Source organism: Zootoca vivipara, chromosome 4 (assembly GCF_965207765.1).
Source record: "Zootoca vivipara chromosome 4, rZooViv2.hap1.1, whole genome shotgun sequence".
Classification (NCBI taxonomy): Eukaryota; Metazoa; Chordata; class Lepidosauria; order Squamata; family Lacertidae; genus Zootoca; species Zootoca vivipara.
In genome coordinates this window covers 23,589,808-23,733,986 of record NC_142587.1, presented here as the reverse complement: position 1 = coordinate 23,733,986, position 144,179 = coordinate 23,589,808, and the positions used below count along the sequence as shown (strand labels likewise).

Below are 144,179 nucleotides of genomic sequence, written 5' to 3'. Positions count from 1 at the left end.
AGGGGTGTCGTCACGTCATGCGGCTGGGGTAGGGGACAGGGGTGCTGAGTGGAGGAGGGGCATGGCTTTGGGGAGGATGAATGGGGCAGGGCGGGGTTTGCCCACACTTTATTTTGGGGGGTGGGTGGGGTGGGGTGGTTTCCCAGAACACGCGTGGGTGGGGGAGTCTGTAAAATTAAGGGGGACTCTGAAGGTGAGGGGAAGGGGGGCACTTTCTGCTTTCAATGGAAGCCTGGTGTGTGTGTCTTACCTATCAACAAAGCTCAGGGCCAATCTTTGGAATTGTACGGTTTACATCTAGACACGGATTATTTCTCACATGGACAATTCTATGTTGCGTGTTCTAGAGTCGGCAAACCAGACAATCTCTATATCTACACAGAGAATGGAACAAAAAAAAATATTGTATACCCACAACCATTGTGAAATGAAACATATTAGAAACGTACACTTTCTCTTTTCTTTCTTTTCCATTTTACAGACTGAGCCACAGCAATGCGTGGCCGGGTACAGCTAGTTCTATGATAAAAGGCTACTGGGGTTTTTTGCAACAGAAAAAAAATGTGGCTTTTGGATATGCTGCAAGGGAGCTTCCACATAGCATTTTATTGTGGATGTCAGCGCTGCTTACGCCTGCCAAGTCTTTTGCAGTGTTTCCTCAAAACACCACCCCAACCCCAGTTTTATCTAATTTCCACAAGGGTGTTTGTTTTTGCTTACTGGATTTCCCACAGAAATGGTAAATCTGGCTTTGATTGGAGAACAGTATAGGATGGTGTTTTGATGAGGATGACATCATACAGCTGGCTGTGCAAAACTTGCATGTTAGAGCAGCACCGAGTCCTAGTAAGCTGCCCTTTGGAAGTGTCTCGGTGTCATGTATTTGCACGGACAAGAAAGAAAGAAAAGGGAACTGCAGTGTTGTCTAAAATGCAGTCTAAGTTCCAGGACTTGCACACCTTAGGGGTTACTTGAAAGAGTCCTTAATGTTTCTGTGCCCTTTAGGAAGCATTACCTTGAGAGTGATATTTCTGTTGTAACAGCTGATCTTTCGTATTTAGCAGTGTCAGCCAAGCTAGAGCCAGGTATTTAAGACTGACCAAAGGTGGCTTGGAATGGTTTGCATTCCTCTTTTCCTTTTAATGCTTCCTGTGAAAGGTGGGTTCACCTGTACATCACTGCACGATATGAACTTTAAAATAAGAATGAGGAAACTGTTGGACTTGGGGGTCCCCTCAGCCTCAGTCAAGCACAGCTAATTATTGGAGATGATGAGAGTTGGAGTCAACATCATTTGAAGGGCAGAGGTTCCCCATCCGTGGCTTTTTGCTTTTTAAAAGACTGCTTGTCGAAAAAACTACTGGCAAGGCAGCTAGTATGTTGCTTTTCAACTTAACCTATCGTCAGCCTAAGCAAGTATCATGAGCTATTCTGTTTACGCTGCTCCAATCCAGATTATAAAATATTGGAAGAAATAAAAGTTTGCTTACAATAGATGCATGGATTAGCAGACATAAATAATAATAAAGGCAACCAACCAAGATAGTATGTACATTTGTTTAAAAAGCTGTAGATCTAGATTGTGGTCATTTTATTATCTTTACTACTTTCAAATCCTGTTTTTTGATCACTATCTTTAAAATGAATATTTTATGTAAACCACAGGGTTGTTTTTTTAAATTAAATGTTCTATAAATTTTGTTGAATTAAAAGACTTTGGGGCAATAGATGATCTGTACTTATGGACAACTGAAGGCCTTTGTAATCTATTTGGATCAAATTAATTCATATAGAACTGTGTGCCAGGAAATACTAGATATTGTATAATCCCTTGAATTATATTTCTTCTTTTCTGGTGAAAGTAACTGAACAATTTTTGTTCTGATATAAATAGAAAAAAGAACAATTAAATATAAGGAGACACAAAAGCACGGTGCTCTACTAGAAAGTCTTAATTTTCTTCCTTTTCAACCTAGACATACATTCTTTTAAATAGAGAAACACAAAACTAGCATAGGCAAATTTCTTGTAGGACTCCCAAGGTTACAATATTAAATACCAAAGTTTACCTTAAGGAACTCATTCCCTTCCCTTCCCTGGGCTGAGTCCTCGATTCCCCTCCTCACTTACCCACTGGACTTTAATATTCCACATAGCAAGTAGGTGGCAAGGCAGTGAGTGGAGGGAAGCAACAGCCAGGAAGCATGATGGCTGCAACATTTCCTGCCATGTTCTCAATATTAACAATGCAAAATGTTGCTCTCCAGCTTCCAACCTGGCTCGGCCTAGCTATGTCTGATTAGCTCAGGCACCCCCAAACTTCGGCCCTCCATATGTTTTGGACTACAATTCCCATCATCCCTCACCACTGGTCCTGTTAACTAGGGATCATAGGAGTTGTAGGCCAAAACATCTAGAGGGCCACAGTTTGGGGATGCCTGGACTAGCTCTTCCTCAAAGGATGAGCAATTTTTGCATTGCAGCAGATTAAACCTTGGGTTGCCTTCATCTTCAGCCCTGGAGTCTGAAATTGGGAAGCTCTAGTGGCTTAGGCAGGCTTAGGCAGTATGTGGACCGAGAACTCCCAGAAGTGCAAGCTGGATTTCGAAAGGGCAGAGGAACCAGAGACCAAATAGCAAACATGCGCTGGATTATGGAGAAAGCTAGAGAGTTCCAGAAAAACGTCTACTTCTGCTTCATTGACTATGCAAAAGCCTTTGACTGTGTCGACCACAGCAAACTATGGCAAGTTCTTAAAGAAATGGGAGTGCCTGATCACCTCATCTGTCTCCTGAGAAATCTCTATGTGGGACAAGAAGCTACAGTTAGAGCTGGATATGGAACAACTGAGTGGTTCAAAATTGGGAAAGGAGTACGACAAGGTTGTATATTGTCTCCCTGCTTATTTAACTTATATGCAGAATTCATCATGCGAAAGGCTGGACTAGATGAATCCCAAGCCGGAATTAAGATTGCCGGAAGAAATATCAACAACCTCAGATATGCAGATGACACAACCTTGATGGCAGAAAGCGAGGAGGAATTAAAGAACCTTTTAATGAGGGTGAAAGAGGAGAGCGCAAAATATGGTCTGAAGCTCAACATCAAAAAAACCAAGATCATGGCCACTGGTCCCATCACCTCCTGGCAAATAGAAGGGGAAGAAATGGAGGCAGTGAGAGATTTTACCTTCTTGGGCTCCTTGATCACTGCAGATGGTGACAGCAGTCACGAAATTAAAAGACGCCTGCTTCTTGGGAGAAAAGCAATGACAAACCTAGACAGCATCTTAAAAAGCAGAGACATCACCTTGCCGACAAAGGTCTGTATAGTTAAAGCTATGGTTTTCCCAGTAGTGATGTATGGAAGTGAGAGCTGGACCATAAAGAAGGCTGATCGCCGAAGAATTGATGCTTTTGAGTTGTGGTGCTGGAGGAGACTCTTGAGAGTCCCATGGACTGCAAGAAGATCAAACCTATCCATTCTTAAGGAAATCAGCCCTGAGTGCTCCCTGGAAGGACAGATCGTGAAGCTGAGGCTCCAATACTTTGGCCACCTCATGAGAAGAGAAGAATCCTTGGAAAAGACCCTGATGTTGGGAAAGATTGAGGGCACTAGGAGAAGGGGACGTCAGAGGACAAGATGGTTGGACAGTGTTCTCGAAGCTACGAACATGAGTTTGACCAAACTGCGGGAGGCAGTGCAGGACAGGAGTGCCTGGCGTGCTGTGGTCCATGGGGTCACGAAGAGTCGGACACGACTAAACGACTAAACAACAACAGTGGTTTTTCACTCTTTTATTAATGCCACATGGTCTCCAGCTTACATTGCTTCCCACCAGGTGTGGGTGATTCTCTGAGCAGAGATTACTCGGATCGTAATGTTGAGCATCAATGGGGGATTTCGCCCTGGCTGAGCATATCTGCGTTGGTTATGTGAGTGGTATTGCATTATGGAAGTGCCAAACCTTCTATCTGGCATGTTACAGCCACCCCATGTTATTTGATTAACTCTACAAATCACTTAAAGGCGGCTCTCCTTATTTTGGCCCTTCTAAGTGATTGGAATCTTTCCAGGAGCAGCTAACTGTTGTCAGATAACTCTCCGGCTGTTTTCCACTTGGTCATGGGTGTAGGGGAAGGATAAGCATACACACAGAGGAGCCAACGAAACACTCAAGGCTTAGTTGAGGGCATTAGTATGTCCAAACCTGGGTTTAAGTACTGAAGGCAGAAAAGCCTGCATTGTTTTCTAACAGCATTTAAGTAGGAAACTATCAAGCTCTCTTAATGTCATAGGCTGGTTTCTAAGTCCATTTAATACCATCTGGGAAACTTCTGCTTATGAGGTCAATGAATGCTTTATTGGTTTTAAAACTGTATAGCAGAAATAATCAATAGATTCATTCCTTAATTGATACTTGTTTTGTACATCTTTTTGTAATTAAATTTAACGTGACCTCCTATCTTCCCATTATGTCCCCAAATTGGATTCCTTGAATATGGACTTAACTTTATTTTCTCCATGTTATTTAACTTATTTTAAACTTCATAAAGTTGTACTATTTACACACAGAAACTCAATCAGAACCTGCCAACGGATTGATATTTTGTTCTGTTACATAGACTCTCTGTATGTCCCACTCTCTGGTAATTTTTTTACCATCTGTAACATCTCGTAACCTTGCTGATAGCCTTGATAGTTCAACATAGTCTCTTAATTTATTTTGCCAGTCTGAGTTGAATGGGATAACCTCTCCCTTGCAACCTTTTGCAATTAAAATTCTGGCAGCCACTGTAACATACATAAAGACTCTCCTGAACATTTTTGGAATTTCCTTGCCCATAATTCCTAGTCAGGAAGGCTTCAGGCTTTTTAAGGAAAGAGCATTTAAACATTTTCTTAAGTTTGTTGTAAATCATTTCCCAAAACTGTCTGATATTTTTACAGTTTCACCACATGTGGATCCATGTGTTTGCTTATGAGGTCAAAGGGAAACATAATTCAGGTTTAACAAAAATTCTTCTTGTGAGATGGAGGAATTCATTCTATTGTGACAGCAAGCCTGTAGAAGGAGAAGGTGGTCATGTGTCCTACTATACAGAGGAAAGCCCTGTATTTTAAGGGCAAATGCTGGGTCCCCTTCTCTGGCTTTCCCTTTTGTTTGTCGCCCTGTTTGTTTGATTGATTGATTTATTACGGTTCTTGACCAGCACACATAAATATGCAATACATAAAACAATAAAAGAAAAACAGTAATAATCTGTTTATTCCGTTCACAGCTTAGGGCCCTCTTGAGGCACAAGGAGGTGGTAGAGTTGACTCCTTGAAAAGGGGAAGGTTGTGCCCTCACATTTTGCATTGCCAGCAGGAGAGATGGTCTTATTTTTAATGATGTATATTGCAGCTGCACTGCTCTGTGGACTCTGTGGGCTTCTCAGTTGGATCAAATCCCTCTTCCCTTCCCCGCCTCTCTGTGTACAGCTCTCATTGTAAAATAGGTTCTTTTGAACATAATCTATGCAAAGGTTATTTTGTATAGGGGAGCACAACGTTCCCTCCCTTCCCCCACCGCAGTGGGATTGAGGGGTGGCAGTAGTTCTCTTGTTTGGGGGAAGGGGGTTCAGTTGGGGTGGAGGGGGAGGTGTTTCCATGGAGCTGTCTTTCCTACTGAACAGGGGCGTACCCAGGATTAAAACTAGGGGGGGGGGCAATCAGGAGCGGGAGGGTGGCGAGCACGCTGGGGCTGCTGCTGGCGTCTGAGCAAGAGCCGAGCCCTTTCCCTTCTAGGCTGTGTCGCCAGCGGATGCCTGCCTTCCTCGTTTGGCTGCTGCCTGTTTCATCACTTTATAACCATTTAATTTTTTGCTTCTAGAGGGGCAGCTGTCCCCCGCTGCCCCATGCTGGGTACGCCCATGCTACTGAAGCATGTTCAGAACTTGTAAAGAAGACCGATGTATTTTAAGGGCTGTCCAATCAAAGGCCAGTTTGAAAATAATGGACAGCAGGGGGCCTTATAGTGGCACACTAGCACTTGGTACCTGGTCAACAGGCTGAGCAGGTACATATGGTAGCATGTGCTGTACTTCTGTTTAAATTATAGTAATAGGTTCTAGTGAAAATAACATGCAGAAACAGATTATATTGGGGAAGATTTGCATAGAAAAAATGTGTGTGTTGGGAAAACGTCACACTAAAATGCTGATGAATTTTCATGAGTTCTTTTGTTAGAAATCACAAGCTGATGTGGAGAACTGCATTGAAGATTGGGAAATTGAGAAACTTGACAAATTTGCCCATCACTCACTCCCAAGTCTGGATTCAGAAATGGTGGCCACAAAGCTCCAGCTTGGTCATGGTGGACATTAAGCATTTTGGCTTTCTAGACGGTGTCAGGCCTACCTGCCTTATTCCTGCCACATCCTTCCTTGTTTTTTCATAGAAGATCAGCAGTGCTCTGGAGCTCGGCCAACTCTTGGAGGAGTGAGAGAAGTAGTACTTGGAAATCTGCCTAGCGCTAATAGACATACTCTCTACTCAAGAAATACACTGTCATTTTACAACTGCCAATTGCTTCTTCCACCCCTATGCTCTTGGAGGAAAAAAAGAGAGAGAGAGAAAATGAGAGAGAGAGAGAGAGCCTTTTTTTCTGGGGCAGAGGAGCCAAGAATTCAGTCTGTCTCTCTGTATTCACAGCAAGTACAGAATAGATATTTTTATGTTTTATATTTATTCAAGATGGGTTTTTTAAAAAGAGCATTTGTTGCAATTGCTTTATGTTTGATTGCTCGCTTGTGTAGCAATATTACCAAGCTGTTTTCCCCTTCCTTAAACCCACCCCCCAGCAAAGTGATTTTGGCATTGGCATGTGTATGCCTACTACATAACACTACTTCACCTGGTCAGAGAGAAGGAGAGGAAAGTGCTAAATAATAGTAGTTTGCAGCAGCTTTGTGCAGTACTGAGGGAAAGGTCCTCCCTGAGTAAAAGCATGATGTCAATAAGCATCCCGGGTCAGATCAGGCCCTTACAGAGCCTCATGTTGCTGTTGTGTTCCTATCCTTTTCTGTCCCTTTTAGTTCAGTGTTTTGCTACACAGGTATCTCCGTTTCTTTAGATTCAGAGGCTTTGCAAGACGTGAGGCTGTTCAAAACGATGTCCAAAGAGCACTGGATGTTTGCTGTTAAAGCACAGAAGCAGAGGGTTCTTTTTAAACTGAAAGCTTAATTAGCCCCCCTCCCCATTTTAAAGAACCCTATGTTGCTCTTCTTTTACCAGAAACACTCCAAAGCTTTTTCAGAACTCCACAGGCAACATTCTAGAGGCCTGAAGAGGACACAAACAAGCACCAGAGAGGCTGGTATGAAACTGCAATGCCTTTTAAAAAGAACAAGCAAGAATACCCACTGCTCAGCCACCTCTTCACTTATTTATGGTGATGAAAAGCAAGAGAAAAATCCTCACACTACCCTCAAAATAGGAAACTAATATGGCTAGGTTGATTTTTCTTTTTAAACCAAGTACACACTATAAAACACATTCTCCCCTTGAAAATAATTCTGGATGCTGTACTTTGTTAATGGTTGCCTAGAAGTGCAACTAAGTGAGGGGAAACTCTGTGATTAGAATTGCTTTAAATGTATAGTCTGTATGCATATGCTTTAAAGATATCATGTGTGTGGACTCGTCGTCTTAATAAACGTATTGCCCTAATATGGATTTAAAAGAAAGTTTTGGATTTTTTTGTTACATTAGCCAAACCCCCTGGACCTATTTGTTTGTAATTTGGAAGATTCCCCCCCCCCTTTATTTGATTGCCCACAAAACACTAGCGTAAGGTTAAGCGATTCCTAGCATTTTAACTGCCACACGTTGTAGAGGGAAACATCACTGAAGATGCCTTTCTAAATTTAGTAGACTTTATACCTCCAGAAGGGAGATTGTATGCAGTTTATAGATAACTGCAAATTTAATCCATGCTGGAAGGTTCTCCTGCGCTTGCAAATTTCATACACTTTGGCAAAAGGGGAAAAATATATAGCTGTTTTTAGGTTTCCTATTGCAGTTGAATAGAGAACACTGCCTTTTATAGATACCTTATGGCTCCGAGTTACAGAACGAAGTTACAGAACTGAGTTACAGAACGAAGTGGAAATATGCAAGGTGAATCTTGGGGCCAGTGCATGCCCCCGGTAAATACATGTGATCTCAAACATTGACCAGAGGTAAATATTGTCTCCCCACTCTTCCAGAGAACTCCCCTCCTGGTCTTGGGCCACTTATGAACATGAGGAGATGCTACCAATGCAATACTGATAAAGGAAAAAGTCCTCCAGCTGTTGATTGCGTGGTTCCCATAGATTTCTTAATCCACCTCTCATCTGTTTAAGTAGATGCTTTATTGCAAGATTAGTTAGATTGATTTAAATAACTTTGGTTAACTGAAAAGGCATTCATTCACAGCAGATTATGATTATGTCCACCCTCTTAGAGGTTTCCCCCTTCTCTCATGCACGTAACAGAATGCAACACAACTCACACAACACACACACACACACAAAGGAAATGTGCCGTTTGCTTCAGAGTTGTTGTTTTTACTTATTTGAAGATTTAACTGATTTTCTTTGTTTGAATGTCAGCCCTAGCCCAAGGTGAATGCTGTCTCTAAACTTTGTATAACCAACAGTTAGTTTTCCTGTCCGTGATATGCAGTCTTTCCACTTGCCCAGAGTGCTAGTGCTTTTGCCAACAGATATAAGAGTTGAGTGATCAAGAGCTACATATTTTAGAGCAAGTGGGTGGGTTTTGAATAGTAGTTTTATGGTAATCTCTGCATCACCCAACAGCTAGGTCTTAATGTATGTTTTATCTCCAAGTATGGTCCACTGGATTTATTTGAGTTCGACTGCAAATCTAAATGCACTTGCTGGAAACAGATTCCACAAAAATAAAAATAAAATCTTGAGTACACATGTTTAAGATGTTCATGCCGGGTTTGTGCTCAGCCTGCACGTTTATAACCCCCTTTCAAATTATTTCTTTGCAGTAGAGCTGTATTTGGAATTCCCACAAGCATGGCAAAGCATTTCCCCCCCTAGGCCAATAAACTAAATTGTATTTTGCACTCTTGGCTCCTGGCTCATTAGCTGTAATTGTGCCATGCTATCTGTTCTTCTACGATATGGATAGCGCTTGCCCTCAGGTTGGGATCACTATTGATAAGGAGCTTCATCACTGCCTACTACGTACCTTGCAAGCCACATTCAGTGCTAGCCTCCTTGACCTACACACCCTTGTCTCTGGAGAAGGGAAACTTTTACATTTGGAAAACTTAAAGACGAAAGACCTTCCTTCCCTGTCAAATGCGAAAAAGGACCTAAGTGGTACTCTTAAAAAGAGAGCTGTGTATTACAGCACCTAAATGCAGCTTCTAGTCCCAGGGCTGCTTTAGTATGCAAGTGGAATACGTGAACCATTTGCTCTTGACTTGTACCTTGTCTGTAATGATGTTATACATAATGCAGCAAAAGGAGTTCTTGGTTTCTTAAGCAGGGAACAGAAGCGCTCCTTACAACTCGGCTCTTTATAGATCAAAGCAAACCTGAAGCTTGCCTTATCATGTAAGTGGGGTTTGTGTCCTTGAAAGCTTGGTTACAATAGCACAGATTACCCCGCATTCTTTCTTCCGTTTTTGGGATAACGTAAATCGCAGGATTGTGTTGTGTAGGAGAGGGAGGAGGAGCACAATTCCAGACCCTCCAAGTGTCCCTATTTCCCAGGGACAGCCCTGTTGGGCAATACGCACCAACCGAGTGGCAACAGCGGCAGGGTTGACGAAATAACAAAGTCGTCTTCAGTATCTTTGCTTGCTTTTATTGACAATTATATACAACACGCTCCTCTACTCCATTCATTTCATTTCACAATCCATCACCACCACCCACATGAACCATTTGGATAGCTTAAATACAGAATTCAAAATAGTCCATTACCCAATCACATTACAGTAAGCAAACTCTACCTTCAATTATTCAAATTAGCAAAAGCTCACAGGTGTGTTAATATTCAGATCAAGGTTACAAACACACATCTCTGTTGTAGCAACATTGACCACATCAGTCTTAAAGGAAAAACCTAACAAGCCCTGGGTTTACAGAAGCCATCCTGGTTTCTGATTTGATCCTGGAATGTCCTGCTTTTCCTTAGGATGTCTCTGTTTTCATTGGAGAAATGTTGGAGGTGATGCAATTTACCAGGCATCACCATGGTCCATATTTAGTCCATTTCTAGCCCTCCTGCTATCCACATATATAATCCACATATACAGTAATCAGAATGTCAAACACGTAGAGTAGGATCAGGGCTAGCCCAAGACATTTTGACACCTGAGGCAAACTGCAAAATTGAGTCTCCCTCCCTGACAGGGAAGAACGGATGAGTAAAGATCTAGGGGACGAGGTAGCAGGGATAAATACCTGCATTGGGATCTGCTGCCCCTGTGGATCCTGCTGTCTCAGTCACTTGCCTCACAACCAGGCAGAGGGCCTTCTCGGTAGTGGCACCCACCCTGTGGAATGCCCTCCCACCAGAGGTCAAAGAGAACAACAATTACCAGACCTTTAGAAGGCATCTCAAGGCAGCCCTGTTTAGGGAAGCTTTTAATGTTTGATGGATTTCTGTATTTTAATATTTTGTTGGAAGCCGCCCAGAGTGGCTGGGGGAACCCGGCCAGATGGGCAGGTAATTATTATTATAATATTATTATTATGACTGGGCTGGCCGTGGGAGGAAGTCACTTAAGTAGCTGCATCATCAAAAGCTCTGTGCAAGGACTTCTGTTTGTTTCTCAACAAAAGGCTTTATCCCTTTAATCTTGCTTCCCTTGAACCTATTATCAGACTAGAAGCACCTTTGGCTAGGGACCTGTCAACCATGTTCTTTGTAAGGAACTGTATAATAATATAACAATATAACATCAATGTTTCCATAAGGCCCTATTGGATTCCTCTTGGTGGAGAGTGAACCACTTTGGATTCGTGGGGCACTCTCTGCAAAGAGCTCCTGCCTCCAAGTTCTGTACATTACTGTGTTTTCTAAGAATAAATGATGACCGTCAACTGATATGGAAAAAAGTAAAAGCTGCACATTCAGGATCAGAAGAAGAAGAGTTTGGATTTGATATCCCGCTTTATCACTACCCTAAGGAGTCTCAAAGCGGCTAACAATCTCCTTTCCCTTCCTCCCCCCACAACAAACACTCTGTGAGGTGAGTGAGGCTGAGAGACTTCAAAGAAGTGTGACTGGCCCAAGGTCACCCAGCAGCTGCATGTGGAGGAGAGGGGACGCGAACCCGGTTCCCCAGATTATGAGTCTATCACTCTTAACCATTACAACACACTGGCTCTCACAACATCATTGCAGTAGCAATGCTAGCTCTGTCCCTATTGGGAGCAGCAACTGTCTCATTAATCACTCAGTTAACTTGGTCTATAGGACTGAATGGGAGCCCTTGCAGCCTGGGCTAGCTCACATTTTGATAGAAGCCATGCTTGCAGTTGCTAACTGATGCCCATCTTCTAGTTACAGGTAGGTAGCCGTGTTGGTCTGAGTCGAAGCAAAATAAAAAAAAATTCCTTCAGTAGCACCTTAAAGACCAACTAAGTTTTTATTTTGGTATGAGCTTTCGTGTGCATGCACACTTCTTCAGATACACTTGAAACAGAAGTGTCAGATGCTTATATATATATATATATATATATATATATATATATATATATATATATATATATACACAGAGGGTGGTGGGGGTGGGTGGGAATGGGTGATGGGCTGATGGGAGTGGTAAACCTGTAGATGGCTGTTAACGACTGCTGATGGCTGCAATTTGTCCTGGGGGGGGGGAAAGCAAGGGCTGAGGCACTAAAGAAAGCTTGATCATGCATAATGAGATAAGAATCCAATGTCTTTATTCATCCCAGGTGGCTCCATGGTTTTAAGCTTGGTAATGAGTTCCAATTCAGAAACTTTTCTTTCTAGTCTGTATATATATAAGGGTCTGACACTTCTGTTTCAAGTGTATCTGAAGAAGTGTGCATGCACATGAAAGCTCATACCAAAATAAAAACTTAGTTGGTCTTTAAGGTGCTACTGAAGGAATTTTTTTATTTTGATGCCCATCTGCCCCACTTGGGTCCATGCAGCATACTTTTTGAAGTGTATGCATAGGATCGAAGCCTTAGGCTCAGAGAGAGATATAATCACCCTGCCCTAAAGCTGAATATTCTCAACCCTGCCCCCCAAAGGATGGCGAACTGACATTAGTCATAGTTTGCTTAAGAGGCCATCTCCCATGCAGACCTTGCTAAAATAAATAACAGACAGTTACAAGAGTGCACGGCTTGATGTATCCAAAGTAGATGCCTCTTTGTTCTGCCAAATCTTTGTTTTGTTTTGGAAGATGCCTTATTTATTGCATTCGCACAGTATAAAAGAAAAATTCAAACGCAGCGAAATAGCTTTGAGGTAAATACTGCAGTTTGGCAAAAGATGAATCCATAACATGGCCCATGTCATTAAAATGCATGAGGCATTATTGTTTATTAGAAGCACATTTTTTATTGGGTTGGGGTAAGATGCTTTAAAAGTGAGCAAAGGGCAAGACTATAAGCACAATAGGATTGCTGCCAGATTAAAACTTCCAAAGGATATGGGATTTGTCATGCTTCTTCTTCTGAGTCGTGGCGTTCTGGACTAAGGATAACTCTCCCGGAAAGAAGGAACATCTGGCGATAACCCTCCTTGCCACCCATGACCATTAATCAAGAGAAATGGGAATGAAGGCATTTGAAGTGAGTTGTCTTAAGACTTGATCGTTACTTGCTAGCTATCTGGTATGTTTGCCGACAATCTAGGCAAAGAATAAAATCATATATGGAAGTTATTGATATGAAGGGTGGTATTTGGCCACAATTATATCAATATTTTCAAAGAAGAGAGGCAGTATTACATTTGTAAATGAAATAGTTCTGTAAGAGAGGGCACTGAATTCAAAACTTTGCAAACCTTTAATTATAATAAAGGTATATGCTAAAATTTTGATATTCACAAGAACATGAGCGAGAGAGCAATAAGAGTTAACTTTGGAAGAATGGAGATGATTTGGGCATTATAGCTGGATACTTAAAGCAATATCCTTGATAATAAGATCTAATACAAATGGCGATTAACCCCATACAGATTTGCAAAAATATATAGAACTGCACAGGATAAATGTTGGAGATATAGCAACTGTTTGACATAGAGTTTACATATATTTTGGACTTGCTCGGTAATTCAAAATTACTCAACCACTATCCAGAAATGCATTGCTATGATGACTGGATGACCCCAAAGTGTTGTTACTGAATTATTTAAAATATATAGTATTGGACAGACTTGGAGACCATAATAGCAAGTTTAGTAGCTATTAACAAGTTTATTACTAAAACTTCAAAGAAGAAAACAGCACCACCGATTCTGGATGGGTCTGGAAAAATCTGGAACATTGTTATATCACTGAAACTCACATATGATAACAGATAAGAAAATGGACAAATAAATAGACTTATAGAATGATGGCCAATTTTTATTTGTGTTTTTTTTCTTTGAATGACAAATATTAAGATAATATTTATCCTTAAAATTCATGTGCATTGTTGTATATATTTTTGCTTCCTTTCTTTTTATATTCACCACTAAGTGGTAATTGTTTTGTTACATGTTATATTTTCAGCTCTAATTATCAGTTGTTCTATGTCCTTTCAAATGTGGTCATGAAGAAGCCAACAGCCAGTGGGTGAGTATTTGCTGGGATCTCTTCCAGCAAAATTAACGAGGATTAACAGGGTATTCCAATGAAGGTTTAAGCAGAAATAACTCCCATTGAGTGGCGCTTACTCCCGAAGGAGGCAAAATGGAGGCACCAGAAACAAATGGCGGTGGGGCGGGGCGGGCATGACGACACAGAAGTGGCAAAGTATATATCTAGATGGGCAAGTTGCGTCCCAGGTGTTATGATAATATGCATAGGAATGAATTGTAGATGTCTATAAGTTTGACTGAGTTGTGTCTGAAAATGAGGTTCAGAGGTTGGGAAGAGATTGGTGACAAAACAGGACCTGAGAGGCTAAAACAGGCACCCCCAAAATGTGGCCCTCCAGATGTTTTGGCCTACAACTCCCATGATCCCTAGCTAACAGGACCGGTGGTCGGGGAAGATGGGAATTGTAGTCCAAAACATCTGGAGGGCCGGAGTTTGGGGGTGCCTGGGCTAAAACATGTTTGGAAACAGTGAAATCCCTGGAATAGGGCTGCTATGTCTTAGATGCATGCTGCTCGAGATCTATCTGGTGTTCGGGGTATAGGATCCAGGAAAATACAAACAGAAAATAAGTCCAGGTAAAAATGAAGGGAAGAAAAAATGTTTAAAAATAAAATAGGGAAGTTTGAATCTCATCTGGGAACGAAGCAATCAGAGCTGTACAAAAATAGAAATGGAAAACTCAGCACAGAAAAAACGCAACCCAGTGTAAAATTATTTCAAGAAGTAAGAATGTAAAAGCAAAGTTTTCTTCTCTCTTCATGTGTGTGTCAAAGAAAGGAGAAGTTGTAGCACAAAAATACATTAGAACAGGCATCCCCAACCTGTGGCCCTCCAGATATTTGGGCCTGCAACTCCCATGATCCCTAGCTAACAGGACCAGTGGTCAGGGATGATGGGAATTGTAGTCCAAAAAATCTGGAGGGCCGAAGGTTGGGGATGCCTGCATTAGAAAAAGCTGCTTGTGTGACATAGAGATAAATATATAAGAAGAAACTGCCTTTCTCTCTGTTCCTCAACGTCCCAGAAACATTTTTCCTGCTCACTGATTCGTTCCTTTAATTCCTCCTACAGTCACAACTATTTTCTGTATTGGTAAATAACAGGTCACGGGCTAAACACCCTAGAAACAGTTTTCTATTGTTAGAGGGCTGACGTGATCTCAAGCTTTATTGGAGTATACAAGGTCTTATGAGGGTCATTCAGAGCTGCTAATGAGCCTTGTATCTTTGTCACTCTGGTACATGATCTCAGCTTGACTAAAGCATTGCCAAGTCTTCTGTTTCTCACTATTCCAGCAGGGCCCATGCTGACAGAGACAATTCTGCCCTTAAGACAAATATTCAGACGTGCTTCAGCCATTAGCTAGAGACTCCTTGACCAAAGTTTGCTTCCATTTCAGTCCACAGCTTCTGGGACAATCACCTTGACCACGTGCACAGATTCTCCTCCAAAACCTAACCGAACAACAATATCTTAACATATTATTTGTCTTAAACTGTGAAGTTGGCAGTAACCCAAGGCGTTGGCGTATGGTATGTTGAGCCCTAGAGTCCAAGTGGATGTTTCTTCACTGACATGTACACCTGAGGCAGGAGGGAACAATTATATAAATTGCTTCCCTCCTCCCTTTGTGTCCACAGCAACCCAGATGATTCCCTCTTGTTCCTCAACGGCGGTATTTACGACAATGGATGTTTTTACAGTTGTCTTCATGGGGCTAGGACTGAACTTTGCATCACTGTTGGTTTCCCAGGGCTGCAACTGCAAGGCAGTGTAATGTGTCTCGAACTCATCAAGTGCACATGTGCTGAAGGACCGCAAATACCAGAGCCTTGAAGCATCTTAGGATATGAGTTTCCAGAGAGTTGCTGAACTTAATTTATCACACAGTCTTGCAGGGCAGGCCTTGCGTATGAAATGTGCCGTGCTAATTTTCCTGGCAGGACTGCCGTCTTTAAGCATTCACGAGCAACCGAGTCTATTTTTGTACTTGGAAATGTGGGGAGGGAGGAGGAAGGGCTTGCATTTGTTCCCTCCACAAAACAAAATCTGGGCTAAAGTCTTCTGCAACTTTTCTATAGGTGTTGCAGTTGCACAGAGCAAATATTGGATGTATATTTGAAGAGGGCTTCAAACCTCCAAGACAGGCTTCCTCAACCTCGGCCCGCCAGATGTTTTGCGACTACAGTTCCCATCATCCCTGACCACTGGTCCTGCTTGCTAGGGATCATGGGAGTTGTAGGCAAAAAAACATCTGGAGGGCCGAGGTTGAGGAAGCCTGCTCCAAGACAACTGAGTCAATTAGACTTCCTTAATCTGATTGTCCTCTGAATTCTTTCGGCTTCAGCCCCCACCAGGGTAATGGGAGTTGCAGTGCAAACCATCTGGGGGCACCAGGTTGGGAAACATTGTGCTAAGGCATAAAACTGAATTTCATGCATGTGTGGTCTGTTCTAAAACAGGAATGAACCTGTTTCAGTCTTGGATAGCATGATGACTGTACTTCTTTTTTTAAAACTATAATCTGTGGGGTTCACCGTGTTTTAAATATGCAAAGCAAGGGTTGTATTTCACATAGTGCTAACTAAGTAGTCCTACCAGTGCAAGGATTTATTCAGGACCATCTTCAGCTGGAATTTGCCAGATCTCAGTTCTGGCACTTTTCCGATAGATTTATTATTGTGCAATGGAACTCCCACCACTTCACCTTACGCCATACTAAATTTGTTCTAGGTGTTCCCCCAATCCTCTGAAAAAGATTGCAGATGAATGAGGACTGTGCAGGGGAAGGAAGGAAGTCCCATTGTTCTAGCAGTAATCCTTGCACTGATGGGATGAGAATATCAACCCTATACATGTAAAAGCCTACCGGTAGCAGCTAAAGTTTATCCTCATCTGGGCTGAATGATCCTGAGTGTGCATTTCCTGGCAATTTAACAACCATCACCACCACCTGCAGCCCATCTGACTGGGTTGCCCCAGCCACTCTGGGCAGCTCCCAGCAAAATATGGAAAACACGATAAAACATGGAAAACTCCCCTATACAGGGCTGCATTCAGATGTCTTCTAAAAGTCAGAGAGATGTTTATTTCCTTGATATCTGATGGAAGGACATTCCACAGGGTGGGGACAACTGTCGCCAAGGGCCTCTGTCCCGTTCCCTATAACTTCACTTCTTGTAGTGAGGGAACTGCCAGATGGCCTTTGGAGATGGATCTCAGGGTCTGGGCTGAACACTGGGAGTGGAAATGCTCCTTACTATAAATACCTTGATTGCAGACCGTGGTCCACCTTGTCTGGTGTTCTTTATAAGAATGGCAGCAAGTGGAAGGCGCTAGTTCCCAGAGGTGGGGAATCTTTGGCCCTCTAGATAGTGCTGTATTACAATTCCCCATCTTTCCTATGGATCGGCCATACTGGCTAGAACTGATGGGAAGTGGAGTCCAACAACCTCTGTATGCTTTCTTACTGCTGCACTAGATTCGCCAGAAAATTCTCTGTGTTACGGGTCAGTCTTCTGCTTTCCCCAGTCCTAAAAAGTTGGCAATATTTCACAGAGGGTTGCATTTTTCCCTTTTCTTGCTGAGAATCAATTATAACGGGAATCAGATGTGCCATTTGCATGGCAGCTGTTCATCCCATTATGTCGTCTTTCCCCACTTTTTCAAATTGCATTTCCCCAACTGGCTGCATGCGCTTCTGTTGTTGATTAAGCTGTTTCTGAAAGTTGCAGAGATCCCAAGAAGCTCGATCCCATGGCAGTCAATGGGGATGTGCAGACAGTCTACAAAAGCAGGCGCAACCTCCTAATCTCATTTGATGAGCTGATTGCAGAGTTTCACTGGATGAGCGGAGAGCATTAGGTGTCGGTTCATCCAAACTAATGAACAGATGGACGAAGATTTGTTTCCTTTTTAAAGGAAGAAAAGGCTGCAAAGTGCAGTCATCTTCTACGTTGCTTTAGTAACATTTTAAAGCATTTTACAGCTGCACTGATTGCCCCCCTCCCTTTCAGTTAAATCTCTCCATGTGCTTAAAGATAATTATTTAAATGTTGGACCCCCTTAAGAATATTGGGAGGCATGCAAACTCCTCACTCCCCTGTTTTTGGCCTGTGTGTATGTGCGTCTCCCAGCAATGCCGTCTTCCCCTACAATCCTCTCTTCTGTCCCAATTGTAGCCTCATTATGTTTTATTTGGATCCATCTGCACTGTGCATTTAAAGCAGCACTATACTGTTTTAAACAATCATGGCTTCCCCCAAAGAATATTAGGAACCATAGTTTGCTAAGGGTGCTGACAAGAGAGCATTCTTCCCACTCCCCAGACGTACAATTATATAATAATAGTAACAATTTATTATTTATACCCCAGCCACTCTGGGCGGCTTCCAGCAGAAATATTAAAATACAATAATTTATTAAACATTAAAAGCTTCCCTAAACAGGGCTGCCTTCAGATGTCCTCTAAAAGTATGGTAGTTGTTTTTCTCTTTGGCATCTGGTGGGAGGGCGTTCCACAGGGCGGGTGCCACTATCGAGAAGGCCCTCTGCCTGGTTCCCTGTAACTTGGCTTCTCACAGCGAGGGAACCGCCAGAAGGCCCTCGGCACTGGACCTCAGTGTCTGGGCAGAACGGTGGAGGTGGAGATGCTCCTTCAGGTATACTGGCTTCACAATTAATCCCTCTTCCAAGGGAACAAGCTTCTGAATCCTACTATCTGTTGAAGGATGAGCTGCCTTCTGCAGCAAACATCTCTATCAGAAGACGAAGGGCAGGTACACAGACCAGGTGTGGGGAACTTTGGGCTCTCCAGATGCCATTGTAATTCAACTCCCATCAAACCCAGCTAGCGTGGCCAGCGGCCAGGGATGTTGGGAGTTGTTGGTCAGCAACATCTGGAGGGCCAAAGATTCCCCACACCTGACAGAGACCATACGTTGACAAAGCAACGTTGGATTTACTTTCAAGAGTGTGTATTGTTCCTTGAAGAGCTGGGCTGCATGCAGATGATCATGTATGAAGGACCTTCTCTCTGAGAGGGAACTTCTTTTTCACACACAATGATTTGAGATATTATCTGATAAGCATTTTTGTTCTGCTTAGTGGATGAACCGACACACTCTGTATAGTTTCTGCCTTTTATCATGGCACTGTGCAGGAATTCTGGTTATTTGATCTTTGTCTCTCTTCACACTCCACCTTGCCGTTCTTCTTTGTATTACTGTATTCTTTAACCCCTTTCCTCTCCTCTTTTACCCAGCTAGCACAAAGTTTTCCCCTTTCCTTCCAATTATCTTCTCCTGGCCCCGTGTCTCTCTTAGTTTGTGAGCCTGGAGGCACAGCTTTGGGTTCTTCTCTTTTTTGTACAGCACCTCTTGTATGCTAGGTGATTTTATAAATAATGAAGAATGCAGTTTATATATGGTAGCAATACCAATGTCCATGGTGCTGTACACAGCAACATAAGAAAAATATATACAAAAGATAGGTGCTTGCCTTGAGGATGCCTGAGTTGTTCCTACAGAAGTGTTTTGTGTTACTTTTGTGTTACATAACCAGAATGTGGAATGCGATTGGCTTCAAGATCATCTGTGGATATTCAGGTTATTTCCTTACTCTGGCTAACTTACTCTGGTCTATGTAGAAATATTGATATTTCATCCCATTAAGTCCTACCATTAGGCAAAGTGAGGTGACCACCTTAGGCAGAAGATGCTGGGAGACAGTAGCCCCTTGCTGTTCCTTCTGAGCCTCCCAGCCGTTCCCTTCTGTTGCTTGTCCTAAGCCCCCTAATCTTCCCTATTGCCTCAGATGTGGCACTATTCCCCCACTAGTCAGTGTTAAAGATTCAGCGATCTGCCCCGTTGACTTCTGCATGTGGAACAGGGTAGTGGTGGTCTGTGTCACCGTGCTTTTCAACCTCAAGCTGCAGAATGTTTTGTGTCACATCCACATCACACATTTAAAGCACATGGCTTCCCTCAAAGGATCCTGGGAGCTGTAGTTTAACTCTCACAGAGCTACAAATTACAATTTTCAGGATTCTTTGAGGGAGGCCAAGAGCTTTAAATGCAGTGCTGTTTTTCTAGAAAAAGAGGTGCCAGAACTCATCATGAACACCTCCCTTGTTCTCTTAGAATAATAAAAAAAGAGAGACATGGGTGGCGCTGTGGTCTAAACCACTGAGCCTCTTGGGTTTGCTGATCAGAAGGTCAGCGGTTCGAATCCCTGTGACTGGGTGAGCTCCCGTTGCTCTGTCCCAGCTGCTGCCAACCTGGCACTTCGAAAGCACGCCAGTGCAAGTAGATAAATAGGTACCGTTGCAGTGGGAAGGTAAATAGCACTTCCATGCGCTCTGGTTTCCATCACAGTGTTTAGTCATGAGCTGGCTACATCATCTGGAAAGCTTTGTGTGGACAAATGCCGGCTCCCTTAGCCTGAAAGCAAGATGAGTGCCACAACCCCATAGTCGCCTTTGACTGGACTTAACTGTCCAGGGATCCTTTATCTTTTTACCTTCACCTCTCTTAGAATGGCAATGATGCCCACCTGAGAGGTGCCAGAACTGAGTTCCAGCAAGTTCTGGCTGAAAAAAACCCCTGTTTAAATGTGTGGCGTGAACCTGGCCTTGGTCTGCCCCTGATCAGGATGGTAGTTTTCTGAAACATAGGGATCCTTTTTTGATTCTACTCCATAGCTGCCAAGTTATCCCTTTTTTAAAGGGATTTTCCCTTATGCTGAATAGGCTTCCTCGCGAGAAAAGGGAAAACTTGGCAGCTATGTTCTACTCTCATGCCTAGGCTCTGAACACTCTCACAGCCAAACGATGATGCTTTTCCTTCTGTAAGGAAAAAAAAAATCTGATGCTCCCATTTCCAGCGACACATATTTTTGTGATAAACTAAATCACTTGTGGGACCATGTACCAAGCCTGCTTTAGAATCCCAGCTTCAGTCTCTATTCTGACTCTCTCAAATTCTAACATTGCCATTACTTCCGTTGATGTGCTTGTGAAAAGTAATCTGTTTCTTTCCCTGAGGAAAGAAACTTATTCACAAGCTCTCGGATGTCAGAAATAACACTGACAGTAAATTAGACCTCCACTTGGCGAGAATCTGCATTCAGCTGCCCTGTGGCATAGGTAATAATTCCCAAAATGTTTATACTTGGTATTAACATGGCAGTTCCCCCTTACCTTAAAGTGCTCTCTTGGGACTGGTAATATAAAATAGATAATTTTTTAAAAAGCTTCTTGGAACAGCTTATTATGGTTTTTAAACTCTGACTTAACACAAATCATTAACAGCTCAACTTCTGCACTATTCGAAATGGTTTTTCTGCTTCTGAATGGGTTGGAATGGGCAATTAACATAAGAATACTCGCTCTTTGGCAATCTTGCATAATGTTAAAATCACAGCATTTTCTTAGAGGGGGGAAGGCCGGCACTTGTATAGTTTGTTTTTTAAAAAGGAAAAAGCCCAAACCACCCCCCCATTTGTACAGCCACTGCAGTCTGAATTCATCCATCCATCAAAACATGTTTCAGCAGAAGAAGAAAAGGATATGGGGGAGTTCTTTGTTCTTTTAAAGACAGAAGTGAAGCCAATGCTGTACATGGAAATATTGTAATGGGATGGGATGAATTCTAGAGGTCCAGGTCCAGAAATTTAATTCACTAGCATGGTAAACTCGTGGGGTGGGGAAAACAAATCAAAGTCTAATGTGCAACAAACCAGTTATGTGCATGTTTCATGTGCATGTGTTTCTTGCTGTGTGGGGATGTGCACCAGCTTGGAAGATGACAAAAATTGGATTCATCCAATGATGACTTCCAATGTCTGGGAGTTTCTAAATTTGAGTACAGTGGAACCTCGGTTTATGAACACCTCGGTTTACGAATTTTCAGTTTACGAATGCCGCGGGCCCATCTGGAATGGATTAATTCACTTTCCATTACTTTCAATGTGAAAGTTCGCTTCAGTTTATGAATGCTTCAGTTTATGAACAGACTTCCGGAACCAATTACACTCATACTTCGGGTTAAGTACGCTTCAGGTTGAGTACTCCACGGACCCACCTGGAACGGATTAATCCACTTTCCATTACTTTCAATGGGAAATTTCACTTCAGTTTATGAACGCTTCAGTTTAAGTACTCCGCAGACCGTCTGGAACAGATTAATCCACTTTCCATTACAGTGGTACCTCTACTTACGAATTTAATGCGTTCCGAACGCACATTTGTAAGTAAAAAAAAATTGTAGGTCGAATCCCATAGGAATGCATTGGGATAAAAAATTCGTAAGTTGAAGCAACCCTATCTAAAAATTCGTAAGTAGAAAAAATCCTATCTAAACCGCATCCAAGATGGCGGACGGAGCTCCATTTGTAAGTAGAGGTACCACTGTACTTTCAATGGGAAAGTTTGCTTCAGTTTATGAATGCTTCAGTTTATTAACAGACTTCCGGAACCAATTGTGTTCACAAACCGAGGTACCACTGTAGAAATTGGATGTATACGTATCTTTTAACACACACACACACACACACACACACACACGTTTATTGCCCTTCATCAGGGCATTTTATAAAAGTGTGAACAAAAACTTAATCACAGCAAAATATATAAATACATTTATTTGCTGGTTTTAAATGGCAGCAAAATATGGGAGAAAAGTAATTAAAACCCAGGCAGCTGAAGAGCAAAGTCGAGCTCATAAAAATGTTTTGCGAATTCTAGAATGTTCAGAATGCTAAAGAATGCACAGGTATGTTGAGGCACTTTGAGGTGCAGGGCCTTCCACTGCCATGCCCTGCAGGTGCTGAGAGACATTTCTCAATGATTGATGGTAGAAACAAGGTAATTGTCAGAAAGCGGGATCCTTGTTATGAAAATAGGGGTATTGCATTTCACAAGCCTCTCTTTTCAACTGTGAAATGTTGGAGGGTATGCCGAAGCCCGGAGCAATGCAGTCTAGGAAATTGTGTTACTGTTTGATGATTATGATGCAAGTATAAATGAGCTAAATGGGCCCCCGTTTGCTGACTGTCTCAGACATGTACTCAAAAAGTCTGGTTGATCTTGGCGAAGAATCTTTATTGGGTAACATAGCCTTCTCTAACCGGATGCCCTCCAGATGTGGTTCCCATCAACTCGGGGCCACTGGCCATGCTAGATGGGGGGGTAGTGGGAGCTGGAGTTGAACATATGCAGGTTGGGAAAGGCTGGTGCAACACAAGCTTTCAAATGCTGCTCTTTAAGCTAAGGGCTGTAGGCATTCTCTTGTCTTGTATTCTCTGTCCCTATAAAAATCCATGCAGTTAAAAGATCATCTTTTACCTTGGCTCCCAAGCTGTTCTCGGTGTGTGTGTTTATTCTAACCGTCGTCTCTTTCTCCTTTTAAGTTTCTGTATAAAATTTACTCCCTGAATCAGAGGGGACCTAGGAAGGGCAGTTCCATGCTGAAGGCAATGCTTTTAATAAACATGATAAATGCACCCAGGGACTCCAACGGGGAGGGACTGCGGGTGAAGGAAGCAAGGAACAGGCTATATCTGGAAGAGTAGAGGAGAAATTTTCTTCCGTCCTCTAACGCAAACAGTGACATTGTGGAGCTGCTATGTTTCCAATGCCCTTTCTTTTGGGAGCAGCGAAATCAAGGATGCGACCTTACAGATTCAGAGTGTGGAGCAACCTAAATCCCAGGTGGTTTTTTAAAATATATATAAAAAATAAACGAGGTTGCAATCTGCATATAATAGCATGAATCATATTGCCCTGGGTACCTTTTATTGTCATCAAGAAATAGAGAGGAGATGTAAAACAGACACACACACACACACACACACACACACACAACCAGGCCTGTGTCCTAAAAGCAACAAGGAAAATGATCCCCATTATCTAGGCTTACTTATATCATTTTGCATGTGTTCCGAACATTGTGTAACATATCTCCTTCAGTCACGGTGTGTTCCGATGAACGGTTTCACTTATTGCAGGCCCCGTGTTTGGTGCTTACCAAGAAATCTGCTTTATAGGAGAGAATTTGATAGGACTTCTCTCCTGCTCTGTGCTCTTGGTAACAAGCATATGGAACGAGTTATTAGATGAAAAACTGAATGAGGCAAAGGAGAAATGATCTCAAGCAGCCTCGGCACGTTGAGGAATAACGATGGAAACAGCTGGGAGATGGAGGTCTTGCTGGCTTTCCATTAATCCAAAGTGTCCAAACTCTTTTGTGTGCATTTCACATTAGGGACCAACTTCATGATCATAATAATGACTTAACTCTTGTCATTTTTATTGCCATGGCTTTGTTCAAACTCCACGAGCATTTCAGAAAGAACCGCGGTGACGTGACTGAACTGCCTGACAAATGGCCTCCGGTCTTAGTGCTAGTTATGATGGAGCAGGAGCAAACTTGTTTCACAGTAGTCATATTTCCTAGTCCTGTCCCCATTTCACAATGGCATCTTGTTGCTGCTGCTGCTGCAGCAGACTGGACTTGCTTTGCTACAGTCATGGGCAAACTCTGGTTAGCTGAAAAACATTTCTCGGTAGCTTTCTGGAATTAGGAAGCACCGGAAACTTCAAATCCCATGCTTCCCATACAGAAATAGCAAACCAACACCAAACCTTGGTTACGTGAAATACATCCACAAACACACACAACTTAACTGGCTGCACATAAATAATTCTCTTCAATGTATATTTCACACTATCAAAGGTTTTCTCATACAAAATCAGCATGTAAAGATTGCCAAAGTGAATGAAAGTCCCAATAAACCAGTTCATTCATAAAGTCCCAAATTGCTGCAAGCTCCCATTTGGATTCTTTGGGCCTTTTGAATAGACAGAGGTATATGTGGATTAGAAACAGCTCTAATTTGGGACTTTATGAATGAACTGGTTTATTGGGACTTTCATTAACTTTGTTGATTTTTTACATGCTGATTTTGTATGAGGAAACCTTTGATAGTGTGAAATATACATTGAAGAGTATTATTTATTCCCATACAGAAATGACACACCTGAGCAGGGCTTTTGATGTGCAGTTGGAACTCACCAGAACTCAGTTCCGGCACCTCTCAGGTGGGCGCCATTGCCATCATAAGAGTACAAGGGAGGTGTTCATGGTGAGTTCTGGCACCTCTTTTTCTAGAAAAATAGCAATGCTTCTGAGCATGTTTGGTTAACTTTCTTTTCTTCTAACTAAGGGGAAGCCAGAAAGGACTCTTCTATGCTCAGCCCATCATCCCACCCCTTTTCCTCTTCTCAGAGGCAATGGATGGCAGGTGGAGCTCAGGAAGGGTTAAAGAAAATGGTCAGATAGGATCGTTTTGCACAGAAGTAGGTCACAACTTGTGCTCGTTCAGAGATAGTGGAGGAAGATGTTATTGTTAAAAAAAAGAAAGAATGACAACTACAGGTAGCTTGAGCCTTATAAAGGAAGCACACTCTTAATTCCTGCATTGCAGGAGGCTTGGAATAGATGACCAGTTGGGTCCCTTCCAAATCTACAAGTCTATGATTTTAGTGGTAAGAACCTAGGGAGGTTGGTTGAATGACGTGACTGGTTTATGGTACAGAAGCCAGTCTTTGAAATGTAATTTTGCAGCTGTGATTTCTAAAGTTCTAACTGCTATGTTGTCGTCTAACTTTAAACATTGCTGGGCTGTTTAAGTGCAACGTTGCTTCTGCAAAACAGCAAAGTATAATATGTTCTCCTCCCCACACTGAAGTACTTCCACATGGACAAATGAGTGTGCCTGGTCCTGAATTGGCTAGTCTCGGGACAGTAAATCACAGCATGGTAAGACTTGAACTGTGGTGATTTCCTATCTCAAACTTTCCCTAGGTGTTAATTCATCCTTTCACCATCTAATGAATGTATTGAAGACTTCAGGGCAGGAGGCTAGGGTTAAATTGCACATGTTGATTGCACATGTTTGTATTTTCACAATTTGTTTTTTTTGCAGGGACACCCATTCAGAAACCCCATTCAAAATGCTTCACTAAACAATCCATTGAAAGGGGTTTTGGAAGACCCTTGGGGACAGAAATGCTCACCTGATGTCAACAAGCTCATCTGCCAAACCTTACCTACAATGGCATAATGATCTGGCCCACCCAGTGGCCCACTCTCTCCCCAGAGAGGCTTTTATTTCCAGCTCTTAATCAATCTGAATCTTATCATCACTTAACTAAATTTATTAATGAGCTGCATAACTAAATTGACAATGCAACCGACTAATTTCTTCACTTTCAGCTCATTCCTGAAACTTGAAGCAAAAGACAAAAGGGGGGGAGGGGAGAGTTAATTTGGTTGGATTAGCATTCAGTCTGAATGTATGTCTCCCCACAGATCTGTGCTCTCTGCCATCTGAGTCAGGACATGAGAAAATGGACCTTTAGCTACAAGGTTTTCCAAAATTAGCTGTGCTTAAATCCAGACCACTGGCCTAATTTTCCAGATTGCCATTGACCTAGCTGGCCAGCATCAATTTCATCCTGTTCATAGTAGGAATGGTGCTCTAAACTTGCTTTGCACTTTAAACTTGCAAAAGAGGTCTCTTCTGGCCTTAATTAGAAGATGTTTCTTCAAAGGTTTCAAATGTTCGACTCCCCCCCCCCTCTTTAATTAAACATGAAGACTGTTGATATTTTGTACAAGAGCTTCACAAAAGAATGCATTATGTTTTTGATTAAATGGCTGGTGGTGGCAATTAGCATATTATAACTTGTAATCTAATTTAATATGGATTGTTTTAATAGTTTGAGAATTAAAGGAAGACAACAGTGTGCTGCAATCCAAATAAGGGCTATTAGCATCTCACTTAATGGTTACTGCCATTCTGTGGTTTTATTCAAGAGTTGCAAGTGTACTGTGCCTGGCAGAAATGACATTTTAAAATACTGTTGGTGTCATTTGATTTGGAAGCAAAACAATGCACTGCCCTTAACTTTGCCTGAAATCCTTCAGTGGACCTAATTCCTCTTGTTTTAGTGAAAAGGTGAGACTGGGGCAATTTCATTACTTTTTCACTGTCTATTGAAACCGTGCACAAACCCACATAGGTCCAGTGGGGCATAGAAAAACCTGAGCATAACACACACCAAAGCTCTGGCCAGGAATATATTTTTCCAGTTTGAACTGGTTTGCCAGCCACATTTGTCCTTGGAGAAGAATGGACCTAGCCATAGCAATTCATATACTGTACTGTACTGTACCCTAGTAGCAACTCAACTGGATTTGATACTGTGACATTGTTGCAGTATGTGTCTGCCACTATGTTGTAGGCTGTCAGGAACACATAGTGTCAATTCTGCAGCAATTGCCCTAGTTTGAAATCTGTGTCTGGATCCAGATTCTGTAAATAAAAATGTCGTACAAGAGAAGATCGACTGCTCAAACCTCTGTATGCAGAAAGTGTGTCCTGTTTAGATATGACATCAGTAATGTATAAATGTTGGATGCTGTAGAGCAGGGATGTCCAGCAGGTCGTCTAGTTGATCCACAGAAGGTTTTGGTAGATTACGGTAGATCGCTGCCCCCTCCCCCCATCCTCTAGATCGCTAGTACAGAAGACAGAGTTTTTGCTGCGAGGCTGATCTATCACTGAGCGACTTTTTCAGACCTGAACCCCACCCCCCCAAAAAGGTGGACACTCCTTCCTAAAAAAAGCTCAACAACTTTGACCGGAAACCCCCCCCCCAAGGGGGTAGATCACTGCCAGATTTTAATCGTGCGAGTATATCACAGTCTCTTGGAAATTGGACATCCCTGTTGTAGATGTAGAGGATTCCCCCAGGCCTTAGGTGAAGAACAGTCAGGCAGGAGACATGGCTGAATATCTGTGCATCAGATTTGTATATCTGACTTAACACACACTTTAATACACTCAGTGCCAAACGCCCACTTGAATTTTGTGACTTCAGACCTTGGCAACAAATGACATGGGTATAGGAATTTCCCACTCATCCCCTTGGGAGAGTGAAAGTGGGCTGCTTCATTTCAGAACAGGGAAGGGCTATGATGGGTGTGGTTCAAATTGGGGTGGAGATTTATGTACCTTGCCAGAGGTTTTCTACATACAGTACACCACACAACTCCCCATTCCCCACCCAGGCAGGAAAGAGGAATTATTGTAGTTCTGTAACAATGAACAGCTATCCAAACTCAGGAGTATCTCCTATGGTTTCTGCTGTTCCCACAGCTTGCTCATTTGATTAAAACACTGAGAGAGGTTTTTAATGCAAATAAGGTGCTGAATAGTGAAACAAGAAATTCCGCAACTGTAGGACACAAAAATCTATTCTTTGATTTTGATAAGGAATAAGGGGAGCTTTTTCTTCCGTGCAAATTTCGAAACCTTTCCTCACCATCCCTACACCCCTGCTTGGTAAGGATGCATTTATTTCAGCATGTGAAATGAAAATCACCAATGCTTTCTATATATCATAAGGACGGACAATTCCTATACATTGTCTAGAATTCCAAATAACTATTTTATAACATTGAGTCTCAAAATGTCAGCAACCAAAGCCATCTAGATTCGATCAAACATGTTTCATGTTGGCTGGCCCAGTGACTGAAATGACTCCCCTGAGACCTTAACATTCAAGCTACATCTATAGAACAGGTGCGATGTTTGATTTACCACCATATTGTGGCCCACAAAGAAAAAAGAACAAAACTGCAATAAGGCTGCTACATATCAGATATGAAAAAAGAAGGAGTATATGATCCCTGGTCATTGGGCCCTGTGAGAGGACACGGTGAAATCGGAATATGACAAAGTAGAAAGGTATTTCTGAAGACAGTACTGAATAAAAAGGGCACATAGGACATGGTGGAGCATTCATTTAAGTACCACAGCTACAATATTCATTTATTTAAAGCAGAGTTGGTGAAGTTGGCCCGCAAGGCCATTTCCCCCAAACCATGCCCCCAGCCTCTCAGCTGATGTCACCTGAGGGAGGAGGGCTAAACCCTGCTTTGGCTGCGCATGCCTGTTCCCTGCAGAGAACAGGGTCATGTAGACAAAGCAACAGGATTTAACCCCCTGCTTATTTTAAATCTTGTTCACTTGGACTGGGCACACCTCTCCCCAGCCGTGAAACTGATTGGATTTAACCACTCAAAGTGGGGGGGAGGGGTCAAATCCTGCTCAGTATGCCAGGATTTCATGCAAACTCCTTTGTAAATCATTTTGTATGGAAGCCTCCATTTTAGCAGTGCGTTGCAAAGTGCTCTGAAGTCCCAACCAACAGTATTGTCAGATGACAGTAATCTGGCCTGTGCCAAATCTGCCAAAAAGGCACTCCCACCACTGCACTACATTTATATCACACTCTAATAGAAAAAGCTGCTGGAACAGTCTGGTACCTCTGAGGGCCCTGAGATAGCAGTAGCTCCTGTATCCCTTCTTGGTAGACCTGATTCTCAACACTTCTACCACACAAATGTTAAGTTTCTATCATCTCTCTCTCTCTCTCTCTCTCTCTCTCTCTCTCTCTCTCTCTCTCTCTCTCTCTCTCTCTCTCTTCTCTCTCTCTCTCTCTCTCTCTCTCTCTCTCTCTCTCTCTCTCTCTCTCTCTCTCTCTCTCATCTATCCACCCACTCCCAAGGTGGCTCACAAAAGTTAAAATCCAATACACAGCAACATTTTGATCAAAACTCAACAGTGACAACAGCCAGGGAGTTGTCACAACAGCCAGAGAAAGCTTGCCAACTTTCCTTTCCCCAAATCCTCACAATTAAAAGCTCTTCTGATTGAAATGAAATGAGCTGACCAAAGAGGACTATTGCTTAAAAAGGAAGTTGTTCAACGAAGGGATTACTGTGGGGAAGGCCTCAGGTGTGGTCTTGCCCACTGAGGACCAGCAAGAGGCCTCAAGATGCTGACAGGTAAAGGAGAAAGGCTTCTATGAAGTATCCAGGGAAGGGCTATGGCATCACACCAAATTAAGAATGTGATGCTGACCAATTCTTACAGATTTCATTCTGCTTGGTTGGATATTATGTTGGACAATCAAGCGTCTTATCTCAATTGTATATACCTCTAGGACAGGACACAGTAAGGATCCTGCCTCTTATAGTAATGTGTTTTATTGGTTTTTGTTGTGATAGTTAGATGTGTCAGGGGGACGCGGGTGGCGCTGTGGTCTAAACCAGTGGTCTTCAACCCCCGGGCCATGGACCGGTCCCGGTCCGTGGATCAATTGGTACTGGGCCGCCCAAGGAACATTTAAATACAATTAAATTAAAATTATTAAATCAAAACAATCTAAATAAAATATAAACAATCAACGTCCCCCCCCCTCAGCGGGCCGCGGTAAAATTATCAAACGTCGACTGGTCCGCGGCGATAAAAAGGTTGGGGAGCACTGGTCTAAACCACAGAACATAGGGCTTGCCAATCGGAAGGTTGGCGGTTTGAAACCCTGTGACGGGGTGAGCTCTCGTTGTTTGGTCCCAGCTCCTGCCCACCTAGAAGTTTGAAAGCACGTCAAAATGCAAGTAGATAAATAGGTACTGCTCCAGAGGGAAGGTAAATGGTGTTTCCGTGCGCTGCTCTGGTTCGCCAGAAGTGGTTTAGTCATGCTGGCCACATGACCCGGAAGCTGTCTGTGGACAAACGCCAGCTCCCTCAGCCTATAGAGCGAGATGAGCGCGCAACCACAGAGTCGTTTGCAACTGGACCTAATGGTCAGGGGTACCTTTACCTAGTTAGGTGTGTCAAATAGCAATCATTCCTAAGGCCTTCTTGCTGTTCTTTCTGCAGCAGGAATTTGAAGATACAGGTAATGCTCTCTTTTTTTTGCATTTTCTTCTTCTGTCTTCTGACTTGGTGTGTTTTGTATGCAATTTAGTACATGATGATATCATAGTTTGTCTTTTATTTAAGCCAAATTACTTTATGGTCATAAAGAATGATCCACATGAAATATGACCTTTTAAAGATTTTTTTCCTTTTTCTTTAGTGAACCACAAGTCCAACTTCTTGCCAAACAGTCACTTTTGCCAAGATTCTATGCCAAAATACGCATTGATTATGATAATAAATATGGGTAGTTTATTGCAGATGTTAAAAAAGAATTGGAAAGAGCACAAAAATACATATCACTTTAAGGAAAGTGGGGTCTTTCATGGAAGAAAAAAACCCTATGTTTTGTTCCCTTCCAAGACCACCTCAATTTATATTTCATTGCCAAATATCTTGACCTGGATCAAGTATATATCTTGTCTTCTCGTTGCTTTTCATTTAATGTACAAAATGATGGAATAAGGAAGTGTCTTGACTTATTCAAATACAATAACTGATGAAATGTCTAAATCCTCCAGGATCCATTTGCGATATTTCAAATCTTCACTTGAGTAAGCATTAAACGTCAATGATTACTGTACGCTGGGAACCATTTGTTCTGTACAGTCTTGTAATGTAATGGTCCTCTGCACAGGGCTCCATCCTCCTGTTTCTCCACAAAGCAGAGGTAGGAGATCATGTGGCCTGCCAGATGTTGCTGGATTACAATACCCATCATGACTGATCAGAGGCCATGCTAGTTGTGCCTAGTGGGAGTCTGGATGTAATGACAAACCACAGCTGTGAAAATGCAAAGGGTTCTCATTGTGATGACACCATAGGAGAAAGGGGAGTGGGTGTGTGCATGGAACTCAGGCTTGTTAAAGTAGAATTCAGCCAGGGATGGTGAACCTGTTCAGGTGTTGTCCAACATCAACTCCCATCATCATTGTTCAACAATCATGCTGGCTGGGGCTGATGGGAGCTGGAGTCCCAGGAACACCTAGAGGGCCACAGGTCCCCTTTCCCTACACCAGGCATCCCCAAACTGCGCCCCTCCAGATGTTTTCGCCTACAACTCCCATGATCCCTAGCTAACAGGACCAGTGGTCAGGGATGATGGGAATTGTAGTCCAAAACATCTGGAGGGCCGAAGTTTGGGGATGCCTGCCCTACACTATACAATAGTTTAGAGTTACAACTGAACACAACCTCTCTCTCGTTCGTAGACTGCTTGACACTGGCTCCACCTTCCAAGATAAGATGCTTACTGTTAATGATGATGTTTCATAGCCAGAAACACAATACAGTGGAACCTCAGTTTACGAACACCTCGGTTTACGAATTTTCGGTTTACGAACACCACGGACCCATCTGGAACGGATTAATCCAATTTCCATTACTTTCAATGGGAAAGTTCGTTTCAGTTTATGAACGCTTCAGTTTATGAACAGAATTCCGGAACCAATTACACCTATGCTTCGGGTTAAGTACGCTTCAGGTTGAGTACTCCGCGAACCGTCTGGAACAGATTAATCCACTTTCCATTACTTTCAATGGGAAAGTTCACTTCAGTTTATGAACGCTTCAGTTTATGAACAGACTTCCGGAACCAATTGTGTTCATAAACCGAGGTACCACTGTATAGTCAACATTCTGCTGAATGTACTGTATACAAGATACATAACTTCTAGGTCGAGGATGGGGAATCTGTAGTCCTTCAAGTGTTTACAGACTCCAGCTCCCATCAGCCCCAGCCAATATGGTCAATGTTTGGTGATCATGGGAGCTGTAGTCCAGCAACATCTAGCGGGCCACATGTTCTCCACCCCTCTTCCACTAGGTATTACTAGGTAATAATTATAATTTTATTTTCAGTAACAAATGTCCTTTTGAATTTCTCAGAGCATATTTCTACCTAGGAAATCAATTGCCCAGCTGGAAAATGGAAGAAGTCTTATGGGTGAATTGGGTGTGTTGGTTATGCAGGAAAGTATGTAAATAAAGGGCACATCACTTTTTAAAAATCCATTAGCTACGTTCATGTGTAACCAGTGAACCATGGCTTGGTCATTGCAACTGTGCTGCAGGCTCCCAAGGCTTCTCTTCATAGCCTACAAATTGTTCCATCATTTACTGCTTGGGGCAAGCTTGGGGCAAGTTGGAGCACACAAATGGGAGGAGGAGAAGGGAACATAGGAGCCTGAAGCAGTGTCATACTGGTTACTGCATACTGTGAGTCTTCACATCCCATATAACAGGGTGATCCTGTTAACTCCAAAGGTAGCCATCATGATTCCCTCCAGATGTTATTGGACTACAGCTTCCATCAGCCTAGCCAGCATGCCCAATAGGTCAGGGATGATGGGAGTTGTAGTCCAACAATAGCTGGAGGGCACACTCTGTAATCCTGTTGAATTGTCTACACCGTGGAATTTTTTACAACATATTATATGCTGATATTTTGTTTGTATTACTTCATTGTATTTTCTGTATTTTGATGTTATAATTTCCGTAAACCACTTAGGGATTTTGCCAAAAAAGATAAGCGGTGTGTAAATTGTCAAAATTAACACATTGCTCTTCAGAGTCGGATTTTGGCATTCTCAACGAGAATTCTACTTTCCCCTATTTATACATGGTGCTTTCCTTTACTTGTCGTTGCTTTTAATATTTATTCCGGAAGATATCACTATAACACACATTTTTAGTTACGAAAGCTGTACCGATGAGAAACTTCTTTGTGTGCAATGTTTCGGTCCCAGAGAGTAAGAGTGGGTGTGTAATTTAGGCTTTCAAATTTCTACTTGCCTCGTTGCCTGCTGTGACTAAGATTTCTATCCTGGCAACCAGAGGCAGAATATTTGCAAGAACTTGCTGGAAGGCGCTTGGGCCTTTTCTTCTTTCAGGTTAGCCACAAGTGGCTAACATAGGTATGCAGACAGGAAGGCTTGTCGCAATTTGTGTGGGCTGGTGATTCATGAAATTAATTGCAAAGTTGATCTTTATCCCCAAATCTTTATCCCCTTTATGTTGAGTTTTAATACTTCCATCTTGGTCTAGTTCAGGAGTGGCTAACGCGTGGTCCTCCAGACAACTCCTCTCAGCACCAGCTGTCATGGTAATGATGGAACATTAATTATGAAATGCAGCAACATCTGGGTGTAGCCATGGTCCTTGATCTAGTTCAGGGTTTGCCAAACTTGGGTCTCCAGCTGTTTTTGGACTACTGTTCCCATCATCCCTGACCACTGGTCCTGCTAGCTAGGGATGATGGGAGTTGTAGTCCCAAACCAGTTGGAAACCCAAGTTTGGCAAACCCTGATCTAGCTGGTCCCTTACTTGTGAGCTTAGAGCCAAAAAGGTTCACACCTTGCCCTAGATCAGGCTTCCTCAACCTCAGCCCTCCAGATGTTTTGAGACTACAATTCCCATCATCCCTGACCACTGGTCCTGCTAGCTAGGGATCATAGGAGTTGTAGGCCAAAAACATCTGGAGGCCCGAGGTTGAGGAAGCCTGCCCTAGATGTTCGCAACTCTCTTTCAAATACAGTGGTACCTCTACTTACGAATAACTCTACTTATGAATGTTTCTACTTACGAATGGAGCTCCGTCCGCCATCTTGGATGCATTTTAGATAGGATTTTTTCTACTTACGAATTTTTAGATAGGGTTGCTTCAACTTACGAATTTTTTTCTCCCAATGCATTCCTATGGGATTCGACTTACAATTTTTTTCGACTTACAAATGTGAGTTCGGAACGCATTAAATTCGTAAGTAGAGGTACCACTGTACAACACTTTGCTTGTGGGGACGAAAGCTGTTGGCATCAAACTGCCGCAAGGGAGGGACTGAATTGTGCACCTTTAAATCTCCAAATACTTAACTTGTGACAGAACTAATTTATTACCTGCATATAGCACATACCTAACTAGGGCCTTCCCTATGCTTGGCAAGGACCTAAAAGAATTCTTTTGATATTTGCTTGATGAAGAACAATGCTTGAGGGACACCATGCCCCATGTGTTCTGGCAAAAGTTAATTTTTCTTTATGTTGCTGCACTGACGAAACAGCTAAATGAGGCGTTGTGCCGATGTGCTCTGAACTAAGTCGGGCAACTGCACCATGTGTTCAGATTCTGTGGTGTTTTTCTATTTTTTAAAAATCTACATAGCGAGATGTGTGACTTCATAGAGCCCTGTGTTTGTTTACTAAATGCATAAATAGCTTCATTGTTAACCTTGCATGCTTTGTGGTTGGAATAGTGAAAGGAACTTTGCAAGCAGGCATAAGTTCTTCGAGACATGATGACACAGTGCTAGACTTTCTGTGGCATTCCTCAGCTGTTGCCAACCTTGAAAAGAAGACAGGCTGACATAGAAAAATAGTAGGTATAGAATAAATGTCAACACCTGTTCTGTTCTTTGCTTTGGAATCCAAAGTTTCATCAAAACTCTGAATAGATGAATCATTTTTTTAAATGCCTGATTTACAAAACTAACAATGTGTAATGCAATCATTAGTAATTCCCTCCCGCACCAAGAGGAGTTCTAGGTGTCTTACATATGGTTTTTTGGGTGTGTGTGTGTGTGTGTGTGTTACAGTACCAGTGTCGGGCTGTTTTTTGCCCCATGCAATGCATTTTTGCACCATGGGCAACTATTTTGCACCAACTACTTGCACCCCGCTCCCCCCAAAATGCTAAATTATTAAAAAAGAAACAGATGTTTTGTAGAAATGATAAAAATCTTCAAAATATAAAATTAAAATATAATCAGAAATTTGCAAGCTATTACAAAAAACTGATTTGTATAAAACTGTCCTTCTCAAAGGTCAGTACTGTGCCCCTCTGAGGTTTGTGCCCCCCTGTGGAACCAGGCAGAGGGCCTTCTCAGTAGTGGCGCCCTCCCTGTGGAACGCCCTCCCATCAGATGTCAAGGAAATAAACAACTATCTGACTTTTAGAAGACATCTGAAAGCAGCCCTGTTTAGGGAAGTTTTAAATGTTTGAAGTTTTATCGTGTTTTTAATATTCTGTTGTGAGCTGCCCAGAGTAGCTGGGGAAACCCAGCCAGTGGGCAGGGTATAAGTAATAATTATTTCTTCTTCTTCTTCTTCTTCTTCTTCTTCTTCTTCTTCTTCTTCTTCTTCTTCTTCTTCTTCTTCTTCCCTGAGTGGCTGCCTCTTCGGCCAAATGACAGCATTGGCCATTGGCCCTGGGGGCCTGTCACTGGTTCAAGCTTTTACGAATAGTCTTCTCTTACGTGGGATTACATCTAGGTGAGAGTTGAGGCTCATATAACTATAGTGTTGCATTTCAGACTACAGGTGAGGAATCACATGATTCAGATAAGCCTCCATGTTGTTGTTGTTTGTTAAAAAAAACAAAAAACCCTGCACACACAGAAAGCTAGATTTCAGAGTGAGAAGCTGTAGTGTAACCCTCTCTGTCGTGCTAGTTATCCATTGAGTTTTATGTAGTTATATAGAGACATGATAGAGGCAAGTTCCAAATCACAGTCTGGGAAACTCAACTGGCCCAAGGAGGAGGTGCTGCTGCCGCTACCCCTTATAGGTGGAGCATATAATATTTGTTTCTGAAGACTAATGAAAAGGTTCTTGATGCTGTAGAAATCAGTGTGGGTCAGGCCTCTCTTTTGCTGCTGGATGATGATAGCGTGTATTTTCATTTGGATCTAACTAACTAGATTTCCCACATATATCTCTGCAATGTGGGGCTTTGCAGGCATTTCTCTCTCTCTAAGTGAATCATGCCAATGATGGCACATTCCTTGTACACCCAAAGGCATTAGAAAACCTTCTGAATGTTCAGACTCATTCTCTTGCGGCAAGAGGGATTTCCTATGAAGCAAAACCAGTTGGTTACTTCAAGGGGCTTTTTTAAACCACCTTATTATAATGCTGCACTTGATTGAGCATATTTCAGTTAGCTGTGGTGTTGATATGCCCAAATCCTTCCTTCCTTTAGCCTGTAACTTGAATTTTATTTGAATAGAATTGAATTTGGACATCATGAAACAGGGAGAAGTTTCAAGTGGCAGCTTGGGGACATCATTAATGAATGGCAAGTTGTCGAGTCTGTTGCTCTATTTCCTTACTATAATGAGTATGGGTGGGTGTGATGCCAATGGAATGGTCTGCCTCAAACATCGAAATCTCCTGAGTCATTTCTCTAGTCATCCGTAGGCCTGTGTTTCTCCCAAGTCCCTTTCTTCTTGTCCTCCTTTAGCATCACTCTTGGTTTCATAGACCATAAACCTTTACCAGTCACCTCTCACATTAATCTTGAAAAATGCCACGTGTCAGAAGTGCAGGTTTAATATGGCTGCTGCGACATAGCACTGTTTCAGCAAGCAAGATATTCTGTTTATTTCCTAAAATACATTTCTTGCTTTGTGGGAAGAAATTAAAGCTCACTTTCACCTTCCTATGAGCCATTTTAACAAAATAAACTCAAGTGAAACAGTAAAAGCTATGTAAACACAGACTATCTAGACTGCAGTTGGCATCATTAATGATTAATGCTAGTAATAATTTTACTGTCTTTTTCATGAGCTTCTAATTAAATGTGCTGTTTCTCCCAACTCTCCCTTTCTTAAATGGCTGCTACTAATTTTCAATTTTCTCTTGAAATGCCACTTTATACTTTAGTCTTAAATATTGTTAGGGTTGTCAGCCAACTAAAGAAATATATTCTGATTACTCCCGTGAGTGTTAATAGATTGCTGGAATCTGCACTATTGTCACCTGTATAAAATAATACTGTTGAAGGTACCCCTTCCCCTTTTTTGCTTTTAGATTATAGATAACACTTCAGCCACTCAAAGACCATGCTCGTAAAGGAAAATAGTCCCCCCCCATGCACTTTCCTGAGTTCCTGCCTAGGAAACCTGGGGCAGGGCATTTTGCCCATGGTATTTTGCTGCCTGAGGCGAAGGACAAAACAGAGGTCCTTGAAGAACCACTGCCAGACACTGTAGACAGCACTTAGCTATGTAGACGGACCAATGATCTGACTTGGTGTAAGGCAGCCTCCTATATCCCTAGAAGCTGACTAGACTTGCAGTTGAATCTTATTTCCGCACTTGCATTTGGCAAGCTCCCCTCCATCACAACTGTGAGCAGCAGGATAACCTCTGAGCTGCAGGGCTGGGAGAGTGGCACATAGCTCTGCCCACCAACATCTCATCAACCAACTCCCTGCCCATCAACATCTGCTGCCTGAGTTCGGCATGACAATATGCCCGACAGTAGGACTGACTCTCAACATGAGTATACTAGGGGAGAATACCAGACTTTTCCTTCATCCTCCATAATGCATAAAGTTAAAGGGACCCCTGACCATTAGGTCCAGTCGTGACTGACTCTGGGGTTGCGGTGCTCATCTCGCTTTATTGGCCGAGGGAGCCCGCATACAGCTTCCAGGTCATGTGGCCAACATAACAAAGCCGCTTTTGACGAACCAGAGCAGCACACGGAAATGCCGTTTACTTTCCCGCTGTAGCGGTACCTATTTATCTACTTGCACTTTGACGTGCGTCTGAACTGCTAGGTTGGCAGGAGCAGGGACCGAGCAACGGGAGCTCACCCCGTTGCGGGGATTCGAACTGCCGACCTTCTGATCGGCAAGCCCTAGGCTCTGTGGTTTAACCCACAGCGCCACCCGAGTCCCCCATAATGCATAGGGGTCCCATAACTATATTGCAAGAGTCCACCAAGGAAAAGACTTCCTGAGATTAGGAAACTAGATATTGAGAAATCAACCTCATTGATGGGAAGCCAGTACTAATCCTCAAAAGCTTGTGCCATAATAAATATTTTAGTCTTTAGGGTTCTGGATGACACTTTTTGTTGTTGTGACAGACTAACATGGCTACCCATTTGGAAGACAGTACATTGAAGAACTCAAGTATATGCACACATTTTTGAAAAACTGGCATGCACAGTTTCAAGAATACCTTTAACCACAGTTTAACATGCCAACTATATGTTCCATTTTTGAAGGAGAAAGGTTCAGTTTACATGTTACCTGAATGGTGTGTGACCCATTGAGACATGGCTGCTTCCCACACTGGTCCTGTAGTTCTGCTGGGAATACAGGAAGGAATTGTCCCAATTGGGATGTTATTGGTACAACAAAAGATTTTTGAGGATTTATTTGGAAATTCTTTTAAGAAAACACTAGAGCTGCACATCTTGGACTAATGTGCCAATTGGAACTTTGCTATTTTCCAGATTTTGCACCTTTCTGAATGTTGCAATGCAGCTCTTGGCAGTTTAAACGTATCAAATATTGCATTTAAATATGTCTTTCGAGATAGAGCATACTGTAAAGCATGCATTGAAATACCTACTTGCCGTAAATGTGCATTTTTGTGAGGACTTTTAAAAACCATTGTGAGAATTACGGGTTAAAAGGTGCAAAAATGACCTGACCCTGAAACAGACTGATTTGCCCATCCCTAGGCACAAATGTCATGAAACCAGAAATATTGAGCTTTCGTGTGCATGCACACTTCTTCAGATACAGTGAAATGGAACTTCCATTTCACTGTATCTGAAGAAGTGTGCATGCACACGAAAGCTCATACCAAAATAAAAACTTAGTTGGTCTTTAAGGTGCTACTGAAGGAATTTTTTTTATTTTACTTCGATCCAGACCAACACGGCTACCTACCTGTAACCAGAAATATTGAAACAGATGCCTAGCAGGAAAACAGATGGGATTGTGCAGGCTCATGCAAAAGGGCATTAAGGCTGGCTTGGGACAAAATCATGGTGATTATCAGTACCATTGACTCTCACCACCAGGGCAGAATTGAGTTTGGGGGAATGCTCTCGCATTTCTGCTTCATCTTCTCTTATTGGAAATGATTTAGATCGGGAGAGATTTAGGCCACCTCCTAGAGTTTGACGTCATGTCAGGGCACCAGAATAACACTGGATCCTTCCCTTTTTTGTCCCTTTCAGCGTGAGAGCTCTGATGTCTGTTTGGCCAGAGCATCAGAGGCTTATGCAGAAGCAGGGGACAAGGTGGGTAGGGCTATGGCATTAGGTATCAGAGTGGGAGATCTGCTACATCCTATGTCCTCTGTGAAGCCCATTCAAGGAACATAGGATTGCACCCTAAATGTTTTTAATATTATATTTTTTTTCGTATTTGGATGTAAAGAATAGGTGACCTACACATAGAGATCAAAAGTCTGCTTCGGTCTATGAAGTGTATCATTTAGAACTCAGGTGGTCATCATTCTAAGACTTCCACAGAAATAATACACTTATTTGACATAATTGCTGAGACCCAAAGAAAATTAAGAAGCGCACAAACCTGGGGCTAATATATTATTTTCCAACGAAAGCTGTCAATTCATGTTTCAACACGACATACACTACATTGTCTTTTTTTGATTAATTAGAAACAATTTTCGGTCACCTTTTCCTCCCCCCCTCCCTCCTGCAGAGCAAATTCATTTTTAAGTTTTATGAGATGTCAGATTCCCCCAGGCAGTACGAAAAACACCTCTAAGTAAAAGGTTTTGGGCTATGATTGACAAAACGTGGCTCAGCCTGCACCTCCCTGACAAGCAGTAAATTCCGGCTGCATTAAAATATACAGGTGTTTTTGAAGAGAGATTCTGCGAGATAATTTGTGAACAGCAGCCCATATATCAACTGTGTCTGAACATAAATGCCTTTGGCAGTAGATGCCGGGTCATCCTTCCTTGGCGAAAAGTGCTATTTCTTGTCAGAGCTGGGGAAAGAAGGCCAAGCGTTTGCGATGAGGAACTCTATCCAGTGAAAATGGGGATTATGGGTTATGCTTCCGAAAAGTACAGCCGTCACTCAGATTTTTGACAGGCGCTTCCAATCAAAGCTCCACTTCCCGGCTCGGGCAGATAGGCTTACTGCAGTAAAGATGGATCTGATTTTGGATTAACTGCATCCCAACCCCAAACAAAGTTTTGGTATGTCTATGTTGGATCATGTTCATGTCCTGTCTAGTCCCTGAGCAAGAGTCGTAAAATCTTGCTCCTTGGGGACAAGTTTGAAATATAATAGCAAATTGTGTCCTCCCTCAAAGAGGGCAACCAAACCCTGTGTTGTGGGTGGGTACGATTGGATAGCCACAACACCCTATTGGTAGGTCCCTTGATGCTGGGTTTAATCAGGCCAATGGGGCGCCAGACAAACTGATCAAGGGACCTATATATGCCCATGCATGTGACCCAGAGCTTCCTCTTTTGGTCAGTACATCAGAACACCCGCCCACCTCTCCCTCATTTTAGGGCTTATGCGCTTGACCTTGCTATGCTGTCGTGTGTCGTTGGGACAGGGGCACAGCAGGAATTTCCCCCAATTGGCTGATTGGCTGCTGCCATTTGGGTTTCGCCTGCCGTGTAGCAAATCGTCACAATCTGTAAGGTTGTGGATAGGCTCTGATTCAGGTGATAGGGATGGGGGAATGCTCTCGCCTTCCCTATGTGAAGGGTATTCTGTTAAAGGAATCCAGGAACTCAATGGTTTGGTCAACCCTGTGAAGGGGTTTTGCCCGTACTTGAGTGCAGGAGGACATCTGGGTGGTGGACATAGCATCTCCCCGGCTTTCTGCCATTCCAGGTGTTCACCCTAGGCTGACCTATGATGGAGCTCTGGGTCAGCGCTACCTGCAATGGTGCAGGGAGCTAGTCGAACCAGAGCCTATGCAACCACTCACCTGATGTAATCAATAAAGTTGTGACCAAAATTATGCCAAAAACCAAACCAAAATTTGAGTCTTGTCTGAATTTATTTAAGGGGGGAGGTTTAAAGGTCTAAACACGCAAGTTTTTTTTCCTTCAGAAAAAGGTCTATAGAATTTGAATGTGTATGGTGCCTTCTCTACCAACCCTGTTTCCAGATCCAGATGACCTGATTAGTAGACATTATGATTCGGGTGGGGGAGAAATCCAGTTCAGTTTTCTTTTGAAGTTGAACATTTCTAATATGCAGTTCCCAAAGCAACATGAGAACTAAAGCCCAGCCATTCTCCAGCTGGGAAATGCATGCAAAGGATGCATATACCATGGTAGAAAATCTGCATAATTTGTGGACAATATTGTGCAAAAATACGTTGCATTAAGAGAAATTGCTTGCAAAAAGTACAAAATTGCAAATTTCGGCAAAGTTGCATACAAAACTGTGTGTATCAGCAGAAAAATGCATTTAAATGCTGACGATTTTTCATTAGGGTTTTAAAATAATAAAAATCTGTAGAGACATGAACTTAAGATTGAAAAAAAACGAGAAAGAGATTTCTCCCACCCCTTTACAGTGGTGCCTCGCTTAACGAATGCCCTGCTTAACGAAATTTCCGCTTAATAAAAGGATTTTTCGAGCGGAGCTTGCCTCGCTAGACGAATGCGTTTTACGAAAAATTCGTCTAGCGAATCGCGGTTTCACATAGGAATGCATTGAAATTCAATTAATGCGTTCCTATGGGCAAAAAAAAATAATTAAAAAAAATTCAATGCATTCCTATGGGATTCACTAGACAAATTTTTCGCTATAAGAAAAGACCCGTGGAACGAATTAATTTCGTCTAGCGAGGCACCACTGTATCCCTGTGATATAAGAGCATCAGTCAACAGCTCTGCTTTTCTACCATTCTCTCTCCTGTCTCCCATTTCCCTGCAGTGCTGAAGTTGTATGCTTGCTGGAGCAGGAGGTTGTTCTTCTTGTCAACCCAGCTCAATGCAAGCACCTTATACACTGGCGGCACTGTGTAAACAAATGCAAAGTATTGTTCTTATTGCTATTAATCCATGAACGATCCTTATGACAAAGCATTTTTGAGGATGGTTGCTCTCAGATTTAATGAAGTCCCCGAGGAAAGTTCTTCGTGCCCGTATTGCTTTCCTCCACCACTAACAAGCAACTGTAGATTCCCCCTCAGTTTTTAACCTGCTTTTGCCATCCTGTTTTATACTAAAAGAGTTAAAGCTGAATAAAAAGAATTAAGAGAGAAACCCCCTCGCCCTTGCACGATGAATAAATCATTGCACGGAGAACATTGTTTTTAAACATAATGCTTTTCAGTTCTACGGTTCTTGCTTTCTCTCCCCCCCCATTTTATCTTCCTCCTTTTGTATAATGAGGAATATTTGCATGAAAATAGTCCCTTTTGAAATACATGTGATCCTGCTGTTTGCCCCTCCCATAAAATCATAATACCCCTGGTGACGATATAAGATTGCTGCTGCAGCGGCAGCTAATTACAGTCTCTAATGGGGAGGGGAAGAGAAGGAGCCATTGTGCTTTAAATTGCCTGCACCTGAAGGATGCTGAGCCCCCTTCGCCTTTGTCAGGACTCAAGCCAGTTCTCAGCACCAGGAGGACCTGCGCTACCTTCCTTTTGAATCTGGCAACAAAACCCTCATTCACGTCAACAGGAGCAGGATGGTGCTATGAGCGAAGGAGGAGACAAATACTTGAGAAACAAAGGTTCTGTTCTCATGCAAATTCCCCCCATTAATAAGTGCATTAAAGTGAGGAATTGAAACCAGGAGATAGCAGCTGGATAGACAAAACCAATTGCTTGCTTAAGTAGAAGCTTCCAGATCATCGAGTGGAACGTGAGCCGATCCGTTGATAATCATATAGCAACTTTGTGTGAGTTTGTGAAGCACACTTCTATATTATAGAGAGGACTGTTTTAAAATGAGCGTTTGAATGACCTGAGTGTCTCCTGGTTAACAGCCCGAAATACTGAAATAAATAAGTATTCATTTGCATGTAAGGATGGGGGCGGGAGACATTCAGTTCGGTTGACATTTCCATGAGGAAATTTGCACTTCCCAAAGTAATACGCAAAGCAATGTACAGCCACCTAGAATTCTATGATTCTACAATCTTTCGATATCAGCACTCCTCTGAATTTTGTGATGCGGTTATTCAATCAAAACTTGCGCAGGTTTGGAGCAAGTGTGTGGAAGAAATGTATATAGCTGTGAAAGTAACGCACAAAAATCCATTATGTCGACGGAAATGGCTTTGCAAAGAGAAATGTGCATTGTGCACCAAAGATGATGACAAATTTTGAGAGATTGGAAAATAAACCCGCAAGCTGATGTGGAAATGTGGCAAACTGAACTTAAGACTCGGGGGGGGGAGAGAAACCGAGTGACCCCAGCCCTACTTACACACTTTTGTGTGTTTAGATACATGTCTGCCTTTCAAATGTACTGTATTGTTCCGTGTATGTATACACCCCTATGTATAAGTGTGTTACTATGTGTTAGGGGACTCCAAATTGAGAAAATAGGGGGAGATGGTATCCATGTATAAGATGACCCACAATTTTGAACATAATTTTTAAATAAAAAACCCTAGTCTTATACATGCAAAAGTACGGCATTAGGAAGTTGCAGACACAAATATGTTGCTAGTAAGGTATGGATCGGTCCGAATAGTGAACTTCGTTGTGAACTGTTTATGGAACTATAACTCTGAATACGGTAGTAAGTGCTGGAGACAAAGGAAGGGAAAACTACTATTTCCACGCCCGTCTTGTGAGTTCCTATAGGCAACTGGCAGGATGCTCTTAGAAACTGTGAAGTCTGGATGAGAAGGATCTTTGGTGTGATCCAACATTACTATGTATTATCAGCTTGTAGCTAAGAGGTAGAGGACATGTCTGGCATGTAAACAGACCCAGGTTGAAGACTTGGCATCTCCAGGTAGGGGCTGGGAAGGATGCCTGCCAGAAATCCTACACAGGGGTCGTCAGTCTGTTTGGAGACAATACCAAACTACATTGACCAGTTGGTTCAAAGCAGTTTCCTATGTTCCCAAGCCAAAGCTAGGTGTGAAGCAAAGCAACCCTTTGCAAATTAAGGGTTCATTTCCTACTCTAAGCACATCCCTGCCGTCCTGCTTTGGAGATGTCAAAAAATAGGTTGCCTACTATTCATTCAAGCTGCCTGTCTGTATAAAAAACCACTTCAGACAGAACTGGCCATCATCTTTTCCCCCACCTATTCATTTTGCTAAACCATAAATATGCAAAGAAATATATTATTCTGATGAGTGTTTTCTTTCTGCCATTAATTTGTTCAGAGCATCTATTAGAGTGTACCTCTTTTTGTTTCCACTTGACCCAGTCAAAGCAGTTTGGAGACATTTACAATGATGAAGAGAGAGCTTCAATTAACCTCCTTGGCTGAGATATTTGATATGCATGAGTTACTATATAACAGCCTAATTATCTATACTTTTTCTGAAGGATTTCTAATAAAGAGTGGAATTGATTTATAAATTATGAGATCATAATCACTCTTTTAATTCCTCATCATAATTTTCTGTTAGTGCAATGCATGCTAGCTAAATTTCAAAATCTAAGGGACGAGAACTGACACCATGGAAAGTCCATCAGTTCTTATCTTATCTTCCCCTGTTCTGATATCTTCTACTACAGTTCCAGCTGTCTGAAGCTAATGGTTTGGATGAGACTTCCATGCATATGCGTCTCAAAGGTGTTTAGGAGTTTGTGATATTTTCAATGCAAAAACCTGGGCTCTCCCTTTAACTGCTTCACATTTTTAAAATGTCCATTCCCACTCAGAGCTTCTTTGGAGATCCCTTACAGAGCTACGGGCTCCCAGGACCTTCGCAGGTGGTTCCCAGGATTCTATGGGAGAAGCCATGACTGCTAGAATGGCATAAGAACACTTTAAATAGACAAACTAGAGTAGGAAGACTTGGAACCTAGAATCTTTGTGGGAATAGGTACATGATAAATAGAGTGGGGAGTCTGAGATATTTCACTTTTGAAAAAGAGATAGAAGTGGAAGAATGTTGTTTTCTAACTTTTGGGAAGAAAATCCTCGTTCTGAAGCACTGAATGTTCTCAGTGCTCACACAATACCTGTTTAAAATGAAGGGGCCTTTCAGAGAACGAAATGCATTTCTTTTGCAGTTTCTGTTCCCTTTTTTAGTCAAACCCATGCCGATTGTAGCCTCCCGAGACTCACACAATGGCAACACAGTTCCTCTTCTAGCGTAGTTAGACACGCAAAGATGACTTGGCAAATGGCTTACAAGGATATCAAAAGGTCTTTGTTCTGCGATGGAGTTAACTTTTCCTTCAGACAATGTGTTAGCAACAGGAATGCAGTTGTGGAAGGAGAAAAGAGCAGTTGAGACATGAAAGTGAAGTCACGACACTCACAGGTATGTGTCTGAGGTGCTACCTGAGGGTCTTCGTGGCTCCAAAAGCTTTTCTTTTGGTCTGGTGCACCTTTTGCATTTTTGGCATCTGTTTTAAATCATCCGAGAATCAGTTAGATTACTGCTGGTGGGCTAACAGTGTTAACAATTTGCGTTGAATTCCAGGTTGGGCCTGCGAGATGTGTCATTTCCTGTCGCTCCAGAATAGTTACTGTCCATGGAAGCAGAAAATAACAATTGTCGGTTGGGTCTGTTAAATAATATACATGGAGCAGGCCTTTTTTTTGTGACTGTGTGCGGTGGGTTTTTATTTTTATTTTTTTTAAAGGGATATTTAGGGAAAGCTTCAGTGCGATTTTTCTTAACTGTATAATACCTGAGTTTCCTGACTACTGCCAAGCCATTTGAAGAATTTTGGCACATGCCTGTTCTCATTCCCTGCTCCGTTTGTTGTTGTTGCACCAAATTATTTTAATAAGATAATCGGTATGAGAAACAAGCCATGTTGTACAAGGACCAAGTTTGTTCCCCAAAGAAATGTCTTTGGCTGACTCGCTTATTGAAAAATCTATAGCACGCGTTAAAAGCAGGGCAAGTATAATCACTGAAAGGTTGAGTGTGTCTTATAAGACTAACGTGAGTACAAGCCCACCATCCAAAGTAGGAACAAAAGAAGCTGCCTCTTCAGACCTTTGGTTTATCTAGCTCAGTTACTGTTTATACTGACTAGCAGTGACTCTCCGTGACATTGCATGTCGAGGTACCAAGACTTCCCACCAATAACGCACACTTCACACAGAATTTAAGTTTAAGGTTTTTGGCATTAATTTTGGCCACAACTTTATTTAAATACAACTGATGTGAGTGGTTGCTTAGGCATTGGTTCCCATGCCATCTGTCCCCCGCCTGGGACAGATCTGACTCCCCTAGCATACTGGGGAAGTCAGGATAGGTAAGCACCCTCTGAGAGAGGCCAGGGCAGGGCCACCAAGCACTTGATCTCTCCCCCAGATGCTCCCCGAGGCTCATGCGCGGTCCTAGCCCCTACTGGGGGTACGGACAAACATGTGGAGCCCCAGGATTCCTTTAACGGAATACCCCTAAAGGCAGCAGCAATTTTGAGGGGCAGGCCCAGCCAAATCAGTACCCCTCCGCCATCCAATTTGAACCAATGCCTAACCGCCAACCTTACAAGTTGTGACATTTTGCTATGTAGTAGGCAAAAACCACAAGGCACCAGCCAATCAGCCAAGTGGCAAAATTCCTACTAGGCCCCCACATCCATACGGACAACCCCATGGCAGGCACAGCAACGTCATGCACAAACAAAAACCCGTAAATATAGGGAGGGTGGGAGGGAGGGAGATCTGTTGCAAGCACCAAAAGCGAAAGTGAAAGCTGCTTGCCCCAGTATATAAAGGCTGTGGCTGTCAATCAAATAATTGCAAGATAACATTCTGCCCAGCAACAATACCCTCAGTGGCCACCCAAACTGACCCGCCCAACAAACCAGGGAATGTCTTGTTAACCCTTCCACAACCCATGCTCTCCTTAAGGGGAGAACCTGCTTCCCCAGACCTACTTGGTGTGGGATGGGTTTTAATAGGTAGGAGGGGATATAATAATTGCAGGTCCCCACATTTGTGGGTTGAACAGAGTTTTAAAAGCCCACCCTTGGCAGCAAAAACAAAAAGCATAGGGATTAGGTTGTAAAACCTTGTTTTGAGCAAATCCATCTATGAAGCAAGCTGGCTTCCCCTTTCTTACCCTGCTTAATAAAGAATCAGGCAACAACCTGGGAAGTAAGTCTTAAAATAAGATTTACTTACTTCATAACCATGCATTGGATCACAGCAACAGTAGCAGCAAAACAATGCAGGCAAAACACTTACGTACATTTACTGTATAACCGGCTTCAGGCAAGTGGCTATAGGTTGAGCAAGCAGAGGCATGTCTGCATCCAGCTGGTCAAAGGAAGAGACAGGAACAGGAAGTGCCAATAGAGTCCTTCCTCTCCAGGAGAGGAAGATAAATGACATCACACGGAGCCCACTCTACCAATTGTATTTCTATGGTCTGAGTTTCTGCCTATCAGCAATACAGCCCTGTGGTATTAGACCTTCCTCATGCTAACTAGCAAGAATATGAATTTATTAGGTTTGGCTGCTAATCTCCCACACTTGGAGATGTCTGGGATTGAACCTGGGGCTTTCTACACACAAAACAGATGCTGTACCACTGAGCTCTGCTCTGTTAAGTAGACTAAGGCTGTATACACAGTATATCTTTTAAACACATTCCAAGCACATTCTCCAGCCACCTAAAAATTAAATTCTGGGCTCAGTAGTTCACCCCTTACAGACCTACAATTCCCAGCAACTCTTAACTACAGAATTATTTGAAGGTGGACATGTGCTTCCAGGGTGCATTAAATGCATAATGTACCACATCCTTTCGCGGGGGGTGGGGAAGAACAATTTTTTAAAAACCATTAACACACTGGAATATCTATATTGCAATACAATATAGATGAGGATCAATTGATGGGCAATGCTTAAGCACCCCCTTCCTGCAAACATTTCTGCAAATGTAAGGATTGCAAGGCATGGATTTGGGGAGTTTCATATTTGCTTGTAGTATGTAGGTCCCACATAAAGAGGGGAAAGAAAAGCTGTGGGAGAGACTGGGCCCAAAGGAAGGAAAGGATGTGTGTGGCCTGAATTTCACGTATTAATCCAAAGTTGTTGTTGTTTAGTCGTTTAGTCGTGTCCGACTCTTCGTGACCCCATGGACCATAGCACGCCAGGCACTCCTGTCTTGCACTGCCTCCCGCAGTTTGGTCAAACTCATGTTCGTAGCTTCGAGAACACTGTCCAACCATCTTGTCCTCTGTCGTCCCCTTCTCCTAGTGCCCTCAATCTTTCCCAACATCAGGGTCTTTTCCAAGGATTCTTCTCTTCTCATGAGGTGGCCAAAGTATTGGAGCCTCAGCTTCACGATCTGTCCTTCCAGGGAGCACTCAGGGCTGATTTCCTTAAGAATGGATAGGTTTGATCTTCTAGCAGTCCATGGGACTCTCAAGAGTCTCCTCCAGCACCATAATTCAAAAGCATCAATTCTTCGACGATCAGCCTTCTTTATGGTCCAGCTCTCACTTCCATACATCACTACTGGGAAAACCATAGCTTTAACTATACGGACCTTTGTCGGCAAAGTGATGTCTCTGCTTTTTAAGATGCTGTCTAGGTTTGTCATTGCTTTTCTCCCAAGAAGCAGGCGTCTTTTAATTTCGTGACTGCTGTCACCATCTGCAGTGATCAAGGAGCCCAAGAAAGTAAAATCTCTCACTGCCTCCATTTCTTCCCCTTCTATTTGCCAGGAGGTGATGGGACCAGTGGCCATGATCTTGGTTTTTTTGATGTTGAGCTTCAGACCATATTTTGCGCTCTCCTCTTTCACCCTCATTAAAAGGTTCTTTAATTCCTCCTCGCTTTCTGCCATCAAGGTTGTGTCATCTGCATATCTGAGGTTGTTGATATTTCTTCCGGCAATCTTAATTCCGGCTTGGGATTCATCTAGTCCAGCCTTTCGCATGATGAATTCTGCATATAAGTTAAATAAGCAGGGAGACAATATACAACCTTGTCGTACTCCTTTCCCAATTTTGAACCAATCAGTTGTTCCATATCCAGTTCTAACTGTAGCTTCTTGTCCCACATAGAGATTTCTCAGGAGACAGATGAGGTGATCAGGCACTCCCATTTCTTTAAGAACTTGCCATAGTTTGCTGTGGTCGACACAGTCAAAGGCTTTTGCATAGTCAATGAAGCAGAAGTAGACGTTTTTCTGGAACTCTCTAGCTTTCTCCATAATCCAGCGCATGTTTGCTATTTGGTCTCTGGTTCCTCTGCCCTTTCGAAATCCAGCTTGCACTTCTGGGAGTTCTCGGTCCACATACTGCCTAAGCCTGCCTTGTAGAATTTTAAGCATAACCTTGCTAGCGTGTGAAATGAGCGCAATTGTGCGGTAGTTAGAGCATTCTTTGGCACTGCCCTTCTTTGGAATTGGGATGTAGACTGATCTTTTCCAATCCTCTGGCCATTGCTGAGTTTTCCAAACTTGCTGGCATATTGGGTGTAGCACCTTAACAGCATCATCTTTTAAAATTTTAAATAGTTCAGCTGGAATATCATCACTTCCACTGGCCTTGTTATTAGCAATGCTTTCTAAGGCCCATTTGACTTCACTCTCCAAGATGTCTGGCTCAAGGTCAGCAACCACACTACCTGGGGTGTATGAGACCTCCATATCTTTCTGGTATAATTCCTCTGTGTATTCTTGCCACCTCTTCTTGATGTCTTCTGCTTCTGTTAGGTCCTTACCACTTTTGTCCTTGATTATGGTAATCTTTGTACGAAATGTTCCTTTCATATCACCAATTTTCTTGAACAGATCTCTGGTTTTCCCCATTCTATTGTTTTCCTCTATTTCTTTGCATTGCTCATTTAAGAAGACCCTCTTGTCTCTCCTTGCTGTTTTTTGGAAATCTGCATTCAGTTTCCTGTATCTTTCCCTATCTCCCTTGCATTTTGCTTGCCTCCTCTCCTCCGCTATTTGTAAGGCCTCGTTGGACAGCCATTTTGCTTTCTTGCATTTCCTTTTCCTTGGGATGGTTTTCATTGCTGCCTCCTGTATAATGTTACGAGCCTCCATCCATAGTTCTTCAGGCACTCTGTCCACCAAATCTAAATCCTTAAACCTGTTCCTCACTTCCACTGTGTATTCATAAGGGATTTGATTCAGATTGTATCTTACTGGCCCAGTGGTTTTTCCTACTTTCTTCAGTTTAAGCTGGAATTTTGCTATAAGAAGCTGATGATCTGAGTTACAATCAGCTCCAGGTCTTGTTTTTGCTGACTGTATAGAGCTTCTCCATCTTTGGCTGCAGAGAATATAATCAATCTGATTTCGATGCTGCCCATTTGGTGATATCCATGTGTAGAGTCGTCTCTTGTGTTGTTGGAAGAGAGTGTTTGTGATGACCAGCTTGTTCTCTTGACAGAACTCTATTAGCCTTTGCCCTGCTTCATTTTGAACTCCAAGGCCAAACTTGCCAGTTGTTCCTTTTATCTCTTGATTCCCTACTTTAGCATTCCAATCCCCTGTAATGAGAAGAACATCCTTCTTTGGTGTCATTTCTAGAAGTTGTTGTAGGTCTTCATAGAATTGGTCAATTTCACTTTCTTCAGCACCAGTAGTTAATCCAAAGTAACCAGCCAAAAAAAGGCTTCAGACTTGTAGTGCAGATGTCTGGCTACATGTCCTCCGGGGAACGACTGTGCTATATTAATGTTCATATGGGCCTTGTAATCCTGCAGCACACGAGAGCCAACTTCTGTGCTGCAGACAAGGGGATTTGGTGACAAATTAGTTTAGAGCTCTGTCCCCGCAGAATCTGCTGCTCTTTGCAGATTCGCAGGAGCTGTGACATTTTGTAGTTTGTTTTGCAGGCAATTTGGTTAACCCTTGGCAACAGATGTTGATGCGGAGAGCAGCAGATTCTCCCGGAAAGAGACTGTGCAGGGCAAGGGAGCGCTGTTTTAGAGCAGTGCAAAAGTTCAAAATTGCAACTGGCATTGAAACCGACACACATTTCCTTCTCAATGTGACGCGTTTATTCTTGGCACCGAAGGGTGCAGCAAATGGCTGGAGCTTTCGGCTAACTGCAAATGCGTTAGATGCCTGCACCTAGTGAGACATTAGCCCCTTTCTTTCATTCAGAATGTGTGTTGGGCAGGGAGGAGCACAATAGGCTGCTCCACCTTCAACCTACATGCATAAATCTTCACTTTAGGGCCAGAATACTGACCCCACCATGTGCCTACAGCTATCTCTGTAACAGGGGTGGCAAATCCGTTTTAGCCAGAGGGGCACAGTCTCTCCTGGCTGTTCTCCAAGGGCTACATGGCAGTGGTGGGCAGGGCCAGAGGTAAAAGTAAGCAGGGCAATGTCATCGAATCATATAATTCTAGAGCTGGAAGGGACCCTGAGGATCACCCCATGCAATGCAGGAATAGGTGGCCTTGGTGTTGTCAGCACCGTACTCTAACCAGCTGAGATATCCTGTCAAATTTTGTCTCTGTGCAATAGGCTAGTTTCTACATGTGCTCAAACATGCCTCTCTTTCATCCATGCAGGCAAGCAAGAGCCATAATTGGAGCCTGAGCAAACCAAGCAAAAATACTTGAGGGTGCAAAGCAGGGACATTGAGGGATGTGTGGCTTAGGGAAAGTCCCGAGGGCCAGATAAAGAGCCTTGGAGGGCCACATTTGGTTCCCAAACCTGATCTCCCCACCCCTCCTGTATTTCCTCCTCAGTTATATTTCATTAAGTTTAAAACATTTTTTACATATACAGTCACAACGCAATTTTGTCTTTTTTCTTTTCTTCACCCCCCCCCAACTTCCCACCCTGTTTTCCATGGAGTTGTTGCTTCTCCCCTTTTGCTGCCCCCAGTCCTAAGCTCAGTTCATCACATTTCTGCATCGGTTTGCAATTTAAAAAAAAAAACCCCACACACATTCTCATGTAAATTTGTCAGCATTTTACTGCAAATCTAAACCTATCCAAATATACAAACATGTAACTGCCTAACATGCACATTTTTGCAAAGCAGCTTCCCCTCGTATGGCACATTTTTGTATGTTCCTTTCACTAATATGTGCATTTCTAGGACACTTCAGCCTGTGATATGCACTTTTGCACACATTTCTTGCCTGGAGAACTTGCCTGAAGTAAAAATTCTGCACTGTGAAATTTCTGTTAAAATTCAGAGGGCGGCTGAGTTTTGGCTTGCATATTGTTTTGGAAAGTTTTAATTAGGTAGATTTGCCTTTAAATGCAAACTGAGTAGAATTTCTTCCCATCTCTACTTGTGGCTACGAATTGTAGGCAGTGCTCCCCGCTCTAACAAAATGTATAGGAGTACTCTCATTTTGACTCAAGAAAACCACCATTTTATAGTTCAAATCATGAAAAATAAATACAGTAAATGGACAAAAGTACTAAGTTTCACAAAATGTTTAGGGGTATGCGTATCCCTGCACACACACCCTCGAAAAAAGCACAGATTGTAGGATAACTATGGTGAACATTCTGAATTTCATGGAAAAGCTTGTCCACAGCAGATGCTCTAAACCAGTTTTTTTCCATATTTAAGTCTCCAGCTGTTTTTGGACTACAGTTCCCATCATCCCTGTAGTCCTGCTAGCTTGTATTTCAAAACATCTGGAGGCCCAAGCTTAGGAAACCCTACTCTAAACCAGCCATCCCAAAACTTTGGCCCTACAAATGTTTTGGACTACAATTCCCATCTTCCCCAACCACTGGTCCTGTTAGCTAGGGGTCATGGGAGTTGTAGACCAAAACATCTGGAGGGCCGCAGTTTGGGAATGCCTGCTCTAAACCTTTCCTAAACCATCTCTTTGATGAAATACTGACAGAGAACCATAGTTGGAGAACCATTGCTCAATATAGTAAGTTTCACTTAATTATTAATCTAACCTTGCAAATTCCAACAAGCCTTCTAGCCTTGTGTTACTACCACATGATGTAAGTCGAGAGTAGTGTGCCACTGCTTGAACATGAGGCAAGTTTATCAAAATTACGGCACGTTCTTCTTCTTCTTTTAAAAAAGCATTCTTGTTAAGGTACCTTCAAGCACTGTTGAAATAGTTGTTTCTGCTCAGCACATCCAAATCTGTAATCTGGCCTTTGTCCTGTCCTTGTCTGCCAGCCCTAAATGGGAACTATCTTGGCAAATGTCTAATACTGGCAATACTTTGAATGGTTTTGTAAGATGCCAGTTTAAACAGCTGTTGCGCAGAAAAAAAGCCAGAATAGTGGGTTGAAACTGCCAGCAGCTCAAGATTTGCCACCAAAACCGGAGGATAATTCAGTGGTGGAATTTTCCTTCCCGTCGTTCCCACGGGACTCTTTAGGTACACTGCTGCTCCCAAATTCTGGCATTTTTGAATGGTGACGGGCAAAAATAAAACAACTGAAAATGGCAATAGTGAAACACATTGCACTCTGGTGGTGGAAGTACCAGTAGCAGTGCAACCCTAATTTAATCAAGAGAAACAGCAGTGTTAAATATAATGGCTTCCTACTCTACCAACGTGCAGTTCTATTAACTCACAAATAGGAATTTATTGAAACCCAAAAGCACATTTTTGGCTACTCACCAGTAAATAACTTAAGCTGCAATTCCCCTGAAATCAATGGAGCTCCCATGCTTAGGCCAGTGTTGCAAATTTGCATTGGTTTAGTTAGCTATTAACTCTGCAAACTCTCCCTGCAAATGCATATATGGAAATTTTAACTTGATGGAACATTCATTCAGCCCTCATTAAATTATAGCCACCTGCTTTCATTCCTTAAGTTTTTCTTCTCACACCAGGCTTGTAATAAAGATGAAGCAGGTGGTCAGAAGTGTTGACTAGTTTTAACTTTTACAAGTTCTGCAGAACTCGCCCTCCTCAAAGTCTCTCACATGTGGATCCTACTCAGTTAGGTTAGAGTGATCTGTAAGAGGGAAAGAACTGATGAGGCCGGGGAGTAGGGGAAAGAGGATTCTTCCAATTTCAGATTACAGGGTAATTTTTCTACTCATATCAACCTCACACTATCACAGATTCAACAGCAGGTCCTTGCGGGAGGAGAGAGAGAGAGAGAGAGAGAGAGGCTGATTTTGGAGAGTTAGAACCAGCTGAAGATACTGACCTAGGTTGCATGTCATGCTAAAGCACCGTGTAAATCAAACTATGGTTTAATGTGAATGAGCAGCTTGCTTCCGCTTTAGGGATGGGTTGTGGCCCAGTGGTACATTTGCTCTGCATGCCAAAAGCCCTATACTCAACCCTCAACATCTGCAGAGCTGGGAGCGTACTCTTATGGAAGTGTTAGAGCAGGGGTCAGCAGACTTTTTTTAGCCGTGAGCTGGTCCACTGTCCCTCAGGCCATGTGGTGGGCCGGACTATATTTTGAAAAAATAATAATGAATGAATTCCTATGTCCCACAAATAACCCAGGACACATTCTACTCATGTAAAAACATGCTGATTCCCAGACCGTCCGTGGGCTGGATTGAGAAGGCGATTGGGCCGCATCTGGCCCACGGGCCTTAGGTTGCCAACCCCTGTGTTAGAGAGCCACGGCAAATCTGTGTAGATAATACTGAGATGGATGGACCAATGGTCTGGCTTAGTATAAGGTGCTTCATATGTCTCCCCATTCCTTCCTCCAGCGAATTGTGGTACAAACAAACCAGAGCTTGGCTTGCTGCGTTGTGCGAACCAGCACTCACGGTTTGTCTTCTAACAAGCTACAATGGAAACTCAAGGCTTGTTTCTCTATGCATTCTGAAGGACAATCGGCGTAGCTGCTGCGGGTTAGCTGAATGTGGAACACCAAACTGGGGGCGGGGGACAAGGGACAGGATTTGGTGTGCTAGAATTAAAGAGAGCTCTCTAACGCGAGTCAAATCGGCCTATAATAAGAGGACATCTCAGAAGTGGTTGCCCATGTAGACCTTTCCTGTACCCAACTCTTGGGATGGGACTCTTCATTTTAGACACACGGATTTCTTTAATAGAGTCCCAAGAGTCACTTTGCAGGCTTCAAAAGGCTATGTTAAAGGAAGTGCCGGCATCAGTCTGAGAACTTTCCTCAGATGGTTATTTTTAGAACGGTCTATAATGGATCCTGAGTGCTGCTGGCAAATGTCAATTTTTCCCTCCTCTTGTGTTTGCATTGCCAATCTTTTGGTGGCAGTGAGGAAAGAAAGCAGCAAATATGAAATGAATATATGCACTTGGATAAGCTAGGAGCCTTTTCTTCTAACCACAATGTGCGCTTTTGGATGGAAATTCTGGGTAAGAGGGTGGGGTGACTATAGTCCCTCTCTGCTGTTCACTCCTGCTTTATACTCAGTGAGACATTGCAAAGTGGTCTGATTTTTGAACAGTAATATTATGTTTAACATTTGGACATAGCAGGCATGGTTTGGAACTTTTCTCTCTCACTCTTATTTTATTTTGATGCAGCAAATTTCACTTGAGGGGAATTGCCCTTGCCCTTTCGCTTCTGGAAACAAAATATATATCCCACGCCCCACTTGAACAGTAGGACTTCCTGCTGAAAAAATGTCATTAATTTTTATTATTGTGCATTTAAAGGGATGGGAGATCCAGATACAAGTGTGTGTGTGTGTGTGTGTGTGTGTGTGTGTGTGTGTGTGTGTTACATTCACAGAGCTTTCATTAACAAGATCATACAAGTTTAAAACCAATAGCAAAAAGTGGTCTTGACAACTCCATAGCCAGTATACTGAATCCCCTATTTCATATTATGTTTGTTTTTATATGTTTGTATACTGTTGTTTTATGGGATTTAGGTTGTATCTTTGTTTTAATGATATTGTTTGTTTTTCATATTGTACAGTTTAGAGATTATAAAAATATTAAGCTGTTTATAAATGTTTTAAAATAAAGTCTACAGGCAGACTGGGTGTGTATAATCTTTGGTTGTATCCGACTAAGTTATACTCAAAGTAGAACCATTGAAATAAATGGGATTATTAAATTTAAATCCACTGATTCTCAATGGATCTAATCTGAATGTCACTTGGCAATATCAATTACGGTAATAGCAAAATATATGGTGGTTGCACGTTATATACCACATGCAAGTGTTTTCTGATGTAGTGCCAGCCCTACCGTTAGGCAAAGTGAGGCCTGTGCCTCACGGCAACTTTAATTTTGGATGTCATGAATGGCAGAAAATTAATAGTTATTCCATTACTTTCTTTTCTTCCATCTCCTCTTCTTCCTTCGTATATTTTTACCACCAGGTTTGGAGAGATGTTCATGAGGGATTTTCTGCCTCATGTATCAAAACAACTTGATTGGTCTTGCGTACTGTACCACTTCACTTATGTGGAGGGGTTGCTATTTTCTGCTCCACCTCAAACAATAAAATGTCTTTGTCTAGGCTTTTGCTCTCTGTTGAAGATAACACAGAAAGCAGCTCTCAGAGGAATAGGTGCCTGCTTCCTCCCACTCCCAGTTCTCATTTCTGTCCTATGACACCATACTAGAAGCACAGGGAGTTGCCTACTTTAATAATGACCTATTAGGCATTTGAAGAATTCCTCCTTGGCAGACTTTTTGAACTTACAACTTTCCTTTAGAAAATGAAGAGGCGAACTACTGGCATCGTTCTGCTTCTCATTGCATCTGTAACTGAAACCGAGGGCATCTGTAATTGAGTTTGTGGAAGAGGTTGCAGCCTCAGAGAAGAAGGGGCAAATTGTCTTGCTCTCCTTGACACTTCTTCACATTTGTCCTCTGCTTAAACATCATCTTTCATACAGAGACAAATGTATGGTGCGGGTATCCCCTTACAAGGAATGAGTAAATATTGCATTGTGGACAAGAGCTGGAGTCTCCGATATACTTGGATCAAAGTCCCCCTGCTAGTTGAGAGGCTGCTTCGTTCCAGAAGAAAATGATTAACTTCCTGGAGAAATGACATACAATTCTCTTTCTTGTCGTTTTAAAGGAGTAAAGGTGAGGATCACCATTGTCTTACTCCACCAATGCCTTCACTGAGGCAGCATTGTAAAGGAAACCTGAGAACTCAGTCTTCAGATTTGATTTGTGAGAGGCCATGTCAAATGTACGTGTGCTTTTCAGCTTGTTATTTAACTCCTCTCAACCCGTCTGTTTCCAGCACTGCCAATTGACTCTGGGAAACATGAGAAGCGAACCTGGCTCTGTAACTTCTGGCTTGCTTGTCACAGCCATCACCCCCAAAGGAAAGCCGATGGTTAAAAGGATGAGATGATTTGGGCCAATCTCCATACTGTAGGGGTCACTTCCAGTTCTGGTAGATTGGCTTGTAGACGGTCATGCATGGTTTGTGTTGACTTAGCAGAGATGCCATACTGATGTCCAAGGGGAGGGGTGGGTTGTGTCTGAGACAATGATCCATGTTTGTGGGTTAGACCAAATCATCTGTCTCGACTAGAAAGCTTTTACTAGGAGGTGTTGCGTCTTTGCCTGCCCTCCCTTTCGCAGATTGAATGTGTCTTAATGTAATTATTTTGGCCAGAAATTGCTGCTAACTCATAGGACAAACCCAGCCGCACCATCCCTAAGGCCACAGGCTGAGGGTTTGTGGTTTTCTAGAGTTGTGCCATTAAAAAAGCAAAGTAGGGGATGGAATCAGTTTTCCTGCTAGTGAAACATTTCTCCCTTCTTCCCTTGCAGTTGCTTCTTCCCCCCAATCATCTCAGTTTATCTACTCCTGCAGATGCATCTAGTGCAGGCATCCCCCAATTTTGGCCCTCCAGATGTTTTGGACTACAATTCCCATCTTCCCCGACCACTGGTCCTGTTAGCTAGGGATCATGGGAGTTGTAGGCCAAAACATCTGGAGGGCCGCAGTTTGGGGGTGCCTGATCTAGTGTCACTAGTGCAGCCTAAATAGGAGGGACAGAAAAGCAGGAACCCCCTCAGCATCCATGTCATAAAAGGTCACTCTAGTTTCTGAGCTGATTCATATTATACATTTGCCTTGGCCTGCACTTCTGCCTGGTGTGCTCTGGTCCATGGGGTCATGAAGAGTCGGACACAACTAAACGACAACAGCACTCATGCAAGTGGTCTGCTCCTTATGTGATCTGGGAAAAGATGCTTATTCATGAAAGGTGAAGCAGAAACCTCTGTTGGTGGGATTCCTGGTCCCTAGTGGTGTGCTCTGCTGGTACATCATCAGTGACCCTCCTTCTTGCACTTGAGACTGCTCAGACAAGGAGATGACTTGCACAAGCTGCTCCTTCTGCAATCCAGGGCTGTTTTTCATAATGTATGAGTCGGCTCACTGTTAGTGATGCTCACAAGGCTGGGCTTTCTGCCCTCTGGCCCGTTCCAGAGACTGTGAGGAACTGTACCCTCATGATTAAACCTCATTTTGCCCTTCAAGGTTTATCTATTGCCCAACTGCAGCCAAGAGAAAATTGATATACCTTCAGTAGTTAAACCCCGCTGTCTTCTGTGTCTCTACACAGTTGCAAAGAATGATTGATTACTATGTGTTCTTCATGCCCTTTACCATCAGGAAAAGACACCAAGCAAGGATGTAGACCAGACAGTCACCTCTCTCTCTCTCTCATGTACAGGAGACACATGATTATCTGGTCTGTCATCCTGACTTCACCAATGCTTAGTTGATTTTCAGGTTTAGCTGAAATCCGCAGTTAAAGTTTTGTTCCCAGCATACCAAACCTTCAGGGGTGCAGTAAAAGGGAGAAATATATAAGCCCATCTAAAACTAGGCTTGGAAGATTGCCTGAATGTTGGTTTACCACCTGTCTGCACACCAGTGCTTTACAAAAACTGTTGCCCTTTCCAGCCAAAGAGAGAGAGAGAGAAATATCAGGTTATTATTTCTTAGCTCAGATGATATTGAAGGTAGAAGAAAGAGAGGAGAACTAGAAAGAGTTGGGGATCAAGCCCATAGGTTTCTCCAACATTATTAAAATAATATTGAACAGTAATTGAAATTGGTTCCATAGCTATTCTACTTTATTCATGTCCAGAGAGAGTGGGTGGAAGACATTTCACCAAATATTCTCCAGGGACTTCTCAATTTCTCCAGCAATTTAGAGAGAGTCTGAAACAGCCAGCAAAAAAGGTATTCACAGACATACTGAATTCCAGCCCTAAGTGAGATAGGCAGATGGAGAGCACACAGTGCTTTGTCCCTGGGGAAGAAGCAGCTTTCCCCTCACAAATGTTTCCTGGCTCTGTGATTGTTTGAACCTGGTCTCCTGTGAAGGAGGATCTCACACTTTCCTCCTGGCTCAAGGATGCCTAGAGAAATATTTCCAGGAAGACCTGGAAACAAGCTGCTAAATTTTGTACAGGCCCATTTTGTTTTTTATTTAGCAACTTCGTTAAACCAAAGGGCACAAAAGAAAGCAATGCAAAATTTCTAAACACAAAATTTCTCAAGCAGGGGGTGAGGGAACCTTCTTGGCATCCTATTGAAGGAGCGTCTCCACCCCCATTGTTCTGCCCAGACACTGAGGTCCAGCGCCGAGGGCCTTCTGGTGGTTCCCTCACTGCGAGAAGCCTAGTTACAGGGAACCAGGCAGAGGGCCTTCTCGGTAGTGGCACCCGCCCTGTGGAATGCTCTCCCACCAGATGTCAAAGAGAAAAACAACTACCAGACTTTTAGAAGACATCTGAAGGCAGCCCTGTTTAAAAAGGTAAAGGTAAAGGGACCCCTGACCATCAGGTCCAGTCGTGACCGATTCTGGGGTTGCGCGCTCATCTCGCATTATTGGCCGAGGGAGCCGGCGTATAGCTTCCAGGTCATGTGGCCAGCATGACAAAGCCACTTCTGGCGAACCAGAGCAGCACATGGAAACGCTGTTTACCTTCCCGCTATAGCGGTTCCTATTTATCTACTTGCATTTTGACGTGCTTTCGAACTGCTAGGTTGGCAGGAGCTGGGACCGAGAAACAGGAGCTCACCCCGTCACAGGGATTCGAACCGCCGACCTTCTGATCAGCAAGCCCTAGGCTCAGTGGTTTAGCCCACAGCGCCACCTGGGTCCCTGTTTAGGGAAGCTTTTAATGTTTGATGGATTACTGTATTTTAATATTTTGTTGGAAGTCGCCCAGAGTGGCTGGGGAAGCCCAGCCAGATGGGTGGGGTATAAATAAATTATTATTATTATTATTATTATTATTATTATTATTATTATTATTATTAGATCCGAGCCTCGCCGGCCATATTTGACAAGTGAGTGGTGTTGCTGTCAATTACCTGGTGTCACAATGACATCAGGTGATTGGGCATTCTGATGTTGGGACATCAAAGCCCCACCTAAGGCTTGCAGGGTCCTGCATGGAGCACTTAAGGCTTGGCCTTTACCACCCACCAACTGAACATGCCAATGAGCTGCTTTCTGCAGGCACCAGCACCCTCTCGCGCATCTGATCCAGTAGACTTGGCTCTGCTGCCCATCAGCTGGTTGGCAGTAGTGCCAAAGCCTGCTTCCCATGCCCATGAACGATTGGGAGCCCATTGTTAGGCTGCCAGTTGTGTATTGCCAGCTGTGTCTCTACGTGTCTGACATCTGATAAGACACCAGCATACCCCTCAATGGTCCTGTTTAAAGTGGGAGACCCCAAAAGCCATTCCCAGCTTCTGATTGCTGATTCCTAGAATGCCCCCCCCTTTTTTGCACCACCCACCAGGGTCTTCCCAGAGCACCAGAATGAAAGCCAAGACAAAAAAAAATGAGCATCTTTTGGCCTTGGTTTCCCTCCACTGATCTAAAGCAGAACACAGCAGAACAGATAATAGGACCAATTACATCCAAATGACATTTTGTATATTATCTTAAGCAAGAAGGCTGCATAATTCTAAATATACGAGCATTGCCGATGAAGTGGAGTATGACTGAAAAAACGTGCAGTTTCTTTGAAACCTGGGTCTGAAGGCAGAATGCCAGGCTCAAGTGCCCGAGGAAGGGTTTAACTAGCCTCCCATATATTTAGGGGTTGCTGTTCAGAGAAATCAGAAATGGGCCAGGCCTTTGCTATTTAAAATCCATTGAACTGTGGGGCTAGAGCCTCATTAGAGACTGTCGATTTTATTGAAGTATGGCAGAGTTCAGCTGTCATTTTCAGCTGGCTCTGGTTTCTAGAATTGTCTATCACTTTTGTTGTCTTTGGCACAACAAGCAACCAATAAACGATATAAATAAATGGGCCCAATTAATCACAGGCAGCCTCCTTCGAAAGGTTCAGTGGAGGAAAGTCCATCAATTCCCACACTCTTTTGTTGCCGTTTCAACCGTGTTCCTATGGTAAGGGTCACTTCACACATTACATGGGAGCAAACACATTTGTCACTGTGCCTTGATAGAAACTCGAAGCCTATAGCTAGCTGATGTTACCTGTATAATGCATATTTTTTCCAGACACATGGTTGATGGTCATATGTTGCTTTTTATGTTTATCTAAAACATTTTGCATGTAAATCTAAAAATGAACTGCATGGAGCTACCTAATTCCTTGGAACAGAGATTAATCTTTGAAACATAGAATTGTGGTGGTCATCTGCTTGCCCCTACATGCCCTTTTGCACATCCAGTCTGAATACCTGAAAAAGGCTAAACTAACTTTGTGAAGTGAGCATTAAAACGCCAAAAATCAGAATGCTAAATGTGGCCACGGCCATAGCAGCAAACTGTCGCACAGTTCACAAATGCTATTCTTTTTGACAATAACAGGATCATGTAACTTAAAGTGCTGCCAGCAGTACTTTAAAGGTAATACTCTTTTTGTGTCTCCCCTCCACTTCGGCTCAGATCCTTCATGCCAAACCTACACAGAATTGTCCCCCTTTCCCTCGTGTTTCCTCAAGGTGAAATCTCCCCACCGCATCTTCTCTGTTCTTCTCAGTCTCGCTCCAGAGTGCTCTTGTCTCCCTCTGAATCCGCCACTCCTTTCCATGTTCGAAGTGCTCTTCATGCTCTTTGCTGTGCAGAGTCATTAGTAAATAGGTCTCCCGAGGCCTCAGATTGATGTGCTGCAGATGCTCAAGAGAGACCATTAGCAAAGGACAGAAAATAATAACATAATGCCAATATATAAATTAAGGCAGTAATCTCTGTTGGGGGATTCGGTTTTGTCCTTTTAAAAGCTCTCTGGCAGAGATGAGTCCCCCACCCCTTCAGTCCCAGAGGTGGTAATTGTTCATAATTTTCTGTAGCGCTTGTCATACAAAGTGCTTTGCGGTCCTCTTACAATAGGCGACATTAGCACTATCCTGCAAGGCGAGGCCATTAGCGTTTTCCTTTCCCAGAGTGAAAAGTGAATTTGAAAGATGTCCACTTACCTACATAGCAGGTTCACCATGAGGATTTGAACCCGACATCTCATAGTCCTCAGATGAGCTGAAGAAGTTAGATGAAAGGACAAAACAAATGATCAAATATAGCGGACTGAATATTCACACTGGGTTTCTTTAGGGGGGTTGGGGGGTTGGAAGCAGATCCCTGGTGTGGATGTTTTTCCTTCTGCAAACAATGCAAGGTGAACTATGTGTCAAAATATGATTGACCACCTTTGTAAACTTTCCTTTGTTCAGTAAGTTAAGAATGGCATGTATGGTTTCTCTCCATCCATTTTATCCTCAGGACAATGCTCTGAGGTAGGTGAAGCTGACGCTTTGTGGCTAAGCGGAGATTTGAATCCAGTTCTTAGGCAGTTGTTTGACACCCATCCACACCATACATTTAAAGCAGCATCATTATTGAGAATCCTGGGACCTGTAGTTTGTTAAGGGTGATGTGAATTGTTAAGAGACCCCTGTTCTCCTCACAGAGCTACAATTCCCAGAGTTGCCTGGGAAGAGGGATTGATTGTGAAACAAATATGGGACTTGTAGCCATGTGAGGGGAAGAGGGGCTTCCTGTCAACTCTCAGCGACCTTAACAGGTCCCAGGATTCTTTGTAGAGAAGCCATTGCTGCTTAAAGTGGTTTAATACTGCTTTAAACATATAGAGCAAATAGGGACACGGGTAGTGCTGTGGTCTAAACCACTGAGCCTCTTGGGCTTGCCAATTGGAAGGTCGGCAGTTCGAATCCCCACGACAGGGTGAGCTCCCATTGCTCTGTCCCAGCTCCTGCCAACCTAGCAGTTCGAAAACATGACAGTGCAAGTAGATAAATAGGTACCACTGTGGGGGGAAGGTAAACAGCATTTCTGTGTACACTGGCTTCTGTCAGGGTGTTCCGTTGCACCAGACGTGGTTTAGTCCTGCTGGCCACATGACCCGGAATGCTGTCTGTGGACAAACGCCAGCTCCCTCGGCCAGAAAGCGAGATGAACGATGCACCCCATAGTCATCTTTGACTGGACTTAACCATCCAGGGGTCCTTTACCTTTACCTTTTATGTTTATAGAGCCAATGGGACTTGTATCCACCCTACCACATTAGCTTGCATTTTGAGAGTCAGCTCCTTTCCAGTTTTGCAAACCAATGCTATTCTTCTCTCTTCCCACCCTCACCCCAAGCAAGTTTCATCCTTAATGCTGTAAAGCATTTTTGTCTTGTGACGAGATCCTTTCTATTCAGCTTAAGAACGTATAAAGTACTTTGCATGCATAATGAGCTAGGATCCCAATTTTTTTTTACACTTGGAATTTGTGTAAAATTATTTTATACCCTAAGGAAACTGACAAAAGCGCTGCTGTTTGCGTGCTAAATAATTTAGCTTGTCACATGAGCTGAGGTGGGGTGGGGGGAACTTCTTAATTTGAAATAAAACCATTTCTGACAAGGATGTCCTTGAAATAGTTGCAATTTATCCCCCCACCCCTCAACACACATACATTGTCTAGGAATAGCAGACACTGCAAAATAAATTCTCCTGCAATAGATGTGTTCTGGCTAAGCATGTTTCCTCAGAAATAAGTCTCATTACATTCCTTGATGCTTACTTACAAGTAAATGTGCGTAGGGTTCCTGCTTTCTGAGCAGAGGTGGTTTTCCTGCAGCCCATGCCTCATTTTATGTGGACCTCACACAATAGCGATTAGTGGGGTGGTGCTGTTTGCCTGCTTTTCCTGTGCCGGGGTCACTGCTGGTTACAGAGAAGTCACTGCTGTTGACCACAGGGAGAAATGCTCGGTAGGTCAGCATGGTGTGGGTTCAGCAGAGGTGCATCAGATTGGCACCCCCTGCCGCACCCACACTGATCTCCCTGCCACCTCATCCCCACCCTGCCACAACCTCTATGGCAGGCATCCCCAAACTGCGGCCCTCCAGATGTTTTGGGACTACAACTCCCATGATCCCTAGCTAACAGGACCAGTGGTTGGGGAAGATGGGAATTGTAGTCCAAAACATCTGGAGGGCCGAAGTTTGGGCGTGCCTGCTCTATGGCCTTGGTAGCTCTAGAGTTCTTTTCTCTCCCCCCTCCCTGTTTTTAAAGTGTCCCTGTCTCTAAGTAACCAGAACAATTGGAAGTGGCAGAACACCTTTGTTAACTAGGCCAGTAAAATACTGGCTGATTTATATTGGTGATATTACGGTGCACAAAGAGATCAATCTCTGAGCAGCTCAATGCATTTGTGCTCTGGGCCCTTCCAGAAGACTGTTTTTAGCACAATAAAGAACCAATCCATTCTTTTAAAAAGGGCTATTTCTCACCTCATGCTGTTTATGTAAATGCAGAACAGAAATCAGATGATCACTGTGTGTCTGTTCAATGCATTTTGTGTTGCAGGCTGATTTTAAGCCAGCGCTGACTTTGATCCTTGGGTGTAGAAACTGGCCCTCGATGAATTGCCAATACAATACCTAATACTACATAATATTTTGTGGAACGAAAAGATTGATCATAATTTTGACCGCTTTCACAGTGTTCTGTGGCATGCATGGTCTATGCGGAATTGCAGCTTATACCCAACCCCGCTGGACCTAAAATCCTACGTATAGTGTATATTTCTGCTCTTGGCCAAAAGAGTTTCCTATACAGTGGGACCTCGACATAACGAGCTATTCGACATCCGACGTTTTCGAGTTACGAACGGAAAAAGTGGCCGCTCGCTTACGATTTTTTCGACATCCGAACGGAAAACCCATTCGGGGCTAGATGCGGTTTCCTCGACTTACGAATTTTTAGATGCAGTTTCCTCGACTTACGATTTTTTCGTTTCCAATGCATTCCTATGGGAAACCGCTTTTCCTATGGGAAACTTGACTTATGAAGTTTTCGACCTACGAGTGTGCATTCGGAACGGATTCAATTTGTACGTCGAGGTCCCACTGTATTTAATTCTGATGTAGCAGCAAACCATGGTGTGGCGTTTCACCTCTAGAGGGCCAAGAAGGGGTTAAGTTGCCAGGGAGGGAAACGGCCAATGGGAGCTCTCCAGCCAGAAGCAGGGTGTATATAGGGAGAAGCAGGCAGGCAGGAGGGAGAGTATGATGAGATGAAGAGGAGTTGAAGGGAGTTATTTGGTTGAAGTCAGTCAGGTTAGAGTTGGTGTGAAAATAAGAGCTGGTTATTATTGAGGTGGCTGTTAAATAGTGAGATAGTCAGACAGGATACAGTGTTATGAGATTAGTGATAATTATTATTAGTTATATTTAGAGGTAATAGGCCGGTAATTCATATTTAGAGGTAATAGGCCGGTATAGGAACCATCTGTGATTTGAAACCGTTTAAGCTTTGTACAGTAACCAATACGCATAAGAACATTCAATAAACCATCTTGTTTTATTTTACAATATCCTGGTCTGAGGTGTGTGAGTGACTGAAAGTATTTAGTTTGTCGTTGGCACATCACCAATAGACCGTCAAACGTCCGGGGGTGATGTGCAGGTCAGAGTGACCGCGACACATGGCTTTTCCATCTGGTCTCAACTTCAAGCTCATGTATGCCTTCCTCTTCTCAAATGTTATGATAAGCTTCTTGGCTCCCTGGTTTGTTGGCAAACCATAGTTTGCTGTCAATTCCAAACTGGGGAAGCAATGTTTTGCAAACCATGGTCTGTCCAGTTTGGATGTGATAGTAAACAAGAAAGTAAGGGGCAGAACTGGAGCTGGGAGGTTAGAGTGTGACACAAAGACTCTGGCCAAAGAGTCATTGTTTGGCCAGTCTATCCAAATTATACCTATATACTCTATTGTATTGTATTGGTTATTTTCTGTCGTTCTTTCTTTCTTTCCACATTATTCATACTTCTTTTCTTTTGTATTATTTATTCACTGAAAACTTTTTAAATACAATATAAATAAATAAATACAATCTATCCAAACCATATTATTCCTACATATTACAGTGATTCTCTCAGTTCCATAGGTTGGATACCCATGCATACAAAAAAGAAACAAAGACAGAGATTTGCATAAAATTTTCATCTACACACACACACACACACACACGTTTTTTTTAAAAAAATCTTTCAACAGGAAATGGTCCCTTCAAATAGCGAACTAAAGCACATTTGAAATAAAATTGAAATAAAGTAGTGAGGGGTGGTGCACGACATTTATTGAAACTTCTAGTGCTACTGGAACAAATTACATAGCCGTGTCTTTTACGTAAAAGTAGAATAAAATATTCCTCAAGAATGCCTTCGTGACATTGCATCTTAGGTGGTGGCCTGTGTTTTACATATGCTTATTCTGTTTGGTCTTTGTGAAGGCATCCTAGGCCAAATCATAGCTGCCAAGTTTTCACTTTTCTCACGAGGAAGCCTATTCAGCATAAGGGAAAATCCAGGTAAAAAAAGGGATAACTTGGCAGCTATGGGCCAAATCACAACTACTGGTAGTACCTGGAATTAGAATAGTACCTAGAGCAGGTAACTGTAATAATTTTTGTGGTATTTAATGGCAGGTAATTATGGACTTCCTCTTAACAGTAATCTAAATGGCAGCTACTTTGAGTTAAAGACTGTGGCCAGATGGCAGGCTTTGATGACTAGACTCTTTAATTGCTATTTTCGGTTCATGTGAAGAAAATGACACTGCCAGCGTTTGGCTAATGTATACATTGATTGACATGGCCTTTTAAGTATACGATCTGTGTGTTCAGACCTCAAACTTCTCTTCCCAGTCCGCCCCCCTCACCCCAACTGCATTTGCCATGAGAGGCCTAGTCCTTGTAACATCAAGTTACGCTCATGGAGATCACTGCTTCTGACTGTGTAGGTTTCCATGTCAGCCGAGCATAGGACATGGTTTCTATCCAGCATCCATGCCTATGAAGGAACCATCTCATCAGTCTGATTCATGTCGACCCCAGCTGCAGTGTTACCTATGGGCTTGAACATATGGAGGTGTTATGGTATTGTTGGGGGTATATTGGGTCACTTATTTATTCATTTATTTGTTTGATTTATTTTCCCCCTTTCATCAACACAGGGTGGGCTATACAATAAATCAAAATATGCTATATGTAACCATCGTATCACATGAGCAGAATTAAGGGTTGTATCCAACGTAGCGCTAAGTCAGGATTTCCACTTGCACAATAGGACTTTCTCCTGCCTGCTCCTTCTCTTGTCTATGTCCTCTAGGGGTTTCTCCAACCCTCCTAAGCATATTTGGGGAGGGCGCAATGCATGCAGGGAGGAGTAGGGGAAAGTCACATTGCACAAGCAGAAATCCTTGAGTTGATGTGACTCTGACTTCATGCTACACCGGATAGAACCCTAAAATTCCCCAAAAAACACACATCTGCTCCTGAAACCAGGAGCCTTGGGTGGGTGGGTGGAATCAAAGGTCTCCCGAGCTGTCATGGACTCTGGGAATATATAGTTTAAGTACTCCCAGGAGCAGAAGAAGATTGGGTTGTACGTTAGCTCTTAAATTGGGCATGAAATGTGGAGCCTCTGAGTTGGCAAGCTCTGATGGTGGATATTGGGAGCCTGGCCTAATGCCTTTGTCTGCTCAACAGAGCACTACTGTATTCTGTATGCTACACACCAATTTTAGGTAGGGACAAGCTGGCTAGGCCCACCTGGAAGTGGCAACCCTGCTGCAGAGGCCTCATGCATGTTAACCTCCCCCCATCATGAATGTACCCTCTAACATTTCTCTGATGAAAATATGGATATTATTATTATTATTATTATTAATAATAATAATAATACAGTGGGACCTCGACTTATGAATTTAATCCGTTCCGAATTCACACTCGTAGGTCGAAAACTTCGTAAGTCGATATAGGACAGGAGATTGTAAAAGGAGACCAAGTATTATTTTTGTATGCGACAACCGCGGCTAGGACTTTGTTAGCCCAAAAATGGAAAACTCAGGAGTTACCGACGATTGAAGAGTGGCAGACAAAAATGATAGACTATGCGGAATCAGCAAGACTGGCTAGCAGGATCTGAAACCAGGGAGAGGCAATGTTCCAAAAAGATTGGAGTAAATTTGTGGACTATATGGAGAGGAATTGTAGAAGTTTAAAGACACTTGCAGGACTGAAATAAATCCTACGAAATGACTTTAAATAAGGAGTAAAGGAACTGCGAGATAAGAGTTGAAAAGAAAACCAAATGAGGGGAGGGAGGGAAGGCAAAGCTCGGCAGAGCATTGGGAATTCGAGATAGGGGAATAGTTGTTAAAAAGAGAACATTTGTGTGTGTTGTGTTTGTTTTTGAATGTTTTGTTTTGTTTAATGTGTTTATTTGGAAAATTTAATAAATTGCTTTTTAAAAAAGAAAAAGAAAAGAAAACTTCGTAAGTCAAGTTTCCCATAGGAAAAGCGTTTCCCCATAGGAATGCATTGGAAATGAAAAAAATTGTAAGTCGAGGAAACTACATCTAGCCGCTAACGGGTTTTCCGTTCGGATGTCAAAAAAATCGTAAGCGCGCGGCCACTTTTTCCGCTCGTAAGTTGAAAATGTCGGATGTCGAGTAGTTCGTAAGTCGAGGTCCCACTCGACTCTGCCCATCTGACTGGTTTGCCCCAGCCATTCTGGGTGTTTTCCAACATATAATAAAACATTAAACATTACAAAACAAAAACAAAAACTTCCCAAACAGGACTGCCTTCAGATGTCTTCTAAAGGTTCTAAAGTTACTTATCTCCTTGGCTCAGGGTATGGATAACTCCATTCCCTCCAATGTTTCTCTGATGGAAACAGGAACATCCTAAGGAAAAGAGGGACATTCCGATATCATATCAGAAACCAGGATGGCTTCTGCAAATCCGGGACTGTCCCTGGAAAATAGGGACACTCAGAGGGGTCTGGAATGGGTCTGGTCTGGTTTGCAGGAGAAAGTGCTTTCCCTGGAACACACAGCCTGGGGTTAGGTGGCGGTCAGAAAAATAACTTTATAATGAAATGACATGTTGGCATAAATCTGTCAGTTGAAGGATACAGCTGGAAGTGCTGTGGTTTCTCCCTCCCGTGAGGGAAAAACAACAACACCAACTATCACTAAAAAGTCCCCTGTCGGTGGACCTGGAGCCAATGCTCGCAAAATCAGCAGACCTCAGAAGTGTTAGTGTGTGGGAAGGCGCTCTGCTTGCTTTAGGCCTCACACCCAGTTTCCAAGGGAAAGCCTCCTTGCAACTCCGACTTGCCATTTCTCTTTGTTCTTTTGCTATTGTTCATTAGACTACTTAGCGTTTGACTTTCCAGTTTCAGCCGCTTAGACATGCTTATTAATCCCGTCCTGAGGTTGAAAATGAGTTGTGCAGAAGTGCTGCATGGTAATTTTAATTAAGTAATGGTGACTAAGGAGAAGGGTATTTCCTGGAGATTAAACAATCAGCTGGGAGAGGCTGATGGCTCTTGATTGTCCCCCAGGCCACAGGCCTAACCTGTCATTAAACCTCAGGAGATTTCCTGCACTAATATTAGTTCACGTATGCAATTAATGTGTAAGAGGTAATGCCATGCAGCTTAGTATGGTGGGAGCAGACGCACAGACTTTCTCATGACCTGTACTTCACAGTGTTCCTTTCAAAAGTTTGAGACATAGGCTGCATACACACCATAATTTAAAGCTCATTTAAAGCACAGTTTCTCCCCACTGAAAAGAATCCTGAGAACTGTAGGGTGCTGGGAATTGTAGCTCTCTGAAGGGTAAACTGCAGGCCCCAGGAATCTTTTTTTTGGGGGGGAGGGGCAGGCGCTTTAACTTAGCTGCTAAGTATCCCGTTTTTCGCGGGAAACCCCCGGATTTTAATCCGTTTCCCGCTGTTCTCCTGAATGGAGAAAAAGCCTGGAAACCCCCCAGATTTCCTACCTGCCAGGGAGCCTCCATTTTGGGTGCCGCTCTTCCCATGTGTGGGCACTGGAAATCGGGCAGAGCGGCACTGGAAGTCGCTTCTAGGCATGCCCGGCGGCCATCTTGGTGGTGGCTGCACGGCGGTGGCCATCACCAAGATGGCCACCGCCATGCAGCCACCACAAAGATGACCGCCGGGCATGCCTAGAAGCGACTTCCAGTGCCGCTCTGCCCGATTTCCGGTGCCCACACATGGGAAGAGCGGCCCCAGAAGTTGCTTCTACGCAACTTCTGGTGCTGTGCCACTGCTGATCCCACATGTTTCAGCGGGAGACTTGGCAGGTGTGCTTTAAATGTGTGGTGCACACCCTTGCCTTATGTATGAACACATAGTTTGGATTTATTTTAGTTTTTTTTTTAACCTTTCATCTCTCTCACTGTACCAAAAGATACTTGTGTATCTACTCCTTCAGCCATGGGAAGTAGATTCCAATAATTATTAAGGAGATCTTTATTCATAATCTTTGTAACATCCAGCACATATTTCTCCCCCTCCCCCCTATTTTCTCTCCTTCCTCCTATCTCTCTCTAAATGACTGATTAGGACACACTTCATAAAAAAACAAGTAAACTCACAGTGAATAGAATACAACAGATACTAGAAGATTGTAGACCCCCCTTTCCTCTGTACGATCAATTTAAAGGAGAATCAGATGCCTACCTATATTCTGGCATTTGTAAGAAAGGCGGGAGAAGAGAGGTTCTCAGTAGCATATTTTATGCTATTGTGCCACCAGGATACACATGATGCAAATAAACATGACAAGAATTCTTTGTCTGAAGGCTCCTGATGCAACAAGCTTGCTCAAGCTAAGCAGGTCTGGGTGTGGTCAGTGCCTGGGAACCCCAGCGAAGCTGCCTTGAATTCCATGTTGGAAGAAAAACAGCATCGTGAAATAAATTCTGGCCTTGCCTGTTTGTTCAGAAACCTTTTGGGGGAAAGATTATTCCCTGGGGGAGACTGATCCTCTTTAGCCTCTACGCACAAGTCTTGTCCCTTTTGACATTGGCCAATTTTAAAGGGTCTATAGTTTTTCTTAAAAAAAAAAAAACAGGGGTGGGGAACCTTAGACCTGAAGCTAAATGCTGCTCCCCAAATCTCTCCATTTTGGTCTTAGGACGTCCCTCAGATTGTGGCTCCTTATGGGTGAACATTCATCACCAAGCCAAACATACAACAAAAGATCAAAGGCATTCTAGAGCCTACACACACACACACACACACACACTCTTTTGATCCAAATAAACGCGCAGCCCAAAAAGTTAATTTTGTAAATATTTATAGTGTTTTCTGGTAACTTAACAGAAGCAAAAGTTAAATACCCAGACAGGTCAGCCCCATCTTGCCTCTCACTGAACTCCACCCCTCCAAAACATGGAGACCCAGGGACACAGCAGGTCCAATCTCCCTGCAAAATTGATCGTCCCTGTGTTTTTAGGCCTCTGCATGAGACTACAGATGATCGCTCATTCCCCACTGTATGCAAATGTCTCATTAACCCATAGACCTAATCCCTTCCCTTGCCACCTCTCAGCAGCCAGCCAGCAAGCTCAGCAGAAGTGGAGCCACTAGCCTTTACCCCCTCTCTGTTGCTGGTAGCTGAGGGATCCATCACTACTGGGTCACACCAAGTCAGCAGTACGGTAAGGCTTGGTTCAGCAATTCTTAATCTGCACTCTTAGCAGTGGCAGCGGCTGCGGCAGCAGCAGCAGCAACAGCCGTAAAACACACCTTTGCATTTACCTGGCAATGCTACCAAGCAGTAAGAAGAATCTGAATATACTTCTGATACTGATGAGGAATGCGGGGAAGATGATAAATGGCAGGATCTTCAATAGAATAGGCTTCTGATGTCTGCTTTAACAAAAATAGCTATTTTGGTAAAAAGATCCTATGGGTAACATGGTAAAGGATTGCCACTTTCAGATCAGGCACAGAAATGAGGTTGAGATTTCCTCATACTTGGCAGGACAGTTCAGAAACTTAAAACAATAGTTTCCAATCCATACATACCATGGTAAAATGATTAACCCACAATCGCCATAGCTGCATTCAATGTAGGAAAGATACCCCTTGCTTAGATCAATACCTTTTCTTTAAAACCCTCATGCCTAAATTGAGGCAAAAAAGAAGGCAATAGAGTAATTTTATATTGGTTCCAAGTAGGGATTTGCAAATCTGTTAATTTTAGCTTCTCTCAGTTTCTCATTTCCAGCTCTCCACATTTTGACATCAGCATGCGAGGAAATAAAAAGGTTCTCTTGAAAATTCACCAGCATTTTAGTGCAAATTTCTCTTGAAATGCAAAGCAATTTCCCTTAATGTAATGAATTTTAAGCACTCTTTAGTGTAGTGTGTGTATTTTCATACCTATTACTTGGCTGGAGAACTGCATAGCAAAATTCAGAGAAGTGAGAATAAAGATGGCTGTGCTTCACTTTGCATATTGTTTTGAAAAGTGCAAGATGAGTATGTTTGCCTTTAAATGTGGACTGAATTGGATTCCTCCCCCATCCCCTATCCCAATATATCCTCTGCTTCGTTGCTCTGTATATTTTTTTTTTACTTACTCCTCCATGATTGCAAAAGATAATCAGCCCAGTGGCATAAGTTATTACTCCTCAGCCTGGAGGAGGACATTTGTCATTGCTTTAATGAGTTCATGTGAAGTTTTTGTTCCCATGGCCTGGAATAAAACCTACCCTGATGTAACTCCTGCCCGTTTCATGAACGCTTAACAAGCTGGGAATCAGAAGTTGCCACCGTTGCTTAAGAACTCTAATTACGAACTTAAATCCACAGGCTTAACACCAGATATCAATGCGCAGTTCCATTTACTTTTAGTGTGGCATTCATCACATCTGATCCCCATCTAGCATCTTACGGCTTTTCATATGGAAATCATTTTCTCCATCCTTTCCCGTATGTTCCCCAGATCTCCCGTAGCCCTCGTAGAGCTGAAGCGACATGAACGTTGAGTTGAACGATACCCAAGTTGTGGGTCATCGTCATCATCATCTAATAAATAATAATAAATTATTGCAATACTTTTCCTTCTAATTCCCTCGCATTTTGACTGTTAGCTGGCTGTAGAAAGAGACAGTGACACACTGAAATGCTGGGAACCCTGCAGGCTTGGGGGAAGTCAGCCTGGATCGCAGAAGGCGCCTGCCACAGCTTTGGAAGCGTGTACTGATCCTGAAGATCAATTGAATCAGATGCGAATGCCTCCCCAAACTATTGCAGCTGTCTTAGCAGGAATGGAATTTGATGGCTTCAAACCTGTATGAACATACTCCAGGGGTTGTCTGGAGCCTAAAATGCCCACCAGGCTATCGGTTGTAATCTCCTCCCCACCCCTCCTTTGGTTTAACTCCTTTGATGCCACTGGATGTCCCGAAGCAAGCAGCTGATTTTTATCTTCTGACAGAGTTTTGTTTGTTTTTGAGTTTATATCGTTTCAGCTTGACACTTACGCAGAAATTTACAATCTTTTCTATCCTGGATGGGACCCAGCTCTAAGGTTTCCTTTAATGAGGCAGCTGAATTCCAGAAGCTACCGTTGCTAATTTTTTTTGGGGGGGGGGGAATCTGGGTTCGCGATCAGGTAGTTTTCCAACAAAGATACCTTGTTGAAGGGCAGATGGAGGGCAGAGCGGAGATTTTGCATCCATGTAGAATTTAACTGTTAACACAGTGAGAATAACAAACCCAACAAAGCAATCAGCATCTTTTCCTTCTACATTCCAAACACAGTAAATGCAATGGGAATATAATGGGTGTTAATAATAGCAAGAACAGAAAATTTATTTATTGCCTGTACCCTTCCATCTGACTGGGTTGCTCCAGCCACTTCTACAGAATATAAAGTACACACAATACATCAGATATTAAAAAGCTTCCAGATACAGGGCTGCCTTCAGATGTCTATGGGAGGGTGTATAATTGTTTATCTATTTGATATCTGATGGGAGGGTGTTCCACAAGGTGAGTGCCACCACCAAGAAGGCCCTCTGCCCGATTCCCTGAAACTTCACTTCACACAATGAGGGAAACACCAGAAGGCCCTGAGAACTGGACCTCTCTCAGCCCATTAATTTCAGGAAGTCTACTTTATGTATGACTTGTTTGGAAATCACCATAGATTTTAAAAGTTTTTTCCTCTCTTATAAAATTACAGAGAGAGGGAGAGAGAGAATATACTATTTCTTCACCTTTTGGGGGGAGTTTTCTATTAACTTATTTATTGTAGAAATTTACCTTATGACTGCAATTCAGCTGCCTCATGACATTCCACATAAAACACATCTGCTGAGTTAGATGCATACTCTAGGTTACACCCCACTGAATCATACCGAGAGTAGACCTATTGAAATCAATGGGCATAGTTGGATATCTTTAGTTGAGGTTAAGCTCCATTGGGTTCAGTGGGACAAGCTCGTCATGGAGTGGGGCTCCATTCTCATTGATTTTCAATGTGAGCTAAGTGCAGTCAAACTTCGGATCCCGAACGCCTCCATTTTGGAACGTTTTGGCTCCTGAAAGCCGAAAACCCGGAAGTAAATACTCCGGTTTTCGAATGTTTTTCAGAAGCCGAACATCCGACGCAGCTTCCGCTTGAGTGCAGGAAGCCCCTGCAACCAATAGGAAGCTGCAGCTTGGTTGTCGAGCATTTCGGAAGCTGAACGGAACAGATTACGTTCGACAATCGAGGTTTGACTGTACAGCTAACAATCTCTAGCACAGGCATCCCCAAACTGCGGCCCTCCAGATGTTTTGTCCTACAACTCCCACGATCCCTAGCTAATAGGACCAGTGGTCGGGGGAAACGGGAATTGTAGTCCAAAACACCTGGAGGGCCGAAGTTTGGGGATGCCTGCTCTAGCTGATCGACTGTCAGGATATGAACACATTAGCATCTTGTGTGAGAACTCCTATGCTTCATCTCCTATGACTGGACACTTGGCACTATCATCCTCTATTTTGCAGATTTCTTTCCTGCCCTGTGGATAATTTTGGACATTGCACGTGTGCTCCCATTTTGTGATTCTGACTGCTAATTTATTTCCGCCAAAGCTGAGCTTGGGAGCATGGAACCTAACTGCTTCCCATTCTCATTTGAAAGCCTCCCCCTCCTTTTAGTCAAACATGATCACCTTTATGTGGGGTGGGGTGCGGTAGGGTTGTGGAATGCAACCAAGCAAGTTCCACTTTCATTAAGGAAAGTAAACAAAATAAAACCCGAGCCTGCAATTTTAGGAGCAGGGAGTTCAAGAAATGTGTGAGGTTTGCTACGGCTAAAAAGCAAAGGAGGTGGGGAATGTTAAATTACCTGATCTGATAAGAAAATCAGTACACTTTACTCACTCTCTCATAGAGTTGCCTAACACTCCTGCTTCTTTCCTGCTTCCTTGGGCATATCAGTCATAGACAGTAGCTACACTTTTCAGAAATCCTCTGTTGCAATGCTGCTTTCAGCTGTTCTGAATGTAAATTGCTTTACGGAACAGCAACAAAGAAGCATTGGACTGGATCCAGATTTTGATCGCCAGATTTTTATGCATGTTTTATAGACTTCTCTTTGATTGCCCTTAAGAGTCCCTATGGGCAAAGGCTGGAGTCACACGAGGAGAGTGATATCAATGGATATAATGTTATTGGAGGGGGGAGGGTTTAAAATGTGTGCCTGCGCACGCACACGCACACACACACACACACACACACACACACATTCACACCTGCTCATCTGCTCTAGCCACAAATTATAGGGTACGGTGCAAATATCATAGTTCAGATGACTGCATTCTTACAGCATAGCAAGGGAGTGGGGAAATATTTCTGCACCAGTCTAATAGTTAAGGAGAAGTACTGTATTTTTCCGTGTATAAGATGATATTTTCCCCTTAGAAATAATAGGCAAAAATTGTGGGTCGTCTTATACACAGATAGCAGAGGGGGGAATGGGCGATTGGTGGCGGCAGCCAGCAGGAGATTGGCAGTGGCGACTGGCCGTGTGATTGGTTGCTGCGGCAAGGCCTGCTGACGATTGGCTTTTGCTGCTGCAATTGGGAGGTCGATCTACAGCAGCAGTGAGGCATGCGTGCAATCAGCTGTGGTTGCGTCGAGTGTGCAGGTGGCCTTTTGGCGGTGTACGTGCAGACAAAAATAGGGGTAATCGTATACATGGGGCCATGTTATAAATGGAAAAATACGGTATGCCCTTCTTGGGAGACACCAAAAGAGGCCTAAACCACTTCAGTGAGGATATCACTGACAGCGTTCAAATGCAACAAGTTGCCTGCTTTCTGCATTTGGGAGTTGACAGAGTAATAGAACTAAGATTGATTTTGTGAGCCACCGGATTATTTGTTCATCTGGGTAGCTTTTGTGCGTTCAGATTTTTCCATACGGTTATTTCTATACAACGCTGAGTGAGCTCACTTCCTATTCAGTGTCTGTTGCTATCTTTATGCAAATAGTTACCTAATAATGACTTCCTACTTAAGAAATAATCTCCATTGTTGCCGGATATGCCATCCAATAATTGACTGTGACTTGAGCTGCGTGTCCGTAGCTGGGATAGCAGTCAATTATTGGATGTGTGGAACCCACAGCAAAGGCGAACAAACAATGGCTTTTAGCAATTTATTTTTCTTTTTTGAACTGCCCCCCACCCCCCGAAACAAGAACTTTGAATATGAAATCTCTCAACAATGAATCTATTTGACATTCATTTTTGTTGTCACCCGTCCAACACGTAATCCGAGGAGAAGCTTTCAGCTTTTAATAAGAAGTGCTGTTCAAATTAGCACTGCAGATGAGCTGCTGAGATTAAATAAGAGGCGCAGTGCTTCTGAAAATGATATTAAGATGATCTGTGAATTAGGAAAACAAATCCTCCTGCTATGTGACACTGGCTAACAGCACAAACCTAAGCACATCTCTCTTAGAACTCAGTGGGCTTCGCTCCCAGAAAGTGGGGCTACAATATCAGCCTAAATCATCACTGGGATGAAACTGATTTGAAAGGCATTTTCTTTTATACCAGTTCTCTATTGTTGTTTCCCCACCCACTTGCCGCTCCTACCTACCTCTTCCGCAGTGGAATTCTCTTCCCAAAAATCTGTGTCGTCTTTTTTTTTGGATGAGATGACAATTATTCCTCTTTCTCTCTTTTGGTCTTTTTGTATGTGTTGGTATCACTTTCTCTTCTATGGCACGCCCCTGTGTAATCAGTCAGCTACTCTCTAATTATCCTGAAAAGACTATGTAAATACTGAATTATTTCCATGCAGATTTCTTGATAATTATACCTCTAGCTACCAAAGACTAATTATGATGTAACTTCCACTTTTTAGATGTTAAGATAAGGCTCTGGAAGGGAGAGAAGAAGGGGGGGGGGAGATAGAGGGAACCAGATAATTACTCTAGAGTTGCATAGCACTTACTTTGTCACTAGTCATGTATTTATCTAGCATTACTCTGTGGTTAATTGTCCCTTTTAATGGAAACTGGCACCAGAGTTCTTGGCTTGCCTGCTTCAAACCAACTTTAAATATTACATGTTTAGAAAAAATCTTCATCTCTTGGGTGCTGCTGGGCTAATTTAACATACATTCCAGTTCCAAGTGTATTAACAATGCCTCCATTAGGCTGGAATTTTTTTTTTTTTTTTACTATTGGGCAGGTAGTGGTAACCAAAAAGAAACGTGTGAAGTCATTTATTTACACACACACACACACACATACACACACACACACACACACACACAGAGAGAGAGAGTAGGGGTGCCCTATTGCATCATCATCATCATTATGCATGCTCTGGTTATCTCCCGCTTGGACTACTGCAATGCGCTCTACGTGGGGCTACCTGTGAAGGTGACCCGGAAACTGCAATTAATCCAGAATGCGGCAGCTAGACTGGTGACTGGGAGTTGCCGCCGAGACCACATAACACCGGTCGTGAAAGACCTACATTGGCTCCCAGTACGTTTCCGAGCACAATTCAAAGTGTTGGTGCTGACCTTTAAAGCCCTAAACGGCCTCGGTCCAGTATACCTGAAGGAGCGTCTCCACCCCCATCGTTCTGCCCGAACAGGCTTCCAGAACGAATTACGTTGGACAACCGAGGTTTGACTGTACATCCAGCCAACTCATCTTTGTTTCCCCAGCTATGCAGCAATAGTGAAGAAATTCTAGAAACAGAGATGAATTTTGAGAATAAAAAGACCCATAACCCTGCCTTACAGTTTGAAGTAATGCAACAATATCATTGTTCCTGGAGGTATCTGAAACAGCTGGCCTTTAAAAATAAAATTCAAAGCTGTCTGCTGCCATTTGTTTAATGCTTTTCTTCAGAAAGGGAAAGAAATACAATAGACCATACAGAACTACAGTGGGTAATAATCCCATTTTTACATCGGTGCCATGTTTTCTTAAAGCTGTAAGAACAGTAGTACCCTTTTCTTATCAGCCTGGAAAAGGCTTCCTGCTGAAAGGGTCACAATGCATATAAGCTTTGAATACCCCCCCCCCCACCAACTCAAGCCCACCTCCCTATATGAACACTAGATGTTTTTGCCTCTCTTCTGCCTACTTTAATTGGAATTTCAGATCTTACACTGTCCAGAATTTTCATTTACTTTCAGAGAAAGGGGGATAGGAATATGTACTATAGTTATTATGGTTTCTTTCTTTCTTTTTGAATAATAATAATAATAATAATAATAATAATAATAATAATAATAATATAAATTTACTTACAAGGATTAATTTGAAATGTCACCATGGCACTTGACGGTTCGTGCTGCTTATTTTCATTTCCTTGCCAATTATTCATGCTATTTGCATGAATTGGTCTCGGGCTCTAGCTTTTGTTCTATTGATTGTTGTTCTAAATGAAGTAAATACAGCGACGAATGGACAGTGGGCCCTAGCTAAAGAGCAAATTACTATGCCAGATAAATCTTGGTAAACAATTACTGAAGGAGGCATCAAGTGCTGTCCTATAGGAAGTGTTTCACTGGTAAACACTTCTCCTTTGCGGGCAATTGAAGGCTTGATTTGCACACTGAACATTGCCAGGCACATGGAAGTAAGCTCCATCCAAAGAATGAGGTTCCCCCCCCCCTTCACAGTGGTCCAATATTTCTCCCTGCACATAGCCACGTGCCTCTTTTCACATTTCTCATGAGTCTGTCCAATTCAACAGGAAAGCCTTCCAAGTACAGTGGTACCTCGGTTTAAGTACACAATTGGTTCCGGAAGTCTGTACTTAACCTGAAGCGAACTTAACCTGAAGCGAACTTTCCCATTGAAAGTAATGGAAAGTGGATTAATGCGTTCCAGATGGGTCCACAGAGTACTCAACCTGAAGCGTACTTAACCCGAAGTATGAGTGTAATTGGTTCTGGAAGTCCATACTTAACCTGAAGCGTACTTAACCTGAAGCGAACTTTCCCATTGAAAGTAATGGAAAGCGGATTAATCCGTTCCAGGCAGGTCCGCGGAGTACTTAAACTGAAAGTACTCAAACCGAAGCGTACTTAAATCGAGGTATGACTGTAATCCTATAGGATCAAGGAGGCATTTTCTGTATTTCTATGGAAATAAAAGCTGGGTGCAAATAATAAATCAAGCCCATTTCATGTGCACTTAAGCTCCATTCATATCTGCTGCCAGGAAAATGGGAGCTACTTGCCTGCAGTGAGATCTCATATTGTCACCTTGAGTGGTAAACATGTCTCTGCATGAGGAAGTGTTGCAAACCACACTGAAGGAGTCAATAGTAAGGCCACTCACGAAAACTCTCACCCTGGACCAAATGGTTTTTAACAACTACCACCCAGAGATGCCCGGAGGTACAGTACTGAGTGAGTTTTTGGAGTTTGATCAGCTACCATGCCTCCATGCTGGATCACCAGCTGTTTTTGCCAATTCCTCCATTTCCCTTACAGTTTTATTTACCATGGGATCTTTATCCTGTGAACTGCCCTGAGACTTGTGAGTACAGGACGGTGTATAAATTCAATTAATCATCAGCCTCATCTGAAACAGTCTAGTCTCTGAGCAGCTCTTGAGCTGTTGTGTTCATCCTCTTCCTACCTCCCACTGTTTTATCTGCTTCTCCCTTCTCTTCATTCGATAGCGATTCAGCACCCAGAAGCAGACTTTTGTTCCTTTGCCTCTTTTTTATTTTATTTTTAAAAAATGATAACTTTGTTGGTTAAATGAAATGTAAATAAACTTCCTGAAAACAAGCTACTCTCAATATGAAGGCGAAAGGCAAACATGATGCCTGTAAATAAATTCTGTAGCTTCTAACCACACACTGGTTGTTTCCAAGGCTCATAAATATTTTTATGGTAGTTATATTAAGTACCTTTTCCCTGTTTGTTTATTTGCCCTGCTTTTTAATAGCCCCGATGCCCCATGTTGCAGTTAATAACTTGGAGCCTTTTTGTGTGTGTATGTTAAAAACAACATTTTGCAAGGGCTGTCTTATTGCTTGCTCACTCAAAGGACAAATGACACAAACCAAAAACTAGATGGGAAATAATGTATTTACTTACAACCATTGGGTTGCATCAAACATGGCACACACATTCAGTTTGCACAAATGGACTTCAGATGATTATTGCGGGGTCCGAGTAGGTTCATATGGAAAGATGCGGTCCTCGAAGTATTGTTTCTGGAGGTCACAAAAGTTCCAGTTGCACTTGACTTATTTCATGAAAATGCCATAGGTAAATAGTATGCATCCAATTGAAAGGATGCATGTGGGTTTGGGGTTGCTAAGAATTGCAAAGCTCTAGGGTACAACTACAGCAATACCCTTTAAAAAAAGGAAAGAAACACTAAGAAGAAAAAGATATAGACAAGCTCAAGTTACACCAAATACTTGGTTTAGATTGATGTCAGCCATCTGCTTGTATCTATTAAAAGAAGTGATAGTGAGTTTTTACCATTACTTAATGCAAAGTAAACCTTGCTTTTTTCCTTTTTAGCCCCAGCCTTAAAGCAGGAAAGCTTGCTGTATTCATCAAACATTTCCTCCTTACTCAACCCAATGAAACAGGTGGTGTTTTACAAAGTGTAATAATACTAATGGCTCCTGTTCTTTGTTAAGGCTTTGAAAAGTAATTGGGATTTACAGAGGACTATTTCTCTCAATTTGATTAGAATGTAGTCCTGTTCGCTTGTCTTTATGGTGGTTGATCAGATGTGGAGTTGGAGAGAATGTTCTTTAGAGGCTAGGTCATTTAATTTCAAGAAAAGAGTGATTTCCCTTTAGTTGAAAAACAGGTCCTTCACTATTTCTGATTTCATCACTGCCTTATTGGCTCTGTTGCAATAGGTATTTGCTTCAAGTCAAGGAGGGCAGTTTATACATAGAGTCAAATGATAAAGCTTTTCATAGTCTCCTTCCGGTGTTCGGCCTGCACTTCAAGGGTTAAAGTATGCAGAGGGATGGGAACGCATGCATTGGCAAGAGTGTTGGGCATGCCCCCATTACTATTGTCCTTCACTTGTTGAGCATATTGGCTGAATGTGCCTGCATCTTCAAGCTGATAGAAAAGAAACATTGTGGGAAGTGCCCTTAAAAATGAATTCGTTGCTGATTTTCTATGAGATGAATGTGGCCTTGGGGAGAAAAATGCAAGTGGATTTAAGGGCTCTGGCTTTATCAGTGTCTTCCATTTGAGAGCAGCACTTCAGCAACACTCGATTGAACTCCATGTTCACTATGTTGACAATTGTTTCAACAGTATCTGCAGGGCTGGCCTTGCTACCTCTTATCCCATTCCTCTTCAAATGGAGTCATTTTCTTAGGACCACAAATGTTCTAGATGAAGAACTCATAAAAGGAGACGATGACTTGTTTTCTAATGCCTCAAGATGGGTTTCCATGGACCTTGCTTATGTTACCACAAGAGATTCGCCTGGTTTGCACGTAACACTAGACCATGGTTTAGTGCAGGCACCCCCAAACTGCGGTCCTCCAGATGTTTTGGCCTACAACTCCCATGATCCCTAGCTAACAGAACCAGTGGTCAGGGATGATGGGAATCGTAGTCCAAAACATCTGGAGGGCCAAAGTTTGGGGATGTCTGGTTTAGTGTTATGAGAACAAGCGTCACTGAGCCTGAGGCATGTGCTCTGCTCCTTTCTCTTCTTCTGGAGAATATTAGAATATTTTGCAGCTGAACCCAAAAATGTGATTAAGCTTAGCTGTGGTTAGTGGAGAAAAACCAGCTTCATAAACTGTGGATTGAAGTGAACTTATTTATTTGCATTATTTACAAAACTTTTGCTATACTCTCTTTCACTCCAGAAAAGTAGCAAAGCAATTCACAACCCAATCAACAAGAGCAACTTAGGCTTCCCCCAATAACTATAGTGTAGTTAGTCTGTTGCTTGCAAGTGCTTTCTTACAACACTGCCAGAAAGGGATGGGGTAGCATGCAAAGTTGGGTCAGTGTGACTCATCCTCACAACTCTAAGCCATAATTTAAGCACTGCCTACAGAAGCAGCCATTGAAAATGCATTTTCATTCCCTGAAGTCAATGGGATTTTTTTTGCAACCCAAGGCTGCAGTTTAGGCCACGGTTGAACACATAGATATTATTGATTGTTGTGGGGCTTAAATGCCTGCAACTGTGGGCTGGATTGCAGCCAGGGTGTTTAAAGTTGGATTTCCCTGGATTTGTGTATGTTTCAGTCAGACCTTCAGCATTACAAAACTACACATATATTTGTGTGTTACTTGAAATGCCTGCCGTTTCACAAGCTTGATTTGCAGCCTGCGATGGCTGAAAGAGAGAAAGAAGGCTTTTAAAGTGTTGTCTTCAGTAGATGAGCTTGTGTTTCTTTTTTCCTTCTGTTCTTTTACGTCCCAATTTGGCAAGAGTGCTATATAAAGTGAGGTCATGAAACTATGGCGCAAGATTTGCCATAAGGGATTTCTAGAAGATGAAAAGACTAGATTTCTGATGTGACCTGATGCAGCTGAGTAACTCCCAAAGTCACCAGTCGGTTTCTAACTATAAAAGAGACATCTGATCAGATTGTCATGCTTTCTGTTTAATGAAGTGTTACAAGGACTTTGACACAAGCCATTACCCACTATTTACTTATTCAAGGCAGAAACCTACTGGAAAATTGAGTGAAATTATCCATAGTTTAACAGCTTCAAGCAGATTGCAGTAGGATCAAAATTTCTGAAACATGCCCCCTTTGAGTTCATTGGTGTTACATGATGCTGAGCTGTGGCGCTGGGCTTTAATAACCGTGTTTTACTCGTTTTTAAACTTCAGTATGCTAAATGAAAAAAGCAAAACAAGAGCCTACATTTACAACAGTGTCTGATTCTGTTTCAGAAAGTATGCAGCATCGTCTAATTTGACCTGGCTCAAGGGTTGTGGTTCCAAAACATAAAAAACTTACTACCAAGCTTACTGAAAGGCCACGACCAATTCTGTACTTGGAAAGCATTTATTTGTAGGGAAAGTGTGCTTGTGTTGCATTGCACTGAATGTCTAAAACTGATAAATTGATACCTGACAATCCCCGATGAATTTTGCGAATGTTCAAATATCGAGCTCTTTTCTTCCACTGTGGGCTCATCCACTGTTGAATTGGAGCAAACGTCAATCAGGTTTTTCTACAGATGGACGCTTGTTACGATTCAGTGGTAAACAGCAGGTTTTCCCGGGGAAAACAGCAGGACAAAGGGAAAACCTCTTGGACCCATGCCTAGATGTCATGGACCAAATGGAAGAAATTGCGGGACAAAGGGAAGTGTGGATGAACGCAGGGTCAGCATTCAATGGTATATCGACATTCACAACATTTATATGGGGTTGTCAGCATATGGGGTTGTCTAGGCCCCAAAATACTTTTAAGGGGGATCTGTTAACATTCACCAAAGCACGTCATGAGTTTCTGGACATTTGCCAATTTTGTCACATTCAGACATTCACTGTAACATATCTACGATGAAACAGATACACAACCACTATCATATATGACCAGTACAAACTGCTATTGTGCCAGCACTGGGACTTAAACCTTGGCAGCACAGTTTTTAAGAGCAGCCTAGGGCAGGATGCATTTGTGAAAACCTTTAGCATCTTTTGTTGAGCATTTAGGCTTGTAGTAATGCCTTTTGCATGGCCTGGGACCCAGGGTTGCACCTGTCTGGCGCCATGGAAATGACAATTCTGAAAATATGTATTTCTAAGCATTTATAAAACACGTTATTTATTTTACACGTTATCTCACAGCTACCTATGCAAACATACATGTGATTAGTATAGTATCTGTGATCTACTTTCCAAAGGTGAAAAGGAAGTTCATGTGTGATGTACAGTTCTGGGCAAATACATTGGAGATCAGGCCCTGCTTCCAGTCTTAGCCACAACAGGCCATACAAATACCTCCATATGCAATACACATTGGCAAACATTATACATGTACATACATCAATCAGTTGGACTGTAGTGGCATGCACAGTATGTATGGATAAGATACGTTCCACAGCTGATAGCCAGACACATTCCAACCAAAAATTACTATATATTGGCAAACTGGGAATTCTAAGCGCCAGCTTGTGTGTGAATCCAGAAGCTACGACCCTACTTAATATGTGCTGTGGTAACAGCACATATTTCTAAATCTTTCAGAATTGAAAATACAAGCCTCTTTGTCATCAATGAGCACCAACACCCTCTTCCCCCTCCCCCAAAAGATCACCATCTGGGATTATATCATCACCAGACCAAAAGGACTGAGACAACCCCAAGAAGATTGCATGTTGCATGGATTGAGCTGAAAGGCTTTGTCTTACTTGCCAAAAACTTGCGCCAGGTAGAGGAGAGACGAAGGATGAAAAACCCAACTTGCATTCTTAGGGTGGTCTCAATTGCATCAATGCAATTATCATAAACAGAGGTTGTCTAAGCACCCTCAGAACTCTGAGGGAAAATGTATTTTTCTTTCTTTCTTTTCCTGGGTCTTGAAAAACACACACCAAACCCATCTCTCTGAAACGGCTGGCAGCGGAAACTTCCCTTGAAATACAGTTTTGGCACGAGAAGCCATCATGGTCCTGAGGCTGCTTAGACTTCCCTGCAATCGCTATTTGCATAATAAAAAGCACACACATTAATGAAATTCACATCACTAATATCATATCTCCCTTGTCCCTTAGACAAGGGACTTCCCCAAACTTCCTGAACTACTTACCGAAATTATGCGAATCTAATACAAACTTCAGTTTTCAAAACCTTGCAACCAAACGAAATTTTCTGACACCATCAAATCTAATGCGCATCCTAATTTTCATGATGTAATTTGGCCAAAAAAAGGTGTGCATTACAGTTGAGTAAATATGATATTTAGGGTAAGATACAAACAAACAAGCAAGCAAGCAAGCAAAGATCTTAGACCTTAAGAGTGAACAACAAGAAACTAACTAACTAACTAACTAACTAACTAACTAACTAACTAACTAATTATAATCTCGTTATGGAAGAGTGTGGGTGCAAGTGGTTCAGAGGCAGTCTGAACATCTAATTTTTCATTTATTTTGTCCCCCTATATTTGTGAACAATAAACTTGGCAATAACTTGATCTTTGTCCAGTTTTCCACCAGCAAACGTTCTTAAATCTAAAAATGACATCCTACCCAGGCTTGTAATTCCAGGTCACCTCATCAGATAAAGCCTCAGGACAGAGTCAAAGATCAAACTTGTTTTTCATCGTATAATATAGCTGCACTGAGATGAGACCTGGAGGTTAATCATATCAACAGTATCCAAACACGAAGAGGGAGAGGGTCAACTGGGAAACTCTCGGAACATCTGCACTGACATTTGAAGTAATTGGTCAGGCTCAAATGCCAATTTTTAAGGTAAAAGTTACAACTTCCTCCCCTAGCCCCCATCATTAAGGGAGGCAGAAGTATGATTCATATCACACTACCGGGAGTATCTGCATATGATTCCTTGCACACACTTAGCAAGGCATAGAAATGCAACTCTGAAGGTCATTTAGGGTTCAATCCTATACTGTATACACTTACCTGGGAATAAGCATACCTGCATAGGACTGTGCGTAGGTCTGGGCCAACGTTTTTGCGCTTTGCATACTTAAGAACATTTAATGGGATTTTTGTCATCATTGCTATAATTAATTGGTGGCAAATTAAATGATGGGAAGCTCAGAAAAGTCAGGAGAGGAGAGCAGTGGCGTCAGGAATATGGTTGGCTTTCCACACATTCGTCTTTTTGTTTGCTTTGTGGCTCAGTCAGTGCTACATTATTCATACACTAGAAATCTGGAACGATTCTTCCAGCCTGGCCATGAGATTCTGTTTTGGGTAAACCCAGGGCCTTTTCTCAGACGGAACCTGCCGGAACTCAGTTCCGGCCCCTCTCAGGTGGGCACCATTGCCATTATAAGAGAACAAGAGAGGGGTTCATGCTGACTTCTGCCCCCTCTTTTTCTAGAAAAACCAGCACTGGGTAAACCACAGTTATTTGTTATGATCGCCAAATTTAGCCAAACTGACATGTGAATTAACTATGGTTTGGGAAAATAAGCTCTGATGTGCTCTGGTTCAAATGAAACAATCCCCCCCACCTCCCACTCTTATTGGTTGTAGTACTTTGTTCTTTTAAAGAGTTTTGGATAACAAAAAGTTAAATTGCATTTTTTGGTGGGGAGGAAAACTGCCTGCATCTGGAAGCTAGTGTTCCTCACATTCTCCAAGTTTTGTGTGTTTAGTATTTTTGGCAATGGATGAGAAGGCAGTGGTGGACCTACATTTTTGGAGCCCTGAAGCTTGTACTGCCATGGGGCCCGCTTCTCAACCAGCCATGAGGTTTGGATAACCACAGTTACTTTCTTCAGTGGGTTGGTCCACGATAGATCACCGCACCTCTACAACATCCGTGCTACTGACTCTCAAACTTTGGGTTATTTTGAAATATATACCATACCCTCCAAGTGTCCTGATTTTCTAGGGTCAATTCCGGAATTACAAAAGCCACCCCTGCTTCTGATTTGATCCCGTGATGTCCCTACTTCCCCTGCCAGTGCCGCCATCACTGAGCTCGGGGACAAGGAAGAACTTATCCCAAGCGGTGGCGGCAGCGGTGGCAGCTGCAAGGCAGCATCGCGTTGCCTCTCCATGGCCTCTCTTTGGCCACTACTGCTGTCCTCCTCCCTTGGGCACCTCATAGTGGCTGCTGGACAGAGTCACCTTGGGTGGGAAGAATGGGTGTGCGGAATACAGGGAGTCTCTCTCTCTTTTTAATGCTTTGTGCATCCATGTCCAATCTTGCCCCTTCCTAAAATTTATTTATCGGCATAGGTGCCAACTCCCAGATTGAAAAATCCGGGATCAGAAGTCGCGCAGCAACCGGACGTCGCGTTGCGGCCATTTTGGAACTGGGCAGAGCAGCACCGGAAGTCGCTTCTACGCATGCTCTGCCTATTTCCAAAATGACCGCAGCGCCAGAAATCGCTTCTGCGCATGTCCAGAGACTCCAGACAGCGCAGAAGGAGCCTCCCCGGGCCAGTAAGAATCTGGGGGATTTACGGGGTTTTTTAAAATCTGGGCTGCCAGCAGGAAATGGCTGGGGAAACGGGGGTTTCCCGGGAAATACGGGAGACTTGGCAGCTATGTTTATCAGTGTGTGTTTTTCTTTTTGTAAATCTACCAAAGAATAAGCTAAAATAAAATTGGGATTAAGGGGTTTTCCTAGGATGGTGGAGGGTATGTTTGCTGCGTTTCCTTGGTCTACTGGTGGTAGCAGTCTCCTTTCATCTGATAGGAAATGCTTGGTGGGGGGAGGACAAAAATTTGGGTAGTCAAGGAGGGTCAGTTGGCGGGGGGAGTGAGAAATGTCCTTATTGTCATCTGAGGAATGTTGGAAGATATAATATACACAAAAACAATAACCAATTAGAGTCGTGTGGGACAGGAGGAGGGGTCTAAGAGCATTGGGTTGTGGCAGCTTTCACAAGCAGGAGCTCATGCAGGCTCAACCTGAAAACAGTAGCAGTAGCATCAGTGTAGCCGCACCACACTCTAATCTAGGCTTCCTCAACCTCGGCCCTCCAGATGTTTTTGGCCTACAACTCCCATGATCCCTAGCTAGCAGGACCGGTGGTCAGGGATGACGGAAGTTGTAGTCTCAAAACATCTGGAGGGCCGAGGTTGAGGAAGCCTGCTCTAATCCCAAACCACTTATTCCAGAGCAGCTGATGTAGGATAAAGCAGAAGCAACAATTACGTTGAAAAACAATGCATCTCTTGGTTTGTCTTTGGAAATGGTTTATGCAGCCACAGCTGGAGCAGTTTTACGTCCAATTGCTCCTCCTTTTCTGGTATTAAAAAAAAAGGACAACAACAACTTTCATAGTTCATCAGTTTCAGGTTTCTGTGTCAGGCTTTAAATTATAATTTTGCTACAAGATGTTCAGCTTGCAACAGGAGCCGAAGCCTTCCCGAAGAAATCATTTGGCTCAGCCTATATTAACTAAGACTAAACAAATGTAAGAAGTGCCCAGGACAATTTCTTGTGGTTTTCAGCAAGGAGTGTGGTTGATTAGAGCATATTGGCAAGTGTGTGTGTGAAGTAAGGGGGAAGAATGGTGTTACCAACAGAAATAAAGCTCATAATCCATGCAACGTCTTATAACAGAGCCAGACTGGTTGCATTGCTTCCAGAAATTGGTTTGAGACATGTCAAGTAAATGTGTAGCTGTCACCAAGAATATAACTTGCATTCCTGCTGTCCTAACCCCAGGCAACAAAAACTCCCTTTAAAATTAATGCTTATTGGCACAACACATCTAACCTCCCCCCACAAAAAACCTAGCACCTAAATTGCTGTCCTAGGAGGAAAGTGTGGAGGGGCGCAGCAATATACCGAAAAGATAATTGTTCACTGGAGCAATAAGGCTTGCAGTATGGAAGGAATGCACTTGCTAAGGTTCTTTCTTTCTTTCTTTTTCTTTTTTTAACTTTCCAATTAAGTAGTTATTCTTTTCTCCCATGAGAGGTTTGCCTGAAACTAGTTTAACATGTGTTCCTCATCTGTGTGAGCACAAAGGCAATTTGGCAACACTCCCCCGATGGGGTAGCGATGTCGCAGCAAACACGTGTAATAGTATCTGTGGTGAAAGTGGACTCTTTTGATCTCATTATAGAACGCTCACTGGTCAATTCTGCCGAAATGCAACAAGCTTTGCAAAATAGGCAAGCTATTTGGGTGTGTGGGTGTGCGCACTGAGGGATTACCAGTTCCTTCGTCTGCCTCATTCACCTACAAATCAGGGGGAGCTTGGATTTTGCTATTTCAATGAAAATCAATGTAGTGGGGGTTGGTATCATAGCTGCCAAGTTTTCCCTTTTCTCACGAGGAAGCCTATTCAGCATAAGGGAATTTCCCTTAAAAAAGGGGATAACTTGGCAGCTATGGTTGGTATAGAACAGGGGTGGCCAGTTCCCAAGAGATTGAGATCTACTCACAGAATTAAAAACTGGCAGTGATCTACCCCCCCTTTTTTTTTAGGAAGGAAAGCCCCAGTTTTTTTGGTTCAGGTCAAAGTTGTTGAGCTTTTTTTTTTTAGGGAGGAGAGCTCTGATTTTTGAGAATTCAAGTCTAAGCTCGAGGAAGAGTAATCACTGAGTAATCTCGGTCTTCCATTCTGCAGATCGTGCAATAATGGAGGGCGGAGCGATGGGACAGGGGCTTTCCTTCCTAAAAAGTATCTATTTTACCTAGGCTAAGGAAAGGGACCCAGCGATCGACTGCAACCTTCCAAAACCTACCAGTGATCTACCAATAGATCGCGGTCGACCTGTTGGACATCCTTGGTATAGAATAAAAGCCAGGTCTTGTCTCCTGCCTTATCTCCTCGATTCCCATTGTTTAAAAGCAATGTTATCCCTGCACAGCTCCAATACTAGTGGGGAGACAGAACTGGAGAAAATGTGTGCTGTTTTCACTATTAAAAGCATTTCCCATAATGGGAAAGCGTCCTGGACATAGCTCAGTTGGTTAGACCACTGTGCTGATAATGCCAAGGTTGCAGGTTCGATCCCTGCATGGGACAGCTGCATATTCCTGGATTGAAAAGGGTTGTCCTAGTTGATGCTCTGGGTCCCTTCCAACTGGGATTCTATCTCTGACCATTGATTATACTGGCTGGGGCCGATGGGAGTTGGAGCCCCAAAATGTCTGGAAGTCCACAGATACCCCTTTCCTGTTCTAAAGGTGCAGGAGTCATATCCACCCCCCACACCTCTGCCCCTATATGTACATGATTTAGGTGACCATCTTTAACTGTGTATTTGAATGCACACATTGGCACAATTACATTCCTTTATACGTTTGCATCGTTTTAAATTGACCACAGAGCAACATGGAGCAGGCTAGCACATCTAGTTGGGAGTAGTATTACTTCTGTGCTTACTTCACTATCCTTTTGGATGTGGGAAATTCCATTTTCAGAGTCATAAACACCCTCCCACAACAGCTGTCATGAAGACAGCTGGAAACAGTAACTTTTCATAAGCTTGAGGAAGTAGATTGCAAAGGCTCTTTATTTGCTTAAGTAATTACTTGCATTGAATCTAGAATAAAACTCTATCTCTCTGCAGAAAGTTCAGGTTAGCCTCCGTTTCTTTATACAGTATCACAGCCAGATAGTTGTGGTGCCGTTAAAGGAGTAACAGTCCGTTTCCTAATTGTATGGGAGGTTTAAACTGCCTCACTTCCTATTGTGAAGTGACTGACCACTTAGGAGGTACAGGCTCTTAGTGACATCAGTCCTGGCAGAAGGTCCCAATTCCTTCATCCAGACAAGATGTTTTAACATGAAAGAAGCAAGACCCAAAGGCACTAGGTCTGTATGGGTGTGAAGAGCCTTATTTCAAAACCTTGTTTGGCAATGAGTGAGCACTTTGCATTCTCAAAATCCCCACATACGTTTCCGTAAGCCATTTCCCGCAATATGGGGCTATTTTCTTAAATGTGATTTTCCTGATGATAATGTGTTTTACATATACTTTCCCCTAATATGCAGATTTTTGTCCACATATTTTGATTTTTTTTTCCTGCATTGCAAAATTTGGAGAAGTGCACATTTCAAAGGACAGCTTCATTTCGGTTTGCATATCGTTTCAGGAAGCACAAATTAGGTAGGTTCACATTAAAATGCAAACATATCAAATCTCCCCATCCCACTGGCTTACAGTTCCCATAGCTAGAACTCTTGCTCTGTTTTCTCCTCTCTTTTAAATCTCCACCTCATTTACGCACTTAGAGAAGTCACAACCGAACTGAAAAACATTTTTTAAAAAAGTTGTAAAAAAACCTAGCCCAAAGGAAACAGCGTTTCTCCACCAAGTGATAAAATGCCATGATATTCAGACATGCTATAGCCCATTATGATTTTCCTAACATGTTCTCTATATATGGTAAAGCCTCTTCTGGGAATCAATGGCAAAGAAATGAACTTGCTAAGGACGAAGATGTGCAATTCTGATGGAAAGTGAACTAAAAGGTCATCACTGAATTAAGTTTCTTACTTTTTATGACTCTTCTATTCAGGTATGAAAATATGTAGACTGGGAAAAGCTAATAAAATTATTATTGCTTGGAGAGTGCCTTGAAATTAGGACTGCTCACTTGCAGTTATGAAATCACTTTCAAATGGTAGACCGGGGGCCATTTTGTACATTACAGTATTTAGATATACACAGCTAAGAGTGTTAAGTGCACTTGAGGTTGATTTTCCATGTGTCTGCTTTTTAATTGTACCTAACGAAATCCCAAAGTGAGCATTGGTCTTAAGTAATATAGTAAATGGTTCAGTGTTCCTCGTTTTCAACACAGCCTTGAACTGTGGACTTGGACAACTAACTTATTTTCATAATAATCCACATAATTATTTTGACATCAGGAGAATGCACATTCTGTCATTTCGGGTTGTGATCAGCTGGTGTATCTTCCTTCGGATCCTCAACATCTTTCTACTCCTCTTCCTCCAAGTTCCCCAGAGGTGCAAAGAAAGGTCACTTCCGTTCTTGACAACTGCAGCAGATCTTGCTACCCTTTCAGATCCAAATTCCACTATGTCGGGTTCCAAATGTCATAATAACTTGCCCAACATGAAGCACTTGTTGTGACAGTCTCTTCATCATCTCCAGGATGGTGAGAGCTTGGAGGAACCAGCTAGGATAGTCATTACGGCAGACTTGGGCAGGTGTGTGTGTGTGTGTGTGTGTGTGTGTGTGTGTGTGTGTGATCTTAGTTCCAAGGACCCAATGTACTTTTTAAAAATCAGTTGATAAAAATTAAGACAGCATCACAATATAATTCAGTATAGGACTCCCGTGGCCTTTAACTAGATGGCCACATGCTCCACTGTGCAGAGTATAGTCCTCTCTAGAAGAAGTCCTATATTTGAAAAAGTCACCCAGTCCTTAAAATCTTTAGTAGGATTGGAATATCACTTGTAGTTTAATGGTGAATTTTGGATACAATGGAGAGATAAAAGATCTGGATTATTATAAAACACGCAGGAGGAAAATGATTAACAGTAGGACCCACAAAGTGGAGGAGGGAAGTCCAAGAGATTCCTTGGAATATAGTTTTTATGTTGTATGTGAGATATATGAATGTAAAATTTCAATCCGAAAAAACAAATAATATTTTTTTTGGGGGGGGGCGGTCATACAGTCCCAAGTCTGGTTAAGTGATAAACAACCATAAACAGGGACCCATCAAGAGTTGCCCACCAGGAGTTAGTCCCTGGATAGCAGACTGAGCAGGCACAGGAATCACTATTTAGATTATAGTAATTATTTCTAAATTTGCATTTATGCACACAAATCACCATATGTAAATTTTATGGGAATCTGCCTTTTCTGGGTTTCCTTTTTCTGTGTATGACATATTTCCTCATTTTGGGCAAGGTATGTGACTTTGAGCAAGCTCCAGTTGCCTTTGGAAAGAAAGACAGACAGGCAAGTTGCGGGACTGCGTCAAAGTGTCCCCTTTTTAAAAGGCCTTTCCGGTCCATTTTGTAAGCACACAGAGACGCACACACTTTGCCTCACATGAGCCAACCCTCAGCCCCTCCTTTACTAAACCCTCTTCATGCGCAGCGCACTCTTTGTGTGGCCACTGGTGCTATCCACCTCCCTCTCCCAGTTTGGACCTTAGCCAGGTGTGGGGCACATTTGTTAAAGCCAGAGTAATGTGGGGCCATCTGGGGGAATCTCATTTATTTTTACAATCTATTGCTCTCTCTCTCTCTTTTTGCGCTTGCAGAAGGCCTTTTAATCCAGCAGGCACACCTGCAAATGGAAGAGGATGGGAGGTGATTCCCTCCTGCTGATTCTCCTGCCCCTTGAAGCCCCAGTTCCCCCCACTCCACCGAAATGATTTCCAGAGAGTTTCAGGACACTTCAGTCAAGCATGGAAGGTGTCGCTGGAGGGGTGGGTCTTGCAGGGAGAAATGCTTCCCCTCTTCTTCCATCAGCAGACACACCTGCTGAATCAAAAGCCCTTCCAGGCATGCAAGGGCACCAAGTGGATTCCCCCCCTTGAGCATTCTGTTAACATTTATTTCCTGGTTTTCTACCAAGCCAAGAACTCACCATGGCTTACAGCAGTCATGGACTATAGCCATAGTTCAGATGCAAGGAGTTAAATGCAACCCTTTAGCGTTTGTTAGCATAACTTTCCATCTGTCGATAGCAAAGGCTGGGGAGGCTCTGAACTGCTGATGCAGCAGTTAATGGGCCATTTCATTATTATTTCAGGTCTTTATCTTTTCCTTTTTCTGCAGGAATGTAACATACAAGTTTCTCCTGGAAAGACATTAAAAGAGAGTTTCTCTTGGCTAGCCTTAGGCTAGCCTCTTTTTCTGTTGTCCCAAATTTCTGTGACTGACGTCAGTGATAAGCTGGTTTTAATGGAAATCAGATCAGCCTCTGCCCTAATGTATCAAAACAAGATGACAATGTGGGGTGTGATGTGATGACCAAGGTTAGGCTCTGCACCGACCACATCAAAAGGAAAGAAATGTAAAGATGATCACCTGTGCCTAGAAAAATATCTGCTGCATCCTTTCCTTTTTCCTCACTCTCCAGCCTGACTCTGCTTTGCACTGGCATGTGGGCCCTAGAATGTTGCACAGGGGGTCCAAGAGCTGCAAAATGTTCCAAATGCCTGTTCCACAGTGCCCCATAGGGGCTCTTGCCTCACCCCCAATCCATTATGGGAAAAAAAAAATATCCTTCCAGCTTGCAAGGGACACATGATTGATTCCCTTTTTAGAATATGTATCTTCCAGCTACCAAACACGGTTTGTCCTGCATGCATTGTTTTGGATAATTCACTGCAAGAATATCATTTTTTGGGGGGAGGCAGTTTGCACAAAATTAGCATGACTGACGATTGCATTGTAATTGGCAGCATATGCTGGTCTCTGTGCTGCACGCTGCTTGGCTTTAACTCACAATGCACTCATGGGCAGCCAACTGCCCACCTCCACTCCAACCCCAAAGTCTGATTGCAACATGTGTAAGTAACCTTGTGTGATCATTTACCAAAAAAAAAAATTGGCTAGAATTTCTGACGATGTGGGAGGATCAGGGAACTGCTGGGTCGTCGTCCCCCATGATTCCCTTTGATGTTATAAAATATATCACCTTCCAATGCTTAATAAGTGGGGATTTACCAAACTGAACATCTTAACCCAAATATTTGGTGTTATCGGTACTTCCGTATCCAACATAATTGCAAGGATGTGATTTTAATTCCCTACCATTGGAGTGTTATGTGAGAGAGCCTGGTATGGAGGAAGCCTTCTGAAAGGCTTGAAAGCCGACATCAAACCCATTTATTTACCACCGCTTTGTAATATGAAGTAATGCTGAATGGGTTTCATAATAGTATTCTGAAAGGGCAAGAATCCTTATGTGGAGAACCAAGAGAGAAAACAACCAAAACTCATTTTGACAAAATCTCACCCAGGAAATGAGCTCATTGCCCCTCTTTAACATGTTCCATCCTTGCTTTTGACTGAACAATGGTGAGGACACTGGAGTGACTGCCTGAAGGGCAGCGATGGAAGTGATTCATTAAATATTTTCACAGTGGAGCCAATAATTACCTTTTAAGTGGAATGAATCCATACGAATCAACAAAATTGCCCTCCCTTTTCTGGCCTTTGGTGGAGTTGCTTATTTTTTTTTTCTTTATGTAACCCGCTTGCATCAACAACAGCCCTCTTTATGTGGGTATCACATGGACCACAGTATATATTAAATGATAAAGAAAAGAGACCATGCCACCCCTTCATGTGTCTTAGCCTGGAGAGTGTCACCTGACTATAGCAAGGTGGTACAAACCTTTTGGAATACTACCCCCCCATTATTGGTGAAGCATCAATTGTAGCTCTGCTTCTCCTTCACATCTGCAGGTGAGGCAGTGGATGTGCTAGACTATTGTCTTGCCTCAGTAATGAACTGGATGAGAGCCAACAAACTGAAGCTCAACCCTCATAAGACTGAGGCACTGTGAGTGAGTGGTTCCCTAGAAACTTCAACTGGTGCAGAATTCAGCAGCAAGACAGTTTGAGCATATTACACCGGTCCTGGTTTGACAGCACTGGCTGCCCGTTAATTTCCAGGCCCATCTCAAAGTGCTGGTTTTGACCGCCTTTCCCCATATGAACCAATCCGGGCCCTTCTTTGTGTTCCTCCCTCCACAACAGGTCCCGAGCGCAGTAACACGATAACGGGCCTTTTCTGTAGTGGCTCCCCATTTGTGGAATCCTCTCCTCAGGGAGGCTCACCTGGCACCTTCATTATATATATTTACATATTCCCCAGTTGTTTAGGTCAGCAAACTTTTTCAGCAGGGGGCCGGTTCACTCTCCCGCAGACCTTCTGGGGGGCCGGACTATATTTTGGAAAGAGAAAAAAATGAACAAATTCCTATGCCCCACAAATAACCCAGAGATGCATTTTAAATAAAAGGGCACATTCTACTCATGTAAAAACACCAGGCAGGCCCCACAAATAACCCAGAGATTCATTTTAAATAAAAGGGCACATTCTACTCATGTAAAAGCACCAGGCAGGCCCCACAAATAACCCAGAGGTGCATTTTAAATAAAAGGACACATTCTACTCATGTAAAAACATGCTGATTCCTGGACTGTCCGTGGGTCGGATTTAGAAGGTGATTGGGCCGGATCCAGCCCCTCAGCCTTGGTTTGCCCACCCATGGTCTAGGGCAACATTGGTTCCAGCTGGCCTCTATTTCCCATGGATATATCTTTGATTTTGTATTTTCGACGGTGTAAACCATGTTAGGGTTTCTAATGGTAAGTGGTAGGTAAATGTATTTAAATATGTGAAATGAAAAATAAAATATTTTTTTTATTACCAACATAATACTTTATTGAACATATATTAATTTAAACAATTGTTGCATCAAATTGACTAAATAAAAATAAAATAATTATCATACCATTGACTTCGTGTCATCATCCGCTGTGTGTCTACTTTAGTTTTCCAATGTACAGACCTTACTCATCATATTCTTATTTTTTTCTTTGGTACATATTATTTCTAATCGTACCCATTTATCTAGATCTTATTACAAACCAATCACCAGTCCAATGAAAAATAAAATAAAATTATGCACCTCAGTGCCAGGGTTTAGGCTGAAATGCTGTAACATGCACTTGGGAGCAAGTCTAATTGAACTCAATGGGGCTCAATGAGTAGGAAACAGCAGCAGAACTGAACTAACTGCTGCCACCATTATCCCATTATTATCCCAGTTAGCCCAGTGCCACCTGCCACTGGGAGGGTGGGTGGCATTGTTGCTCCACCCCTTTCACATGTGGCTGTTGGCAAGTTTGTATAAGATTACCCTGTTCATGTCATTGGCATGTTCAGCAAAAAGAGAGCGAGAGAAAAATGTACAGGCATATGCTGAAATCCAATCTGAAATGCCACATAGTTAAGAATGTTTAACAACCGTAAGTTGATCCTGACCCAACAAGAGAAACCAAAGCTTGTTGGAGCCAATTCATCCGCAATTTTTAAATAATACAGTATGAAGTATGAATGTGAAAATCAGCCTCGAAATTACTTGCTGGCCTCTGATTGTGGTGGCAACCTTGGTTTTCTTCATACGTAATGTGTGAAAACGGCTTTGAAATTGAAATTGTTACTCAAAACAATGTAACCTTTTAAGCTGCATTTTAAGGCTGAGAATTTTGATTGTTCAGTGTTCTGATCACTTTGTATTTCTCCGTAAATCTCAACTGTCCAAGGTTCTTCTTTGAAACTCTCATTTCCTAGAACAGGCCTCTGATGTGTCAGCAAAATCCTGCACGTCATCATTTTGCTTAGATTTAAACTTTTTGTTTAACCCCAGTTTGACATTGAGAAAGGTAGAAAGCACAGGAATTATACTGCTGGCTTGTTGTTATTTATATCCCCATGACAGGAGGCAAATTGTGCTCAACTTATTTCACCTGGCATTTGGCTTATGTATTGCTGAAAAATTAGTTTACTGTATAAATAGATGTGGTTATGTGACTTTTGTTTTGTTTTTAAAGAAACCCAACAAGAACCCAAACTATAATGCACCATTATCAGTAGTATTCCAGAGTTTATAAATGAAGCACTAATGTTGTTTTGGTCAAAATTGTTATATTAAGACTCTGCCAAAGAAGCATTTAATGCCATTTCCCACACTATGCGCTGCAAGGTGACTTTGAAGCATTTTTATTGGCTGAAGACTTTGCATTTTTAGTGCACAAGGCTTACAATCGGGAGATGTATTTCACGTTTTTATGTGAGAACTGAATCCTTAATCTAGCGCTCGCAACTGCAAGTAAATTATTTCTTCCTCTGTACCTGCCAAACTACAGAAATATAAATGCAAAGTGTGTATACACTTTGTTAAACACCTTTTCATTATGGAATGTAAATTGCATTAGATTTTGCCGTTGCTTACACTTCAGTATTTAGAGGATGAAGCGTTAATATGTCTACTTTTTTTGTGTGTGGATACATTTTCTCAAAGTAGAACAGTTTCATAACTCAAAGTCCTTAAAGAAAAAAACTCTTCCCCTCTTTTTTAAAATGTCTGTCTCCAGGTGAAATTGGAATGTTACCAAGAACTGCCACAGTTTACAGCAGAAAAATATGGTAGCAAAGGTAGTTCATGCCGATTAAAATGTGTCATTTTTAACCTGTTTTATTGCAAAATTCCCAAGGGCCTCTTTTCATGTGTCATGCTCTGCCTGGAGAAACTTATGGCAATGTAATAACATTATTGTGGATGCCTAGAAGAGTTCAGGGGTTTCCCCTTGGTTGATGGGCAATATTAAAGAGTATTGCTCTGGGCAAACGTGTGAGAATTTGATGTGCCTGCAGCTTTCCCAAGGGGCTGCTGACAGCCTGCCAGCGAAAACTCTCCCAAAGCAATCCAAAAGGTCTTGACCAATATCAAAACTGCATTCCCTCTCAATAGTATCAAATAGTAGGCTAAACCAGGCTTGGGAGTGGGGTGGCATTTACTCAGGAATTGATGCTTTTGAATTATGGTGCTGGAGGAGACTCTTGAGAGTCCCATGGACTGCAAGAAGATCAAACCTATCCATCCTGAAGGAAATCAGCCCTGAGTGCTCACTGGAAGGACAGATCGTGAAGCTGAGGCTCCAATACTTTGGCCACCTCATGAGAAGAGAAGAATCCTTGGAAAAGACCCTGATGTTGGGAAAGATTGAGGGCACTAGGAGAAGGGGACGACAGAGGATGAGATGGTTGGACAGTGTTCTCGAAACTTCGAACATGAGTCTGACCAAACTGTGGGAGGCAGTGCAAGACAGGAGTGCCTGGTGTGCTATGGTCCATGGGGTCACGAAGAGTCGGACACGACTAAATGACTAAACAACAACAACAACAGGAAATACAGAGAAATGAAGTAAAGAATGTATTTAAGAAACCATAAAGCATACATGTGTATCCTCTCTGTTTTATCCTCACAACCACCTTGTGAGGTGGGTTAGGCTGAGAGACTGTGATTGGCCCAAGGTCACCCATTGAGCTTCATGGCTGAGTGGGGATTTGAACCATGGTCTCTCATCCAGCACTGTAGCCACAGCACTGCAGTAGGTATATGTAAGGGTGACTCCCTACAGGGAGCCAGCCCCCATCATCCTAACGTCCACCTCGCCAAGCACAGGGAGCAGCAGTGGGTCTGAAGCAGCCAGGGGGGAGGGGAGAGACTCGGAGGGAGAGAGAAGCCAGCGTGCAGAACGATGGGAAAGCTCAGGGGAGGAGAGATGTAGGCAAGGGCTCAAGGATGCTGGAGAGCCCTTCCACCGCCTTGACAGGGAGGAGGCTGAGAGGGCATCGCTCCTTCCGGCGCAAGAGTTCAGGAGAGCACCGCGACGCAGGTCAAGGGGGAGGCGTTTTGGGGTGCCCCGACTACTTTGCTGGCGTAGGAACAGACGTACGCCATTGCCGGATTCTGGTTCGGACTGAGAGGTCATGTTTTAAGCTATCTCTGCACTGTAAATACTATGCACAATAAACATCTTTAAAGACAAGCTGGACTCAAGTGGAGTTACTCTAGAGTAGCCATGACGGCCCTCTGACAGTATATTTAGGAGCTGAGCATATCTGGGAGACCAGACCTGAGCAATTTAAAGAGGCTTAGGAGAGTGGTGTGTGTTTGTGTCGGGCTTGGAGGATTGGAATGGGAAAACTTTGGCCAGTAGTATGTGGTAGTCCTAGCCTTGAGCTTTTTCTTGTCTTCCTTTAGAACGGGGATGGGAAAATTGGGTCACTCCAGATACGGTTGGACTCCAGTTTCCACCGCCCCCGGTCAACATGGATAGTAGTCAGGGATGACGAGAGTTCGAGTGCAAGAACATCTGGATAGAGAATGGTTTTCCAAAGCAAGTGAGGAGAAAGGAGAAGACAAATCCTACTCTCACATGGCGTACAAAGGGCCATTACCTTTCCGCTCATTTCCTCAATCCAGAAATGTGGGCGCAAGTTAAAGCTGTTTAAAACGACTGTGCAGCATTCTGTAGATGTGCTTGCAAGCCTATGGTATTTTTATAGAGCATCTGCATTGCATTTATCACAGCTCCGTAAGTCATGGAAGGTTACCATCTTGGCACATATGTGGACAACGCCTGAAATCACTCCTGGCTGGGCTTTTCTGGGGGCCGTCAGGTGGTGAGCGTAAGGTGAAGCTGGCTCCCATATATTTTACATCAGCCTCTTACCATATGTAGAGTCGAATAACCATACCACATGGAAAGGTTGCTAGGGCAACTCTCTGTGGCTGCAGCAACCTCCTCCATATTTTTTGGCAGTAGCCTCTCTAATAACAATTATTAGTTCCGCTTGTGTCCCGTGGTCAAATCGGCTCTCAAGTCAGCTCACAATGATAAAATCAGTACTAATTTTTTTTTAAAAAAAAGCCCATTCAATGTAGAAATTCCTATTAAAAATCAATATGAAATGACCATAGTGCTAAAAATCTGCAATTAATAAAAGCAGAGAAAGAGAACCAGAACCGGCACTGGAAGACTCTACAAACCTCCTGAAAACCAACAGGAAACTTGCCTGGTGATCACGTGGGAGTCTGTACAGCTCACAAGCAATTATACAGATGTATGCAGTGATTCCCAGAGACACAGGAGGCCCAAGTGGTTAGTGCTAGGCCCACTTGAAAGACCTACACTGGCTCCCAGTATGTTTCCAAGCACAATTCAGAACATTGGCACTGACCTTTAAAGCCCTAAACAGCCTCGGCTCTGAATACCTGAAGGAGCGTCTCCACCCCTGTTGTTTATCCTGGACACTCAGGTCCAGCTCCAAGGGCTTTGTGGCAGTTCCCTCACTGCAAGAAGCGAAGTTCCAGGGAACCAAGAACAGGGCCTTCTCAGAAGTGGCACCCTCCCTGTGGAACGCCTTCCCTTCAGATGTCAAGGAGCTAAGAACAACACAACTTTTAGAAGGCATCTGAAGGTCGCCCTGTAGAGGGAAGTTTTTAATGTTTGATCTTTAATTATGTTTTTGTATGTGTTGGAAGCCGCCCAGAGTGATGGGTGAGGTACAGTTAGATGGGTGGGGTACAAATAATAATAATAATAATAATAATAATAATAATAATAATAGGGCAGAAGATTCCACTGAGGACAGCACTATGCAGGCAAACACAAGAGCAAGGTGTAACTTGTGAACAAGGAAATCCCGTATGCAAACCTTGGCACTGTCATGAACTCAAAGCGGTAGCTCAGTGGCACACCACATATATGTTCAATCCCTGGTGTTTCTAGTTTCTAATGCCAGAAAGCCTGGAGAGATGCTGCCAATCCGCATTGACAATATGGAGCTAGATGAAGTTGCTATAAGGCGACTTTCTATGTTCATAACTCAGCAGGTGACCTCAAGAAAGGTTTTACTGCTCAGCTTCAACTCACCACCCCATAGGCAATATAAGAACGGACCTAGCTCACAGCACTTTTGTAAGGATTAAGGAGAGAATGAATCTGAAATGCTTTGAAGGTCTACTGATGCAATGTACATGTGATATTACCCCACTTTCTACAAGAATTGCATGAAGCAGGCACTAACATGCAATTACTAGGATGGCAGCCTTTCTCTAGGTCAATGGTTCTCAAAGTTTTTCCTCTGGGCCACACGTTCAGGATAAAAATTTGTTTGTGCCTTACCATTTTTTTCTATTGATAAGAAATACACTGGAAAATAAAAGGAACAACCGCTAGCAGTGCTTGATTTATAACATAGAACACAACCACTTTGTAATATGATCACGGGACATCCAGATAGTATAATAAAACAATGCAGCTACATAAGAAAAAGAACAATGCCCTGAATATAACATGGATTGTCAGGGCCGTCCTTACCCAGGGGTGCAAGGGACGTGGGGCACCCATGCGCTGAATTCTGGGGGGCACCAGGCACCCGCCACTGAAGCCACCTAAGCTCTCAACGACCTACCTGTTATGAAATAATAAATAATTTTGATCAAGCTAGAAATACAAAATACATATATACCTAGGTATTACTGAAATGTATACCTACTGTTTCACTAAAGGACTTTCGACTTTGTGCGCTCATTTACCAAAGATGTGCCACACCAGCGGCAGCGCGTGTCAGGACGTAAAAGTTAATTTGGGGGCTAAACTAAATTTGGGGGCACTGGGCGGATCTTTGCACCCCGGTGGTGCATATGCTAAAGACAGCGCTGCGGATTGTCTTTGAATGTTCCCACACTTGCCAGTGCGACATGCCATACCCTTTGAGAACCACAGACAGTTCGTGACAATCCGGGGGCAATGCTATGGCAGTTTCAGAAGCCAGGCTGTGATGCTGGCCATTATTATTGCACAATGCCCCCTTTGCCTTGGAAGGAATCTGTTACTGTGAAATCTCTCCACTTCAAGGAATTCAATTTGAAGGAGTGCACAGGGAATACAGTTTGGCAACAATAAGTGGATATTTGTCCCCAATGCGCAATTGGGGGGAGATGTCTTGACGTAGCCCTAATTTGGTGTTCCCCGCTGGCCATTGCCTCCATTTTGTGAAGCAGCCCAAAACCAGCTCTAGAATGAGAAATCTCTTTGCAGATTGCAGGGGCACGAGCAGACCTATTATTAAGTAAAAATAATTTAAATTGCCCTCTTTGAAACACTAAGCTAGCTCATTGCAGCAAGTTATTATTTTGATCAGGCTGCTCGCTTCTGGAGTCTCTTGGCAACAGCACTGAAATAGCTTTCCCCTGGGAATAAAGACCAATCTGCACTAACAAATTAAAAATGTGTTAAAAGACAAAATAAACATACGTTTTGGGGGGCTAGACTTTCATCTCTGCAGTGGTGTTGCAAATCATCTTGTAAACCCACTGAATCTGCTACTCAGGTAAATACAGAGAACAAAATGTGACTAGTTATTCCTTGTTTATTGTCCAGTGGGAACATTATTGCTTTCAAAGCAGTACAGCTGGGTCATTATCCAGTCTAGTAAGTGAACAACTGTCACCGTGCACAGACTTCTGCACCACATCCCACACCAGAGATAGTCAACATGGTGCCCCCAAGATATATATATAGTCTAACTTCCAAAGTTTCTGACCATTGGCCATCTGTTTGGGACAAAAGTGATCTGCAAAACATCTAGAGAGCTCCAGGTCCCCATCTCCACCATACCTCTGAATGGATTTAATGGATTTTAGCTAGGCTTTGGTTAGCTTCTTACCTCAGATTAATCTAGTTCCTGCATGAAAACAGGAAGCCAAATGAGGCTCCAGCGCTGCTGCGGCTGCTTAAACTCCTCCCCCAAGCCAGCCCTATTGGTTGGCTGAAGGGCTTGGCACGGCAGCTGGGGAAAGGCTGAGGCAGTGGGCCGAATACGTCCCCCTGCTGATGCGGGAGCCGGCTCTCGCTCACAACAACTCCCCTCTGGAAGGAGGAGAGGTCTTGCAAAGTATTTATAAACTGCCCACTTGTATAAAATATAGCTGGGTGGTGTACTTCAGTGGATACAAATGCAACAGAACATAAAAATGGCTGTCTCACGTCAAACCGACAAACAATAGGCCTGAAAGTCAAATGTGAAGTTCTGTGCCAAATCTCTGCTAGGAAAGAGTTCCACAGAGGACGGGATCAGCAACAGTAAATGCCCAATTTCTCGTGGAGACTGCTTAGGCCACTGTAAAACGGAGAACAACTAATGGTGCTGCTCCATTTTTGTGCCTCGTTCTCAGAGCACTTGAGAATTTCAGTCAGTAGGAAGTTTCGAGCTCAGCATATTGCTGTGAAGTGGCTTAAAGTGGTGTTTCTTTCTTTCTTTCTTTCTTTCTTTCTTTCTTTCTTTCTTTCTTTCTTTCTTTCTTTCTACTAAACATTTTTCGTGGAGCTCTGCGGCCTTTCTGGCTTCCTGTACTTCCTGATCTAAAAAAGCCCCACGGGTGGAGTTATTTCACAAGGTCTTCCTTGGGGCTTTAACTGAAAAGCAGGGGCCGCAGAGTGCTGATCGCTGGTGAGATGATTTGCAGAAGGTAAGAAAAGACGCTTACAAATGCTTCTTGGTGACCTCAAAAGCAAACCAGGCATGACAACAACCTTGCAACCGCCCATGATAATTTCAACTTTTTAAAATGTTCCCTTTGATAATTAATTGATGGAGAATACTCAGTGCTATAGAAAATGCATAAATAAGTAAGGATGAAAGGTGTCGAATGTATATGACACCATTTACATTCTGGGGTGAGGAAAAGGACAGTCCATGACAGGGTCCCCAAACTAAGGCCCGGGGGCCGGATGCGGCCCAATCACCTTCTAAAACGGCCCATGGATGTTCTGGGAATTAGCATTTTTTACATGAGTAGAATGTGTCAATTTATTTAAAATGCATCTCTGGGTTATTTGTGGGGCATAGGAATTCGTTCATTTTTTTTTTCCAAAATATTGTCTGGCCCCCCACAAGGTCTGAGGGACAGTGGACCGGCCCCCTGCTGAAAAAGTTTGCTGACCCCTGGTCCATGACCATGAATGTCGTGGCTTCAGTGGAAGGAAAGTTAGGACCCAAACAAATATGTTTCTTTTTATATCACTTATGTTTTAACTCGTAAGCTGCCCGGAGCTTGGTTATTGGTGGGTATATAAATACTATGGTTTGGTTATTGGTGGGTATATAATGCTCTTCTGTTGAGCTATGGCCCTCAGATCAGATGAAGACCCATCTAATGCAATATTCTGTTTCTAACAGAACCCAACCAGATGCCTCTAAACGCTCTCAAAGTTGTGAAGACTTGCTTCCCTTGTTGTTTGTCTCCAGAAACTGGCGTTTAAATGAAGACTTGGTGGCAGCAGGAATCCTCTAACAGAGAGAGACAGGGACAGGGGGACACACACAAAGAAAATTCTATGGGATGTTAATGTAAATCAGTTTATTTATTCTCTAAATTTTATGTTCTTTGTGTTTCAGGCTCTCACTCTAACAATTTCCCGTTCATGTGTTCAGTGCCTTTATTCTAAAAATAAATAAATAAAATGTTTAGGGGTACTTTCATTTTGACTCAAGAAAATAACCATTTTATAGTTCAAACCGGGGGAAATAAATACAGTAAATAGACAAAAGTAGGAAGATTCACAAAATGTTTGGGGGTATGTGTACCCCTGCATCCCCTCAGAAGAAAAAGCACTGCGTGTGTTTAGTTATAAGTCCTTTGACCTCAAATTAAGATATCACGTGAAGGTCTTTCTTAACTAGTTCCCATGGTCATGGAGATATTCACCTTACTACTGTAGCTCCAAACTACTCCTCGCTCAAACACTGAAGTCCACATGTCACGGCATATTTCATACTGCCAAAGCACCGCTGTGCTACTGATGCCTGTCTGTGCTCAAGAATGCAAGAGTGGTAGTGGGCATGCCTTTGGGATTCCCTTAACACATGGATGATGCCCACTTTTCCACAATTCATCTCCCCCTCTCGTTTTTTATCAGGGAAACAAGCTATCTACATGTCAGACTTCAACCTCTGAGAGAACGTTAATGGTCCCTGCCTGATGAGATCATCCGAGGAACTGACTGCGGCAGCTCTCTCCAACGTGAATGGTGAAACCAAGACGACGTGACTTCGGTAAGTAATATTACGGCGAGGCAGGGCGAGGGAATAACATCCCCCAAGTGGAATGCTACATTTCAAACATCATTATAGAAATATTGAAAACTTTATAGCCTTGGTGTAATGTTTAGGCCGAAGCTTACAATTCATCTTTAAAATGAATTGTTGTTGTTGTTTGGTTGCTTAGTCATGTCCGACTCTTTGTGACCCCATGGACCAGAGCACGCCAGGCACTCCTGTCTTTTACTGCCTCCCACAATTTGGTCAAACTCATTTTAGTAGCTTCAAGAACACTGTCCAACCATCTCATCCTCTGTCATCCCCTTCTCCTTGTGCCTTCAATCTTTCCCAGCATCAGGGTCTTTCCCAGGGAGTCTTCTCTTCTCATGAGGTGGCCAGAGTATTGGAGCCTCAGCTTCAGTATATGTCCTTCCAGTGAGCACTCAGAGCTTATTTCCTTCGGAATGGATAGGTTTGATCTTCTTGCAGTCTATGGGACTCTCAAGAGTCTCCTCCAGCACCATAATTCAAAAGCATCAATTCTTCATGGTCAACCTTCTATATGGTCCAGCTCTCACTTCCATACATCACTACTGGGAATAGCAGTGCTAAATTGTATATATGCATCCTACATATGCAATGCTGTGTCTCACCTAATCCAGAGCAGCTGATTTACACTGGTTGTAATCAAACTGGAATAGCAAAGCCCACCACCTGATTTGGGAGGATTCTCCTCTTCCTGTTGCCCATTCCATCTTGTCCTGATGGGCCTACCAACCCTTAAGAGATGCCTTCAAGGAGACTTGGGTGGGTGGGGGAAGGAATGGGAAACGTTTCTTCCATGAAAGTCCCAAAGTTAACCTATTTTAGGATTCAAATCAATGGCTTTAGGTTTTGTTTTTGTTTTTTTTAAAAAATTGTTTTCATTAAAGATTTTCTTGAATTACAAAAGTACATACAGTGTCTCTGCTTGCCGTTCATAAGAATCATATCAGTTATATTTGATGTTAGACAACCAATGATATAGACACCCGGTGCCTGACAGTATAAGGTTGGGGGAGGGGGAGAAAACAAGGGAGAGAGGCCGTTCGTTCTTTTAGTATACGTGTAAGGTTTTTGCGTCAGCGTCATGTGGGTAGGTTCATTTATTAGTTTTCATTGGTGGAGAGAGAGGTTGGGGGCCCCAGAACATGGCTGGTTGACTTTAGTTGGCTGATGTGAGTTTTGTGTGTGAGGGCAGAGGGGTTGGTGGGTCAAGTTAGCCTTATCGATTCGTATGCCATTGGTGGGTTTTTGTTGTAGCAGTAGCAATAATAATAATAATAATAATAATAATAATAATAATAATAATAATTTTATTATTTATACACCGCCCATCTGGCTGGGTTTCCCCAGCCACTGTGAGTGGCTTCCAGGACATACAAAAACTTACTAAAACGTCAAACATAAAAAACTTCCTGTCACAGTGGCCGGAGCGGACTACTTCAGAGTAACGACGCTACGCAGCTCTGCATTTTATTCTTTTATTGGTGCTGCGTATTTACAGTGCGCACTTCCCAATACAGGGCTGCCTTCAGATGTCTTCTAAAAGTTGTGTAGTTCTTTATCTCCTTGACATTGGATGGGAGGGTGTTGTTGTCTTGTTAGGCTGTGTATGTAATGAAGGGGAGCCACACCGGAGTGAAGGCATCCTTTTTTGTTTGTCCTTGTGCTAGTTTCAGTTTGTTGGTTAGTTTTTCTAGTAGGGTTGTTTCCCATATGGTTTGGTACCAGTGGTCCATGTTCACTCCTGACATGTCTCTTCAGTGCCTAGTTATGATGCTCCTGGGTGCTGAGAGTAGGTGAGTTATGAGTTCTCTGTTGTGTGAGTGTGTGTTATTGTCTTGGAAAATGTTCATGTATGTGAACATTTGGTCCACGAGTGCATGCAGTCCCTTCAGGAGAAAGGGCAGAATATAAATCCAATCAATTCAATTTCAGAGGCCATGATTGTTCGTGGTAACTATGTGACGCGAAGCTCTAACAATCAATAGGAGTTCATCCAAGTAAATGTGCTTTGGATCCAGATGCCAACCATCTGTGCGAAATATCTCACTGGAGTGGGGTCAATCAGAGGGAAGTGTTTGAATTAGCTTTAAGGCAGCCTTATGGTAATGACCCACTTTCAATCGAAAGTGGAAGTATTGTTTGTTTGCTGAAGCTGTTCTGCAGTTTGGACTACATTCAAGGACAACGTTTTATTTAGCTGATATAGTTTAGGGCCGTAAGATGATCTGAATTTCCAATTACAACAAAGGCAGGAAAAAAATGTACTGAAATTAACTATTTTTAAATGCTCTACGCTAGCTTTTAATAAACTCAGGCGCTGTGTTTGGGACGCAGTGGACTCAGCCATTGGATAGTTGCATGCCAAAATAAGATAAAAAGCAAAAAGCAAAATGGTACCACAATTAATCTGTAGCTATGAACAGTCCATTTCTGTAAGCTCAACTTAGATGTGAGGGAACAGAAAGATATTATTTATTAATTTTGTCAGTCACTTTATCTTACCCAAGGCAACTCAAAGTGACTTACAACCAACCAAACAGCATCCTCCCGAAGGCATGCAGTATACGGGAGGCACAGGGCTACGTTTTTCAGTAGAGAAGTTAGGCATTTATTACTATCTTATTTCTATCCCTGCCTTTTACCCAGAAAGATATTCAAGACCAGGCACCCCCAAACTGCGGCCCTCCAGATGTTTTGGCCTACAACTCCCATGATCCCTAGCTAACAGGACCAGTGGTCAGGGATGATGGGAATTGTAGTCCAAAACTTCTGGAGGGCCGAAGTTTGGGAATGCCTGTTCAAGACCATGAAAACTGGGCCTGTTTCCATCCCATCCGACATAGGTAAAGGTAAAGGGACCATTAGGTCCAGTCGTGACCAACTCTGGGGTTGTGCGCTCATCTCGCATTATTGGCCGAGGGAGCCGGTGTATAGCTTCCAGGTCATGTGGCCAGCATGACAAAGCCACTTCTGGCGAACCAGAGCAGCACACGGAAACACCGTTTACCTTCCCGCTATAGCGGTTCCTATTTATCTACTTGCATTTTGATGTGCTTTCGAACTGCTAGGTTGGCAGGAGCTGGGACCAAGCAACGGAAGCTCACCCCGTCACAGGGATTCGAACCGCCGACCTTCTGATCAGCAAGCCCTAGGCTCAGTGGTTTAGCCCACAGCGCCACCTGGGTCCCTCCCATCCGACATACACCTGCTCAACTTGGAAGGGTCTCAGGACCTCTGAAGTGGGATAATGGTGATGGAATAGGTCCTGTTTTTGTTTTTATTAATAAAAAAAAACCTCAGTAGAGGCAACACCAGATCACATGATGCACGCTGGCTCCACTGCTGCTGTCTTGAACTATTTGTTTGAGCAGGCAGCAAGGGGGTGCCTGGCCGAGTGGGAAACAAGTTTCAGCTACAGAAGTTGAAGAACAGAGCTGTGGCATTAGGGCGTGTCATTTAAAGATGGAAAATTCAGCACGCCCTACTGTGGCATGGCCTGCCCTGCACTCCATAAGCGAGCATCCTGGCCTCGGGTTCACCTGGCTGCTAGTGTGGAAGTCAGATTCCACTACCAGCACAGTTAGCTTATATATGTGGAATTGGGAAAGGGCACCATCTTGTCTTCTGGGCAGCAAAATATCGTTGTAGAGTGATAATTTGCTTTACCACGTTAGGAATCACTGCGCTCATCTTCACTGCAGCGTCCTCCTCTGTTCCCAAAGCGGCTTCTCCACACTCTCACGCTGCGTCTCAAAACATAGTGAGAGAAACTCTTTTCATGGTTCCAAGCGTCTCCTGATTTCCACCCTGCTTCTGATTTCCACCTCTTGGCTTATGTGTGTGCCCAGCCCTCTGCAAGGCAGGCAACTGAACTGTAAAATACACACTGTTGCTTATGACAACACCCCCCCTTTTAAAGACAACTTGGTGAATTTTAGTGATAGAGGGCACTCGGTATTAGATAGCTGAGTCTTCTCTCACACAGAGTGTACTTCTGTAGCTGTACTCCCATATAGCTAACCTACATGGCACTGAAACGGATTATCGTCAAATATGGGGGGCAGCCCTCTCTAAGGAGAAGGTAGGAAAATCCACCAAAAATGAGAACGTTTTTCACAGTGTGCTTTGGCACACATCAAAAGAAAGAGACCCGTGTAAAACAATTGGCTCTAACCGATGTTTGCAGACCTATTTGATTTTCACAGTGTGAAGAAAGAACTGGGTAAGCCTTAGTATTAATTACCATTTGCTATAAGTGCTGCAGAGCAGGTGGGAAGTGTCGTTCGGCTGAGCCACTACAAATTTGCGACATATTTGAAGCTTATTGCTATAAATCACTTGTTCTGAAGGGTGGGGGGTGGGGGGGGTGGGGAATAGTTCTCGGCTGTAAATTAAGTAGCATAAAATCACAGCCATGGAATTTTGCACAGTTTGATGGGGCTGAGCTGGAGAAGCAGGTGAGTTTAATGACTCTTAATATATTGAGAAAAATAAAAGTACTCTCGGGGAAAATGCCTCAACCTTCACCTGTACAACATCTTTCTAATGCCAGGTCCATTCATATTAAGTGGGTCTTACATTGCGGTGGGATGGGGGGGGGAGGTGGCAGTGTTCTGTTGTTTTGCAAGCTGTTCTCTGAAGCCACCCCCCAGCTCCTGATTGGATCCTGGAATGTCCCTTCTTTTGGTCTGGCACTCTGGCATGAGTCAGCAGGCATGTGCCAGAGTGCCAGACCAAAAGACACTTGTTTATTCAGTTTCAAGCTCTTGTGAGAATCACCTGGCTCCTGCAAGAGTTTGGGACCAAAAAACAAGCACCCCAATTTTGATCAGCAGGATGCATAGCTGCCAAGTCTCCCGTTTTCCCCGGGAAACCCCCGTTTTTACTTACCTTTTCCTGGTGGTCCTTTCTGATTTGCCCTTCTATGGGCACAAAAAATGGCCGCAGCCGGCTTCAAAAGTCGCATCTACGCATGACTGGAAGTGCGTAGATGCGACTTCCGGTGTCGGCGGCGGCCATTTTGGTGCCCATAGATGGGCGGGGCGACACCGGAAGTTGCGTCGACACACTTCCGGTCATGCGTAGAAGCTACTTTTGAAGCCAGCTGCGGCCATTTTTGGTGCCCATAGAAGGGCAAATCAACACTGGAAGTTACGTCGACACAACTTCCAGTGTCACACAGCTGCCGGTCCCGGATTCTGCAGTCCGGGACTTGGAAGGTAAGGCAGGATGTTGGAGAGTATGTTAAAGGGAGCCACAACCATGCTAAACTAGCCTGATAGTGGTTCAGTAATCTACCTTAGGTACATTAAGAATGCACTACACCCACTTACCTAAAAGTAAGACCCATTGAGTTCAATGAGGCCCATGTCTGAGTGGACATGTATAGGGTCCTGCTATAAAATACTTTTGATGTGCATTTGTGTCACAGAAGCAATTGAGGGCCCACACTTATTAGTCTCATTCAGTGGTAAGAGCCGCTATCTGATAACATATTTGCCCATCACAGCCTTGTTGATTTCAGGGTGGCAGATTTTCCGAGTATTAAAACCTGAAGTAGGGTTTTAGAAACGGCTAATGAATCCTGTGACCACACTAGCTGATAACTCTCTTTGGCCCCCTCTTCATTCTGATGCTCAGGAATATCAACTGCATCTGCTTTCCCACAAATCTATAATATTTAAGGATTGTTCATATTTTCAGAATCTTTGCCCATAGTGATGATGAAACTTATTATGGACAGCGCTTGCCACATTTTGACGAAGTTAATATGCTTTGTGCTAATAAAGTAGTGTTTTGTTTTTTGAAAGCACCCTGAAAACTCTTAAAAAATATGCACACAATAAGGCATTTGTGATCCAATGCTTATTCCTATTTTTAGTTTAAAAAGAATATAATTGGTTGAAGCTGCATTAGTTGAATTAGTTCCCATTGAAAACAATGAGAAAAGTTAACCACACAACTACTGTAAGTCTCGCTGATTTCAAAGAGAAGCAAATTCAACAAACTGAGCCTGAATCCAACCCAATATTTATTATTAATTTTTTTTAAAAAACTCTCATACACTAGATTAGGCACCCACAAATTTGTCCCCTTCAGATGTTTTTGGACTACAACTCCCATCATTCCTAGCTAACAAGACCAGTGGTCAGGGATGATGGGAACTGTAGTCCCAAAACATCTGGAGGGCCGAGTTTGGGGATGCCTGCACTAGATATTGTACAATAATTAAATTCAAAAGAATTTAATTATTGCCTGCAGGTTTTACAATATAAAAATAACTGAAATTGTGAAATACATTTAACTTATGCGAATAGGTCGCTATGATTATATAAATGTTGGTCAAGTGGTGGTTGTACTTTAAAATGTTGTACAAAAATCAAAGACAAACTTCCCCAGGTTGCAGTCTTATAATATAAAACTTGTTAGGGAGGAAAGGCAAGGCAAGGCAGTCAACCAGGAAAAGTTGGGATGAATAAAATGTCTTGAGGAGGTGTGAAAAAAGAGGATACAATCTGACACCAGGTGGAAAAATAGGAGCTGCAAGGGCGAGGGATGCAAGCAGGCAATATAGAGAGCAATATTTGGCTGAACTAGAAGGCAGTTAAGAATATGGTCCGTGAAAAGGGATGGAGGAGAAACAGCTAGTGAGAGAAAGCAAGATCATAAAAACATTTCAGAGGAAGTACACACAGCTTAGAATGAAGATGAGAAAAGAAAGGAAGGTTGTAAAGGGTGCGGTACAAAGGAGACATATAATCTGAATGATGACCAGAAAATATCATAGGAACATAGGAATTTGACTTATACCTGGTCAGGTTATTGATTCATCTGGTTCAGCATTGTCTACACTGGCTAGAAGCAACTATCCAAGATTTCAGAAGGGTTTCTCCCATGGAGATGCTGGGCATTGAAGCTGGGATCTTTTGCCTATGCTCTGCCACTGAGCCACACCCCATTCCAGTGAAGCAGCAGTAGCAGAGAGCCTGAAGAGTAGAAGCAGGAAGACCAGCCAAAATCATCCATGGGGGCAGGTAATAGGAAAATGAGCTAAAAATTCTGATAGAGTCTATCACTATCAATCATTATTTTTAAATCAATTTAAAAACTTGGGGAAAGCCTGGAAAATGGGAGAGATGGGCAAAAAGTAGTCAGAGAACTCCATAATTCCATGCTTTAAGAAGAACCACTAACAGCATTATCCAAAACAAGATAAAGTGATATTGAAAAGGACAGATTGCTTATCCTTTTGCCCACGTGTTATGGCTGAAGGGTCCATAATAGGCCATAACAAAAGGTGCCAAAACTGTCTAAGAAGCCAAGATGTTGCCATCCCTCTCTATGGACACAAAAGAGGGATGTGTGTGCCTATGGCAAATTTTGAAGGGTCATCTCATCCTCTTCATTTCTCTTCATCAGAGAAATGATTAGTTCTACACAGTGTGAGCTCTTTGGAAAGGTGAGCTCATAGTCTTCTAGACAAGATCAAGGGTTGGAAGGGAATAGAGACTGAAACAGGAAACTATGCACCAAAGGTCAGGCAGAAGATGAGTAATGGTAAGTGACCTTTTGTTATCGAAACTCCCAAGTTCATTTCCTTAGCCACCTCTCCTTTCCTACCTTCCCATCACGAGATGCAAGGTAACAAAAAAGAAACATTGTGTGCATTTGGGCAGTCTTGCCTCACCTCAGTGCAAGAATTAAAAACAACAGCATCCCGACCACATTCACATTTTGATAAATTGTGGGTTTGGTTTTTAAATATAAAATTGGAAGTCTGCAGCAAAGTTCTCTCTGGGTGTAAGCCAGAAGGATTGAAGGTCCCACTTGTTTTTATATGGTTCTTGGCATTGCAGAAAGCTGTGTGTACAGTAGGACACCGCAGGTGGCACGTAAAGTTAAAATGCTTTGTTTTACCCTTGACAAATAAGCAGAGATAGATTTAGGAATCCAGCCCAGACAGTAACTTCCTGCATTGGCAAGCTGGAAAACTTTTAATTGCACATGTTTTGTTGTAGAAACCAACTCGGAAAGGAAGTCCAGGCATGTGACTCTCAACCTAAAAGGAGGGACAGAATGTGTGAGCTCATGTGTGAAAAAAGGGAAACGTTACTGCTGTTTGCTGAGAGGTAACCAGTAAAGCTCCTTCTGACTCCTACCCATCCTCCACTGTCTTTGTCTCTGCCTATGAATTTGTACAGGGTACCACAAACGCATTAGTGTATCGCAAGCAGTTTTCATCACCAATATTGCTATTTTTTCCCCTCTAGAAGGTTTGCCACACAACAAAGGCTACATCCACAGATACATGGCAATACAGGTAGTTCATAGAATAGCAAGCAGCCTTCTTTCAGTATTAGTAGCATAATTAGTTGGGGATTGTTTGCTCATTCTGGATGTACTTTTCAGAGCACAACAGCTTTCCAGCCATTAAGAGGAAGGGAAAGGTACTTGTACTTTGATTTGCCCCCATAAAATGTAAAATCTGCCTGCCTTAGATTCAATTTCAATTACATAAAATCTCAGCCCAAATTAGAAGATGGTAATGAGAGGTGGAAAGTGGTTTGTTTGTATCATAAACCAACTGCCTGGGTTTAAAAAAAGAAAGAGGGAAAGCTGTTAAAAGGAAGGATTATATTTCTGGAAATTGGTTTTGTGTTATGTGTTTCGTCTGCTTTAGCTCCTGTCTACCAAAAAAAACACCCTATGATACAACGTATTTAACATTGAAATAACAGTGTCTCTGTCATGTATATCATAGGAAGCCATGTTATTTCCCAAAAAGCCTGTGTGCAGAAGCAGATTCCTTACTACTGTACTTCCAAACACTTGAGAAACAACAGAGCGCGGTGGTTAGAGTGCCAGGCTGGGACCAGAGACACTGGCTGCCCCCACAATATACATTTAAAGCAGTTCCGAGGCATGCCCTCCAAAACAACCCCATGAACCGTAGTTTGTTAAGGGTGCTGGGAATTATAGCTCTGTGAGATTTATTGCGAGGATAAAATGACCTGGAAGGGCGGCAAGGGGTGGGGAGCTCTGTGCATGACTTCAGCTCCTTAGAAGACAGCTGAAAATGTAATAAATGAGGTGGAAATTTGATATATCCCTATTTAATGTATGTGTATAGTATCCACATTCTATATGTGACGTTAGAAGAAGGCCTGGGTGTCCTGTATCCAAACCAGGGTTGGGAAACCTTTGGCCCACCAGATGTGGCCCCATAAAATGTTATGACATGACTTCTTGACTAATATTTAGTACCTTCTTGATTGGGACCAAGGGGATCTCCCTTGTGCTCGCTATCAGCTTATTATTTACTATGGGATGGAACACATTTTTCATTATAAGTATATACTATCATTATGGTATGTTCAAATATCACACATTCATCAACTTTCTTGCCTTGTCAACAAAGCATGGTTTGTCTGCTCTGAAATACGGCAATGACAGAAACCTCCGCTGCAGGAATAATTACATCATTGCACAACATCCGCAACTTATTTCCACTGTTTAAGCTCCCACATGTTGTTCTGATTTCCACTCTTCAGAAGGTATTTGTTCTTTTCATTGCTCCATGCCGTAAGTGGATGAGGTTCAGCTGGTTTGTTGATGTTATATAATATGGAATTCTCATATTAAGGCTTCTAAAATCATATGGGAATATTTTGCACCATGTCTTCGTCGTGATGCAGAATTACCAGGTATCATACAAAATGACTTAACAAGATATTAAATTACTGCTTCCCTTATGTCATTCCCCAAAGCCCTTATTTTTTTCACTTTTTTCCTCTTTTTTGTTTTTGTTTTTTGCATTGCACTATATTTATGAAGTGTGTGAATGTAATCAAGGAAAAACAACAACTGCAAGAGTTGTTTCTTTTGGGCCTGACCTTTATTTAGCTATATTTAAATCAACATATTTACCTCAAGGCTTTTGGAAACCAACTCTGCATTAACTGACATTTTACAATAAGGATAAGAATAGACTTAATAAAGCCACATAAATCTGAATCTGTAAATCAGGGCATGTTGAAGCAAATAAGGTAAAGCTTGCCTCACTTTAACCTCAAGCCAGTTGCTATTCTCAAACTTGGCCCAGATCCGAGAATAAGTTAATGCTGTGTTCAAAAGCACTTGAACCAGCAGCAAGTTGGGGACACAGAGGGAGGTTCTACTCAGAGTAGACCCATTGAGATGAAGGGACCTAACTATGTTATGTCTGTTAACTTCCATGGGTTTACTCTCAGTATGAGTAACATTGTGTACAAACCAGAATCTTGCCTTTTGCTCCCTCTCATGACCTTCTGCTATGGATGCTTTAGTTTACATTTCTGCCAACTCCACGATTCTCACAACCACAACCATGATCTACTCTGGTGGAGCTCTAGCTCAGGCATCCCCAAACTGCGGCCCTCCAGATGTTTTGGCCTACAACTCCTATGATCCCTAGCTAACAGGACCAGTGGTCGGGGAAGATGGGCCGCAGTTTGGGGATGCCTGCTCTAGCTGTTGGATGGGGCCTTTTCATGCAACTGTGCATATCACACCTGTTTGTGTACACAGTGTCTCCTAGCACAGGAGTGGCCTGTACAGAATCAACTCAGTATTGTCTCCGTATTGGTCCATCGAGCTCAGTATTGTCCAAACTGCCTGGGACGAGGCAGTGTTGGAGTTGTTGCTAGCTGTGCCAGCGGGGATCATGAAGTGTTTGAGTTTTGGCTTCCAAGTTGTGTGGAAGGTCATGTAGAGGGGACCTTCACTGTCATTACGAGTTCCTTGGCTCCTTCCATGTGCAGGCAGGTGAGCACTGCTCCAACACAGCCCTTGATGGATACGTACAACAGGTGGGGCTTCAAGGGATGCTAGTAGAGGTATCTGCCATTTGTATCTTTCCCCTTGCCAGGCTGAGCACACATTAGATATGGTGGTTGTTCCACCAGTGAATCAACATTGAATCCCTTCTCATTCTTGGTGCAATATGAGTACAGAATAGTGGTGTACATTTAACGCTTGAGACATATTGGGAGGAATTGAAGACAGTGCTGGATTAAATCCTGTGGAGGCCCCTGGGCAGTCAAACTCCGTGGGCAGGGGGCGGGGGGGGGGGGAGGCCATTGCAAATTATCTCCTAATACGTTTTTGATTTTACCAAACAACAATTTTAATAAACCAATTTTATTACACAAAACAAACACTATTTATATTGTTGTCATGGGCCCCCTAAAAGACCTGTGGCCCTTGGGTCAATGCCTACTCTGCCTATTTGGTAATCTGCCTTTGATTGAAGAAGCATTTCAGATTTCCAGGTGGAATGCTCTACCCAGGGCCGTCTTTAGCATATGTGCCGCTGGCTGCAAAGATTCACCCAGCACCCCCAAATTTAGTTTAGACCCCAAATGATTTTTTTATTATGTCAGACACCACACTTTTTAAACAAATTGCAAATTGTGTTATGAAATCATAACACAATTTGCAATGTTTAACTCGGGGTCAGCAGCACCTTTGACACGACTGATCTCGCGCGGCTTGCATGCAGCCGGCAGGCAGGTGGCGCGAGATCAGTCGTGTCAAAGGTGCCCCATGACCCCGCTGCCGCATAGCAGCTCAATACAATATGTAACACAATATTTTGTAAGAGTTAATTTTGCATGCACGGCACTGTTGAGAATGACAAGCACTGTCGTTGACTTGTCTGACAAGCGCCGCCATTGTGAATGACAAGCGTCACCACTGGCGCGGTGCATCTTTGGTAAATGAGCGCACAAAGTCGGAAGTCCTTTAGTGAAACAGTAGGTATACATCTCGGCAATACCTAGGTACCGTGTTTCTTTTAAAATAAGACACCGTCTTATATTTATTTTTCCTCAAAAAACAAACAAACACCACCACGTCTTATTTTCAGGGGATGTCTTTTTTTTTTTAAAAAAAGTATGGTACAGCATTATTAAGTATGGTACGGGGCTTTCTTGTGCTGCCCACTGAGCCTGCTGCCAGGTCCCGGGGCTTCACGCAGCACGGCTGAAGCTGCTGCCGGCTCCTGCGGCTTCGCGCACTGCCCTCTGAGCCTGCTGCCGGGTCCCGGGGCTTCACGCAGCACGGCTGAAGCTGCTGCCGGCTCCTGCGGCTTCGCGCACTGCCCGCTGAGCCTGCTGCCGGGTCCCGGGGCTTCACGCGGCATGGCTGAGGCTGCTGCCGGCTCCTGTGGCTTCGTGCGCCGCCTGCTGCCGGGTCCCGGGGCTTCACACGGTGTGGCTGAGGCTGCTGCCGGGTCATACGGCTTCGCGCAGCGTACGCCAAAGCTCCTGCTGGGTCCTCCCGGGGCTTCTGCCGGGCCCTCCCGGGGCTTCGCCTGGCGCGCGTTGAGGCTCCTGCCGGGTCCCGGGGCTTCACCTCTCTCTGGGTCCTGCTGGGTCGGGGCTCGGCTGTGGCGAGGACCTGCTCCCACTACCCAGTATGGCTTATTTTTGGGGTATGTCTTATATTTTTTGAACTCAAAAAAATCCTGCCATGGCTTATTTTGTTGGCACGTCTTATTTTATGAGAAACACGGTATATATGTATTTTGTTTTTCTAGCTTGATCAGAATTATTTATTATTTCATAACAGGTAGATAGTTAAGAGCTTAGGCGGCTTCAGGGGCGGGCGCCTGGTGCCACCCGAATTTGGTGCCGGGGTGCTCCACACCCCTTGCACCCCCGGGTAAAGACGGCCCTGGCTCTACCCTCTCCTCTCACTGTTCATTGTTCTGGGGTGTCCCCTGATTCCAAGCCATTGGGGGGTTGTGGGGATTGTGGGGAGGAAGCCTCATGGTGCTAGTGGAAGTCTTTGTGTTGGCTTCTATTCCTGGGACTCTTTTGTTGAATCCAACCCTTTGTCTTTCAACAAAACTTCAACGAAGAAACAATGAATTTTAAAGATATTTCTGACACTTTTTTATTCAAGGTAATTCATTGAAAAGTTTCTTTTGTGGAAATTCTGTACATGCTTTCTCCCAGGTCAGCGTGTACAGAACTGCAGCTTCAGTCTTCTCATTCGTGGTATTCTAAATAATGGAAATGTATAAAAGACATCATTTCACAAAAGTGTGGGAAAATATAGGATCAGATTTTGCCCTTTAGGTGATAAATGATCCAAGATATAGGATCAGATTTTGCCCTTTAAATGATAAAAAGTTATGCATGTTTGCTCAGTAAAAGGCAGTGGGACTTGTACTATTCTGCTCTCCATTGCAACCACAAAGTTTCATGGGACTTTAACCTGACTTGAATATTTCAACTTTTTCAAAGCAATTTTCATTGAACTTTTTGGGGGAGGACATAAAACCAGAGATGCTTTATAAGATACTTTCCTAGCCCTAAAATTCAAAACTATCATTCAGAGTTTTTCTCTGTCCAACATCTCATCTTAATGGTGCATGCCTCCACAGGGTCCTCCCTCTTCTTCAACCTTTCATTGTGCTGTTGGCAACGTATGAGCGCAATTGCTTTGTGATCTGAATATAATGTGCACTTGAATGCGTAGCCATGCTGGTTTGGAAAATATATATGCAGTGTCTAAAATTAATAAATCTGCTGAATTATTTATGTGGACGGAACATGCCAAATATTCAATAGCAATCATGGAACTAGACTGAATGGGTGTTTCAGTTTAATTACTGGTGTTTTTGAGTTTTCACATTTCCAAAGTCAAATATTTTGTGTGTTTCAAGGCACACACACACACACACACACACACACACACACAGAGAGAGAGAGAGAGAGAGAGAGAGAGAGAGAGAGTTAATGAAGTGATAACATTTTAGTGAGACTAGATAATGAATTTTTAGGACAGGAATATACCAGCCCATCATTTTAAAAAAAGGAAATTACAATACATAATGTACATGAAGCATCACTTTACTCACTGTGCTAGGAAGAAATATGAAGATTATTGAATAGTCTGTTACCTTATTGGGACAGCATGAAATATTGCAAGTTGTCTGTTGCTTCCTTCCTCTTAAACTTTGGCTGGTTGCCCAGCTGCAACATTATCTGGACGGGGGTGGACTAGCTTTTGTTGTGTATGAGCTGGTCACTTCCACGCTAGGCTACTGCAATGTATTGTATGTGGAGCTGCCTTTGAAGACAGCTCGGAAAACACAGTAAGTGTAAAATGTGGCACAAGAAGAAGGCACGAAAATGTAACATTGTTTCTAGCCTGACTGAACTAATTCCAGGTCTAATTCAAATTCCTTTGGACCCCTGTACCTAAAGAACCACCTCTCCCCATATGAACCTGCCTGCATCCTGAGATTATAATCTGAGATCCTTCTCTGTGTGTCACCTCCAAGGAAGTTCTGGGGATTGGGAGAAAGAGAATATTTTCTGTAGCAACTCTCTGTTTATGGAATTCTCTCCCTAGGAAGGCCTGCCAAGCCTTCATCCCGGTGCCAGGCAATTCTCCCCTAAGCAGCACCAATGAATGGATATTTTTATTCTGATTATGTATTTTATTCCTTTTAAAAAACATATTTTCTAGTGTATCATCTCTGCTATAACATCTGCCCATATGCTACTGGGCTAGGTTCAAGGTTATTGTGTTGATAAACAAAGCACTGAATAACTAGGAGCCAGGATACCTTAAAGTCCACCTGAGGCCTTATATCCTAGCTGAGATCACTGAGATCATCCAGAGGAGAGTTGTGAGCTTCCATCTGTGTTACAAAGGCTCAACTGCTCTCATCTAGAAGCCAGGCATTTAGTGTTTCCAGTCCCATGCTATGGAACACTTGTCTAGCAAGGATTCATCAGGCACCCTTCACTTTCCACTCCCAGGAATCCCTTGAAGACCTTTTATTTGTGCTGATGGTCCTTCACAGTTGCTTAAATTTTGATTAGCCATTCACCTTGATGATGATCTCTTTTTTTAATAAATAAATAAATAAATAAATTGTATTTTATGTTTTAGCCGTGCACACCACCACGATGACACAGTGGTATAGAAACACTTCTGTTAAATTAACAAATAAATTAATGTATTTTATTCTCGCAAATTGCTTTGGGGCCGTGTGCTGTGGAAAGCGATTTAGAAATTCAATCAGCTAACTCGCTAAACTCCTCCCGTCCCCATATTAGTGCTCCATTCCAACTTGGAGATTAAGGAACAACAGCCCTCCCATTGTCTAATCATATTGTGTAAGCCTGCAGGCATGACTGCTTTAAATGTAATTTTTGTATATGACCTGTTTTTTTAAAGGGTTGCTCCTGCTGCTGCTATTTAATTAATTTTTATTATCTGTCATTTTCCTGATATTGAATGAATTGTAAGCTAAGTGATTACTTTTTTTGGCTCCTGGAGTACAGTTTTAAGAAAGGAAAGGAATATCGGGTGCTTTAAATCAAAAGGAGCATCATAGAATTAAGATGCATGGGACATGTAAGGCTGCACGAGGAAGGCAGTTGCTATGTAAATAGCTTCTCATGACAGGGTAACAAAGCAGGTTTTGATTACCTAGTTGAACAGAAGAACACCTATTCCCACAGATGGAAGACCTTTCTGTGTTACTGCAAGAAACCGGTTTAACTCCTTTGCGTGCTGTAAACATCCAGAAGATGTAGCTTGTCTTCAGAACTCCAGCTGGCTTCACTTGTGGTTAGTCAGAATCCAGTGATGTAGTGTGGGTTGCCAGGGCCCAGGGCACTGTGGAACATTAGCATGGGTACCAAGAGGAAGTTTTACAAGGCAAGGTTTGGCGATCCCGCATGCGGCTGAAATGGAAGTTTGGAAAAAGTAAATAACCCTGAAATCGGAGGTGGACAGAAAAGGAAATACAACTTTCTGTTTGTTTGATAATTTGTTTGTTTGGGGCGAGTCCGTGCAATGGATCATTTCTTTTAGAAGAGGCCCCTTCTGAACCCAAGGAGGTGGGAATCACAGCATGGAAGAGGGCAGCAGCAAGCTGGGAAGGGCCAGGATTTTTTTCTTTTGAAATGAGTGCTAACCTTCTGCTAGATTCCACTAGTTTCCCAGAAATGGCTCTTACGTTGTGTGAAATATCACATCAAATGTGGGAATTACCAGGTAAGAAAGTGTCAGGAAAACAGAACGAAGTCCTTTCTGTATGTAGCCTGGGTTACTGTAAGATGTCAGGGTGAGAGACCAGATGGGAAAAGGAACACAGGAACTTGCATTATAGCAGGTCAGAGTATTTGCATCAACTACCACTTAGTGCTTAAAAATTGTTTATGCCATGGATTGAACCCAGGACCTTGTGTGTACCAATAAATAAATAAATAAATAAACAAACACTAATAGTTTGAACCTGAAACAATCTCTCTCTCTCTCTCTCTCTCTCTCTCTCTCTCTCTCTCTCTCTCTCTCTCTCTCTCTCTCTCTCTCTCTCTCTCCTCTCTCTCTCCCTCTCCCTCTCCCTCTCCCTCTCCCTCTCCCTCTCCCTCTCCCTCTCCCTCTCCCTCTCCCTCTCCCTCTCCCCCAGGAAGAGATTTTTCTCCAGCATGGCTACAGTTATCCTGGGAAATAAACTCCTTCTAGCCAAGAGGAATGTCCTCCCCAAGAATTATTTTCTAAAGCAATCCACCCTACAACGGGCCAAAGATCATGTCACCCAACTGTTGCAGGGTGTACTGTTCCAGCATATTTGCTGCAGTTGTAGACACTGAACTCTAGAGGAAAGCCATAGGAGTTCAAATGTTTTGTCACGCATGTCAGAGAAATGAAAAGCTTCACTGAGCATCTGCTTTCTTCTGTATCCTGGATGCCTATATAGGTGCATTATTCATCGGATCTGTGTCTATGAAGAATGCTAGATTGACAGCCACCGGGACAAAAGGTCTGTGCTTCATGAAAACAGGTAGCACAAATATCTGCATTTCAAGTATTTCTGCTATTCCCATAGAAAACAATTGGTTCACCATATTAAAGTTTAATAGCCATCTCAGCAAAACAAAACACCACTGCTGCTGTAGTAGTTTTGACCTAATTAGCTGACAGGAGTGATTGTTGCCAAAGTTCCTAATTATCTGGTTCAAAATATGAATTTGCTCAGCTTCTAATGTTTGATTCCTGATTGACTGGCATTTCCTCCAGAGGTTCTTGCTCCAAAATGAGATTCACATGTGTAGTAGTTAAGAGTTCAGCAGACCACAGGCACCCAAAGCCAATTTATTGGAAGCTACTTGGGCAAAAGTTCTTAAATATTAAGCCTACTTTTACTGTAATGTTCATTGCTGTGGGTTACGTGATGAGTCTGGGCACCACAGTTCAAGAAGGATACTGACAAGCTGGAACGTGTCCAGAAGAGGGCAACCAAAATGGCCAAAGGCCTGGAAACGATGCCTTATGAGGAATGGCTTAGGGAGCTGGGTATGTTTAGCCTGGAGAAGAGAAGGTTAAGGGGTGAGATGATAGCCATGTTCAAATATATAAAAGGATGTCATATAGAGGAGGGTGAAAGGTTGTTTTCTGCTGCTCCAGAGAAGCGGACACGGAGCAATGGATTCAAACTACAAGAAAGAAGATTCCACCTAAACATTAGGGAGAACTTCCTGACAGTAAGAGCTGTTCGACAGTGGAATTTGCTGCCAAGAAGTGTGGTGGAGTCTCCTTCTTTGGAAGTCTTTAAGCGGAGGCTTGACAGCCATATGTCAAGAATGCTTTGATGGTGTTTCCTGCTTGGCAGAGGGTTGGACTGGATGGCCCTTGTGGTCTCTTCCAACTCTATGATTCTATGAGTCGGTCAAGCAGTTTTCTGCTTTTGTTGGTATGTTCATTCCAGTTCTCTCAGCTGTTTTTTTTTTGGGGGGGGACCCCCACAAAACCTTCTCTCTCCCATATTATCTCCCAACATTGTGGTTGTTTTGGTGGTGGCTGACTTTTAAATAGCCCTCCATCATGAGTGGTATTGTTGGTAAGTCTAAATCCCAGGGGAGTCCAAATGGTACAACAATACGATGAAGCTGTGAATTTCCCAGGATTCCAGGTGCCTGGGATGCTCTCCACGGATGCTTCCCACGCCAGCTCTCTGCTGCAGCCAGGTAAGCTGGAAGGGGACGGGTCTCATAGGAAAGAAGGTTGGGAGACTTGCAAGGGAGAGACAGGCGGCAGGGAAGCAGACTGGCTCGGGATACATTTGTATAGCAGATGAGAATCCCTTCTCCATGCAGCTGAGCACTGCAAGCTTCGTAATTAGGAAGTTCTGTGGCATCACCTTGTTTCACAAGTATTTTCAATTAATCATTTAGGATTTATTAGTCAACAGAACGTAAAAATGCATTGCTTTTCTAATTAGCTATTTATTTATTAGCAATTTACTTGCAAGTATGCTATTGGGGACTTGGTTTAGTGGAATATATTGGTTTTCAGACTGTGTGAGCCTTGGGCTTTCTCTGACACCTGACAGGGATTCAACAATGAGAAGCTCAGTGATGGCGGCCGACATACCCTGAGTGGCAGTTTCCCCAGTGCTACTGGTCTTCCCCATAGCTGCCAAGTTATCCCTTTTTTAAAGGGATTTTCCCTTATGCTGAATAGGCTTCCTCGCGAGAAAAGGGAAAACTTGGCAGCTATGGTCTTCCCCTGCAATATATCGGTACAGGGAAGTTTGGGATGTGCTCTAGGGTGAAACAGAGTTTATGTAAAGTGATTTAAGCAGATTAGGCTCCCCCCCAGAGAATTCTGGGAACTGTAGTTTATTGGAATTTGTTGAGAAGTGTTAGGAGGCCTCTATTTGCCTCACAGGGCTACAATTCCCAGAATGGTTTAATAGCCAATCCCTCTTCCCAGGGAACTCTGGGAATTGTAGCTCTGTGAGGAGGACAAAGGTATCCTAACAATTCTCAGGGCTCTAAACAAACTACAGTTCCCAGGAATTGCATTGGAATTAGATATCAACAGTTTGTTTTCAGAGTTATTAGTTTGTAAATCTCTGTGGCTTTCACATAAGGCTTTTCATATATATTTTTTCTCAGACGTTTGATGAACAATGTATGATGAACAATGTATAATTGATTTGGAGATCATTGTGTGTCGCCCACGTGTTGCATGTGATAAAAATTGTAGCACGGGGAAGAAGCATACACCTATAAAGCAAATGTGTTTACCTAAAGAAAAGCAGGGGACAAAGGCTTTAATAAACAAACAGCTATACAGAGCTGCTCCTGAATTCTAGCCATATCTAAATTTAATCCATGAGGCCACATGGTTATAAATCCTTCTCATGTTGTTATCACACAAATGACAAGCTGGAGTTTTCCCATGAAGCAAAAAAACTGAAAAACAAACGCCACGTAATACAGTGGAACCTCAGTTTATGAACACCTTGGTTTACGAATTTTCAGTTTACAAACGACGCAGACCCATTTGGAACGGATTAATTCACTTTCCATTACTTTCGATGGGAAAGTTTGCTGCAGTTTATGAACGCTTCAGTTTATGAACAGACTTCCGGAACCAATTACACCCATGCTTCGGGTTAAGTACGCTTCAGGTTGAGTACTCTGCGGACCCGTCTGGAACGGATTAATCCACTTTCCATTACTTTCAATGAGAAAGTTTGCTTCAGTTTATGAACTCTTAAGTTTAAGTACTCCGTGGACGGTCTGAAACAGATTAATCCACTTTCCATTACTTTCAATGGGAAAGTTCGCTTCAGTTTATGATCGCTTCAGTTTATGAACAGACTTCTGGAACCAATTGTGTTCATAAACCGAGGTACCACTGTATTGGATGGTGCAAAATATAATTTCTATTCATAACACAGAAGAGAATGGCTTGCACATTTTCTTTTGGTTTTTTAAGGAATGGGTTTAACAAGATTATTATGCCTGGTCTGGAGATGGCCTTCTGAATCACAAACGGTCACCAAATCCTATACCGATGCAGCCCAGGAGGTGAGGGTAAAACATGCACACAAACACGACAAATTGCAGACAACCCCTAGCAACCACTACCGAAAGTGTCCTCTCTTCTCCTGTCTTTCTTTGTGGGGAGGCCTCTGTCCTGTTGGAGTGGAATAGACTTTGGTGTGAAGTATTCAAGTTCTGAGGCAGTCCATGAGTTTTGGTTCTAAGTAGAGCACTCCTCGCAATGTGAACAAGTGCCCTCTCTACCCTAGCCCCCCCCTCCCCCAAAATGAAATTGAAAAAGCAGAGCCATTACACAGAGAGCAACCGAGATAAATCTAAGTGTCAATGAAGAAATACAGAAAGGATATGGTACCATATATATTTAATGAAAACCAGATAAAGAGAGGTGTAATGCAAGTATTGCAAGTGATGAGATCACTTCAAAATCTTTTATGGTGGGTCACGTAATGCTACAAGATCGCTATTAACATAAGAGATAAGCCAATGGACAATGAAACAATCTGGAAAAATTAGTATTGTCCATACAAATAGTGCCCAGTTATTTTTCCATTAGAGATAAGCTGCAAAGTCTCTAGTACCAAGTTCTGCATTAGTCTTTGTTCCAGTATAATGTTACCTCCCGTCTTAACTGCAACGACTAACCAACTAATAATCTCTTTTTCTGCCATTTCTTTTATGGTGTTTCTTTTCATGCAATGTCTTGCTCTTCGTTTTGTAATACTGAACTGGGCATGAATTAATTAGTCCATTTCAGTTTTTCTGTTGCACATTTTTCCAACCTCAAATTCAGTTTACTCCATTTTTGCATCAGTTTGCAGTTTTTCCTGGTGGGGTGGGGTGGAGCACAAAACTTGGTCTGAATTTCTGTGTCTGTTTTTCCTAATGGTTGCATTATTTTTTTTTTGGTATGTGATATACACAATTGTGCAATCAGTTCATGTTATTTGCACGAGAATATATGCTGTGTGTGTGTGTGTGTGTGTGTGTGTACTTTCCGCCAAGGTTCTGTGTATGCAATTTTTTTTGGGGGGGGGGCTGTTGGAGAACCACATGGCCAAATTCAAAGGAATGTGAATTTCAAATGATAGCTGTGTTTTTTCAGTTCACATATTGCTTCAGAGAATATGAATTATGTAGGTTCACACTAAAATGTAACTGCAACAAATTTCTTTCCTACCCCTATTCAGGGCCGGATTAGGTTTGATGAAGCCCTAAGCTACTGAAGGCAATGAGGCCCTTTTTATGTCCAGCTGTCCTTTGTCAACAACAAATTGTCACTGTTTTTTTGTGTTGAATATATGCTATATGACAGGGTTCCCAAACTAAGGCCCGGGGGCCAGATGCGGCCCAATCGCCTTCTAAATCCGGCCTGCGGACAGTCTGGGAATCAGCATGTTTTTACATGAGTAGAATGTGTCCTTTTATTTAAAATGCATCTCTGGGTTATTTGTGGGGCATAGGAATTCGTTCATATTTTTTTCAAAATATAGTCTGCCCCCACCCAAGGTCTGAGGGACAGTGGACCGGCCCCCTGCTGAAAAAGTCTGCTGACCCCTGCTATATGGTAATTTATGGACCTAATAGGGATCTAAAGCAATTTTCACATAACAAAATATGTATTTTCTCAAACTAATTGTTGAACTGAAATACAATTAAGAAGTATATTAATAGTGAATGTTTTTTTGGGGGGGGGGAAGAGAGTGGGGCCCTAAGCTATATCTTGTTTAGCTTATATGTAAATCCGGCACTACCCCTATTCCAGAAGGCCATACCAACCATTGCCACCAAATCTGCCTCTCCTGTTGACATCATCACTTCCTTTTGATAACAGAAGCCGCTGTTACTATAGACTTTTGCCAGATGCAAATATAGATAAATAAATTTACAACTGGGTGCAACATTTCTAATGATGAAAATGAACATAGGATGTGCAGAATAAAATCTCGGTCATTGTCACATGCTTCTGCTTCATTACAAAGTGTTTTTTAAGGGACTTCAGTTGTCAGTAGGAGATTTTGATGTAGCCGCTGAGACACTAGTTGCGTCTACCGATGTGTATGAGATGCCTTCCTGCCACGGTCCATATATGGATGCTATTCATATACTGTGACAACTTTGAGAACGACTGCATTAGATTTCCAATTGTGACTTAGATAGAATTAAATGGGAAATCGTTAGTTTTAATTGGCACAATCCAGGATGCTTTCAACAGAACTGATTACATTGTACTGGGAAAAAATGCATAACATATTGGAGGAAATTATATGTAACAGAAAAGCAAAAGAAGACTAAAATTGTGTTTTAGATAATTTACCAATTCAGTTTCATATCTGACTCAGATAGTGGGGGGGGGGGGTTAATACAAAATGTATTGAACATATTTTCCCCCCAGATGCTAATCTTTTTTTAAAAACAACCACCACCACCTTGGGACTTTACACATGAAAAGATGTTAGCTATTTGTGCTCCTACAAGGTCAGTCGAACACAGCACAGGGGGGAAACGGTGAAGTGTGAAATCCTGACCGGATGCCAGCAAGTTGTTTAATATTCCATTGATTTTACTAAAATTGGTGAATCATGATGTCTTTATAAAGCATTTCCCCCTCACTGCAGTACATCTCTCATTGTGAGAAAAATACAAAGAAACTCTGTTTAAAATTCCACGTTGATGAAATATGATGGGCTGTAAATAATTTTTCTCTGCCAGGTAAACTTGCCCAAGTAGCTTCACTTGCAAGTACAGTCATACCTCGTGTTGTGTTCTGCTCTTGTTACGGACTTTCAGCTTACGAACGTGGCAAACCTGGAAGTGTTTACTTCCGGGTTCACCGCCCCCGCATGCACAGAAGCAATCTGCACACTTCGCGCATGTGCAGAAGCACTTGATTGCGCCGCACACATGCAGACTTTTCGGGGTGCAAATGGCACCCTGAAACTGATTAAGTCCGCAAATAGAGGTATCACTGTAATCCTAGAAAAGTCACAAAGGGACTACGGTGGTGGTGGTGGTTGTTTTCCTAATAGCTATTACCTCCCTTAACAAATGAGGATGCTTTAGGTGAAGCCACAACTATTTAAAGTGGTATGATCCTGTTTTACATATATAGTGCGGATGGGGCCTCAGTTGTAGTCTGGCAGAGCTAATCAGCCCACCCTGGCTATTGAGACTGATCCTACCGTTCCGAAGAAACATCATATGAGTGTGCTTTTTTCCTGGAGGGGTTTCTATATGGCACGATCATTTTAGCTACACATCAGAGAGTCCTTATTACCAAATACTCCCAACTTTGGAATTTTTCTTCCTGGGGTTAAGGATTTCCCTCCCTGTCTGTCCGTCTCCATTTTTCTTTTTATTTAGGTTCTTTCTCAGGTTCTTTCTTCGCTTGTATTATATGGAGCGTGATCATCTGCTTCCAAGTTTCAAGCTGTCTAATCAAAATATTTTGAGTTTCCCTATCTCGGACATCTTTACACTTCAGTGCTCATATACAGACAGTCGTCAACCTCTCTCCCTTGCTTGTTTGGGTGGCTCCTGCTTTTCTTTCTCTTCTCATGCGTTCACCTTGATGCTTTGTTCCTGCTTGCTTCGCGAGTTCCTCTCTGCGGCTGTAACTCTTCAGACCACCCACGTGGCTTTGAGCGAGACACCCTGGCACCCACCTCTCATGGGCTGGGCAGTTCAGTGCTTCACTTAAATAGTTTCAAGTGTGCTAACTAACCAATAAGTTAACGCACCAGAAACAATGTAATTATATACAATTTTTTTTCACTTGCACAAAAAGCTTTAGCCTTTTTCTCAGTTATCTGAAGCGACTGCTTGAAGCAACTGCTGCTTCTGGTCCTCTGCCTAATGAAAGTTTTCTTGCATACCCTTCAATATTATAATGACCAGGGCTATGCAGTGGCGAAATCTGCGGTATCTTTTAAGGCATCCCATCAGTTCTTGCATGCTGTCCCTTCTTACCTCTGTCAGAAGCATATACTTCATGAAAAAAGGTGCCAACTTGTGCCGAAGATTGAGAGGGCTGACGCCACGCATGTGAAATCACGCATGCAATGTATGACGTCGTGTCACATATCAGGAGGAGCCAGGGGGCGCAGCCAAACACGGTGGCTGGTGGCTCCTCCTCTCTTACGCTCAGCCTACTTCCATGGCAAGCTTACTCCATCTTCCATGTGACATGTGACAGGCTAGGATGAATGATGGGTCCCGAGTCTCAAATGGCTGTAGAATTCTATTGCTTTATATTGTCCATTGACCATTTGGCCTTTGGGTTCGTGGTAATGTCTCAAAATGCTGCTGAGTGAAGTAAGAAGGAAAGAGGAACCAGATTTAATTCAGATATATTAAATTCAATAGTTTGTTTTGCTATTTTTTTTATAAGACAAAAGAGTAACACAGTTTGAAGCGCAATCTATTTTGCTACTGTGGTTCAGAACACATCCCGAAAGCTTCTCTTACAGCAGCTTGGGAGCAAGTAAGAATGTAATTGAGAGAGGTGTGATTACTGGATCAATATCTTTAACACAGCGGTCAGTTCTTTTTTAATACCTGCTGTGTTGTCGGGTGTTTCTTGTATCAATTGGTTTGAAAAAGTCAGCAGGTGGATGAACATCTGCACTCGTCATTAGGAATAATATATGTGCCGTACGAGCAACTGTGGTTCAGAAAGAAGTGCTGCCAATATATTTAAGCATTTGAGGATTTTAAAAAACTGAAACTAAAACAAAGCCCTAACCTTTAAATAATATTCACCCACTGCTCTCTGGCTGAGAGATGCAGCTTGTGGTGGTGGCAGTTTCCACAAATTAGGGACACAGCATTCTGCTCAGATTTCCGCTTTGTAAAATGCAAGGAAAACTAGTTCACACATCCAATCCAAATTCTTCTTCTGAGAAGCATTATATATGATTACATGATGATCACACAAAGGAAAGGAGATACACCACCCTAAAAAAAGACAACTTAAAAAGAACAGAGTTAAAGTAAAACATACAATTAAAAACTGTAAGCATAGATTTTTCATATTCCATAAGATAAAATGAGCACGATAAAGGAAGGTAAATACTGTATGAGGAAAGCACTCATGATGATGTCAGCAAAAGCAAAGCTAATTGAGAGTAAGAGCAATGTCCAGGAACCACTGTTGTTACTCCGATTTATGTTTGTTTGCTTTCAGTGGTGTTGTCATATAGCCCAGATTGATAGGTTACACAAACACTGTTCCAATCAAACTGGTACAGTATCTAATATCTGGGTAGACTGGGGAAACAAAACTAATTCAGAGTGAGAGCAATGCTTCCTGGGTGGAATTTGCTTTGGCTCTGAATTAGCTTTGCCCTCATTGACATCAACATGTATCCATCACTAGAAAGGTGACCACCACCTCCTCCTCCTCCACCTCCTCCTCCTCCTCCTCCTCCTCCTCCTCCTCCTCCTCCTTCTCCTTCTAGCGTAAGCCCACAAGCTGTGAACACCACTGTTCAAGATTTTTTTATAGATTGTTTTCCAACCCCAAAGACCCTTTTTTGCATTAAAAAAGCTCGCTAGAAAAGATTTTGCTCAGACAACAACAACCAACACCTGGGCAGCAGCAGTTTCTGACTCCTCACTTGGGAGGGAGAGGTCTTGAATTCTGGAGCTCAAGGCAGTATTGGGCACCAATCTCTCTTCCACTGGCTGAGTGAGGCAGCCAACACAGGTTGCCATTTTGGATGTCATAAAAGGACCAATTGTTTATTTATTTATTTAAGATTTTCTTGGTTTACAAAAGTATATGCAATGTCCCGCGTAACGTTTTTACAAATCAGTTTCATTTGTTGAGACATTGGAAAGAAAAGGGAAAAAAGAGGTAGATGGGGGAAGGTAGGTGGGGGTGGGGTCGGGTGGCAATGTTTCTATTTTGCTTAGTATATGTGGGGGGTTTTGGTCAGCGTCGCTTGTGTAGGTTCTCTGCTATTCTCTTGTGTTCCTTTGGTGGTAAGAGATGTTGGGGTTGGCCTAGAATATGGTAGTTCATTTTTGGTTGGCTGTGGTGTTCTTTGTTTCATGTGTGAGTGGGGTGGGTGGGTGTTTTGGATCAGGTTAGCCATATTGATTTGTATGCTGTTGGTGGATTTTTGTTGTTGTCTTGTTGGGTTGTGTATGTGATAAAGGGGAGCCGTTTTCTTCTATTTGCCCCATGTAAGTTTTAGCTTATTGGTTATTTTTTTCTAGTAAGGCTGTTTCCCATACTATTTGGTGCCATTGGTCCATGCTTACTCCTGACAGGACTCTCCAGTGTTTGGTTACAGTGTGTCTGGTTGCTAAGAGTAAGTGGGTTATGAGTTCTTTGTGCTGTAGGTGGGCATTATTGTCTTGGAAGATGTTTAGCAAGGCCAATTCTGGGGTGATTTCTAATACTTGCTTGGTTATTTTTACACATTTCTCGTATGGTTGTTGTCTAGAATAGTTGGATTTTGGAGCACTCCCACCACATGTGGAAATATGTACCTGTTGAGGTGCATCCTCTCCAGCATTCTGGTGAACAATTGTTTGTTTATTATAATTTGATTTGAACTGCCCAGAAGGAGCAACAGGTGCTCCGGAGATTTATTTATGTATTGCCTCCGATGCCAAAATAACTTGACTGTTTTTATGCACCTTGAAGAGCAGGGTATGAGTCTGCATTTTGCTGTCCTACATGAGACTGGAGGGATGTCTTGGTAGGCCTGTCAAATTAGGCTTCAGGATAACTCAGGTACTCTTGGAGCTCTGTTGCAGATCTTCTTTTTTTGTTCTGGTGGAGAGACCATTATGAAGAGTCTTGGATGCAATAAATGCATTTCCTTATTCATCTATTGTTTTTAACAGTTTATGTCTCCTATCTCCCATTCCTCCACCTTCCCTTGTTCCCCCTCTCCCCCTCCTTTCTAGGGATAGAAAGACTCTTGCTGATCCACACCTGTGGAAGACCTTGCATCAGAGCCTCTATGCTAACTTGTTAAAAATAAAAAGTTAGTCATGACTTAACTTTGGCTGGAGTAGAGCCATTAAATGAGCTTCATGGTCTTCTTCGTGGGTGATGGTAGCCCGGCTCTTGGCCACACAGCAAGCAAGATGTCACCTCTGATGTGCATCTTAAGAGCGTCATATGCAAATACACAGAGACCTGATATTATTGTCAGAAAGCCTGGGATGACTGAAGTGTTCTTTTATCATTGGAATTTTAACAAGGTTTGTTTCAAAGGCCTGACCTCTTATCCTTGACCCATGGCTAGTTTATTAATTCTGTCCCTGTACAATTCTCCGTAGAAGACAGCTATACTCGGAGGCACTGCTTGAGGGCAGTTGAATTAATATTGTAACATAATAGCCATAGTAACCTCTCCGTGGCTGCTTCTAGTGTTTTCTTTTTCTTAATTGGTAATTAAAGTTGTTTCCAGTGAGACATAGTTCTTTCAGATGAGATCTATGCATGAAATCTGATTAATATTTTAGTTAGGAGAGTTTCACTTTTTGCAATCATCTTGTTATGAATGCTCCTTTAGAAACATTTCCCCAGCCTGGTTTTGACTTGAGACTACAGTCAACAGGGAAAAAAACATGTTCATTGCAGTTTGTGTACTGTGCTTTGGGTATATTTGATCACTCCATATGGCCTAGATCCAGACACAAAGCCCCTTTTTTCCTGGCAATGTAAGAAAGCAAGAAAGAAACCTCTCTCAGCCATGTTCATAAACAAGATCTCTGACTGAATAAACATTGCAAAATGTCTTGGGTTGATGCTCCATGTGGTCAGCTCAACAGGATGAATGAGGCACCTGAAGCAAGCCAAGGTGACCATCATAAAATGTCTGTCCTTTCTTCCTTGGTTTGGCTTCCAGGGTGACCAGATATCTTACTTTCCAGTCTCCTATTGAAGGGATGTCAGAGGACATTCCAAGTCTGGCCTAAAGAGGAGGAATCATAAGAAGGACCCTTGAACCCAAACATCAACAGGTATAGCAGATGGGGCAGGCACACAGGTCACAGTCTTCTCACCATGGAGAGGTGTCCTTCCATTTGAATTATAGCATTTATTTCTAAATTTGCACAGATAGATACGAATTAGCGTTCTTTCACAGAGTACATGGTACTTCTAGTCTCCTATGCCTTCCTGTCAATTTATTGCATGGGGGGGCATAGGAAACTGTAAGTTCCATGAACTCTGTGAGGGAAGTCTTCTTCTGAGCTTGAAGGCTTTCAGTGTCCAAATAATAATAATAATAATAATAATAATAATAATAATAATAATAATTTATTTATACCCCGCCACTCTGGGCGGCTTCCAACAGAAAAATAAAACACAATAATCTATTAAGCATTAAAAGCCTCCCTGAACAGGGCTGCCTTCAGATGTCTTCTAAAAGTCTAAAAGTCTGGTAGTTGTTTTCCTCTTTGACATCTGTTGGGAGGGCGTTCCACAGGGCAGGCACCACCACCAAGAAGGCCCTCTGCCTAATTCCCTGCAACTTGGCTTCTCACAACGAGGGAACCACCAGAAGGCCCTCGGTCCTGGACCTCAGTGTCCGGGCAGAATGATGGAGGTGGAGACGGGAGAGGACAGAACCCTGAGGCACCCCACAAGTGAGAGCCCAGGGGTCTGAACACTCACCCCACCACCACTTTCTGAACACGGCCCAGGAGGAAGGAGCGGAACCACTGTATAACAGTGCCCCCAGCTCCCAACCCCTCTAGACGGTCCAGAAGGATGTTATGGTCGATGGTGTCAAAAGCCGCTGAGAGATCCAGCAGGACTAGGAAACAGCTGTCACCTTTGTCCCTAGCCCGCTGGAGATCATCAACCAGTGCGACCAGGGCCGTTTCAGTCCCATGATGAGGCCTGAATCCCAACTGGAAGGGATCCAAATGGTCCGCTTCTTCCAGGCATGCCTGGAGTTGTTCAGCAAAAGCAAGGAAGACTGCCTCGTGGCCGCTAACCTATTAGAAGTGTGACCAGAACTTCAGAGATGGTTTGCATGTGCCCTGTAACGGACAATGGATTTCTTAATTTAGACCATTCACATTCCAAATTCCTAATTAGTTAAATGTGTTACCATCACTAATCCCAAGTATGTGTGCCAAGTTTGAAGTTTTCCTCGCCAGCTCCCAGTCAAATGCTGCCGGGTCTACTTTCAGAAATTTCTGAATTTTCTCTGCTACTTGGGGACTCGTTCATTTCCACACAAAGCATGCAACTGAATAGCTTTTCAAGAACTGCCTAGTAGGTATGTATTTTTAGAACAGCTCACAGTTTCAAATGGACAGTTAGTTTAAAGCAGAAGATTAATAGGTGTTTCAGCATTGTTTGTGTAGTATGAACTTAAGTATATTTCTCAAAGGGTGGAGAAAGCTACCATTAATTTAAAGATAAGCTTTTGTGCCAGGTCAAACTTTAAATAAAAGATTATTTAAACATGTCACATTTATCTTTGATATTTACAGCCTTTTTTTTTTGTTTACTCCCATTGGACATTATTTGAGATAACTGTATATAAACAGAAACGTCTCCCATAAATTCTGCCTTGGACTTCACAATACAATGGCTGCAACCCAACCTATAGTTAGAGGTGCTTAAAACCCATTAAAGTAAATGAGATTAAATTGTGCATAACCCTGGGTGGATTACAGCTAGTGATTAGGATCTGGCTAAGACCCTAACAAGCATGAGAGATGTGTGTGCAAGGGGTTTTGTATTATTGTAAAGCAATTCAGTGGGGAGGACACGGTATGAAAAGTAAGGCAGAAATAAATAAGCAAGCAGGAAATAAGTTTAAATAAATAGCATCACACCTACCTGTAGACATCAGTTTCTGACACCCTTGCAAACACGAGTTTGGAAACTCTCCGGGGTTTGTGTTTTCTGCAGGAAAGCACATCTTTTGAGTGTCCTTTTCGCAGACAAGAGAGATATCCTTCACTGGATGGGAAATATAAAAGACACGAGAGGCATTTGTGAAATGAAATGAATATTGTTGCAATGCATCTAAGTCTGACACGAAATACCTTGAAGGTGGTGCATGCATGGCACCTGTCTCCTTTGATCTTAAGTAAAATGTACAGCTCTGTTTGTCCCAAGATGGCTAGTAAGGCAAGAGGCTCCTGCTTTTGTATATGATGGAGCTATGAGGACATACAGAGGTTTCGGTTGCATGTCTTCAAAGAAATAGATGGAATATATTTATTCGTTCATTTTAATAACAGGTTAAGCAATCCCAGAGGAAGCCAAGCAATTGGGAAGGCAAAGGGAAGGACTTGCTTCATGGGAAATGCTAACCTTTTAAAGAAAAGTAGCTACAACCTTTAGAAGACCTCTGAAGGCAGCCCTGTACAGGGAAGCTTTCAATGTTTAATGTTTTGTTATGTTTTTGTATATGCTGGAAGCTGCCCAGAGTAGCTGGGGCAACCCAGTCAGATGGGTGGGGTACAAATAATAAAATTATTATTATTATTATTTATTTGCTGCAGCCAGACTCACAGTTGTGAAGCAGTAGAGAACCCTGGTCATTCACATTTTTGAAGACTGGTATCAACAAGTCTGGGATGTTGCACTAATGGAAAATCTAGCTAAAATGTATGAATGACTAGGGGGAAAAAGGATAGGATATATTTTTTTATGTTACATGGTGCTATTTTATTACATATGCTAATAAAACAGAACAACAGGACATGGATGTTGACTTCTGAATATATATGGACCTTGGGTGAAAAATCTCCTAAGATGAGATGAAATAATTATTAGTTGAAAGTTTATAGAAGTGCTGGAATTCAATGCCATTTGTGACTCAGTGGCAGTTGACTCTTCTAATGCCTGTCTGATCTTCTTTACCTAGACAACAATAAATGTGCATGTTTAAAATCTACTTAAATTAATGTTATCAGCCTTTGCCAACCTGGTGTCTTCCGGATGTTTTGGACTACAACTCCCATCAGCTCCAGCCAGCATGGATGTGGTAGTTAAAGCATCTGGACAGTTCCTGGTTGACAAAGACTGGTTTATATCTTTTGAAACTGCTTCTTAAATACTACCCTCCATGGGGAATACTTTCAATCAGCTCTTCCTTTTGTTGTGAGTTATACCAGGATGCTAAGGATCTGATTGTTGTGCATGTCCAGGGAAGGGGGGGGAAGCAATACAATGGTTTACTTAAGGAGTTCACATTTATGCATGTTTACTCTAAAGCAGGGATGGAAGGATCCAGCAGTTTTCCAATCTTAAATTCTGTTCTCCACATTTCTACATCAGTTTGAAGATTCTTCTTTTTTTTTAAAAAAATAAATTAAATAAATCCTCATGATAATAATTCAGGATTTCAGTTCAAATTTCTCCTAATAAACACATTTTGGGGCATGCAGTTTCAATTAACACAATGCACTTTTGCACTAATATATTCAAGAAGATCAAACCTATCAATTCTGAAGGAAATCAGCCCTGAGTGCTCACTGGAAGGACAGGTCCTGAAGCTGAGGCTCCAATACTTTGGCCACCTCATGAGAAGAGAAGACTCCCTGGAAAAGACCCTGATGCTGGGAAAGATGGAGGGAACAAGGAGAAGGGGATGTCAGAGGACGAGATGGTTGGGCAGTGTTCTCGAAGCTACCAACATGAGTTTGACCAAGCTGCGGGAGGCAGTGGAAGACAGGAGTGCCTGGCGTGCTCTGGTCCATGGGGTCACAAAGAGTCAGACATGACTAAACAACAACAACAACAACATTCATTTTATGCATGCTTTCTCCTAATATATGAACCTTTGGTTGAAAACCATTGTTTGGTTGAAAAACTGTTGGATTAGTGCAAATTTCAAAAGGTATCTGCCTTCTGGTTCTCAAATTGCTTCAGATAGCATGAATTCAATAGATTTTGGCTTTAAGTGCATACTGGACCAAATTAATTCCCCACCCCAACTTTAATACATGACAATGTTCAATGGGGTTGGTCTCATAAGTGTTTTAGGATTGCAGCCTTATTAGACTTGTGCATGGAACCTAATGGCAGTGTTAACTATAGCATGCAACTGTGTTAAAGGCTTCTTCATAATTATTGATAATGAAATGTTTGCATGATTAATTTACTAGAGGTCCTATTCAACTGGGCTAGCATATACTGCATATTGATAGGAAATGGGTAGCATTCATAAATCTTGCATTGACATGTATGGTTTGCTTGGACATTGGACTGAGTTACTGTACATAAAAAGGTGTTTATCTGTTACATAGGTTGGACTTCGTAAAAACTTCAGAAAACTATTTTCTGTAAGCACACATACATTCCAAGTCATATTAAAATGGGAAGATTGAAGAGATGCCCTTTGTGAAACCAGGAAGCAGAGTAACATGCTTTTACTGTAATCTGATTTTTTTTAAAAGATAAAGAGGTCAGTAAAGGTAGTGGAACAAAAATGGATGAGAGGAATTGTGCAGCATTTCTCCACTTGATGTAGTAGAATTTATAGTTCCGGTCTATTTTGAGAGGAATAGAGTGTGAATAAGGATAGCACATGAGAAAATGGATGAAAATGGGCAAATACAAACATGCCAGTAGGAGACAGTGGCACATGCTAGAGATGATGGCAGGCTCTTTTTCAAAGCTTCCTTGCACAGTTTTTCCGTGCGACTTGTTTGGTCTAGAAGATGGTGCAGTCTTCTAATCCAATCATAAGTGCCAGCCCTCTTTCTGAGGTAACCTGATAATGCCGAGGGCAAAGTCTGTGTGAGGAAAAATAGAGAAGGATTCCCCATAGCACATATTTCCAAGAAGCCCATATATTTCCAAGAAGTCAGTGGCCACATTTCTGGAGTTCACCCATGCAAACAAAGAGATTGTGTCTTTCCCCCTTTGGATACAGAATGCAGGGTAGGAAAACAAATCTCTTGAAAGGAGTGGCCATTGTGGCCATGAGACGATGAGGAAACTGGCAACAGCAGCCAATATGGCTGAGCCTGGGACTGACACATTTCTGAAGGCCTAATAAGCCAAATGTCAGACCAGACTTCACACATTTCTTAAGTCTATCATCACTCCACTGCAGTACCAGCACCCTCCAGATCTGTGAAGAGGGCTGGGCTGGGCTTTCACTGAGGGAGAATCCTGCTACCTGGATGCAACTCTCCATTTAGTCTAAGGAAATAGGCTCCTTCCCTAGCGAGATTATACTATTAATTCTGCATTGTTTTCCTTGTGTTTCTCCAGCACTTATGATACTAATATGCATTTAAGGATAAGTAGATACTGGTGAATTGCAGGTTCCTGTAGGAACCAAGGCCGGATTTAAGTTTGATGAGGCCCTAAGCTACTGAAGGTAATGGGGTCCTTTATATGTCCAGCTGTCCTTTGTCAACAACAAATTGTTGCTGTTTTGTGTGTGTGTGTGTGTGTGTGTGTGTGTGTGTGTGTTGAATATATGCTATATGGTAATTTATGGACCTAATGGGTATCTAAAGCCATTTGCACATAACAGTCCAAGCAGAATGTAGGCACCCTATATATATAAATGAGCAAACCAGTGATATTTTAGGGAGCAGGCTAGCAGGCAGGGCCCATTGCTTACATCATAGGAGTCTACACAACACAAAACACTGTTGCTGTATGTAGGTTTTATTTTATTTGTTTTTTATCCTATATTTTGGAAATGTACAACCAGTTTTTTTTCTTTACTTTTTTTGGGGGGGGGGCAAGAGAGTGGGGCCCTAAGCTATAGCTTGTTTAGCTCATACGTAAATCCGGCACTGGCAGGAACCTTGACGTGGCACTTGAGTCCCTACTCCCCACTGTATGTTGTGCAAGAAGCTATCTTGACTGAGGCACTATAAAGCCTGAGGAGGGCCCAGCATGGAAGCTGCACCTAGCTGCTTATTCCACAAGAATCTGCCATTGAGTATGACAAAAGACAGCGTTCCAGTTGCTCTATTCACAGTTCTCCTTTTGCTTCTCGGTGTGTTTGTGTATATGTGTGAAAGAGAATACTTGCCTTGTCCCCAAGGTGGTCGTGTATACAGACCCAGTCAACTGAGCCAACTCTCTGTTTGCCTTACTTTTGCTCAAGAAGGCCATGCAGTCCCCTGAGACCCATAGTGTGTTTGCCTGTGTGTAGCAATTTGACAGCCTCTGCTCGCTCTTTGAGTTGCTAGAAGTACAGTCTGCTGCATCCCCCCCCCCCCCCGAGCTGAAGTTGCCTGCCTGGGATTGCCCAGTAGGTGCAGTTGCAGGTTTGCACATGTACCATCCACCCGTTCTACTGGAAGATGTGCCAAAGGTGTGAACTGTATGCTTCTGTTTTGTGTGGGAATTTATTGTGCCTTCTGGTGGCAATTACCAAATTCTGTACAGCTGCCAGGGCTGGTGTCTTGCATTTTCCAAATTTACTGACCTAAATCTGAGCTTGCATTCAGTACAATGCATCCAGTCAGTAAGGATAGACATAAATCAGGCCTAAGAAGTTATTAAACCCAGAAAGCCTATACATGGGGACCATTATGGAGTGTGACGGTCAAGGCCTACAATCTTTACAAACTGTCCTCAAGAGAGAGGGACATGTTGTGATGTGCTGGGTGTTCCCTCCCTAATGACTATTTATAAAATAATAAAAAAAATGGAGGTTAAGGTCAACCCTTCCTTTCTATCCACACCTTTAGATCCGAGACATGTTGGCAGGGCCACACAAGGCATTTTGTTGCCCAAGATGAGGTAACCCAGTGGGGATGAGGGGGCACCCACCCCCTTCTGGCAAAAGCTGACCTGACTGACAGTTGAATTTTACTTGGTGAATAAAAGCTGGTGATTGAACAGCATCCCTGACTGAACCTGTGGGCAGCAGGCTAGCTTCGAAGGCACACAGCCCTGTTCTTCAACTGAGAGGAATGAAGGAATGGCGGCGGGGGGGGGGGGGAGATACTGTTATTGCCTATCTATCCCCCCCAGCATCTTCTGCCTGTGGCAGCCATTGTAGTTTGCCTAATGGTAGGCTCAGCTCTATGTCTAGAGAGAGGAGTGTGCGCACATAAGTTTAATCGATAAGGAAAACGTTCTCTACGCATTTTGTGTAACAGAGTTTAGAAGCTGGAGTAGGAAATATCATTCCTTGTCATCACTGCTTCTATTCCTTAAACCCTGTGAAGGTTTTACAGACATAGTTATTTTAAAAAAGATATCAGAAGATAAACAGCAATAAAAATTAATGGTGTACATTTTCAGAATTTCATTACTATCATTAGATGATTTGCTGTAGATGCCGGAGGCAAATCTGTTGCTGTACACTTCCATTTCTCCTGAGAGGCAGTATGGTGCTGCAGACAGAGTTTAGTCCAGTGAAGCCTAGGTTAAGATCAGTGTTTGTTTGTAAAGTTCTCAGGGTCAAGTCTTGGACAAGTCAAGATTTTGAAGTTTAACCCACCTGAAAGCTAGGGCTGGATGATAGATTGATATATCGTACCAAAACTGGTTTGAAGTCCATATCATTTCATTTCATAGTTTTTGACTTGGCAATATATTGTGTATCATGGTGTGTGTTAGGGCTGGGTGATATAACATGCAAAACCAGTTTCAAGTCTATATCATGATATTAGTTTCATAATTTTTGAACTGGTGATATATTGCAAATCATGATGTCTATGTGTTTTGCACATAGCTACCAACATGAGCCTGACTAAACTGCATGAGGCGGTGGAAGACAGGAGTACCTGGCGTGCTCTGGTCCATGGGGTCACAAAGAGTCGGACACGATAAAACGACGACAACAACAACAACATGTGCTTTGCAAAAATCCCAATGTGGGAAAAACCCTGAAGCCAGCCAATGCCTCTATATAGCTCCATCCTTATTTCAGGCATTGTGCTATTTCAGTATATTACAATGTTTAGCTAGTGATCTATCATCTTCAATGTTTAGCTAGTGAACTATCACCAGCTAGTTGAAAATCTGGTTGAAAACCAGATATCACCCAGCGCTACTGTTCACCTGTACATAGTTCCATCCTTGTTGTTGTTGTTGTTGTTTAGTCGTTTAGTCATGTCAGACTCTTTGTGACCCCATGGACCATAGCACGCCAGGCACTCCTGTCTTCCACTGCCGCCCGCAGTTTGGTCAAACTCATGTTGGTAGCTTCGAGAACACTGTCCAACCATCTCGTCTTCTGTCGTCCCCTTCTCCTTGTGCCCTCCATCTTTCCCAGCATCAGGGTCTTTTCCAGGGAGTCTTCTCTTCTCACGAGGTGGCCAAAGTATTGGAGCCTCAGCTTCACGATCTGTCCTTCCAGTGAGCACTCAGGGCTGATTTCCTTAAGAATCGATTCCATCCTTATTTCATACTATATCGCAATGTTTAGCTGGTGATATGTTGCGATGTTGAAAACCAGTTATCGCCCAACTCTACTGACAACATGCCCCTCAACTATCACAATTTGAATGGGAGATGACAGAAGCCATCCTAGCTTCTGTCTGGATCCCAGAATGTTCTGGTTTTTTGTTTGGTCCGGTGCTCTGACATTAGTCAGCTGACGCTCGCTTTTTTATCTTGTGCTCTCACATGAATTAGCTGTCCCTGCGAGAGCTTGGAACCAAAAAATTAGTATCCCAATTTTTATCAGTGCTTATATGTCAGGGTTTTTTTTTTTAATGAGGATACTATGAGAAATACCTATGGGTGTTTCCTTGAGTTTCTTTGAAGGAAGAGTTCTATACAAATGTGATCTCTCTCTCTCTCTCTCTCTCTCTCTCTCTCTCTCTCTCTCTCTCTCTCTCTCGTCCATCTATTTCTAAATATACTTTTTCATTTTTGTACTTGCAGCTTTGTTGTATTGATGTTTTGAGCCTCTCTCCTTCCTCTTGTTCTCCTTTCTTATCCTTGAATTATAAACTGCTGACATGCTTAGTTATGTTATCACATCACACCACTGGGAAAAATATTGCGACTTAAAGCAACTAATTATTTGTCATGATTACCAGGCTGGTGTTGTTTTAAAAGAGTTTTCCTTCCTCCTCCTCCTCCTCTATCATTTAGTACTGTTAGTATCAGATTGTGCATAAGGTGCCCATCAATTTTGCACGAGTTGGTTGGTTATGACAACAGCTCTAACTAGGTAATTTTTCATAAATTAGAATTCCTTGCAGCAAGTATAAATTTGTTTCAGTAAATTACAATCCACAGAGTTCCATAATAAACTGCTAATTGTACGTTGGCTTTAAATGTTACATTTTGTATGCAGATTGGCCTGTGGGGAGTTATTATTTAGTATAACGTTGTTAAGAATACTAAGATTACTTTGTAATTTGTTTGAAGTGGTATAGCATTATTACTAATGCATCATGGGCAGTTTACAGAGGAAGCGTAGCTTTCCCCAAGGAAGAGAAGAACATTTTGTCAATCAGATTTGTTTAACGTTGCTTCGTTCTCCAGAGGAAAAGCAAGGCAAGACCTGAGTTATGAATTTTTAAATGTTTTATTTATTTATTTTCAGGTTACTTGAACTAAGCAGAAGTGCATCATTTTCAGTACACAGAAGGCCTCTAATAATTTGTGCCTTTATTTCTAGGTTGATTCATTCCGAAGCAGCAGCCATGTCATCTGTTTACAAGCGAGAGAACCTTAACAATTTTGTCCATGACCACAGCAGTAAAATTGAGTAAAATACAGTTGAAAGTAGATATCTAAGCCAGGTCTTAATGGCCAGAGTTTTCAGTTGATGGCAGAATCATGTCAC

The 144,179-nt window shown here is 42.7% G+C and overlaps 1 long non-coding RNA gene across 1 annotated transcript; it reads left to right on the top strand.

Annotated features, from left to right (window-relative positions):
• Positions 1-45,711: 45,711 nt before the first annotated feature.
• LOC148685861 (uncharacterized) lies at positions 45,712-124,302 on the top strand. Its single transcript, XR_015949838.1, has 3 exons — positions 45,712-45,907; positions 106,429-106,564; positions 123,075-124,302. It is a non-coding gene; the product is annotated as an uncharacterized LOC148685861 (long non-coding RNA).
• Positions 124,303-144,179: the final 19,877 nt, after the last annotated feature.